Source organism: Psittacula echo, assembly GCF_963264785.1.
Source record: "Psittacula echo genome assembly, chromosome: 3".
NCBI lineage: Eukaryota > Metazoa > Chordata > Aves > Psittaciformes > Psittacidae > Psittacula > Psittacula echo.
The window spans coordinates 50,320,081-50,464,259 of NC_137736.1; the positions used below are offsets into that span (position 1 = coordinate 50,320,081).

Sequence of the window (144,179 nt, forward strand, 5' to 3'; positions counted from 1 at the left end):
TTATGAAGTGGATCAAAAGGACTTATCACTGCCTTTCAAGTCTGCTCCTCCTCCTGGTACAGTAGCTATTCTCAGTGTAATGTGACTTGCGCTGCCATTGGCAAGAGGCGTGCACCCTCTAGCAGATGCAAGTGCAAAGACTGGTGTTCAACCCCTACGTCCCAAATAGACTTGCAAACCTGGCACAGGTGCTAAAAGCTCAGTTCAGCTCTTTAAATAACTTCCCTGGAGGAGCTTAGGCAACTACAGCCATACAGATTGCCATGCTAGATTCGGAGAGAGAAAGGATTTCTGGATTGTTTCCTTTGGCTTACACAGACCTTAGCCTAGATTTTACTTTAGATGCCTACTGTCTTTGACAAAGCTGGGCCTAAGGCAACAGCGACAGCTTCTTATCTCTCTCATCACAACCAGAGAAACAAATAATTCAACAAGTGGGTTGAACAACATAAACGTATTAATCTTACACACACAGTGTAGAAACAGTGGAGTTCTCATCTTGCTTCCTGTTTTCTTCCAATGCATGATTTCATCGACTTCTTCATGGTGCACAGGGTAATTCTGTTACTATGATAAACAATTTTTCTCCCTCACTTTATTAATAGACATTCCAAACAAGTAAAAAAAAATGTGATCTACAAATTTAGATTTATGCCTTTGGCAAAGGCAAACTGTTTTGTACATTAGCAGATACAACCGCCCCACCCAGAAAACCTTGCTATCCGAGGCTTGTATTATGTTCACACAGATGTTCGCAAATAAATATACAGTCTGATTATTTTCAGATTAATGGCATCCTGCTTTATTAGAGCATTACCAAATCATCGTTCTATTGCCAATCTTGCAAGGTTTTGTGCTTTTTTTTTTCCCCTAAAGCTCCAACTCTACAAGATGTGATTAGCCAGAAAAACTCAGCTTTCCTTTCTGAAGTCTCAAGCAAGCATTGTCACAAGCTTGACTCATGTTACCCTAGGGGCCCAAAGAACAAGAGTTAATCTTCACATTTTCTTAATCACTCTCAGGACTTTTAAGGGTCTGACTCATGATTTCTAATGTCTACAGTTGGCAATACTGAATATATATTACATGTGTCACATCATCTATCTGCCAGTAAGCAAAATCCTTCTAAAATGTCCAATTAGTTACTACTCACACTGTTTCTAATAAATGATCTATTTTTTTTTTAATGCAAAAACCTCTGGTGCCAAGTTATATCACTGCAGTAGTCACTTGCAGTAACAGAAAATAAATTCCTCATTAATCTGATTAAAAACAATTAGCAAAATCTACCTCTTAGTCACGTATGTGAAACCTCAACAGAACTATTTTCCATTTCTTAACTCAGCAGCCTACAAAACAGAAGGTTGTAAGCCATGAAAACTCTTATTAAATATCAACTATGAAAGCATTTGCTGTACCGCCAGCATTAAAACACAAGAGTAAGAGGCAACTAGTGCAGATTTATTCCTTTTGAGGAGTCCCTCATGGTGTGCTTACCAATTCCCCCAGCCCACCAGTGGAATACCATGAGCACCTTCTGTTTGGGCTGAGGGCACTTTGGGAAGAGCTGCAGGTTACCTCCAACCTTCCATTGAGACCAACACCTCTGGCAGGTCAGGCATGTGGCAGCACGCTTGTCATGTTCTGCATTTCCAAGAAGCTTCTGCAAGAAGAAGGGTAGAATGTCTCTTTGCTCATAGCAGCGGACGGTAGCATTTCTATGTTTAAATCAAAATTGATGGCAAAATCTGATGTTTTGATTACTCATGTTGACATTTAATCAATCTTACACTTTCTCTAAAGTCCCTCATTTAAAATACTTGGCATCAGGTAACCAAGAGAAATTAGAGAGCCACAATTAAAAGGGAAAACATTGACATACATACAGTAGAACTAATTTCAGGCCTATTTAAATTATCCAATAATTTGACTAGACATCTACACCATTCAATTCACCTGACTCTTTCACTTGGGCTCTACTTTCGAGCCTACAAATAAAATCCTAATTATATCTAACATGTATTTGATGATTATACCTCAAAATGAATTGGAAACATCTAAACACCTACGAAAACTATGTGCAACTTAATTAGTCTGAGTCAGAACCATTCTTCTCCTCCTCTCCACAGATCTCACAAGCACATTTCTGTAATTTTCTAGGCTACTAGAAAAATATAAGCAAGGAAAGAACAGGAGTAAGGCAAGAAAGAACTTGGGAGATATCTTTGTTTCAAGGACTTATAAAGATTACTAACTTAATTATCAGATTGGTAATTAGTAATAGGTTATAATTAAAGACTAGAAAAAATTTAATAAATTGAACATCTATTCAACAATCACAGATACTAGAAGCACAACCAGTACACTGCTGCTGTGATACAAATGACTGATGCTCATTTTGCCAGAACTAAACACATTTATCTCTACATTTTGATTGAAGAATGGGGTTGTAAATAAGTAACTTCAAGGATATTAGGCTTTGTTAGCAACCACAGAGATAAGGAAATGGGTAAGATAAGCATTGCACAAGAACTGGCCAGAACCTGTCAGGTGGTTACTGATATGACAACGATCCTAAAACAAAGTAATGAAGAGGAAGATGATGAAGAAATAACCACCAGGGGTCCTAAAGCCTACTACCACATTTTAGTGCACATGCAGGAGGAATTCTAGAAATATGATGTAATGCATAAGTAACTCATTGAATATGTATGTTTAAGGACAATATAATCACAGCCTGGTTGATGTGTGGAAAAGACACGCTAGGAGGAGCTATCCCCCTTGTCACCCGACGTCACAATAAAGAATACCTGCTTGTCAACTCTTGCCGAGTTCCTGGAGATTTCTCTGAATCATTTTCTTGCTAGGTAAATATACTGTTTTCTGGCATCGCACTGAAATATTCCCATGAACGCACTGTATGATTCAATACTTTAATACCTAGGTTGTTTTTGCCAGAAATAGATCAAATATACTGGTAAGAGAAAAACTCATCCTCAATCAAAACCTTCTGCAAGTTCAAGCAACAAAATGGCAAAGAAATTACTCCATCCCTTAGCAAACACTTTAAAGGTCTGTATTAGTACTGGCACATATCAAATTTGCATCTCAGATTTGCTCACTCTCTTTACAATGATGTTATCCACTTCACATGATGTGAGCGACTATTCCAAACTGACACACAGGAGGAACAACAAGTGCTTTTTTTGCCCCTTTTATCTTTTTGAACAGATTTCTCCTTTGCATCTTTGAGCATGTGTTTGTATTTCACTGATTTTATTCAGCTTGCTATACTCCTTAGCCTTAATGCAAAAAAATCATCTGCTGTATGAATTAGAAGGGGAAAATACATAATGCATGCAATAAGGAGGACGCATTAAGTTAGATCTTAGTAAGCATCTACATCTGCCACTCAGTCATTGCTGACAGCATTTTCCTAAGGCAATATATATTCTAGACTTCGGTTTGGGAGTTGGGGGGGAGGGTGGGAAGTGTGTTGTTGAAGTAAACACCACCAAAAAATTGAGGCAGAAGCACTGCATTGGTACCTCTGAATGCAGAGGAATAGTACCTGTATTCACTGATTTCATACAGAAAAATTACCCAACTATACAAAAAGGCTAAAAATCTCTCCAAATACAGTGTTTCATAAGCAAGCAAAAAAACAGACAGCGTAAACGCATCAAGGTTGTACTGATTATGGTCAAACACATTACAAAAGTAACATACCATCTAGAACCATTGTTCCAGGGAATCTCATTATACTGAGATGTATAAATAGATAGGCAACTTGACTTGTTAATGCAATTAAACATGATCACCTCATAAAACAAAGCAGATTCTATAGCACATGGGACAAAAAAATATATCACATGATGCATTTGGCCTAAGTATGCTTGCACTGGGGCTATTTGGCATTTTCTCCTTGTACGCTCTGAAGCACAAACTTGTTTTGTAGCTCTGTTAGTAGATCAAAGTGATCAAACACACACCAGGCCAGAAGTTCAGACGTGGCTGGCCGTCCAGGAGCTGTCAGTACTGTGCTTTTGTACACCTAACCATCATGATGAAGGCTTAATGGGAGACTCACGTGAGGATCAGACATGTTGCTTCCTTCCCCCATGCCCTGAAAAACTGATTTCCACCCCTGTATACATACTTTTGGGAGAAATGCTTAGGACTCCAGAGGAGAAAAAGTATGACTTTCAAGAAACAAAGGATTTAATATATACATATATATTTTAACTCCAGTAACAATCTCCTCAGTGTATTTCCCAGATGTCTTGATAATGCTTTTTATGATGCAAACATGAAAAGCAGTAACAGCTTTTTATTTCCAATCAGGCTTTTATTTCCTGTTTGACTGCAAACACACCTCTCAGTAGAACCCAGAGCAAGGTCACCCTGTACTACTGTCTGACAAGTTCCCACCAAACAGTTTTGATCACACATTTGCTGTTAACCTACACCAAATGCCAAGTGAAACCCTCACATCTGCATAAATGATTTCTGAATGGGACATGGAACATACCTTGAATTAGCATTTGGCCACATCTGCCTCAGTCACTTCAGTGGAAGAGGACACCCCAGGAAAGCCTGAGATTTGGAACAGGAGCTTGAAAAAAACAGCAACACAGTAGCAAAATGAAAGGAAACACAGCACATGAAAGAATAGTGTTGGGTTTTGGGGTTTTTTTGAAGCAGCACAAAGTAAAACCTAGAATTGAGAACAAAACAGAGAAATATTAAAGTTGTATTATGTTAATATATCCTTCTTTGGTAATCTTTACAGTCTACATAAAGCACTCTACATATGGACAGTCCTACTTCTGTGGCACACTGTCCAGTTGGTCACATATTGTCAGACTGACAGAGTAGGTACCGTGATGAGTAGCATCAGCGCCAATTGCGCACCTCGAGTACTTATGCAGCAGCACACTTTATGCGCCACATCAGCTGAATACCTGCATTTAATGTGGCAGTGCAGTTGTTCTCCCCTGCCTTCTCCCAAGAACGGTCATATGGAAAAACCTACACCACACCTAATGTTGGAGCATCCTGCTCTTGAAGGCAAGTGCAGCAGTATGTATACCAGTTCACATATGCACTACAATTACACTTGTGTAAACTCACAGACTCATCACAGAATGGTTTGGACTGGATCGGACCTCAAAGATCTAGTTCCAATACCCTGACACCTTCCACTAGACCAGGTTGCTCAAAGCCCCATCCAACCTGGCCTTAATTTCTGTACAGACTTAAACAAAACCCTCTTAACCTGGAACCAGAACAGATACCACTTACGTGAACAGCTATGCCAGTGTATGCTATCACTGCCCATTAACCTACTTTCTCAGCTTAGCTCCTCCTCTGCAGGAGACTGTCGCTGAAGTCCGCTGGTGGACTTGCTCGTATGAAGGCTCCTTTGCCTGCTTCAATCAGTTTTTCCACATTTCTTCAGCTAACTTAAGCTATTTTGACTGAATCAGGTTAGAAAACATTCCTACAAGTCGCTCTGCGAAGAGTGACCAACAAATGACAAATAGCAAAGTGCAAAACCTCTTTCATCCATTTTGATATGAATCCCATCATAAATGTGATCAGTCATGGACATTCAAAGAGTTACAGGTTCACTCCAGAAGTGTAACTGTACTATTAAGCCTCCCCTCCCACACAGGCCTCTTAACATTCCATTGAAAGAGAATTTTGGGGGCCACACTAGTAAGTCTCTCTGTATTTTAAGACCAGTAAGAACTACCCTCTTATGCTATCTGGTTCAAGTTTTTGCAAGTCTCTTACACTGTTTCAGCTTAACCAAAAAACAAAACAAAAAACCCACAAAAAAAAATCCAACACCCCCCCTAAAAAAAAACAAACAAAAAAACCCCAGAAAACCAAAACCACAAAAAAACATCCCCTGCCAAAAAAACCCAAACAAACACAACACACACACACACACACACACAAAAAAAAAAAAACTCCACCAAAAGAAAAACCAAAAAGTCAGGTATAAAAATAGCAAAGCAGTAAAAGAAAAGCAACAGTAGGGAAAGGGGATTTAAATGTTTTAAAGAGAGAGCTAGTCTGGGGAAGTCATGACAATTAAAAGTGTCAAGAAGCACACAAGGGTACTACTAGTGAGAGGTTTTTGGTTATTATGAGAACAAGACAGTTTGGAATATTATATCAAGCGAATTTTACCAAAAAAACTGCTCACAATAAAGACCATACTAACTGCACCTTCAGAACTCTCCTCCCATCTTTTGAGAATCATCACAATGTATCAACAAGGCAATAGCACCAGTATTAATAACCCCTGTATGCAGAAATTGTCATTGTAGCAGTTGAACACAGTCACACAGTAAGGTTTAGACTCTGTTCATAACTTGTCTTACACTCACAGGTACCAACAGTAGAACAAAATATATTTGCCATATTATACACATGGTAACATTCCTGCAATCACCAGGATTAAGGACAGAGTTTCAGGCTGTATTCCAAGATTAATCTCATTAGATACTTGTATTCTGTTGAATTGTCTTTTTAGAAAAACAGGGTCTAAACTTAGAGTGAAACATGTTGGCAAAATGGATTTTGAGGTACTTGGATTCTGGTAGAGTCAACAATTCTGTAATTTGAGAAAGACTAAGGTTCTTTTGGTACAATAGAATGCATTAAAAAAGAACAGTAGTACTGAACAGCTACCTTCAGAAAATATGATCACCAAATCACACCCATACCAAACATTTGTTTAACAACCATTAAGTTTAACAGAGTCTGAATAGAAGTTTGTGTAAAAAGAACCTAAGTGGTCAAAACCAAGATAATCCTTCGCTTTTCAGTTCAAAAGCTTTGACACACTAGCACAACTCTGGAAAGTGAGTGACAATGAAACAGATTTTCTTTGGCCTTGTAGTTTAAGCTTGTCATTTACATTTGAATGATGATTCCCTCCTAACTACTTTCTGCAAATCTGGGAGGAATGTGTTGAGTTTTGCACTGCAGGTAAGTGCTCTAACAGAAGTTTCCAGAAGTAGCAAGGATTACAGTGATTAATGCTGAAGTCTATCAGCCTTGAGTCCTGTTTTCTCCCAGAGCTTTTAAAAGCTGTGTGTGTCTTGAAATAGCCAAAGGCCACAGTTCTACATCAAGGTTTGGATGACTATCAAGAAAAGAATTATATTTCAATAAATTTCTACTGAATATGTTTTCAGATTTCTAGGAACTCAGTTTGTACTGAATTCCTGTTTCCAGAGCTAAAGTGTTTAAAACTGTCTTAAGAGACATTCTTCAAGTCTACAGAAGAAAATCCAATGATACAGAAACAGCTTCTCTCCCTATGTTGTCAGTGCTCCCACCTCCTTTATATGCATACTTAAGCAATCTGAAAAATACTAATCAAGCACAAACAAGGCATTTTAAGCAGGTAAAATCACACATTTACACAGCAGCCACTGTGAACTTTATTAAGAAAATAAGTGTTTGCCAGTTAAACTACCATTTCTTTATTGACTTCTCTGCTTACTTGTAGAAAATCAGTTCCTTCATAATAGCTCTGGAAACCATTTATTGCCAGGTAAATGTTGAATCACTGGCAATGTATGCTCTCCTTGGAACTCTGGCAGCCTTACCATGAAAAGAACTATATACACCTTTGCAAAATGCAAAGCAAGCAACACATCTTTCATTCAAACAACAAAGTTATTCTTGAGGCAGATACCATGCTAGACAAACAGCAAAAACACCTTTATACTAAGCAATCTTTTTTGTTGTGACAGTTCCATAAAATGAAGTGCAATCTGCAAGGGAAGAAGGTCCGTAAGATACCAGTTACTCATTCTCTTTGTGTAGCTGTGTAGTCAAGTCTTATTTCTCAGGCTGGAGTGGTTGAGCTAAACCAAAACACAGCATGATGATCCATCTTCATGAAAATATCCTGTTGTTAATGCATCTGCTTTTGCCTCCTTCCTTCTTTAATAGTCTTATGCAGTCCCATGCACTAGAAGTCAGGACAAGGCTTCTTCATTCATCTGGAGTCAGAGTTATATTCAGTCCTCTAAGCAACTCAATACAGTTTATACACATCTCTGAAAAAAAGTTCCCCATTCCTAAGTAATCCAACCATCACTATTTCTTCAACTCCAGAAGCTGTTTTAGTTCCTTTTTCATCTTCAGCTTGTGGCCACGTGGCAAAATAGCATTGTCATGCGCTACCTATAGTAGGATTTAATCTTTATTAATAGTTTCAGTAGATTGCCCGAGGATTTTTTGTACTGTAGTAGGCTTCACATGCAGCTACATAAGCAGATTCTGGGAAGAAATCATCATGGTATTCTGCTAAAAACCTAAGAAGAAAGCACATCAAAAAAAAAAAAGAACAGAACATGCAACATTTAAGAGAAAAGCTGTTTTCAAGTTAATTTTTAAACTCAGCAAAACCACAGCCTGGGAATTAAGAATCACTGCGCTTTCAAAGTTGGCACACAAAAGGCTTGCCCTATTTTTACAAGTTCTACAGCTTTTCCTTATCATTCTCAAATCAAATAGTAATTAAAAAAAGTTGCTTAAACTCAAAAAAAAAATAAATCCAAAAGTTGAAGCTACACTCAGAAAAGAATGTGAAGAACTATGACAGAAGAAAAAAAAAACAAAAGTGAAGAGATCTGTCCGCAACTTCGGTCAGTGACCTGCTCAGCATACTGCTTTATGTCAAACCCAGGATTTTCAGTTATCACTATGCAGTATCTTACACAAGTGCCCAGTAACCATTGAGTCAAACTGTACCTTTTAAGGCAAGTAAACTTATGATTTGTTGTTTCATGCGCCTGTGCATTAGGGTTTCCACCTCTCAGAAGTATCTGATTTAAATAAGGCTCTCAAAGATAAAACGCATCTGTAAATCCCATTCCCTAATTTCAGATTTCTGCAAGATGGTCTTCAAATACTACTGAAACAGCCAAGCACCCAATATTTTATCATGTCTTCCTCCTCTGCTAACATACAACTCTATATTCAGCCCTAAACCAAAGAAAACCACTGTTGCTACTAATACCAGTTACAAACAGCTAAAATGCCATTAAGCCTTCTGCTCCTTCCTTTGTATACAAAGATACCACATATGCACGTGGGGGCAAATGGGCAATATGGCTCCTAAATCATGAAGTATATGAGCAAGCTGTACTTCAGGAACACAGCCCCGACCCCCCTCCCCCCGAAAAAAAAAAAAAAAAAAAAAAAGAAACACCAAACAGAACAAAACAAAACCCACAAATCTTCAAAAATACCTGGATATTAAAGATTAGTATCAATGATCATGGCAAAATGCTAGCCACAGGTTCTCTGTGTTAAAGCAGGAAGCAATGGAAACAACAGGGAACAGTGTCATTTGCAGAATCTAGTTTTCTCCCAGAACCCCTGGCTAGGGAGATGACTTCATTATTGGAAGCTAAAAACAAGCAGGTTTCCATAACCAATACCCTGGACACAGAAAGTCCAAATTAAAAAAAAGTACAAGTGACTGCAATTAAAACTACAGTGTTTCTGCAGCAGCTACACTACCTGAACTAGGCATGTTCTTTGATCTTAGGTGAGCCAAAACATCAAAGAATACTGACAAAGATTCTCTATATAAGGCAATCTAAATTTAATCAGGAATATATTAATTGCTGAGAGCTCCTGTCATTAATACCATCCATCACCTACTTTCCTATGTTTATCAGGCCATAAGTTGCTCTAATACTTTATGTCTTGTTTTGGACTTTTTTTTCTTCCATGAGATAAGAGATATCCCTTAAAAACAATTCAATGATACACAGAAACAGTTCACACAATCAGATCCTCCTGATTTTGAGCAAAATGTGTCAGTCATTTGCACTACACACACCCCCCCCTCACTCTAAGAAAACTACTACAAAAGAGTACCAACATTATAGCAACACAGAAGTTAATAAAATATCCAAGTCATCAACTGCTATGATCTGTGACTCGTTAGCAATAAATCACTGTCTGGGATATGTGGGCTGGCATGAAGTGAGTGTGAGAAGGCCTAAAACTTCACTGACTCAAGTCTAACTTTTAACATACTTATACTGTCGAAGATTAAGATCAGCCACAATTGAATTTAATAGTGCTTCATTAACACACATAAACGTCTTGAAGAGATAAATGAACTACAGCGCAATTAGGTAACATTCCGTAAAACACAGTACCAAGTGCTAGATCACAGAAAGGAGTATGTTTAAAAAAAAATCAGTAAAACAAAGAAACCTTCAGAGGACATCGGATAACTGACAGTTCCAAGAATTTTAAGGCCATGTAATGGGAAGCAGGTTTATTTTCTCTTATAGGTTTCCAGACTTTGCTTAAGATCATTGGTCATAAATGCCAGTTTGGTGCAAGCTAAAGTAACAGCTTGTAAAGATGAGAAATATTAGGTGAGATGCTTGTAGCACAGCTACGAAAGGCAGAATGCGTGCAGTCAAATGTACATTTCTTTGTTCTTATTGTAACAGTTGTGAAAACCAAAATACCCCAGAGCTAACAAGTACAAATTACTTTCTGCAGAGAAGCAATAGGAAAAAGGCAGAAAAACACACGATCAGCTTCTGTCCCAATCACTTATATATTTTTCTCTATACAGAGAGCAGTGACCCTTCTGAAGCTGCACCGTATTCAAACTAGATCACAGTGCAGAAAGCCACCACAGAAATATTATATCTTTCAATACTCCTAGGTACTGGATATCTCACTAATGCTTTGTTTTTGGAAAAAGCTGAAATAACACAAAAATCAGTTACACTGGTACCTGCAAGTCATGAGCCAAGATTTAAAAAACAGAGGCAGCTGTACTTAGCAAGCAGAGCCAGTGCTCAGCTATAGATCAGAAAGCACATTGCTATTTAGCTATTCAGATATTGTTTCATTACTTTCAACTTATAAATCTGATAAATTCAACCACCTGTTGCATTGCCTTTTTCATTTTTAGACATTTTACAGAGTTCATATGCATACACCTACACAGTGAATCTGGTTATGAGTAACCCAGTTCTGAGATTCACAGTCCACACAGACATCCTGATTTAAGACTGCATACTTTTTCTCATCATGAGCATCCACAAAAAGAATACTTACGCTTTACACTCATGCTCATGAGGTACATAGAGGTAACATGGCACAACGCAGCTATTTCCCTCTCTACCACAGGTTCCTAGAACAGCAACATTTCACAAAGGACTAGAGGGGATGCAGACAAGAGAAACAAACGTGGGCAACCTAGTTCGCGGAATTCTTATGTTCTGATCCTCAAGTGTGGCATTCTGTAAGCAAGCTTACCTCAGGTGACACCAAGCAAGAGCCTCCCAAATATACTACCACCTGGCTGAGAGTTATCCAGGCAAATCTACCAAAAAAGAGCCATAGAACTATCATTACCAACATTAGAAGGCCACTTAACATACATATGTCAGAACATTTCTCAACAGTGTCACTGAATTAACGAGCTTTAAGAGTGTCATCTGGTAGCAAAACCTGGCAGCGTCAACACAATCTATTACCTGAACAGTCTCTGCATGAAGAAAAACATTCTAAACATGAACTAGCATGCATAAATAAGCTCAGGGACAGCCTGAAAAAATGTGAAAATCACAAAGAAAGGAAAATTTTAATCATTCTAAGAAAGACAACCTCAGCCATAAAACTATAAGAATACAGAGTTAAGAGGAAAAGTTTCCAGGTAGGTGACATTTATATACTTTCGCTGCAGAGTTCAGGAAGGTAAGCAGATGCTTTGATGAGATCAGTGGTCTGCGCTAGATGCTGTCTGAAAGGCAACTGTAATGATCTATCTAAAAGCATTTGCTTAAAAAACACGATGGATCCTAACTCTGTGAGTCACTTCATCAAAAGAAATGTCATCTGCAGATTAAGAAGCTGTCTCTTCTCTGAGACTACAACTTGAAAGTAGGATTTGAAAGCTTAAAAGCGGAGTTTCACACAAAAGTGTATGCCACCACCTGACCCTCACCCCTTCTGGTGATAAGACATTTCTCCATCTGGAAGACTCTTCAGGGCAAAAGCTCACCAGCACAAAGTTCATCATAACCCCAATGCAATCAACAGAACAAATGAAGTGAGAAATTTCAGATGTTCATTCTCATAATCAGTATTTCAAGAACACGCCAAAGGAACGAACAGGCTTGTTTTACTGACTGGACTCTTGTCACTCATCCACATACAGGAACAGAGATAATCTTCCTGGGCCTTTAAAGGGCAAGCACAGAGAACTCTGAATATGTGAATGTAACATGTGAAGATGCCAACATAACATCTCCAGTAACCAGGCTGAGTGAGTGAAAATTACAAGTGGTATCTTCTAGGAGACCTTTTAGGAAAATAGGCTTAAAAAGGCTCAATACAGGAATCCTTGGTTGGTCTTGAGGATGAAAATCCACTTTTGGCAAAGCCAGCACAGACCCCAGAATAAATTCTTTAGAACTGCCTTCTAAAAAAGCTATCATAAGACATTTAAAATATTTTGTGAACCTCTCACTTCAGACTCATGACCCAAACCTCTCATTTACACACCCAGGCACCTGATGACTTGGTAAACAGAAAAGAATCAAGAAGAATAAGCACACACATGCAGACTCTGCAGATCAACCGGGTAAACAAAAGCCTGCTGGAAATAAACCATATAATACCAGGTACTCACTGCTCAAGAAGCATTCAACATAAAAGTGCCAAAATTTTGAGAGGTCCCAACAAGGCAGTTACCTTTCTACCCATTGTCCTGGGTTCAGCAGTAGCAGTCATTTTTATGCCTTCTTAGTTGCTGGTGCAGCACTGTGTTTTTGACTTTCAGCCTGGGAACAACACTGATAACACCAATGTTTTTAGTTACTGCTCAATTGTTTAGTCTGACCAAGGACTTTGTGAGTCTCATGCTCTGCCAGGGAGGAGGGGAAGCCGGGAGGAAGCAGAGACAGGACATCTGACCCAAACTAGCCAGAGGTATTCCATACCACAGCACATCATGCCCAGGATATAACTGAGAGTTACCCGGAAGGGTTACATCGCTGCTCGGTCGGGCTCGGTATCGACGGGTGGTATTGTATTCTCTTCCTTTGTTATTTCCCTTATCATTATTATTATTGGTGGTAGCAGTAGTGTTTTGTGTTATACCTTAATTACTGGGCTGTTCTTATCTCAACCCGTGGGAGTTACTTTCTTTGAATTCTGCTCCCCATCCTTCCAGGAGCGGGGGAGGGGGGGAAGGTGTGGAGTGAGCGAGCCGGCTGCGTGGGTTACTGACTGCACTTAAACCATGACAGTTCCTTTTGGCGCCCGGCATGGGCACAAAGGGTTGAGATAATGACAGATCTGACCAGAGTGTGTCTAATTGTATTTGTGATAAGCATACATTGTTTCGGATTAATAGTCACTCATCACAATGCCAATTTATTGGCTCTCAAAGTTGTTGTTCCTGATCTCACAGTTTCAGCATGTCATACCTTACTTACAGCCAGTATTTGCTGTGTTAGTGTTTTTCAAGTGTGGGGCTTGGGCTAAGGTTATTGTCTCATTGTACTTTATGGCAATGACTTGTAATACAATAGAATCATTGATTATGAAACTGATCTGGCTTATGTTCCCAGTGTGGTCACCACCTTTATACTTTGGGAGGTATATAATAGAAGTGCTTAGCAACTACACATCTTTTTTCTCCTTCTCGGGTAGTCAACCTGTGAAGGAGACATTCTCTTACTCCCCCCTCTTGGGTCAATCGTGGTTTAAGTGCAGGCAGTGGGGCTGACTTCAGTAAAGTGACTTCAGTGAAGCCCAAACAGAGCAATGACCTAAAATATGGCATATACATTCACTGTGCAAGTAGAATTCCTTCAAAGCATTTCAAAACCTAGAAAACAACATTCATTTGCCTGCCTCTAAACCCACACCTGTCCACACTGAAACCTTGACTTTCTTACAGTTAGGCTCCAATTCCATAAAGTTTTCTAGTATGTCAGAATTGTTATGCTGCAAAGATATTTTTTGCCAAGTAACCAGTTAATCCCAAAATCAAGAGGAGATAGAAAACCCCTAATCAAGTAACAGTAACAGAATTGCCTTCTTCATGATCTTTCAAAAAGTGTTTAATCAGTTGTCTTAACTTTACTAAGTAACCTTAACTTTACTAAGTCACAGTGAGCAGGAATTCAGTCACAAACAACTTCACCTAAATAAAGATGCTTTCTATTCCATTCACCATGTGCAATACTTAATTTTTTCATTCTCAGAACGCCACTAATAACCTCTCATTAATTGCACATTAGCACAGACTAGTGGTCATAATTCACCACTGCAGTTACTACACTCAAAAAGCGCTGTGCTACTAAAAAAAAAAATAATAAAAAAAGTATTTCTTAAGGTTACTTTAAAAACTGTGTCATTTTTCTATATACACATTTTATTATCACAGCCTTCTAATTTGGTCATGTTCTGACTTGGCTTCCCTCTCATAAAACACTCAACATAAATAAAACACTTTTAAGTTTAAAATATTTTTCAACCCATGGAGCTGAGTGGGACGATAGATACAAGCAGGTAATGGAAAAAATGAGATCTAAAATGAAAGAGAAAACTTACAGGATATCCTGAATTTGAAATATCAATGGGTTTTTAACAAAACCAAAGTCTTTAACCATTAAGAACGTAGCTTTCCACAATATGAAATACTAAATTGGCCTCATCTGGAAAAGCTTATTTGAAATTTTGGAAGTGTTATTTTAGAAATATTTCATCACTTACTCATTCTGTATTTCACATAAGTCTAAATACCTACAGCTTTCTGAAGTGTTGTATCATTTACTTACCTTTTTTTGTTAAAATGCAAAAGACATTGAGTTAAATTACCTCCCTGAAGATGGGTCTTGCTATTTTAAAAACAGACATGTTATATTCTCCTAATTTTTTAAGTATCTGCTACTGGTCAACAGCCCTGACAAGTGACCTCTCTGATTCCAATAGTTTGCCAAGTCAAGGCTGCATTCAAATCAATTGAAACTGCAAACCAAAAACTGGCACCTTCTTGTCTATCATTTTCATCACTTAAGAGGCCTCTGCAGGCATGCTAGGCACCCCACAATATAGAGAAGTCATTTATCTAGTTCTAGCCCCCCTTGCCATGGGCAGGGACACCTCCCGCTCCAACCTGGCCTTGAACACTGCCAGGGCTGGGGTATTCGCATCTTCTCCAGGCAATTTCTGGCAATTTCTTCATGTTCTCAGTGAACAAATTCTCATTATGCACACTTCTAGAAAGCTGCACTAAGCACAAACAGTACAGCTTTTACGTATTATGCAAGTCAAAAAGATGCATTTGATACATCCCTTAAAATATATGTTGTTTGGGCAACTGAGATCAATCTTGTCTAGCAGCAATCTGAGGGCATGACTGGAAAATATTACTCATGTAGCATCTCAAAGTGAATTTAATGCAACTACCAAGTACTGAGTAAACTCAATAAAACAAGCTTCCAGACAAAGTGTTATTATATTAAATAAGTCTCAGTTTTTCAGCCCACATGAGAGTAATAGTACAAATGTTAAATACAACTGTAAATTTTACCCATAAAAATCACAATTCAAAATTAAATCAGTATCTATACTAGAACTAAATCAGTTGTGTACCCCATGAAAGATTTAAAAATACATAGAGCTGCTTATGTTTGAACTTCTCTATCCAGAATTCAAAGAAGATTCAGAAACAGTTTTATTAAAGCAAACAGATAGCTTCAATCCCTTATCTGCTATTAGAAAAATAAAGGAGGGTACTTCAGCTTGTCACAAGAGCAATTCACTAAAATCACGCAATCTTAAGTAAACTGGTTGCTATCATCTAGTGCATACAGACTGTGTAGGACAGTTCTTATCTTTCAAAAGGTAAGCCAGAATAGAAGTGACAGAAAATATTTTTAATAAACATCCATTAATCCTTTCATTCCCAAAAACAAAGACAGAATGTGAAAATTGAAAATCTAGTACAAGATGACATATCAGCTTCAAGTTTTCTCTTGTGATGGGAAACAGGTAACACAGAAGTATTTCTGTGTCAAAAATCAAATCTGAACAAGTTTCTAGAAAATGTAATTGTTTGACCTATTTCAATAACATATGAAACAAAGAAATAAATGCTCAAATGAAAGACGTAATAAAGCACCACGAATACATGTTGAAAAAAACCCTAATCGCTTGCACTGGTTTCTATATTACCTATTTGTATACACAAGCAGTACAGTATCCAGTCAGGAAACTAGTCCAAGAAGAATATTTATGACAAATCTACCTAGGAGGGAATGATTCCTACAGCAGTAACTTGGAGCTTTTTCAGGAAGGTTCTCAATTTGAACAGTTCTGGTGAAACCACAGAAATTAATATATTTGGCATAGAAAAGAAACGTTGAGAACAGCATCAGCAAAACATACATGACACTGGCTTAGAGAGCAATTAAAAAAAACACACAGCCCTCAAATATTTTATTGAGCCAGATACACAATATCCACACTATGCTTGGCTGGGGGTGCTCATTTTGGTATAGTTGTAGTCTGGTCTTAAGGACAGAATTCCCAGCTAGTACTGGAACACACTTCTGGTTGTGTTTTCCAAAAGAAATCTAGCTTATGTATGCAGAGCACTCTGCAGGGCAACACAACTCATGGTAAGTGGGAATTACCAAGAGATTTGCTTCAAAACCACAGTTCTATGTGACCTAAAAATGCTGCTGTGGAAATGTCTTCTGATTCTTTTCCTGTTTTAAATTTCTATTTATAGATGACTACACATTAAAACAAGATAATCAAATGGAAAAATAAAACACATATGAATACTACCACTAGAACTTTCAGTTTAATCATCTCCCTGCTTGTACGGAGGCTGCAGAACACATTTCCTGCTTCCTTCTATTCCACACCATCACAGATCATCCATACAATGAGCATGAAAAAACTCCACTTAAGATGCTAAAGAGACCTGCTCTGCCCAACACAGACGAATCTAAACAGGCAGAGGTCTGAAAAACTGGTTTGATCCACAGTGAGTTAAGCACCCTAAATAACATGCATTCCAAGCAAAAATAGGTTTCCAACAATAAGCACCAATCCTGTCATGTTTAACTTAAGCACAGAGTGAATACTAACTAGTATCTGACAAAATAGAGATGTAAAAAGAAATCAGTATAACTCAAAAAATTAAATGCTTCAAGAGAAAAAATTTGTATCGTAGAAATTTTTACATTTGAGACATCATTTATTTTAAATTTAAAAATTAAGTAAAAACATTTTGAAGTTTTCATCTCCCTCATCTCTAACAGGACTTTTGATATGCTAGTGCCATACCACGTTACTTTTCAGTACGTGGCTACATAAAAGAGTCTTTGACCAAAATTAAATTAGGAATTCTACATTTGTTCCAGATATTTACCATTAACAACACTTTCTCCTGAAAGTTTTTCTTGGCAAATTTATTTTCCACTGCATTGGTCCTGCACAACCCAGTAACACACTAGGTATCTAACTACCACTACTACAATGTCACCCAGAACTACTAACTAGAGTACCAGACTGACAAATACGATCATGGTGCAGGTACGATCATACTGACTCCAGCTGTGCAGCTGGTGTGGTGAAAAAGAGTCTGGGTAGATCTACAAGCCCCTGCACTGCATAACAGAGAAACCTTTCTGTTCAAGGCTCAATTAGGACAGATATTTCTTTCAAAAAACTACCATAATTAAAAACATGCTCTAAAGCACAAGTTTCTTCCCCTGGTAGGTAGTACTGATGCAACATCAAAACTCTCAGATTATGCTGTCAAAAATAACAATGCAGTTTGTATTTCTTCATAAAACACGCTTCTTGGCCAAGTCAGAATCATCATTCTATACATACTAATAAACAGACTTCTATACTTCAGCTTTCTATCACTGTGTTTATCAAAATTTTAAGTAGGGAGCTCAGGTTCCTTTCAATTTGAATTACAGGATCAAAAGTCTTGTATTATTCTTTATTCTAATTGTTATTATTAGAATATAATATTAATTTTAACACATTCTTATAGTTATAAAAAATTAATATCTTATTTTAAAAATCCTTTGTCATTCCAGGACTCTTAGATCTATGCAACAATGCAAACGCTGCTGTGGTACACTGTGTCACATTACCTCAGAAACATTTCAAAGTGTTTTACTAAGGCCTTCAGGTTTTTGTCAGGAAAGCACATCTTCCCCAGGATTTCTGGTAGCTTTACTGTAAATAAGAGAAAAAACGATTACACCTGTTCTTGTAAAAGCAACTTCTAATTCCTTTTATCCATTCTACAGAAAACAATATAAAAATTTCTTCTCCCTACAGCCTCCACTCTTCCTTGCAAGTAACTCACTGATCTTTCAAAGCCCTACTGAAAAGAAGCATGCTGAGAAAGTGAATGCTGCTTGGTTTAATGCTGTTTGATAGCATATTGGAAGTAATGCTTGTCTGCTTTTGTTAAATGAAGGCTTACAAAGCCAGTAAAACATAACCAAATTTTTGAACACCCTAAGAGTTTTAAACAGATTAAAAAGTACATTTCTCCTAAAATAAAATTAATGCAATAAAGGAAGCAGAAAACCATGCAAATACAATCACAGGGGCAAGGGGAAGCAATTTTGATTGAGCACAGATTTTTGCATCAGTTTACCAAACATTCGTAGCAAATGTTGAGAGCCATAGATATATGACGGAGGTGGTGGTTGATCACTTGGTGGATAATTTTCTGGCATCAATTTCCAGGACAAAACCTACACATAAAACATTAAAGATTTCATAACTAACATTTTATAGCACCACAGAACTTCAAAATCAAAGACAAGTAATACAAACAAAACCTTTTCTTAAATATAACTACTCTGAGGTACACAAAGCTTTTAATCATGGAATCCAGGACAATAACATAAAAATCCATTACCTCATTCAATTCATTGTTTCTTCTTCCTTCAAAGCCAGTAAAAACCGCACTCCCCTCTTTGCTAGGAGTCAAAGTTATAGGTGAAGATGATCCACTATGGACAGGGGTTTCTTCAAAACAGAAATCAATCAGAAATAAATTTTAGAATTTGTTTTATGCAACTATAAGCCATTAAACATAACTAAAGTCTGCTGCTAATTTTTTTAACGTTATTAAACACTGGAATTTAATAAATGTTATTCTGAAGTAGGCTCACAGAAAAGCAGCTCTTTGAATTCTGTTGAGAAGTGTAGTACCAAAGTACTGAAAATACTGCTTTGTATTTTTCCATTTGGTATAAGACCTCAGAGATAAATAATGGATACAATAAGTAATGAATTCACACTTCACTCATTTAGTTCAGAGCCTACATTGCATAAAACAAACAAACAAACAAACAAACAAAAAAAAAAACGAACAGGACTTAAATCTTGCTTAGGGCAACAATTTAGAGCAAAGCTTACTTTTTTCCAGGTGCAAGAAGAGCTTTGGCATAGAAGCTGGGGTCTCAAGATGCCGTCGTTTAGGCTGCGGGGAAGCACTGCTTTCCGATAACCTGTCACAGTTAGAGCTATGACGTGTGGAGCGTCTCAGTGACTGTAGAATTTCAGGTTCAGCTTTTCGCCTTTTTGGTGTGGCTGGCTCCCCTGTCGCAGGCTGGCTGTCAGTCGACTGGGGAGTTGGAGGGTTCAACAGAGGGGGACTTGGGGAAAGCTCCTCCTGATTTCTACGAAACAAAGGCAGCTTTACAGAAGTGCCTGTAAGAGATAAGGGCTCTTCCTTCAAAGGAGATTCTTCAAGTTTTACATATCTTGTTAAATACTTACTCAGATTACACAGGTTCCTCCTAGTAACTATCAAAGTGGGGAGGTCTTTTTATAAATACTATTTTCCAGAAATGATTTTTTCAAATTTAAAAGCTAATGAACACAAATTTACATTTCAGTGTAATTTTTTTCCCCACAAAGTTGCAGCATAACTCTATATCAGTACAAACCCCTTTTGTAGTTGCCTAGATGAGAATTCAGGTTCCAAATTCTGAATTCAGGCAAGCTAATTCACAGAAAAGTTCAGCATTTTATCAGGGCAATTTTTAAGTCAAAGTCTGTGAGAAATCATCCTATGCTGTACACATGACCACATTCTATTGCATTTTCCACAGAAGATAAGCAGTACTAGACTTCTTAACTACCTGTTAGTATTTGTTGAGTTTTCTTTGATGGGAAGAAAGAATTTTGATGAAGTCACTTTCTTAAATTGAGCTTGTTCATAAGGATAGAGCAAAATTAATGGAAGTGTGAAGTCAAAGGTTATTCTCAACCCATCCACCATCTCTTTACATAGCTCAACACTAGAGGGAAAAAAAAAAATAAAAATTCAGAATTCCAAAGTTGCATGTCAAAATTTTTCAGTGCAGTTGTAGGAAAGTCCCCTTTAATATAGATCATTAACATCTTAACTACAGTATGCGCATTTCATCACTAAGTAACGATATGCACACTTAAAGAAACAGTGATTGCTGTACGTAACTTCAGACATACAGATGTTAAAGCTCTGCTTAGTAAACTCAAACAAAATCATACAATTGTTCTGTTGCTTTACTATTTACTGGATTAATAAAATAAACTCTATAGTAAATTAAGTTAGTCAGATTTTTTCCTGGACGCATTACTGTATTTTTCCAAGTTCACTATGCTGAAAAACGAGGCACCTGCCAGAAAAAATACTCAATAGATTGAATCTCTGTCTAACAGGCACATGCAGAATTTGATCTATAGCTGTGGAGATTCAGTTAAGACTGTGCTTAAGAGATATCCACTGACCCAACAAAACTAGATAAATTTGCATTGGAGATCAGTTTCCAATGCTCCAGTAAGCAAAGCACTATATATAGAGGCTACTAGGAATTTAAATTTTAGCCTTGTGTAAAAGACTTATAGTGTTAGGAGGTGAGTAGCTGTCCTGCTACAAACAGAACCCAGAACACTGAGAGCAGGCTACCTGCAACCTCTCTCCTCTATGAAGATATTAATCTCTCATGTTTCAAATATATGTATGTGTACAGTAACAGCAACTTGATTCTGCTAAAGTGACCCATGCTACAAATTCCATACCCCCTCTTAACATTCCATACAATCTGCTAAAACTACTGCTTTTTTTTTTTTTTGTTGAACACTACATATAAATTAGGTTGGAGGACCATCAGGTGCAGAAATTCTATCACATCCAAGAAGGTCAACTACCTTCTGTGTTAGCGCAGTAAAGGCAATACTAGAAAGTTGTCAGCTGCATCTCTCCTATTTAATGGAAACTTATGTAAGTTCTCCTTATTAAAGCACCATCTTTATTGAGCAAGTCACTTAAACATACACCTTTTTTAAGAAAAAAAAAATTACAATGTGCATACAATCTTCTATTCTTATTTCTGATGTCTTATGTAACTTCTTGTTTGGGAGATTTTATTACAAAGAAGGAAAGTATCATTAATCTGACATCAGTATAAACATAGACACTCATAGACCAAAATACTGCAAGGAATAGCATCATTATGCACCACCAAAATAGAACTTAGTAACAAAAGCCAAGATTTCTCTTTGACAAAATACAAGATTTCACCCCAGTGTAGACTTAGATAAGGAAGCAGCCTCATCTGATATTGAGAATCTTTAACATAACAAAAGAAACAAGCAAAAAAACCCTGCTGCAAAGATGCAGGCTTAACACACTGAATTTGGAATTTAAGTTTTGTCAACTAAAAAAAAAACATAAATAAAAAAAAATAAAAATCACCTGCACTTGGGAGTTGTTTATGAAGATTTTTTGTAAAATTTTTATCCCTTATAAAATTTGAACCTTTTCAGTTTTACTCAAGCAGGGTATTCTCACATCAGATATGCTCTCTGTGCTGAGAAAATTATTCTAAAACAGCTCACAATATTTGCAAGAACTTACACTATAAAAGGAGATATTAAGGATTTTGCATTATGACTTTTCAGAGTATATGGACTTTCCCACTGATAAGCAAATTGTCAGTGTTACAGTACTTTAGGTATCTGTCAAATATTTTAAGCCCACAAATAAACATACATCACAGTATAACCTCACAGAAGTGAACAGTCTTGAAATAGAACACAGAATGCAAGGTCATTTTTCTAACAATAAAGGTGGACTAAAGATTACTTACTTCTTCTCTGGTGGCACATAATGAAGATTCATATTAGCATGTGGAGTCATCTGATGGTGCCGAGATCTTTCATTGGCTGAAAACGCAGCATTAATCGCAAAATGTTTCACGTATGACTCCAGGATTGTTATTATGTTTGTCTGACAAGGAAGCTTCACTAGCTGAAAAAGAAACAGCAAGTCAATGTCTTAGAAAAACAGTCAGTAAGTATACCAAGCTAAAACAGGAGCTTGTAATATACTGACTAGTTCAATAAGCCTCTATTGCATGAAGGTATTTCACATGTGATTCATTTGAACCCTTTCAACTGCGTTTTTGATCAATCCTTTATAAACATCTGGACAAACAAAACCATGGTCAGGATAACAAGCTTACATTTCCAGCTTTAAAAAACAATCTGCACTCTAACATGCAACTGGGTACCGAAATGTACATTCTTAAACACAATGACAACGCACCGTTTTAGCTATTGAGAAGTTAGCTCCCTACACTCTTTTTACTTACTGTCTAAGCTTGCCTTTCCAATAAAGTTCTAAAAAACCCCAGGAGTCATATACACAAAAACTACTTCTGAGGGTTCCCCTCCCCAACCCTCTGTGCACATTCATTTCATAGCTCTTATTTCATACCCGTTTTCTTCTATTAATATAGTAACAGTCTTCCTCAAGCTTCTTTTTCAAGACTTCAGGAATTTCTATGCTTATTGCTCTTTCTTCCATGTCCCTTTTTGTATGACTGTCTTGTTCTTCTTTCTACAACAGACCAGTGAAAGAAAGAATATTTGTTGTGCCTATGAATACCAGTGAAAAAGAAGTTCAATACTCAGGATACAATATAACAATCAAATTTTGTCATGCAAAAATAAAATTATATTATTTTATAGTAATTATTAAATGGCTAGTAGCCTTACTGTAAGCAGTTTAACAATACTGCTTTAAAGTAATTTGCAAATTCATGTTCTAAAACATTAAATTTAAGCTTTAAACTTTAAATTTAGCATTCAATTAAGTATTTAACACAAAAGAATTTCTTAGGTTTTGCTGCTTCAGACTGTCCACACTGCAGCAGCTGAGACCTTCAGAACAATTGTTTATGCTGTACTTCCTTTTCAATAACATAGAGACAATACTTTTTTTTTTTAAGTCAGCCTTTTACATTTTAATGTAAGACCAGAGCTGACATGCCTGTTTCACAGTAAAACAAAAGCCAAAAAGATCCTGCTGCTATTCCTGCCATGTGCAAAGACACCTTCCCCTAGACCAGGCTGCTCAAAGCCCCATCCAATCTGGCCTTGAACACTGCCAGGGATGGGGCAGTCACAACTTCTCTAGGCAACCAGTACAGTGTCTCACCACCCTCACAGTAAATAATTTCTTGCTAATATCTAATCTAAATCCACCCTATTTCAGCTTAAAACCATTCTCACTTTGCCATGTTACTACATGCCCTTGCAAAAAGTCCCTCTTCAGCTTTCTTGTAGGCCCCCTCTAGGTACTAGAAGGATGCTCTAAGGTGAAGCCTTTTCTTCTCCAGGTTGAACAACCCTATCAGCCTGTCTCCATAGGAAAGGTGTTCCATCCCTCTGATCATGTTCATGGCCTTCCTCCTCCTGTTATGTTGGCGGCCCCAGAGCTGGACACAGAAGTCCAAGTGGCCCTCACTAGAGCAAAGTAGAGGGGAAGAATCATCTCCCTCAACCTGCTGAACATGCTCCTTTTGATATATCCTGGCATATGGTTGGCTTTCTGGATTAAACTCCAGCTGAATTACCAGCTGTGGCCTATATTTTATATACTGCAATTTTTTCCATAGTTTCAAATACATCTGAATTCTATTAAGGAGCTCATGAACATACCATTTCTGTCCTTTCTTCTATGTCACTTTCTTCACTTTTTATTTCTTCGTCTGTTCCTTCATCACTGTCATCAGAAGAAGAACTACTTATAGCTGTGTAAAAGAGATTTCAGATATTTATCTCACATTACTACATTGCAGAGATTAAGACCAAACAATACTAGACCTCAAAAAAAAAAAAAAAAAAAAAAAAATATTGGAGGGGTTGGAGAGGGACAACCAAACAAAACCACCACAACTAGCTTGTTTGTTTAATAAGGATTAATAGTTCTAATTGAATTAAACACACAATTATTATTTACAGCATACTATAAACTTTTAAAATATAGAACACAAGTTTACAGAAAGTATTCTTGCACCCTCTCTAACTGGAAAAACAAATCACTTTTAAAAGCTCACTATATTACTGAACAACCACTGATCATTTTATTTTTTACTGGACTTTAATTCTGAACAAGGATTAATGTATTAATCATTCAATCAGAAGTCTGGGTCTGTGCAGCAACAGTTAACATCAGTAAGTGCCAGACAGTGTTTCTGGTGTCTTTCAAGCTACAAAGCAAAATGCTATGAAATAGAAGACCAGGCTTGAAAGTGAAATCAGCCCATCAGCTGACATGAAACAATCCTTCGTGCTGGGAGCAGAGTGGGAGGATGGGACACAACACCACAAGCAACAAAACCCAAAACCCAACAACATCTACACACACCACCACCACTCCCTCACCCCACCTCCCCAACAAAACAAAAGAAAACCCAAACAAACAAACAGCAAAATAATCCACTTATTGCTCCCTAAAATATGTAGGAACAGTAGCAGGGAAAGTGTCATATTCTAACGCCAAGCAAAAAAAGCCTAGACTTCTTGTACCTATTAATGCTACACTAAACAAAGCATCATTAAGACCTGAAATCACTAAGTAAAATAGCTGCGCAGAAGTGACAGAAGAAAAAGCCTCTGGAATACAAGAAAAAAGCAGGAATCTAAACTTAATAGCTACTTAGCATGAAACATAGTGCTTACTCTTCATATGACTGCTCCATATATTTCAAATAGGACCATGACACTCTTGTGTCATCCTATGATCAAAAAATTAAAGGCATCACACCAGCTATTAAAGAATGAAAACAAGCTCACAGTTTTCACTACTCTCATCATTTTCTTCAGCAGGAAGGCTTTTTAATACAGAGTCAACACCAGGCAGCCTGCAACGTCTCTTCTTTCTTCCCTTTCTTCTCCTAAAGAACATAAAATGGTTCACTGAAATTTGGCTAATATTATTTGTCTTACCTAGCTAATTATATTACATGCAAATGCCCAGGAAACATATGTTTATTTTTATTAATTAATGTTGAAATAATTTGGACAATGCTTATTTGAGAGTGGACACCTTAATGTCTGTACATTACCTCGTATTTGTGTTCTCAAACAGATCCCCAAAGCCATGGCCAACCAATACTAGATTACCTTTGGCTGAAAAATACTTACAGTTTTCCTAAATTATTTTTCAAGTACATTTCTTTGGGAAGATGTAGATGCAATACATAGACATTTGGTAGCAATAGTTAAGAATGGCATAGTTATTAAGTGTTAGTTGTTTAGTGTTATTTAATAACAATATGTAGGTATCAACTTCAATAAGATAAAAGTAGCTGTCTAGAATACACTCGCTGTACTGGGAAGCAGCATGAGCTTAGAGTCCAAAGTCACTTGCAGACACTGGGATGTACCTGTCTGAATCTGAAAATGAATCTCTCATTCATTTTGAGATCAAAAGGATTTCTTACATGCGAGCCACAGCCTTCCTCGCCAATTTACGCTGTAATCTGCGGTTTTCGTCCGTATCGCGAAGAACATGATCTTCCGCTGCCCATCTATCCCAGCTAAGGGTAGGTCAAAAGAAAATTAACAACAGCAATGAAAACATGCTGCTCAATATACATTAAATAAAAAAAAAAAAAAAAGCACTCTCAATGTCATTCAGAAGCAACATCTATATCACAAGGTTTGCATCCTTTTGTATTCACGTGGCTTCAATTCTTGTGTTGCTATAATCTCTCAAACCTTGACTCAACACACCACGGTGTCTGCAGCACTGACACATGCTATGAATGATCACAGCCAGAGACTGCACTCGTGTACTGGCCTTGACAATCAACCAACCCAGGCCTAGATTTAACAAGATATAAACTCAATATATTAATGGAAACCTGGAAGCCACAAGTATATACCAAAGACAGATATCCCATAAAGTTTAAACTCATAGCTATCGAACTGATCCACTGAAATTTATGGATACAGACCAACATGTCAACATAAGTACACTAAAGGCATTCATTAAAGCAAAAATAATCCTGCAACATTTGATATTCTGTGTGATGCCTTTTTTTGCAGAATAATATAGAAGAAATAGAAGAACTGAAACCGCATATACTGGTCCTTACCTTCTATTCCAGCCGTTAAAATGGATCAGATATTCTGGAATCTTTCTGCCTTTCTCATCTTTTCCAACAATAATATCAACAATCTGGAACAAATATTAACAGCATGTATTAAAAAGCTTGATAAAAAGTCAGCCTTCCAGTACTTAGGGAGTTCATGCACAATGGAAAAAAAAAGCAACATTTATAATAATTAAACAGATCTACAATTTTGCCAGTGAATATTGATATGAGCAGGAGGAATGGATTATATTAAATAGTAAGAAAAATTAGCTGGTCTATTGAGCACTTTTAAAGTTGGGGACTGCTAACCCTCTTTGTCCTGTCCTCAAATGTCCCATGTTTTCAAGACACAAAAGTGAAATGCAAAATAAGGCAGTATCACAACAATACACATCTGGGCTACCAGCATTTTATCCAGCGTGCTATCTCTTCATACTTTCAAAGTAAGGGACAAAATAGTTTTATATACATGAACCTCAGAAGCATTGCTGTCTCAGAACAACACAATCTTAGCCACTAAACATTAAAATGCTTTGTGAATATCTGAGCCTTTGTTTCCTTCCTCTCTTTCACATATGTAAAAGCAGGACCATCTGAAAGGGCCTGCTCCTCAAAACAAAAAGACATTTCAGGTGGATCATCAAGAGCAGCATCAGGACTAGTAATAACGAAGGAATTATTCTGCCTGCATTTCAGTGGCTCTCAATAGATTAGGTATCTCCCGATGCATGCAGTAGCTATGCTAATGTTTTAATTTGGGAGTCCAGAATTTAGGAACTATTGAAGGAGTCAAGGGCAGTTATGCTGTAGATTGCGGTATCTGAAGGTAAAGGTGGCACTATTCTTTTTCGCACTAGTGTTACCTCTAGGGCTGGCAATTAAAGCTGCTGGGGCAGTCAGAACATACGAATACACATACAGACAAAAGCACAGCCCAAAACACTACAGGAAGGTGGAGACCCTGATCAAAGATGTTTGAAAAACACTGGTCTACACAACTAGAAAGCTTGCAGCAAAAACATTAATTTGGTCAAAAATCCAGTTTCAATCCTCCCATGTCATCCCTCTCTACAACTAAACAAACAAAAAACCAAACAGAACTCTTTTTGCAAACTAGGTACAGACTTGGAATCGAAAAACATATCCTGTGTCCCAATGATAGCCAAAATCAATATTATATTTACAGCACTACAACTACAATCACTGTTTTTGAGGCCAGGCCCAAGTGAGTCAGCCACCTCTTATTGCAACCCTTACGGTCCATAACTCAGTGTTTGCTAATGTACTCCTGTATAACTCTCTTGTACCATCAGTAGCATTTAAACCCCTAAGTAAGGGAGCAGGGAGAGGGAATAAATCAAGCTCTGCTACAAAAGCTCAGGAATTAAAATAAGATTTCAGAATTACTTTGCAGGTGTTCAGCCGAGAACGGAAGGCGGGAACCGCGTCCGTCACTTCCAGAGCTCCTCAGCGGCTCCGTTCTCTACCATCAGTGAGAGCAAGGCCCCGACGGCCCAGACTCCACCGCCCCTTCGTCACCCGGCCAGCGGGACGCCCCCCCCCCCGCAGGAGGAAGGCCCAGAGGTCCGTACGAGGCTTCTACCCTCCCCCTAACCCTAGGGCAGAGGGGCGGATGTGAGGCGGAAGAGCCGAGCCTCACCGGGGGCCCGGGCTGAGGCGGACAGGGACGCTGATGGCGGCACAAGGGCGGGAAGGGAAGGAGAGGCCTGGCGGGCACGGGCAGCGCCTCGCTTTGTCTCACACCCCGTGACGGCGGACGTCCCCCTCCCCGCGGCCTCTCCGCCTGCTCCCCCCTCCCCGGGCCTGCGTCCGTTCCCCGCAACAAGAGCTGCTGGCAGAGCTGCCTCCCTCCCGCTGCTTCCTCTCCGGCTGAACCTACAGCTGCTTCCCCAGCTGCCTCCCGCCCGGGGGCGCGCGCAACGCCCAGCGGGAACGTTAACGGCAGCGCTGGCCCCGCCCCGCCGCGCTCCCTCCCTCCCGCCCGGCCGACGGCGGAAGCGGAGGAGGGAGTTATCTATAAGGGGGCGAATAGGGCAGGGTCGCGCGCGGTGTGTCACCTTGGCATCATAGAGCACTTTGGCTTTGGTGGGGTCGGGCTCGAAGCACAGAACTCTCTCCCCACGGTGGAACTTAAATTTCATTCCCCGCGAGGTCATTTGTTCATCATGGCGCAAAGGAGAGGAGGCACGCCCCTCCGATGGAGGAGGTACTGTGGCTGGGCCCGCCCCTCCTCAAGCAGCGGGCCGGACGGGCAGGGACGGGGGGTTCTATTGACCTCTTCTTGCTGGGTTTTCCGTGTCCCCCGTGGAGCTGGGCTGCCCTTTCGTACCCGCCCGGCAACTGGCCCACGGGGTGCTTGGCACGGGAGCCGGCGGCGGGAGCGGGTGGTGGTGAGGGGACACATGCCTCCGGGGTGGGGGGGCGGCCGCCTGGGCTGCGTGGGGCTAGAGCTCTAGGCCTTATCGAATCACCCGGCTTTGCCGCCCCGTGAACATGGCTCCGTCCGCAAGAGCAGGTGCTGGGGAGTGTAAGCGAGCTCTGAGACCACCAGCATCCCTTCTCTCTGTTACTGCGTCTCTTGAACATCACACCACAGTCCTCAGCCCCTACGCTGTTTCTGGTGGTTTCCTCTGAGCAAAGAGCCTCCCTGTACTCCAAAGATGGTTATTTATACATTGTAACCTCCCTCAACGGTTTGCTGTTGCTCTTTCAGCCTTCCTGTGAGAAAACGAACTGAAGGTGGTATTGGACTACAAACTCAATTACCTGAAGTTTGATTTATCTTTCCAATGTTCAGTTTAAAAATTTTCATGTCTCAAACAGGATGTAAATTGTGGAAATAATCATCATCAGTTGGCAGTTTTCTTACCCATGTACTTTCTGCTGACTGAAGCTTGGAAGGTACTGATGGGGGTTCAGTCTGGGGAATACTGCAATTTCCCATGAAATTAGATGCTCCCTCAGGCCATTACAGTTTTGGTGCCAGTTCTGCATTCCCAATTTACACAAGACCGCGACAGAGCCAGGAGGCCTGGGCCTTGTAGAAAAAACAGTTAATTTGTGATGATTTAGCATTTCTGAACTTAATTTTCTGTGAAAGCTGTTCAGGAGGTAGATGACTAAACAGAGAAAGGCCAGGTTGGATGAGGCCTTGGGTGGCATGGTTTAGTGTGAGGTGTCCCTGCCCATGGCAGGGGGGTTGGAACTAGATGATCTTGAGGTCCTTTCCAACCCTAACTATTCTATGATTCTATGACTGTGCAACTGAGCCTATGCTAGTCTGGTGCTGATGGGAAGAGATGTTTAAATGCTTCTTTCTTACAGTTTCTGAGGCTGATGGATAGAAAAACTGGAAATAGGAAGGAATGCCATGGCAGAGAACATACTAAGCAGCTGCTAATGTATTACCATGAACATTTCCAAAAGGAAAAGGCAATAGGGGATTCCCAGAAAACATGATTCTGAAGGGATGACTGCTCCCAGGGGTAGTATGGACGAGTATTCAGGTTTTCTTGATTCAATTTTTTTATAGTAGGGGTGGTGGGAAAAACCTGTGAACTTGGCTGCTAAGACAGGGTGGAGTGAGAGAGGCCACTGATAGAAGAGAAAGTGAGTGAGAAAACTAAGGAAGTGTTCCTGAAATTGTTCAGAGCCAACTGCTGCTTAGGTTAAGAAACAGGCTCAAAAAATGCATTGGTGCAATGCCAGTTGCAGAAAAGTGTTACTGAAGTTCCCCTTTTTTAAAGAAAAGGGAGCTGGTGCTGGTCACCTGCAGAACAAAGCTGCTTCCAAGAGACTACCCAAAAAAAAAAAAAAAAAAAAAAAAAAAAAAAAAAACAAAAACAGAGAACAACAAACTTGTGCTTGTGTCCCTGGCTCCAATGCATGCTAACAGTACTCACACAGGAGGAGCCTTCCACCATATCTGCTCAGCTTTATGTACTTCAGTGCTGCCTCCTAGATTCCTCCTCTTATTCACCTCATCTGAGCCTCTGTTACTTCACCCCAGCCCACTTTCATGGCTCCCACCCAAGATACTCTTCAAGCCTTATGTCTCAAATTTCTTCTCAGTTTTCCTAACAGAAACATACAGCAATCTGCCATAGCATTTGAAGTCCAGTTGTTGCCTGTACTCCCTCTTCCTCATCCCACACTTGGGTATGTGCACGTGTGCATCTGCCCTTATCTCTCTGAGCCACCTTACTGTAAGCAATCCTTGCCAGCAGGTCCCTACCCTTGCCAGCTCTCCCACTCAGGATCCTGCACTAGCAGGGTTTTTAAAAACCTGTATGTGGTCTGCAGTCAACTAAGATCCACACCAAGGCAGCCACACGAGCAGAAAGGCTGGCACGTTTATGAAAAACTGGCCCTCTGATAGTGCTACCCAGGCAATGCCGAGGTCTACCAGGATACTGAATGCAGAACATAAGATTTTTCAAAGGTACAGTGAGGACTGCCAAACGGCTGTGCAATCCAAAGAGCAATGACCACTTGGAAAATGGTGGTAAGTGCACCTAAATTGTGCGCGCTGCCTGTGCAGCAGCTATGATGAGTTGTGCCTGACATGTATAAAGGATAAACAAAGGTCCAGTGACAGATGTATCAGATTTAGCAAAGCTAAATATACCAGCTCCTCACTTGTATCCAGCAAGGCTCCTACAAGGAGAAATTGAAGGCAGCAGGCCCCTGTCAGCAACAGTGTCTTTGGGTTCAATGTCCCAGATGCCAAGAACAGGAAGAGGGGTGGGAATGACCAGCAGCAGGATTTGTTCAACATTGCTGAACTAGACGAGCTGACCCCGTCCATATTTTGAAGAGATTCCCAGGATACTACATTGCTTCCAGTAAAGAGAAGTGGGTTTACAGCTCCTTTGGGAGACAGAGCAGCACGGAAAAGAAGACCCCGGCCTGTGGTTGAGCACCCTCTGTCAAAGCATACCCTACCACATCATAAGGACTAACGGTTTCTCGGGGAAGTATTTCAACTGCCTGCCTTACTGCAGCCTCAAAAAATACACTGCCCAGAGCCCCCCAGTCACGGCGTTTTTATCTAAACAACACAAGAAACAGCGTTTGTTGAGGGAAAAAGGAGCAGGCCCCCGCCCCCGCCCCAGCCACACAAGATGGAGGGGGTGCTGGGCCGCAAGGCATGCTGGGAGCTGTAGTCTGGCGGCCGGCCCACGGGTTGTTCCCGATGGCGATGAAGTAGCAGGTCCTTGCAAAGGGGAGGCCTCCTACCTCGTCCCTTTCTGAGCAGCCATTTGGGGAAGACGGGGTCTTAAACTGGGGAACGGGGGAGGCGGGGTGTCCGGCGCAGCATGCGGTGCCCGGGCCCCTGTGGAGAGGCAGCGGGAGGCGGGTCTCGGGGTGAGCAGCGGCGCTGCTCGGTGGGCTGTGCGCCGTCGGTGGGCTGTGCGCCGTCCGTGGGAGCGGAGGGTGGCACCGGCCAGCGTGAGCTGTGGTGTGCGTTCCCGAGTTCCCTGCTGCTGAGTGAACGGGCCAGTGGCATCATCTTAAAATACATCCTAAATATGTAGGTACATTTGTGGTGTGGAAACCACACAGATCGATTTTCAGTCAGTGTTGAAAGATAAAAACAGTCATTCAAGTTTGTTCAGGTTATCACTAAGGAGTTCCCAAGGTACTGCTATTCAAGTAGGACTATTAAGGATGTAGTGAGCGTCTTGTACATCTAGAGTACAAACAGCAAAAGTGAATTCCCAAAAGCAACAGTAAAGAGGCATCTGCATGCATTGATCATAGTTAATAGTAGATTATGCAGTAGTTATAGGTTGTTCTAAATCACATTAAATCATAGGATGTAGCTCTATCTCTAAGAAAACAATAAAGGTGCTTCTCAAATGCTAGCATGTCACCAGCCAAAGTACATGTATTTGCAAGACATGAGTGAGCGTTATGATTACATCTCTAATGAAGAAGCCTAGAGGGAGCCTCTCCAGCAGAGTCCTGACTGAAAGGACGCCTAAAGCAGTGATCAAAGGCACAATCTTCTGCAGTGTTTGAGATGTTGCGTTTAATAAATAAACAGCTTTGCTTCCAAGAAAGACCACTTCTATCAACAGCTTCTCCTAAAGCAAACAAACTGCATTATCCTAAAAATTGGCTAACTGCTTGGATCAAAAAGAGGCAAGACATTTAGTAGAATGCTGTTATATATGGGTATTTTAATTATTGAACCTGTAAGATCCTAAAGACATGCCCCATTAGTTTGACAAGATGCAATATGCATAGCTGTCTTAGTTGTTATTTTTTGAATATTGCCTGATTTTCATTATTTTGCCTGGGAGGGATTGATGTTAGGATGGCAATTAGTGTGTAGTTACCCAGGTCATCCTAATTGGTTCAGTACTTAGCCCACAGACACTGCATGGGAAGGCACATTGGCTGAGGGCAGTAGAGGCAAGTGGTGTTTGCATGAACTCCAGTATCCACAGTGTTAGTATGCTTCTTATAAATGCTGATGAAACTTCAGTTACATTTAAGCAATGAATATTTTTTTATCCCTGCAAAGAGTTTTTGTTTAAAATTCCTCCTTCATTCTTTCAGGCTGGAAACAGCAATTCAGAAATTTGTGAGAATTCTGAGGGTGTTTTGGCTTCATGAGGTTCTCATCACATTGTCCAGATTGGAATCAAGGCCTCAAGATTGTGTAATTTTCTTCCTAAATGTTTATTTAACAGCCACCACCTGCACAGGTTCTCTGGTATATGTTGTTTGTTAGGAAACAAAATTACTTGTTTTAGAGTTGAGCGAGGGAACAGAATACATTATTTTTGGCAGAGTGATATTATTCCTTTTTGCCCACTCATTTTTCACAAGTAATTATAAGCAGTAGTTTTAGTATTAGCATCATGGAAATTTTCTCATTAATATTACAGGACACTCAGGATACAGAGGACATCTACAGTGAGCAGAGAAGGCAGTTAGAATCAAAGCATGGCTCACAAGAAACAGACAATAACCCTCTGAGAATATTTTACTGCATAACAACCGTGATGGATCACAATGCAGAGGGTACGATTTCAGTGTGTGTCTGCACATTTAATGAAGTAACAGCTCAGTTGTCCTCTCCCTAAGTTAATAAAAATTAGCTTGAACACCAACATAATGTTATCCTTGATTCTTTGAGCTAATCCTCAAAAAACTTAAATGGTAAATGTTTAATAAGGGGAACATACTTCTCCAGTATTTCTGAGCTATATAAAGAGATATGTAGACATACTAAACTATTTGCTTCAGTTTATTAAGGCAAACCCTGTTCCCTTCAAATCTCCCAAAGTTAATCCCTAGTGTTTACTCTCATTTCTGCTGTTCACGTTGGCTTCATAAACCTTCAGCTTAAACAGAGAAAAAGAAGTAAGGATTCTTCCCATGAAACAGCTCAAGAGAGAAGTCCTGACATCACTTAAATGAAGCGTACTTCCTGCTTCAACATAATTAAATTGTGAGATCTGAAAACCAAAGGAAGAACACCCACCCTAATTTACTGTAAAAGTTACAGACATTTCTGGGATAAAAAAGAGCTTTGTTTCCATATGCTACAGATGGGGAGGTTATCATTACCTGTGAAGGACATTCCTCCTGATGTTCTTGTTTGGACATCTGTTTCAAACTGAGAAGTTTCAGCCAAAGCAATTGTTGCTTGTAGGGAAAAAGCTGCACAAGGGAAAAAAACAAAATCTTTGCTAGTTCTAAGGTCCTCAAGGATTTCAGCAGGATGGTGGCCTTAGTGTCACAAATGTGCCTTCTGCCATCCCTGGGAAGGTAAAACCGTATTGTTGCAACTGGGCTATGTTTGCAACACCGAACAGAATAAGTTAAGGACTGCTCTCCAGCCAAGGGCCAAGACATGACCACAACCGCCTTACAAGCCATGGCTTCCCTTCTGTGGACCTAAGACACAACCATCATATGTATGTTTGTGCTTTTTTATTATTATTATTTTAATTTGTTGGCTGTTTCTATTCCTGAAAAAAAAAAAAAAAGAGGCTTATTGGAGTGATGTTTCTACAGTATGAAGTTGAGGCATGTATGCAATGCCCTGGAAAGTCTGAGAGTGGTGGGCATGGGAAGTGGAAAGGAGGGAGGCTGATGTGGCGTTGGCTGGTGCATGCTGCCTGCTGGAATGGGCTGCACACACACCATCTCCTGGTCTGGACACTGTCTGGGACAGCACTAGCTGGCAGGAGCCAAACCTTTTCCAGGACACATGCTTGCAGTTAAGTATAATGGGCAATTAGCAGTCCAGTGCTTAAGCTGATTTCCAGGCCCTATTTTTTCTAGGGCTGTAGACATAGCTTTAGAGTACTTTGGGCAAAAAATATTATACTGCATGCAATCAGTAGAAATGTCTTTAATTTCAGAAGGTCTTAGGTCAGAGATTCCTGAAGCAGCTTCAGAAGTTTCTGCTGCTAGCTATTTTCTACTCCACCACTGTCAGCTGTCCTGGCACAGTTTTGTGTGTAGCAAGGACTGAGACCTTATTTCAATAGCAAAATTGAGAAGAAGCTTGGGCCAAAATACAAAAAAAAAAAAAATCCCAAAAAAACGGAATGTTCTTTAGAAAATATGAAGACTTAAATAACTCCAGGTAGACATCCTAGTTACATGTGACTTCAGTATTTTTGCCTTAGTTCCTATCTTGCAAAATTATAATGATACTTCAAGCCAGCAGGGAACTAAAGCTAAAACTTTGACACCCTTCTGGTTCAAATGGACCATGAAGCAATCACAGAGAGTGAAATGGCGCTGGCATCAAGACATGAAGCCTGCAGGCATCCAGGCAGCAGGCCGTACAGTCCTTGGGCCTTTAGGCCTTGTGCCTAAAAGTTGCAGTTTTATCTTCACATTTGCTCTTTAGCAGCCCAAAACTCGTAGGAGGCTCTGAGCACTCTTGTTCTGGGGGAGGTTTGACCATGGCAGCAGAATGGTGTTAATGAAGCTGCAGAAGTATTCTAGGGGAAAAAGAAAAAAGGATGAAATATTCATAATCACAAGTAATTCAGTGGGTGTTCATTGAGGCTTTACAAGTGCTCAACCCCATCCACATAGAATAAATGTAAGGAAAATAGAAAAAAAAATTGCTGTTTTCCTACAGGGTCTGTCATTTTGTGTTGTTATGGAGGGCAAAAGGTTGTGGAGGAAGAAGTAGAAATAAGGTATTTGTACATGCCACATATCATAGCAATGAATCATCTCTAGTAGAAAACATGCTCTGGGCATTAGGATCGTGCATACTTTTCTTGGGAAAGATATGGCTCTCTTGGAATGCAAACCTCCCTTATTCCTGGCCTTCGCGCTGTGGCATCATAAATAATGCAGTAATCTGCTGCCCTGAAGTCAGGAGTTGGAAAGGAAAAAGAAAATACAGACCCTGTGGCTGCCTTGGTGTCCAGAGAAGTGCAGAGTGAGGCCGGGTGTAAGGGCATGTGCAATTTAAGTGGGGAGGGAACAACTGGGGTCACTGCAGGAGAGCTAGGTGGATGAGCGTTCTGTGGCTAAGCAGAAGCAGCCGGTGCCAGACAGAGCAGAGGGCACCATAAACCCCCAAGTTAAGGGCAGAAGCAGCCCTTTTCTGGGCATGTAGAGCATGGCTGTACTGCACACCAGTGTGCATCCCCACCAGCTGTCAAGAGCCAGTTGCCCAGGGTGTGAGGATCACAGCCTAAGATGTCAGCCTTTTCTGTTCTGCAGTGCCCACGGCACAGAAGACTCTTTTTTGAGATTATTTTCCTTCTTTGCAAAGCCATTCCCTGGGTATTAATGCTTGCAGGGAAGCAGTCCTCTGATGTGGTCTGCAGAAGAGTCCTCGAGTTCAGACAGCTGGACAAACTTAAGGTGAAATCCTTGACTTTTGGAGGGGACCTTGGGATGCACACATGGCTCTTGTTTTCCTCTTTAATATAACCTCTGTTATATTAAACCTCTGTTATATTAAAGTCCTGTTCTTCACCCCCCCATTTCCTATTCTAACGTTTTTGTCTCTTTGCGTTCTTTCATTGTATAATTTTTTTCCTTTCTCCCCTAACTCCCCCCAGCAATTTGGTTTTCTTCAGGTCTTTTTCCTACCCACCTCCCATTTTTGTGGGAGGGTGGGGAGAGATGATATGACATTTAGTTTTATAATGAAATGGCATGATATCTCTCCCTGGCATGGAAGATCAACCAGTGACAAAATTTGCATCTGCTTTTTTCACCTAAGACTCTTTTTCATTCCAATTTAGCTTTGCAAATAAGAATCTTGAGAGCAACTCCTTGAGTGTTTCTAGTAGCACTCAGGAAAGACTCCTGACAAAAGAAATTCCATGTAAGCAACTTGCACCCTGCCTATGCCGTAGCTTCTGGGATCCTCTTGTAACCTTCAGCTCCCTGTACCTTCCACTGCCTTGGCTGGAGTGCATGTTCCCTTTAATATTCTTTTGATGTAGGAGTTTTTGTGTGACTCAGAAAGGGAAGGGTTAGCACATGCATGGGGTCAAGATTTTTCCTTGTGTAGATGTGTATAAATTGGCAATTCATTAAAGTAAAGGGTGACTGATACAAAAATCTGACCCTGTGCACTTGTTCAAAGAGTTGGAAAAGTTGATGTGAAGTACAGGTGGGTGAATTGCACCTCCTCCTCTTGAATTACGAAATTACCTTTTTCAAAGAGAGGCAGTCCTCATGCTGCCAAACATACTGCATACCTTCAGTTGATACACTGGTGCAGTAAAGTCTCCCTTTTTGTATGTGGGTTCTTTTGCCAAGCTCTATTTCTCCTGGTCATCTTATTCCATAGTATAAACAAGGGAAGAGACTTCAAAAAAGAAATACCTGAGGTGGCAAGGTACAATGTATTCAGTAAGGTCACTCAGTCAACATGTTCTGTACCTGTACATTGAACAATTCAGACAAAGCAAAGTTTCAGAAGTCAAGGTCTAGAGTGTCATTCAAATATGATTTAGCATTCTTTAAATATTCAGCTGTCTCTAGGACGTCAGGATCCGGACTATACAATTTGTGGAAAATCCATGTAAAAGAGTTACCAAGGTAACCTTTGGAAGACACAAATAACAATGCCTGCTATAACAAAGATGCATTTCCTTGGAGCATTCTTTCATCTGACCATCAAGACGAGTATTTCTGAATTATTTCTAAATGAACTGACATGGCAAAATCCATATTGAGGATTTTTATTTTTTTTTTTTAACTTACCTACTTTTATTCCTTTCCTTAAAGAAATAATGGTGGAGTTAAGGCCAACTTGAAAGTTTTAAATTCACATTTTCATGTGTTTATAAGTTGTCCAGTAGCTTGATATTTTTCATGCTTCATTTGGCCCCTATGCTTTTAAGTAAATTTTTATCATTCACAAAAGTTTTTTAGGCATCTCCTGAGTTATTTAGACCCTGAACATAAATTTCTGTAGTTAAAACATCTCGGGGATGTGTGTTTTCTTTTCCTGCTTGCTTGGATAACTCTAAAATAACCTTAGCTCGAAACTTGGCATGTAGTTCCTTTGGAACAGATTACATTCTTCTGAGTGCTCACAAGGAAAACTCACTTGGAAACGGTGAAGTCGTCCATGCTGTTCCCTGCACAATGTGTATTTGCAAAGCAGTTCTTCAGTTTAGAATAATGGTCCTGGCTGCATGGGAAATAAGCATGAACAGCCTCTGCTATCCTCAGAGTGAGGATTTGACTAATGGCTTTTGGAAAAATAAGTGCAGGAAGGCATGGAGTTCTAGAAGCAATGAAGTGTCTTCCCATATTTTCTTCTTCTCTTCCCAAGCTGAGACAAATTATTGTGGACAGGCAATTTCCCTGCTTATGATTATAAAATGAAGGATATTTGGCATGAGGTAGAGGTCAGAGGTGGGCTTATGAGTTGAGAACTAAGAGTAGTGAGCAGCAGATGGTGTGGGAAAGAATTCGTGAAGTCAAATTGAACTTTGAATTATGCTTTTGTGGTGTGAAACCCCACCTTCTCAATCCTTTCTTTGATTCCAGGCTCTGGGCTACTTGGAAAACCAGTTCAGAAATGTAGTGCACATGTTCCCCATCCTTTTTGCCCACTCAGGCTGTCCTAATAAAATTACAAGGAAGGCTATGCAAACCAGTTTGAAAATGGGAGTGGAAAAATAAAGCTTTTGTTTTCTCCACTCCCTCATTGCCGGAGACTTTCTCCCATTTCTTAGGCTACCACCCAATGTTCAATCTCTAAAGTCGTCCACAATGAGTTTCCTTAAGGCTTCCCTTAATATTGTTTCACTGTGTATAAATGCTACTGTTAAAAAAAAGGTTAAGTATGAGGAATGGCTGTGCAAGCTGGTGGCTGGGTCCTTTCCTCAGAAGGTAGGATCCGGACCTAGCCTTGCTCCAGTCAGTGTTTAATTATTCCCAGAGAATGAAAAGTGTCAAGAGATAAAATTGTCAGTCTAATCTAGTCAGCAGCTGGGGACCACAGCAGTTCCTCAGATATAGAGTGAGGTGGACTCAGATGTCTAACATAGAGAAACTGCAATAGCCCTCGTCTACCCCACCTTAAATGTGTTCTTTACAATGAAATGGGAGTAACAGTTAGCTTCCTCTGATAGTTCTGTGATATTTTTTCCTAATCAAACCTATCTAATACCCGGTATTTAAATTAATTTCAGCATAACTAAAATTATTTTCCTAGTTAATGGGATTTTTTGTTTTTCTTCTCTGTCACTAGGTTTTAAATACAAGATTTGTTATTAAAAATTCTAATAATGTAAATGTTCCCACTATGTTTTATTAGTAAAATTCAGGGGATTGTTTATGCTAAGTTAAAGCAGTTACTTCCTCTTTTCTATTACTCAGGCTGCTACCACTGGTACCTAGAAAATTAAAAATGTATTTTCGTATTCTTTCAAGCCTTGGAATATATCAACATATTTATTTTGTGCAAAGTGAATGCATCTTTATTCTTTCTCCTAGTATTAGTTGGTGTGCTGTGGACTAACCAGCCTTTCCAGGGAAGAATGATTCTGCTAAAGAATGCACAGTGCAAGTTGTTTGTTTTACCATTTACATACTTAACAGAGGTAATGCAGCCTGAAAAGAGAAATCAGGAAAGCATCTCAGATGGTGGGCTTGCCTATGCTCTTTGGTTGTTTTGCTGGAGGCTGAAAATTCAGCAAAACATAATTAGCCAGTGTTTGAAATTCCATGTTTTGTTGGAAATTAAGCACAAGCTAAACTAATTTCCTATTCAGCAAAGAGGACTAACACATGCTGAAATATAAGTATCTACTTTAGTGTCTGGCTTAAATTGTGCTTAAATCTTTAAGGTTAGGACAAATTAATCTTTCAGAAATAGAAAGCTTCTTAGCTGTCCTTCTGGCCATTATGTCTGCGTACATATTTTGGAGAAATTTAGGTACAAGCTGGAAAACTGAAAAATTTATGTCTGTGTATATATTTTGGAGAAATTCAGGGACAAGCATGTGCCCTGGTTAATCTAGATTTACAGGAACACTTTGCTATGCATCCATTTAATTTGGACTACTTAGACCAAAGGCAGCAGGGGATCCTCCTTGAACCATGGGAAAAAATACTGAACTTGGCTACAGGACAGAGGAAGAATGGAAAAATAAAGCCATGAATAATTTTCCTGTAAAGCCTGTTGTCATTAGCTGTCTTTTTAATAATGATTAGATCATGAGAGAGAAGAGAGAGCTACACTCATTAAACTTATATTGATCTAGAGCCTTGTGTAGTTGAAGGCAAGTGAACAGGACAGTATAAACTGACATTCAGACTCATGAGGTTTTGAGGCACAGCACGTTAAATCATATTTTTATCTGCAAGCATGGCTTTTGCATTTGACTTTGGTGTAAATATCTAAATGCCCAACTCAGCAAAATAGTTTGCAGTCATCTGTTTGGAAAATAAGTGAGCTGATAAAACACAGTAAGGATACTCAAGAAATGACTGCCTGGAGTTGTACTACTAACTGATGGATGATAACAATGAAATGCTTAATTCATCTTTAGCAAAGGCAATATCTTTTCCATTGGTTCTTTTCCATAAACTGTGAGTGTAGAGTTCTTCACATCAGCCCCCTTCTTACCAATAAACAGCCACTTGCAGTGGCATCTTCTGCCAACAGTGTGCATCAGTATGGCTGCTGTAGGGATAAAGGGACCTGGCGTTCAAGGGAAGCCAAAACAAAAGCTGAGGAAAATAGTGGAATCTCTTGGGACCACCAGCATGACAGCTGTGAAGGTACCTGCTTTATCACAGTCAAGAGGTGAACATCACCCCTGAATATGATTTCTCCAGGAAGTCTCTGGGGCTTTTCAGAAACAGAAATGAGGATGACGCCCAGGCTGTAGGGGATAGAACAGTGATGATGATGTGGGAGGCTCTTGGTAGTCTGTTATTTTCAGCCACAGGCATCTCAAGATGTCCAGGGGTAAGAACAACCAACCATGCTAACAGATACAGAAGACGATAGATCTTTCGCTCACTTTTTCTGCTTGTTTTTTTTTTTTTTTTTTTTTTCTGTTTATTTTGGGTTTTGGCAGTAGTTGTTTTATGTACTAGATCTCGTGTGCTTTGCTATGAGGAAGTTTAATGTTACCTGCTACATCTCATGATCAGCCTGCCCATGAGATTCAGTTTCTCACACTTCTGTGTAGTCCAGATACAGGCATGCAAACCTATACCTCCCTAACCTGCCTCACTGTACCAGCTGTGCCTTCAGCAATTCATCACACACCGCAGATGGCAGCAATTTTAAGAAGGGAGAGAGGTCTGTAGGATTCTCCTTCATCAAGCATCAAACGAGCACTGCCTTGGGAATTTGTGACAAAACCTGCAAATCCAGGAGAGCTGGTGTTGTTTGAAATCTTCTTGGTGGGCAGTGGGGACTGAGATGAGTCTTAGGGTCTTCTCAGATTGTGAGTAACATAGGAAATGATATATGAAGTGGATCATTTCCAACAGCCTAGAAGATTGCTCTTTCCAGTGCTGACACTGGAAAGACAGGATGTGGGGATTACAGAGATGTTAGTTGGAGTAAGTGGCTCATTCCCATCCCATGCTATTACAGTATTTGGCATCCAAAGGATGACATTTTGCACTTAGATTCCTGTGTAAACTAAATCACTTTACATAACACTGTTGTTTTTATATTCCTACTTAATTTATTTATTGAAGACAATTGTTTATATCAAACTACTCATGCAATGTCCAAACTTCTTTGGATCATGTATACTAAGATGTTAAGCAGAATAGCCTTGGCTACTGAAAGTGGCATAGATTTATATCTTGTACGTATTTGAGAATACCAAGGACTAGAAAAAAGTTCCTGATAAATTTTTAAGTACCTTTTGAAAAGGAGACATAAGAAAACTAACATACCTATAAAACATCGTATAGACAGGGCATACTATGGAAGAAACATATGGTCTATATGGAGAGCATGAACTTAAAAGTGAAGACTGAAAGACTTTACTGATCAAGTTCCAGAAAAACTAACAGATGGGACAAGACATGGTTATTTAAAGACTGAGAAATGAGCACAAATACTATTAGACTCTGACTGTATTTCATTGAATAAACAAATTCAGTCATTACTCCACAGTAACATAACACATCATGCCAATGCTAAACACGGTCTGAAGTACTTAATCTGATTATTTTATGGCCATCTCCCAGATTTTAACAGTACATTGAAATGAAATCTAAGTGTGGGCAAGGGAAAAAAAAAAAAAGAATATATAACCTATTAACAATTTAAAAGAGGCTATGAATTGTTAGAGGTTACTTCCAGGGAGGTACTGAAGCCTAACATCTCCTAGCAGGCAAGCTGAGAGTACTGTGGTCTCAGCACCCTGCTGGGAATGCTGTCACTGACTGCTGGCACCATGGCTCTATCTGGCCTTCCCAGCAAGAGGTCACTGCCAAGCCCCCTCCTCATGCAGAGAAACAGGACCTGATGGATAACCACAGCTTTCACTTGACTTTTGTGGGACTTCTGTGGGACTTCTCTGTGGTGCTATTTTTTTCTTGCACAATGGTTAGTTTTGTGTACTATTAACATGGATGCAGTAATGTGCATGAGAAGGTCTTCACTCCAGCTTGGCATTGCCTTGCCATAGCTCAGGTGCCAGGAGTTAAGTCATATTCTGTTCTGAGTTCATACAGACAATTTCAGGGGAAAGGCACAGCACTAAACTGATTATCAGCTTACATTTTATTTGTTAAATATTTACTGCCAACAGCTTACAGCCTCTCTGGGGAAATATGGTTATGTTTTCCACCCTATTATGAAAACAAATCTCCTCTCTTCTTCAGGATGCTTTTTCTGTTTAAGCAAAATTAAATATCTGGTTTCTTTGAGAAACTTGCTGTGGTTAAATCACTGTCATGTATTTCCTTTAGTAGTGATCTCAAATGTGTTTGGGAAGACACACTGATTAGTCCTCTCAATTAACAGGGCTGGATACAGCCAGAAAAAAACAGTTTCCAAAGTATCCAGCCTCAGTCCAACATGGTTCTGTGTTGCTTCATGTATCATTTAAGCACGCTGTAATATTCCCAGGAACTCCAACTGTCTCTTCACAGATGATGTTAGAAATAGGACAGCATTTTTCAAATAGGTGATTTCTGGTGCAAACGATAGCAAAGGTGTCCTTGATTTTTGTGGAGGCATATGCAAACATTCTGCCTGATATTTATTACAGAGCCAAGTAGGGGAGTGAACAGTACTTCATATTTTAATGAAAGAAAAACACTCTTCTTGGCTGAGACCTTTTCATATTTTCAGGTTCAAAGTGCACCTCTGGTACTGCTGAGCACCTCTGGATCTCTGGCACATGAACCTCTTGAAGAACCCTGCTGCAGAGATTGCGCAAGTATATTACAGCAGCAGTGTTTGGATCCCACCACACAGAAAACTTCATCTTGTTTAATATTTCCAGCTGAGGGTGGAAAGATATCCTTCCAGCCTGGAATGATTTCTGGGGTATTAGCTAAACTTTGCCAAACTTTATGGCCAAACTCTTTGAAATGTGGAAATCATGGATTAATGCCCCTTTTGTGCAACTTCTCAGCTAATTACTTAATTCTGAGCACATGAGGGGTTCCTATGACCATGCATGTGTTTTCAGTGACTTCAGCTGCATGGCTGTGCTTGTAAGACTGAAACTTTGTATGAAATAGCTTGTTTTATTACATGCTTAAGCTGTGGTTTGACAAGATGATTCAGGGTGTCTCATACCATATCTGACAGGCTCAAATTGCAAAGTGCTGGACAAACTCATTCTACTGGTTCATACTAGTTAAAAAAATGTCGATAGGAGGTATGTCTTGTCCTAGACACTTGCATAGTCTGTCTGGATTGCTATTATATAAAGTATACATAAGGTATTATATGAAGTGATATAACACCTTCTTTTGGCTGAGGTATTGTTTGTCCTCCTCTGGCTGGCATAAAGCCAACATACATAACATATTTTGCACTCTGATTCGTAGTAATGCAGAGGTGTTCACATCTGATATCATCAGATCTATGCTGCCAGGTAATCCAGTATTACAGCTTCTGTATACATTGCTATGATTTATGTCACTTTTTACAGGAAAGCCTAATCCAAAAATCAGCAAAACTCCCTCTGAAGTCAGGGGACTTTGGATCAAGTCAGTCTTTCATTTGCTTTGCTCCTCCCAGGTTAAAACAGACAGGGTAACTTCATTGGTTTTAAAAGAGTGCTTCATTTCTTGAGGGAGTGACTTTGACTTAATCTTGTTCAGTAAAATGTTGTAAAAGTGACTTTCCCACAAATAAGGAGCAGTACATTAGGGTTTAAGAAGAAGCATTTTATATTTAACAGTGCCACATCTTAGAACTAGTTTTTAAATTGATGTATCTGTGATGTGTTTTTTTGAAAGAATTTTCAGTGTAGTTATTGTCCTGTTCATGTATTAGCCCTGGGGAGAACAGGGACGGAAACTGTAATGTGAGGTGATACCTGTCATGAGATCACCCCTGGCTCGAAGGTGGCCTCAGCCTAAGACAGATAGCTAAAGCATTTAACAGTAATATCTGCTTAAGCTACAAAAATTAGACATAGTTTGGGATTTCAAAGGCTTCAAACTATGGGAGTGTTGCAATGATTTTATTTTTCACCTGGCTTAATTACAGTGCTCCGCTAGCACAGTCTGCTGCTGGTTTCTTTACCTATTAGTAAATCTGAATGCACTCCTAATTCTCTTGACCACAATCCCATTCCCAAAGTCATACACATGATAAGGCTTGTGACTGAAGGAAAAAAGAATAAAAGCTGCTCACAAAGCTGTGTCTCAGACTTTTTCAGACCTGTGGTTTGATTCCTGAGATATGTTCTTCTACACTGACTTTCAAAAGGTGTGCACCAGCCAGGCTGAGTGGGGCTGGCCTTATCAAGGTGGTCATGGAGACCAGGAGGTTTCACATTGCAGGTGAAACTGCATTACCTCATCCTTCCAGATAATCATTCACCTGCTTACACACATGCTTCTGGCTACGGACTCACAGCATGAGACATGCTGAAGTTACCAAAAACAGGCTGCAGGTTGCTTGGGCATAGTTAGTGTTGGAAAAAAACAGCGGATGTTTATAGCATTTCCTACCGGTTCCTGTAGTCTCTGCTTCTCTGGGACTCTGTGCAGCCCTACAACTCCATTAGTTTGTAAGAGAGATTGCAGAAGGGATGAATTGTTGTTTGGGTTGGGTTTTTTTTCTGTCCTGTATCTGCTCCTGTGGTGAGGCCACACTATATACCGGGAATCACACGTGCTGAAGCATACAGTAGCAAATATGATGGCAAGAGGACTAGTTCCGTCAGTCAAATTAACTCTTAAGATATTTTTTCCTTCTCCACAGGCTATGCTACAACAGCACAGAACTACTTGGTGTTCAGGATTTGCTCAAGCCAGTCTTAGGTGGTGGTTTTATTACGCTGTGCATGCTGAACATGCATTTTTTCAGGGACCAGTAGTGTTTGGGAGCAGGCTGGAGGGCAGCAGCAACATAGCTTGTTTCTTTTGGGGAGAGAGTCCACAGCTAATTGACTACCAGGCGTGTGAAACTAAAAGGCCTCCTCTCAGGGAAAAGGAAAATACAGCTTGGCCAATAGAAGTTACAGAGACTGAGCAATAGCAACAGGTTCAACAGAGAGTTACTAGTTTCATTTCTTAAGCAAAGAAGCTAGGGAGCCATAGACCTAGGGCTGGAAAGTGGAAGGGGAAAAATTAAGGCAGTTTAGGTAGCATTACAAGCATATGGGACATTCTGAAAAAGGAGATTATTGAATGATGGCAGTACCGATTAACAAAAATATTGGCTGCAACATTTAATATAATTTGCTGCATCTGTCCTCCTTGTGCCCATAGTGTATTGTCTTACCCAATTTCATAGAATCATAGAACGGTTTGGGTTGGAAGGGACCTTAAAGATCATCCAGTTCCAACCCCTCTGCCTTGGGCAGGGACACCTCCCACTAGACCAGGTTGCTCAAAGCCCCGTCCAGCCTGGCCTTGAACATTGCCCAGAAGCAGCTCAGAAGAAACTTCAGAAGGGGGATAGTTCAGATTCAGTATTTAAGTCTGTATTGTAGGCCTGTATTGACAAGGAGCAAATGGTGTCCTTGAAAGATGCCTTCTCAAATTATGCCGCTTCTTTATCAGTAAGAAATAGGGTTAGGTCTGTTAACCCCCTCCAACTTTCTCTTTTTATTTAAGCTAAATATAGTTTTTTTTTTTGTTGTTTTTTTTTTTTTTTCAGAAGAACAGCAATTCAGCTCAAGCAGACTGAGAGTGCTTTTTCTTTTGATCTTTTGGTTTGCTTCAGGAGCTGAGAAATCACTCTGAGGCTCATCAGGAGCTGTTACAGGTACTTTGCAATCTGTAAAAGTTCACCCCCTCCGTGGGACACGTCTTTGCAGAGCGGAGTAGAAGCTCGCACAGAGTTACTGACCAACACTGCACCGTAACTCACTGACATGCCTTGGAAATGTGCCTTGTTTGCATTGCACAGCTAGGGATTTGTTCAGCACATCCCAAAGAGAATGACAAAGCACCTTTGTACCCATGGGCTGCTGCCAAGCTTATCCTTAGGACTGCGCTGAACTACCTGCTTTGCAGTAGGAACCCTTATGCCAACAGCAGGCACATCTCAGCACTCCACTAACCATGACCTCTTGCTTTCAGCAGGCATGTCTCTGACACTGGAGGGAAGCCAGGCGAGTGCCTTATAGGGACAGCTTTGCTGACTCGCATTAGCCATACATCCTCCCGCACCAGTGAAATCCTCAGCTGACCTGTGAACAGCACAAGGGAGGATGGATCTATCCCTCATGCTCTAACTCAGAACTCTTACCAGTTAGTGGTGCACAGCAGGATGGGTCTATATGGCTAAAATCAAACAGCAGAGCTCCCACCTTTCTAAGTTTTCAACTTGAAAGCAAAATAAATGTCTAAATATAATGAAAAAAAAAAAGATCAGAATTAACAATACATCAAATTAATCATTTCAATATATTGTCTGTTGGCTGATCAGGACTTGTTACAGTATTCCTGCTTACACTGAGAATACAAATGTTAGCCAGATGTGAGCATGCAGGCAGTTAATGAAACAAATGGGAGGATTCTGTGTGTTCTTTCTCTTGATTTACAATACCAAACTACTGCACATGCATGTGAAGAAATACACTTGAATTCTACTTTCCACTTTGGGCAGATACTAACTCACCATTTCCATTCCAAATGTTTATTTATTTTGTTTATCTCTTCCCATCTTTTTCCCAGGACACATGGTTGTCCCCAGAATGAATTCTCCCCCTTGAATTCTCCCCCTTAAAGTTCCGCAGTGTGTTAGAACTGATTTCTCCAGCCAGAATGACAATCTGTGTAATAATTTTTGTGTTATGAAAACATACCATCTTCTAAAAGTTGGTAAAAATCAAAGTACTCAGTTGCTATTTGCTCTGTAGTCTGCTGGGAGATCTAAAAGCAATAAATGAAAAGACTATCAGTGCCTCAGGACAATGAGAACTTTTATTGCCCGGGATAGAAAAGTTTACACTGAAGCATAGTGCATGTGAAGATGCATCCTGTTTTAAATCAAGACAAATATTTTTCTGATGGTGGGAAAAATATTTTCCTGGGATACAAGAATGATGCGCACTAAGAGAGCAAGCAACAGACACTGTGTCTTACCAACCATTTGTGACCTGTTTTTCTGCCTTCACTCCGCTTACCTAGGTTGGTCCAACAAGAGATGCCTTGACTTTATGTGACAAGGCTCTGTGGTGCACTGTTGAGAAAGCAGCTGCCCCTTCACCCCCTCAGATTTCAGACAGGGGCTGCTGTTGCAGTTAGTAGGTACAGCACATCCATAGATACTTATAGTGCAACATGCAAGGCAGCCGACTTCCCGACAGAAGATTTTTCTCCCTACTTGAATGCAGGGAGAAAATTCTGGCAGCTCCAAGAGACATTTCTGAATTGCAAATGTGGCCTTGAATAAAACAGACACATGTGACCATTTATTTATTTATTTATGCTTAGACCTACATCACCAGGATGCTGCCACAGCTCTGTAGTACCTAACACCAGGATCAGCTCAGCTGTCTTTGCACCAAGCATCTGCCTTCCCCAAAGTGACAGTGACACTGCAGGGAGTCTGCCATGCCAGTGCTATAGACACGTGCCACAGGTTCAGCTTTCTCTCCCTGGCTTCTTGTCTGCACCTCCAGGGATTTTTCAGGTATTTCTTTTTGTATCTTCATTGGGAAGGCTTAGTAGTATTCTGCTTGCAAGTGTGGATGAGAGAAACTCAGTGCAACACGATACAGCCTAGCTATACCAAATGCTCCCAAAAGACCATTTTGCGATCGTGGGCTGTTTGTACAAGCTATGTCTTGGGAAGGGCCAGGGCAGTGTCCAAAGGAAAAATCCAGCCATCTGGAATCAGTTGCATGAGAGCCCATCATTTCTAAATCCCTAAGCACTAGATCCTACAGTCCACGCACACCCAAAAATACGATTAACGTTTACAAAGGCAAATGGCTGCATCAAACAACCTTGAAATGGGAGCTTATTTGTGTTAAATACAGATTAAATTCCAAGTTTAAAGGAGCAATCCATCTTTTTAATTACTCCTTTCAGCTGTGGTTTTATAAGAAGCAGAAAATAACTGCACAAGCTTTGGATAATTTAGAAAAGTCTACTCTGAAGGGAGATTTTGCAAAATGCTGGGAATAATAAAACAGCCGTTTTTACACTGTGCCAGAAAAAGTCCAAGTGAACAAAAAAACCCCAAAATAGAAACTAAAGATAATGCTACAAATATAGTCCTAGAAATTGGTTCACATCAAGTTGATTATCCTCTAAGCAAAAGTATTTCAGGCCATCTCCATTAATGTAAAAGCCAAGACACACACACCTTTATGCACCTTTATGCATTAACAAGTCACATGACAAGACCAGTCATGCAGTAAAGCTTTGCAGTGAAGCTAAAGAAATTTCTGTGCAAAGTCCTAGATTAATCCATTTGCCTTTCATGGAGTAAAAAGAAGCAAAAAAATCTTAAAATAATTGAGATGGGTTTTCAGTACCTTTTTTGTTATATAGAGATTGCAGTTTTCTGGGGAAAGCAAACAAACAGTATTTCTGACTGCAACTTGTTAAAATAACATCTTCGACAATGAAAACACTCAACTGGAAATACTTTTACAAATAAATGCAATGATAAATGTACACAGGTGTGATGCTGAACATAAGAGGCCCATCTGTTGAGAAAACATTGGAGTAATTTTTATATAGTTGCAGTAAGAGAAGCTTGACTTTAAACAAAATGGGTTTAGATATTTTTTGGGGCATGATGCTGAATGTAAGGTCAGGTGGTCAAATTTTATTTAAGAAACATAAGACAGAGAAGCTTGTACTGCAACGAACAGCACCATGTCCCAGAGGACAAAAGACCTGACAGTAACAAAATAAACACGAGGAAACAGGAGTTGAGCTACTCATGCCCACTACCTATCAGAAATATTTAGAGATGTTGAAAGCACCTTTACCCAGAAGATATTAGAAGAAATACTGGCATCTGAAAATTCTGCAGGCTGAATTGTGTATTTTTAAAGAAAATTGCAATTGAGAAATTGCAAAGGAACCCTGGTGAACTGTCAGACTACACAGAACAAGAGTAGGTAAATCCAGCCTACATAAAATCAAAGTAACACATACAGAAGAGAAACAATGAGTATATCTCAGAGAGCTCTGAACAGTTTCTACTCAGGGCATCTTCACTCACTGCCCCCTGGGAAATCTTAGCAAAAAAAAAGAAATAAAAAAAAGAAATTCCAGGACAAAGACTGGAGCATAAACTGTAATAGGAAATATCACAGTGAAATATTCATATGCCACACTTAACAATTTGACCTGTACAATGAATTCATCTTTATAATTTCTGACAGTATTTCTCTCAGTATTGACTCTCTTTAGCATGACACACAGCGAAGTCTGACAGATTTTGCTATTTCCTTACTGCTTGAAAAGTGCTTCTGAGTAAAGAGTATTTCCCAAATATTGACCATGTTCTCTTCAGCCTCCTCTAGCTCTGCAGTCACAATTTCAATGCTTACACACAAGTGTGTAAAACTCAGCTTTTCTAGACATCAACTAAATTCCTGCTTCTGCCCTCAGCTGCCAGAGCAAGATGAGCTCAGGCAATCCATGTGTAGCCTTGCACAGCACCACAGCCAAGGCCTCACAGCACACATGGGTGGTGAACTGATCCCTTCCTCCTGCCAGGGCCTCCACAGCAGGCAGGCAGAGAAGCAAGGAGGAAAAGCAGAGAATCTATAGCCAGCTCCAAACCTGATCCTTTTTCTGGAGTCCTGTGTAAGTATGAGTGTGTGGTGTGGCTGTGCTTCCTACTTCCCCCAAATCCTTAAAATTCACATCACAGGTGAAGGTCATTCACAAAATATTAAGATAACTCTTCCATCCTTAGCTGCCTTAAAGGGCTTACTCCACTGGCCTAGCAGGGTACTGCTGACTGTGGTCCTACATGTTTTCAAAGAGTGCAGCAACAGAGAGGGGAGGATCAGGTAAATGGCACTCTCTACATCTTCCTAAATAACTCTTCACCATGATGTCTGAATTGCTCTCCTTTTCATAGCAATATTTCTTCCACAGATGGTGTGGGGGACATAGGCAGGACACAAAATATCAGAATAGGTCCTTTGCTTGTTGTTCATAAACTAATCAGTAATGCCAACCACTGGAAACCTGTGGTGGAACTTCACAGGCATCAAAACACCAATACAGAAGTTAATTTAACTGCCAGTAGTTTTGAGCAAAGCAAACTAACAGGTGAAGCTATCTAGAGCTAACATTTCAAAGCTTTCAGGTTCTTGCTTGACCAGGCTCAGTATTTGCATTGCTATTTTTAAAACACTCACTACATCAAAGAGGCACATGTGCTCAAGGCAACAACATCTCCTCTCAAGAAAGTCACTTCAGTGTTTTGACAGAGAAGTAAAATATGCTTTACTTTCTTGTGGTTTGCCAGGTTAAGCCACAGGGTCAGCCAGCTAGCCATCTTACCAGGACATATTTTGTCAAGTGTTTTTCTTCTCCACCACAGCCAAATCATCTCAATATACAATTTGCCATTCAATATACAGGGCATACTGTGAGACACTGCTAGGCAACACAAGCTATAGGAATAAACAGGTTTAACTTTTCTGGTCCTCCACCACTGAGAGATATGACCAAAGCCATAACCAACATTTCCTAGACTTAGGAAAGCTTAGCAGCATTCACTGCACTTTTCTTACACTCATTAGGAAACATCTCTACCAGTCCTCCTCACCTGTTCCTAGGTTCGAGAGATTCATTCTTGCAGCAGCTTCACAGGTCAAGGTTTCAAGACTGAAGCTGTAGGAACACCAGAAAAAAAAAACAAACCCACATAAAAGGAGTTTCTTTCTTTCTGTGCTCTGCAGAAACTGCCCATTCAGAGACTGGGTTGGAGAGATCAAGAGAAAGGAAAAGGTGCGGCACATCTTGGAGCCCTGTAGTTCAGTTGCTGGGCACCAGCAGGGAGCCAGGTGACAGAGGGTCCTGTTCTCAGCTTCTTCACTTTGTGAAGCACTCCATATTAATAGCTTCCTCATGCAAGAGGCAGGTATAAGATATGCTTACCCATTCCTCTCCCTCCTGGTGGGAAGCAACTGAGATTAATTATTCCTCTAGGGAGTAGTCGGCCACAAGCAACTGGTACTGCTCTCAATAGTGCAACAGTGTTGTAACACACTGAAAGTTTGTTTTCACTGTTTTGAGCTCTGATGAAAAAAAAAAACAACAACAAAACAAGCCATGTTTTTAAATGCTTGCTAACGAATCCACAAAACATTTTAAGCAAGCTTAACCCACTGGTAAATTTTATTGTTCTCTACCTGATTTGTGCTGAAAGATTCAATTGTATTCCTTTTGTATTTGCATGCAATCAAAATATTGAAAATAGAAAATGCATGTTTTAGGAAATAGTACATGCCAGATACCACCTACTCTCCTCTCAGAAGGCATTTGCAACTGTATTATGTGTTATACAATGAAAGTACTTTTTGTGTCTATTTGTTTTTTAAGCATGCTAAGGCACAAGAAGAGGAATGCTATTTTAAGGTCCCTCCTTGAGCTGCATGGTTCTGTAACCAGTTCCATTAAGCACGCTTGTGCTTGGTGGGTCAGCACCACCAGCAGCTTGGCCAGCCTTGCCTACTGGCCAGAGCTCCTTCTCCTGCTCATATATTGGCCTACAAACTACCTACAGCAGTAACAATGTGCATGCTCACTTTCTGGTACCAAATCTCATTGAGATACTCTACCCATGGCCTTCCCACTGGCCAGCACCACTTCAATCCAGGTTGCTGAATCCCTTTTTCCCCCCAAGTAGGAAAGCGAAGGAGAGATTTGGTCTCCTGAAGTCACTTTATTTGCCATTCAATACCAACAAATTTATCATGCTGCTTCTGGGAAAAAATCCATGATCTTCCAGATGTAAACCCACTCACTTCTCCCAACAATCCAATGCAATGGCAGCGAGATTTCCCCTGTTATCCACTGGTACTTGATAACAAAGTCAGATGCCTGGCTTGGGAGATGGTGAAGGAGAAAGGACAAGGAAAATGACAAGGAAAGAAGGAAAATGAAGAGTTTCTCCCAACACGCAGCACTTTGAGAAGGCTATTGCCTCAAATTGCTCACAAGCGGCTGTCACACCATGTGCAGAAAGGTGCACACCTGCATGCCCTGGGCAAAGGCACCTCAGAGATTTCCCCACCTCCAGCTGATCTTTAAGAGTTGTGAACAGTTGGAGTCCCAGCACCTCTGTCAACTCCTTGCATAAAGTTCATTCCCCAGCTTTAAGCGGGAAAGATATTTCCACTTAGCACTACATGGATCACCCATGGGAGACATGAATACAGTAGGGAACCACCTGCATGCACTGGTGGTATTTCTTCCTTCCAAGCACTGGCATGAATGACATTTGACTGTTAGGGAGTGAAAAAAGAAATAGGGAATATAAGGGAGGTATAATGAAAGATAAATGCTGGAATGCCTAAGTAGATGGTGGCAAGTTTAAGCAGAGGAGGTACAAACTCCTGGCATGGAGTTATAAATTTCAAGAAGCTGTCTGTTTATGCCAGGGACATCTATAGGGGAACACACAGGCCAGGTCCCCTGCCACCAGCTTGTCTTGCAGCTTATCAACTAAGCAAAGACTTCATATAGCCTTGTAACTTCATGTAACTTCCTATTTTGGGATAATTTAGGGCGCTTATGGACACTTTGAAAATCAGTAGTGCAGATAGCACTTAATAGCTGAAGCCAATGTAAGCCATATTTCTGTTTTGAAACAGCCATTCCTGGCTTCAGGTTGTTAGAACTGCCAATTTAAGTGGCATTTTCTACACTCGCTGATGTAGATGCAGATACAGTGCTCATATTGCATAGTTCAAAGAATAAAAAAACCCCAACAGAATATGATCTGAGTTTTAGACTGCACAGAAACAAAAAGATGAAACTAGAGAGTGACTGAGTTTTGTGGAAAGGCTTTTATGGACACAAATGTTTGCAATTAAAAAATTCAGAGAAAACAGATTTTGTTTGGACGTAAACATTCTCTCGCTACCCTGGAAATACTAACACAGCAACGCTGCAATGAAACACTGGGAAGAAGAAAGTGTTCTGTAAAGTAAAGAAAGAGCAACAACCACCAAAAAAGGTAAAAGTACTTCTTGAATTATTTCAAGTTTGTAATTATGTAAGATATTGTAAACATGTTCCTGCTTTTTAAATCTCGCCTGCCAGTTAGCTGATTGCCCAGCAAACTGCCAGACTGCAAAGAGACACCAACTGGTTTTGACAAGAATTCCCAAGGGGGAAAATCCCAAAAAACAAAACAAAACCCAAATAAAAAATAAACTGAAAAAAAGCACTAGACCCAGATTATGTGACTAGAAACTTATGTGCTGTATTGGGCTGCACTAATGCACACACTGAACTTGTGATAAGGTAAAAGTCAATCCCGAGTGCCAAAACAAGAGGAGAAAAGTAAAATCTAGCTTTTATAATTAATCCAGCTGGGTTTTCAGGGACATAATCTCTTTGTAGGGAGAACTGCCAAAAGCACTCCCACAGATACAATCATTGCAGTCCCTGTTAAGCATACAACCTAAAAAAATCAGTTTGATAACTTCACTAGGCAACATTTCCACAAACATCTAGTCTGTTAGCACTGACTCACATCTCTCCCCGCAATGGTTACAAGAGTCTGGGGTTTTGGTTTTATCACAAGGGTGGACAGAAAGGCCTGCTGTCAGCACTACTGGCTTCTCAGAAATACACGAGCCTGCAGGCAGCCAGGGAGTCTCCTGCGTGCACTCCATCCAGCCACACTTAGATATACTGGGTTTCTTCATGCTTGTCCACACCAACTTGGCAGAACTACCTACACAGGGGTGAAAGGCTCTGTATTATATACATATATTGGCAGTCCGGTCAGACGCTGCTTGATCCCATGGCTGGCCCTCACGACATGCTTGCTGTGTTCACGAGACTTTTATGAAGAACAAAACAAGTTGGTGAGATTATGGGAGAAAGAGGAGGATGGGAAATCAACATTTAAGTTTAAATTGGAAGTCACATCAAGTAACTGACACGACCTCATCAGAGCTCAGAAGTAATTACTTTGCTCAACTGCAGTTGGCTCTTTTGCTCAACTTGCAAAAGGCTATCCACACGCAACATGTTCCGCTGTCGTCTTACCTTTAAAGACACATCACTACACTAGTAAGGCCAGAAGAGTACTAACATGGCCTCATTTTTTTCGCATGCTCCAAATAACAAAACTAACTGCTGCACAGATGGAAGTTAGAAATCCCATTTATTTGACTCTATTTTTGCAGAAGCTTAACTCCGCAGCCAGTATTTTAGTCTCGTCCCTAAATTGCAACACGTTTTGTGCTGTCAGTCACAATGTGCCGGTTTTAATTTGTTCTTTGTAGTAACAATGCATATCAACACAGCACACAAAAAAGCACATCTGTGGAGGAAAAAAAATCCTGTCTTGCTAGAAATCCCTAAAAATAAACTTACCTGAAATTACTCCTCAGGAATACATGCTACTTAATTTTAGTCAACTGACAAAACCTGTTTTTCCATAAGATGCTGGTCCTCCCAGCATATTTTACAAGTATTCACAACTGGAAATTCCATGAGTCTTGGTGGAAATCCTTGCTGCAACTTTGCCGCAGCTAATAGGACTTACAGAAATAGTATACAAGAAAAATAAAATTCCTGTGTGTCACAGATTTCCATTGCTGATCAGTTACTGAAAGAGTGATAGAACCACGGTTCATTTCAACTCTTAAGACTCTCATCAACAGCGTGCTCTATTTTCACACATCACTTAGTTAAAGGGTTACCTTTAATGTTTGCTTTCAGAGAGCAAGCATCTTCAGTATCTCCATGCTACCTGCCATGTCATGTAAATGACAGGAAGTTTAGCTTATGATCAATGAAATAAATCTACTCATAAACCAGAGATGAACAGGAGATATGGAATTCACCATCCTTTTAAGGCACACACTGACTCAACAAGGACAAGGCAACACCAGGAGCTGTACAGGTAAGTTAGCTGGCGTCAATGACATATGCAAACCCACGCAGCACTAACTGCTGGAATCTGAAGAAACCCATTAAAGTCCAACACTTTTAATGAGACACTAGTGGACAAAGAAATTTCATGCATTAGCTTACAGCACAGTGATGAGAAGGAAAGTACATGTGCAACTATAAACCCCAAAGGATGCACACGTACCACAGTGAAACTACTGGGTGGCCCCAAGACAGCGACAAAGGACAAGTTTATGAAGAACTAAAAAGAAGGGAGGCATGTGGGGAGAGGGAGTGACAACACCCATGTCATAAAGATACCACTGCTAGTAATTTGAAAGGAAATTTTCATTATGAAAACAGGCAGCAATTTTAAGGCAGTCACTGACATTAGAGAGCAAGACAGAGCCCCGGCAATTGTCTACAGCAGATGCAGAAGACAGGGTGGTCCAACCCTTCACCAGTATCAACCAGGAAACTGGAAGGTGACAAGAGTGCCAGGAAGGGCACCAGACTGAAGGGTGGAGAGAGTAACAAACCCAACAAATTCTTGGCAGAAGGACTCGGCAGAAAACACTAGGAAGTGTTTCAGACTCCAGCTGGGTATGCTGCTCCCAAATTGGACAAGAAAAACAAAACTGCTACTGCTTCGCTGCTCTGAGTCAGTAGGTTAAGACCCATGCTTGTGCACTTCACCAGTAGGACTGAGGAAACCAACATCTGCTCATCCTTCCTCATTCCATACCTCCCTCTCCCCAAATCCTGCTACTATTCGAGCACTTCCTCAAGAGGAGATGCCTGCAGTGGTCCATGTGTAGCAATGATGGTGAAGAAACAGCAAGGACCAATGAGTAACAGCAGTTCCGATTTCTGAAGAAAACAGGATGAAGGAAGACTGTCATGAGTGATCTGGTTGTTCAGCTTAAGCCTCTTATCAAAACCGAAAGGTTTTGTAACCTGTAATTCCATGTGTAAAAGTATTCTATGTTCTACTGTACTGAAGGCAGGTATCTCGGCATTCACTGGATCAGAGTCCCAGTCTGGAGGCCATTAAAGTATTTGTACTCCAGTACAGTGGCTATTTCATTTTCAGACAGATCAAGGCCTGATTCATACCTATCGTTGTCTTCACAACTGTCAAAGATGAATAAGCTACAACAACTACAGTTGCAACATTACCAAGCACTTCTGCAACATACAGAAAGCAAATTTCAAAGGCTGATTTTCTGCCAATAGTTAAGATTTGGTTGTGCTTTAACAACTGAAGCCCAGAAATTTTGCAAAAGGTCAGGTGACTGGAAAAAGCATTACAAAAGGGGAAGTGGCAATGTAAGAACGAGGGAGGGGAAAAAAGGCTGAGATTAAGAACAGTATTTATATATAAAAATTTATTTAGGTGATGTCACAAACAGTTTAATTATCAATTTACAAACACTTCGTGTTATGCATATTATTGAAACTATCAAGAAAGGAAAAAGAGAGCAGGTAACTGCAGCTTTTTCCTGAAACAACTAAAGGTATACCCTTACCATTATGCGCATTACTGGATCATAGTATTATCTTGATCATACTTCCTAGTATGCAAGGGAAAAGGAAAACAAAATACTGAGATGTAGAATAATTAAACCATGAACCAGTGAACATGGTTTTCATGAATATCAGACTACAAAAGCCTAGTCTGATGCTCAGGATCTTAAGTGTTCTATGAGGATAAAAACGGAGAATAATTTAAGTAAATTATTCTATTTGACCAAGAATTTTGTAATGAACAATTGGGCTAGATAGAACTGATTTCTGGCAATGATAGCAATGGTTAATGCATTTTTCAGAGAAGAATGGAGAGGCAATATTGAGCCCCACAGAATAGTTCTGTTGATAACCTGAGTAATCTTACCAAGTGTATGATACTGCTTCAAGTCAAATATACATTTATGTTGCATATATTCTCAATGAAATGGTAAAAGTAACAGCTGGAACAAGACAAGTTATGATTTATTACTTTTTTTTTTAACAAATATAGTACATAGGTTTTTGAAGTGTCCGGTTGTGATCTGCAAAGATCCAGGATTGCACACAAGTTTGCTCAAATGAGAAAGGTTAATCTGCGCACTGAATTGGCTTATACTTTCAAAGTAGTATTTTAGGGCAGGATTCTCCTCCGGGAGACTGTTCCTGACCTCATTCAACCAATGTTCAATTTATTCACCTTCCTGAATCTTTGCCCTCTTTGGATAGTCTGTGACAAGTGCTGCGCTGCAGGAATTCCTGTTTTCCAGCAAACTGGCTTGCTCTGCAGGTTTGTAGTCCATTGTTACAATTGCTGATTGGGTAAAATGAATTTCCTACGTCTTCTCTAGCACAGCTTGCAACGCAACAGAAGCAGAGGTAAAAGAATGCACTAGTATACCAGAGCTCCACTTAAACACCAACGGAGTCAGGCTGTTGGCACCAATAGAAAATTCTGTATTTAACAAATCTGCAGGTATGTAAAATCCAAAGTCAGTCAGTTTTATAAATAAACTCACCCAGTTAGTTTGACTGCCATCCCAACTGGCCTTCTGTTTTCATGGAGTCTGGGGGGAAAAAAAAAAAAAAAAAATTATCTGAAGTTATACATACAGACATAAATTTGGAGGAATGAGTATCGGCCATCCTACACATGCACCAATTATTGCACTCAAACTAAAACTAGGGTTTCTCACTTCGTTCTTTCTGCATAAAGCAAAGTTACTCCTCTTCATTGGCGCCTTAGAGAGGTCAACTAGCTTCAAACACCACACTCTTTTGCATTACTTTGTTTTAACTGGTTAACCTTCCTGGAACTGCAGGACTAGAGACACAGGCACTATATCAAGCTGAAATTTAAGGAGCTTTCAACTGAAGGGGGAAATTAAATCCAGTCAGGCTGCCTAACGCTATCCTTTGAAATGATTAAAACAAAATGAGTTCCATCAAACAATCTGGAAGAAAAGGTCTTGGTAAAACACCTCCTCTTCCTCTTGACAGCATGAATGTGGAAAGGCTCAGGTTCAGGCCCAGGCCATAAATCCGTAAAAGGCCATTCTCTCCCATTTTAATTCTCTGATTTTTTTTCCCAAATGTGAACTCATGCCTTATTTCTCTAATGTAGTTTTGAACTGCATAATTAGGGCTTGCAAGGAGCTGGGGAGGTACCGGGGAAACCCACAGGTCACCTCCAAGAGAGTAACATTTCCTTGCAGTTGCCTTGCCAATAATAAACTAGGCCTCATCTATGTTTAACAGTTGCTCAAACCATTATTTCAGTTTTTAAACAGTTGTGACTGCTACCAATTAAAAACTGCCCTAATAATAGGAAGGTGGTTAAACCCATGCTGAACAACTCAACTACTTTTACTTTTGCTTTTCATTGTGCTGCTAAAGCATTACTGTTTTACAAACATTAAACTTCCGGTATTTTGAGTTATTTAGTTAAAATAAACACGTTGAATTTGTCTTTGCACAATTTCTGAGAAAAAAAAAATAAAAATCAATGTCACTGCCAAGAATCAACTAGGAAGTTTCCACAAAACCAAAGAGGATCGAGACCTCTGGTGCCTTAGCAGACAACAGCACAAAGTTCTGCACTGACGGACCGACTGCTGTGGAAGAAGTTACAAGCCTGGTTAACATGACAAGCTGAAGATCCAGTCTCAGGTGAGAGGAAAGTTACAAGCCATCACCCATCTGGCGCTCACAAAAGATCCATAGCAAAACAAGAACTGAGCTGTTGTTCTTGGGAACGGAGAAATCTAAACAGAGATATTAGAAAGAAAGTTGCATAAATCCAGAGCACCAACCACAGAAGGCTACAAGGCCTGCACTGGGACTGTTTATCTCTGTTACTGCCTCATGCTTGCTCCCTTGCTTTGTTGCAGGCTGGCCTAGAGAAGTCACTTTTGTTAAGTCAGGAATAAGTGCGACAAACATTTCCAGAGTCCCTGAAAAAGGGTTCTCCCTTTCCAGGTCAGGCTAACAGAGATGAACAACTTAGCCACTCCTTTGCACTGGCAATCCCCAGGGAGCATAGCATCTCATGAGCTAGCAAAAACCTTTCAGGAATGCACAGCTTCTTCCTACAGTCCTAAAACATTGTTTAGAAATAAATATAGCCAGTATAACAGGATCTCCCTATTGTCTTTCAGCTGGCATGAAACTCAGCACTCAGAATTTTCTGTGCTAGGGACTTCAGACACTATAGTCACCAGTTTAAGAGAAGCAGCACAACCCCTAAGTATAGGCAGGCAACCTTTTGCAGCCACAGAGCTCACTGTCATTGCCCAGGCCATGGAGAGGGTGGATCTGCCCATGTACATCAGGTTATCCTAACTCAGTGACGCTCGATGCCTACACTGAAAGCAAAACCTTAATGTACACAAAATCTTCCCTACTTTCCCTAATCACACCCACCATTTTCCCCTGTAAACCAGGCCAGAACATGTGAACTAAATCTGCAAAACTCAAGGAATCTGCAAGCTGTGGCCATTCACATTGATTCGGAGAAAATCGTTATTCATATCAGTATTTCTGGCCTCCCACACAGCCTGCAACTGCCACATGCTCCTGTAGTAACAGGAGGGTCTCTACTCTTTGTCTTACATACAGATAACTATTGATGAGAAGATAAATTATTTTAAGACAACTCAGAGGAAAAAACGAAACAAAGCACCTTTCTTCTAATGCCTTAAGAAAAATGCAGTTATAGACCAGAGGAGGGAATCCACAGGGCTCCCAATTCCTAGTGGCTAGAGCAGTAAATGCTACAAACAATTCTTCTGCTGAGAGCATGCTTTTTTCTCCAGCAATGCCCACACCTCCCACAGTGGCCAGTTGGACACCGGTGCAGCCCCATGCCTTGCCAGCTGATACCGTGACCCATCATAACTAAGCACCATAGTCAGCATGAGCACAGGTCAGTGCCATGACATGGGAGCTGCTGACCAACTCAAGGGTGCCTCGACTGTCCCCTTCTCCTCCTCCCCTCCGAGGGGGCACCGTGCCCAGCCAGGGCAGTGGGGAAACACGCGGCCGCCAGCCTGTCACACCTGGCTTTTCTCCTCCTGCTTGGGGCTCTGTGAGGGTGCGGGTGCTGGTGGCGGTGGTGTTGGCGAGGCCTGAGTCTCGACCTCAGCACGCGGCTTCCTGGGGATGAGCGACTTGAGGGGTGCCATCCACTTCATCCACAGGTCGAGGTCGACGTCGCCCCAGGGCAGGTTGGGATCCTTGGCCGCCCGCCGCCGAAAGTCCTCGTCGTAGTTCATCCACGAGGTGCCCCCGTAGGTGGCATGCAGCTTCCGGATGGTGTCCAGGTACTTGAACATGGCCCCGCAGCGCGCAGGGTGCTTCTCGCACAGCACGCTGGCGTACACCAAGAAGGCCGAGACCCACTGGTCCAGCGTGTCCCCCGGGCGCGGGCCGTACTCGGGGGCCAGCTCTGTGTGGAGCAAGGAAAAGAGGTCAATGAACTCCCCCCGCCAGATCCGCTCCTTGGTGGCCTTGGCCAGCTTGTAGCCCAGCGGCCGCCGCAGCCCCACGTAGGGGGTGGCCGCCGGCTCCGCCGCCGCCGCCGCCTCTCCCTGCCCCGCCGACGCGGCCGCCGCTGCCGCCGCCGGGCCCCCAGACGCGCCGCTCGCCGCCGCCGCCGCCGCTGCCGCCGCCTCGGCGGAGGGGCTGGCAGCGGCCGCCGCCGCCCCGAGCGCGGCCTGCCGCTCCAGCCAGCGCGGGTTTACGTAGACGGTCCGCAGGCGCGGCGCGGCCCCCGCCGCCGCCGCCCGCGCCGAGCCTTCGGCGCCGGGCTGTAGGTGCAGCACGGCCAGGGCGGCCGGCGCACCGGCGGGCAGGTCGCTGCCGTCCCTCCGCGGGGCCGGCTGGGCCGCCGCCGGCACCTGGAGCAGCGAGGGCGCCGCCCAGGGTGGGGAGCCGCCCCTAGGCCCGGCCGCCGCCGCCAGCGCCTCTAGGCCCGGGAGGCCGAGTCGCGAGCCGGGAGCCACCGCGCCGAGCACCCATCGGGTCTCGGCGATCCCGGCGCGGTCCCGGGGGCTCCGCGACCTCCCCTCCTCCCGGCGCCCGGCGAGGGCCGTTCCCAACGTCAGGGGGGCCGCTATTCCGGCCCGGCGCCGACGGCGGCTCCGCCGCTTCCCACGTGGCATCGGCGCGGCGGCTCCGGGCAGGGCGCGCGGCAGGGGGCGTGGGTACGGCCGTGGGGGCGGGGCAGTGCCGGGAGGGGCGGGGCTTGGCTACCCGAGCTTCACACCCCTTTGTCCCACGGGTCTGCCTCCGCCGGCGCCGGCACCGTGAGCGGGTGTGCCGGTACGTCCGGCTGTGCTGTGCGTGAGCACGTCGGCGGGCCGCCTGCGGTGAGACGCGGAGTTAAACGGTCCCCGCGGTGTTGCAGGGGTTCGTGCTGTGCGGCGCCTAAACGTGCTGGGCTTTGAGTATATTGCATATATACTCTTGTTTATTTATATATATATATGAAAACATATCTGACTATATAGTGTATATACTATATGTATTGACCTATATTATACATATACGTACGTATATGTATAAACACATAGACATATATATACAATACGTATTATGCACATATACATGCTATATATAGACACTATACATATACACTATTTATATAAAAGTATATAGAGTTATATATAGATTATTGTGTATATATACACACTTGTGCTATATATATATATATGCTACTGTATGGTAGGCATGCAGTAGCAGTCACTTGTCATTATTATTGCTCCAATAAAGCAAATGTTTGGAGGAGTAATGACATTCCATCACTCTTCAGTACAAACAAGCATCTTTTTATCTGTTTCACTCTACAGAAAATGTTTTCATTTTTGGTTTGGTTTTAAGGGTGCTGTCACCGATCCAGCTGTCCTAGCTGAGCACTATAGCCAATCTGAGCAAACACTTGCCAAGACTTCTCAGCGTGTCTCAGCAACTGACCTGCAGGTCCCATGCCCGGTAAAAACCAGCAGAATGTAAGGACATGGACCTATTGCAGAAGGGCCCCAAAGATGCTCGGAGGGATGGAGAGCTGGGTTGTTATCTTGTCTTCCTCCTTCTCTTCTCTCATCTTCCTATGGAGACAGGCTGAGAGAGTTGGGTTGTTCAGCCTGGAGAAGAAAAGGTACCAGGGATACCTTATAGCAGCCTTTCAATACCTAAAGGGGCCTACAAGAAAGCTGGAGAGGAATTTTTTAAAAGGGCATGTAGTGACAGGTCAAGTGGGAATGGCTTTAAGCTGAAATAGGGGAGATTTAGCTTAGATATAAGGAAGAAATTCTTCACTATGAGAGTGGTGAGACACCGGTTGCCCAGAGAAGTTGTGGCTGCCCCATCCCTGGAAGTGTTCAAGTTCAAGGCCAGGCTTGGGACCTGGTTAAAAACAGGACTTTGTTTTGCAGTAAATAAATAAGTAAATTGATCTTTAAAGCTCTCCATAGCTCTGATCAGCAAACAAGAGGTGAAAATATTTTTGTCCTAATAGAAATCGTAAGGCACAGGAACAGGGAAGCTGTGGCTGCCCTATTCTTGTCAGTGTCCAAGGCCAGGTTGGAAGGAGCTTTGTGCAATCTGGTCTAGTGGAAGGTCTCCCTTCCCAGGGCAGAGGAGTTGGACCTATGATCTTTAAGGTCCCTTCCAACCCAAACCATGCTATCATTCAGTAATTCTGTGTCTTTATAGGAGATACAGCCCTATAGGCAATTTTCTTCCTTGTCACTACACCATTACACTGGTGTAAGGTGAAAGAGTAATTTTTTTATTTTCTTTTTAATGCTTAATAAACTCTAAAGTAGTAATGAGAGTAGCAAAATGATCCTATTTTCTAATTCACCCTTATTTTCAGAGATTTGTGCAGAAGTCTATCCACTTTCTCAATAAACCCCTTGAAGATACTGGAAAGCTGCTATTAGGTTACCCTTCCCAAGGCTGAACAAGTCTAGCTTTTCCTCACAGGGCAAATGTTCCAGCTCCCAACTGCCTTGGTGGCTCTCCAAGGGCCTTACTTAAGTTCATCAAAGTCCTCCTTAATTGGGGGCACCCAAACTAGCTGCAGTGTTCCAGATAAGGTCTGTTGAATGCTATATAAAAGCAAATAATCACTTCCCTTGGTCTTCTGACTATGCTTTTGTTGGTGCAGCCCAGGATGCTGTTAGCCGTCATCACTGCCAGGGCTCCCTGATGGATTATGTTTGGTCTATTGGCCACCAAGGCATCTGGGGTCCTTCCCATCAGAGCTGCTCCCTAGCCTGTCAGCCCCTAGCCCATGTAAATGCAGGGGATTAGTCCTCACCAAGTGCATTTGTCCTCTCTGACTATCGTAAGACCCCTGTCTTCCCATTCATCTGGGCTATCTAGGCTCCTCTGAATGGCAGCCATTTCCTGGAATATGTTGACTGTATGCCATAATTTGATGTTCTCCACAAACTGGACGAGAGTGAACTTTGTGTCCTCCTCGAGGCTCTTGATATGGATATTAAACAGGACAGGTCTCAAGACGGGCGTCTGAAGAACTTCACTTGTAAACAGCTTACAGGTAGAGTATGACCCATTCATCATTATGATCAAATCTGTCTTTATCTCTAATTGTCTCAACAAGGCAGCTGTGGGAGACCATGCCAGAAGTCTCCTGTCCACTGTTTTCCTATCATTCATGGATTAAGGCAGGTGAAGCACAGGGAATTCTTCTATATTCCTGCTCTGTGTGCTAAGACTGAAAATATTTCAGAATAAACCCAATGACTGGAAAATCATAACTGTCAAATACACTCATCCCTCAAAATATTTCTGAATTCCTATTGTATTATAGATCCATATCACTCTTGATCCCTTTCAGAAATACAGACTTGAAACTCTGAGGAGGGATCTTTAACATTGCAGTAAGTTGTTGTCAGCAAGTTTGCCGATGACATCAAGCTGTGTGGTTCGGTTGATACGCTGGAGGGAAGGGATGCCATCCAGAGGGACCTCGACATGCTTGTGAGGTGGGCTGATTCCAACCTTATGAAGTTTAACCATGCCAAGTGCAAGGTCCTACACCTGGGTCGGAGCAATCCCAGGCACAGCTACAGGTTGGGCAGAGAAGAGATTCAGAGCAGCCCTGCAGAGAAGGACTTGGGGGTGTTGGTCAATGAGAAAATGAACATGAGCCGGCTTCAGTGTGCGCTCGCAGCCCAGAAAGCCAACCGTATCCTGGGCTGCATCAAAAGGAGCGTGACCAGCAGGTCAAAGGAGGTGATCCTGCCCCTCTACTCTGCTCTCGTGAGACCTCACTTGGGAGTACTGTGTGCAGTTCTGGTGTCCTCAACATAAAAAGGACATGGAACTGTTGGAACAAGTCCAGAGGAGGGCCACGAGGATGATCAGGGGACTGGAGCACCTCCCGTATGAAGAGAGGCTGAGAAAGTTGGGGCTGTTCAGCCTGGAGAAGAGAAGGCTGCGTGGAGACCTCATAGCAGCCTTCCAGTATCTGAAGGGGGCCTACAAGGATGCTGGGGATGGACTCTTCATTAGGAACTGTAGTGACAGGACAAGGGGTAATGGGTTAAAACTTAAACAGGGGAAGTTTAGATTGGATCTAAGGAAGAAATTCTTTACTGAGAGGCTGGTGAGGCACTGGAATGGGTTGCCCAGGGAGGTTGTGAATGCTCCATCCTTGGTGGTGTTCAAGGCCAGGTTGGATGATTCTATGATTCTAAGTTGGCTGACTTCTGCACAAGGTGGTGAAAGGCAGTCAAACAGAGCAAAGAATAAATATCCTCATCAGGCTTTCATTGTAAACAAATATGATAATGAAAACTGTTAGGAAAACCCTTCTAGCTCCAGGAAGGACTGCCTAATTCCTTGATTGCTATTGCAATCTTACAGGCAGCAGTAACACAAACAGCTTTGCTTTGGAAGGGCTGATGACTAGTATTGTGTCACTATCCCTCTGCATGTATGATTGCATAGTTCTTGTGGCTGGAGGTTTGGGGAGTAGGACTCTCCTTTTGTTCTATGCTTGTACAGTGACCACCAGAGCCGCAGAGTCTAGCTGCTTGGGTGGTGTTGCCAGGTCTTTCAATAATGCAGTTCACAGTGATAATAAATAGCAATTTAAAAAACAATCAGTAAGCACTTACATTGGTATTGCCCCAAAGATACAGACAGCAGCTAAGACAGGTAGTAAAGTTGTCTACGTGAAGCATCTCTACACATATGCTGTATTTACTCACTGAATTTGAGCTGTGATTCCCCAGGTCTCTGTCTCATGATAACTATACTCCAATTTTTGATGAGGGCCTTCATGGAGAAATACCCAGGTGAAAACAAGAATGCTTTGCTCCCACTTCATGTAAGTAGCTACTCCTAAGCTGACAAGTGGGCAGTTCACCTTACTGAGAATGTCAGGAACTGTTTCCAGCAGATTTTGGAGGCAGGCGTGATAATCCTCGCTGTTCCTCATGTGATGATCTCCTCACAGCTCTGAATTTACACCTCTGCCTTATTCTTCATGGTTTTCTCTGCCTTTATTTTCCCATGATATATTTGTAGAGGATAAAAAAGGAGTACACTTGGAGGCACACATCTGTATAGCTGTATTGCAGACATGTGTCTCTTAACGAAATTGCTAGCATGGGCACAGAACTGCAGAAGCAAACTCAGATCATTGTTTTATGCTTCAGAACTTCTTTTAAGTCTCAAGCATGAGATGTTATTGAAGGCATTAATGAGGAGGCAAAATGAAGCTTTAAACAGAAACATCTGCAACCCTAGCTGTGGAGGAACTAGCAGGCTTTGGAATTGGGCAATAGAACAGCTTACTACAATAAGGAGGGAAAGCTCCTTTTCACCAAAAAAAAAAAAAAAAAAGAAATCTTCCCATTTGGAAACATAAGATCAGAACACCTCCCTTCGAAAGTTTACAGGCCAGTGCTCTATTTCTCTTCATGAACCTTAAATAATGTCACAAACGAGAGAACTCCTTCTTGATGATGTCTACTCCCTCTATTGATGAAACTAGAAAATGCTGCCAGGGAGCACTTACGTACATGGGCTCCAAGTACACCTGGAAGGACACATAACCCTGCACTAGGGTTTGAGGAGAAAATGCAGCATGGAAATTAAAAAAAAAAACCAAAACCCTGTGTTGTTCTTGGTTATGTTTTTCAAAATAGTCCGTCTTTTTGTATGGAATTTTAAGAGTTGTCTGTGATACTTTTGGGGAGACCGTGGAGCTTGTGGCTTCTCAGATCAAAAGAAGGATGCTTAGGTCCCATGGAATCAGTAGTCTTAACAGCGATTTCGTTTGAAACAGGTGAGATTTAAGACTTGCATTGGAGCTCTTAGCTAGTCTGTCCTTAAATGCCTTCCACTCTCTCCATAAGTAAAAGAATAGGTCTTGAAGCAGAACAGGGTTTGGGTTTGTGTGCTTTGCCTTTCATCTTAAAAAATTTAATGGCCATAGTCTTCACTGACAAATAAGAAACAGATTTGAACTCACCGATGCAGATAACAGCTGCAGCTTAATAAAGCTGAAACACTAAGTATGGTGTGGGTCTTCCGTAAAGAACCTGACAACCATTGCCATTGAACTGTTTCCACTGAGGAGAGACTCTAAAGATCCCCACCAGGACAGGAGGGCAGGAGACGGATCCTGTAGCTGAGGGTGTGTTTTCTCCAGCCCAGGTAGGGACTGAGCTGGCTTGCTGGCTGCCAGCCTTCATGGTGCTGTATTCTTCCTCTTCACGTGTTCCACTCCTGTGTTTCTGTCCAGTTTGGGCTTTCCCAAGTTTGTTCCTTTCTCCTGCTAAAGGTTTCTATGCCTATGCTTAAAGAGAGCAGAGAAAGTCTCTACACAGGATCAAGCAAGCTTATTTGTCCCGAGGAGCCTTAGCTTCACTGGTCCCTCTCCTTTCATTCTGCTGCTGTGAGGTTCCCACCAGAAGAGTTAGAGATCTTGGGTGATCCACTCTATCTGTGGGATTTATGTCCAAGTGGACTCATGACCTCTATGCGGGGTCTCTCTGCACAGACTGTCACACAGGAGTAGCAGAGCAAAGTAAGTGTCCGTTGTGGTTGAATATATAAGTCCATCTTCTCAAATTGGCGAAGGATGAAAATACAGACTTGGGCCAGAACATAATTGCTGGTCAAGCTCCGCTGAAGACCCAGTCCCGGTAGCCCTGCAGACGTATGTACGGCACGCTCTGAGCATCCTGCCTATAGCTATAAGTTTTTCTTAAAGGCACCAGCTCTCCCCGACACGAACGGGAGAATACGCGTGTCCCACCTAGGACCGGCAGCCCCGCTCTTCCCCCGTGCGCCGGCGCAACGGTGCCGCTGCGCTGGACTTGGTATACTCAGGCGAGGGCGTCCCCCGGCTGTGTCTCCGAAGCGATTGCGCCGAAAAACAACTTGCTCCCTCCCCAAAACGCACACGCACGGTGACAGTGCTGCCGTAGCGCCTCGTCGGGGCCGCGACCGGCAGCCGCTGCCCCGGTCCTCGCACAGCCTGGTGGGGCTGGCCGCCTCCGCGCTCCGACGTGAGCCGCAAGGGGACCGGGTCTCCCTCCCTCGGAGAGAAGCAGGCGGGCCCTGCCACCACAGACCCGACGGGGCGGGGGCGCGGCGAGCGGCTCCCGTGTGCATCGCGGCCGCGGGGGGAGTGACTCTGGCAGCCTGCGGCGCTGCTGCCTCCTTCCCTCCCCTTTTCTCTTGTAACTTTTTTTTTTTTTTTTTTCTTTTTCCTTTTCCCTTTCCCTCCCTCTCCCTCCCAACAAAGTGACCGCGGCGGCGGCAGCAGCTCCGGAGCAGTCTGAATACCGGACGCCGACATGAGCCCCTTGGTGCCGCCGTCGGGCTGCGCTGCTGCGGGCTGATCCCGGGCGCGGAGGACGCCCCGGAGGCGCACCGCTCCCGGAGGCAGGGGCACCGAGAGCCCAGGACCCCCGGTCACCCTCGGGGTGCCTGGGACAGCGGCCCCCGCGATGTCGGCGCAGAGCCTGCTGAGCAGCGTCTTCTCCTGCTCCTCCCCGGCCGCCGCCGCTCCCGCCGCTGCCAAAAGCCTCTCCAAGCGGAGGCTCCGCCAGACGCGCAGCCTCGACCCCGCCATCATCGGCGGCGGACGGGAGGACAGCGAGGGCGCGGGCCGGGAGGCGCGGGCGCGGGCCGCCGGCAGCCCCCCGGGGGACCGTCGCAGCCCTCGGGGCGCGCGGCCAGCCCCCGGCGCCTCCTTCTCCACCCCCAGCACCCCGCTGGAGCGGTCGCCTCCGGGCAGCGTCCTCTTCGATGAGGAGAGCCCCCGAGGGAAGCGGAGTCCCGGCTGCGAGCTGCCCTTCCTGGCGCGCACCCCCTCGGCCTCAGCCCTGAGCGGACCTGCCAACAGCATCTTCTCGTCGCCCCGGCGCTGGCTGCAGCAGAGGAAGGGGCAGCCCTCGCCGCCCGGACCTCGCCCCACCGCCTACGTCGTGTGGAAATCCGAGGTAAGCGCGCCCGCCCCTCGGGGACGGGAACCCGCCGCGCCGCCCTCTCCCGAGCTCCCGCCGGGCGCTGCGTCGGGGCGGCCCCGCCGAGCACCGGGGCCGACGGTCGCCAGGATGGGGCGACCTCATGGGGTTCTCACCTGCGCTTCCCCCGAGCGGTGGTAGGTGTCCGCGGGAGCACGGACTGCGGATGCCGTACTGTGGAGGCCGCCATGGGAAACGGAGCTCCACAGTGTTGGTGGGGTGATGGCAGCATTTGATGTTCCCTCGACAGGCTGCATCTGCAGTTGTCCCGGCTGTGTAAAACCTTCCCCTGCCAGTTTCACACCTCGTAAAGAGAAGTATGCGATGACTTCTAACAAGATATACAAATTATTTTTAATGTGCGCACACAGTGAGCTGTGATTTATTTGACAATGCACATGTGTCAAAACCACATGAGGAGCGATCGTATTCCAAGACAAATCCAACTTTGCAATGCAAATATTTATTCGTTTAGCTTGGATGTCGTCGATGTTGGGCTGCAGATACTGTACAATGTGGACAAATGTATTCAAAGAATGTGGCATTGTTTCTTGATAGCTGTTGCTCGGCAAGTTGGTCACGCACTGCCCTTTGTAGTGGGAGAAGAAGAAATTTTTTGTTTGATGAAATTCTCCATCCAGTTTGTGGTGATGAGGTTTCCCACTTAACTGTTTAGTACTGCCTTATGGAGCTTTTGGGTTGGGGTCGCAGGCAGCATTTTCCTTTTTATTTCCATTTCAGATTTTTTTATTATAAATAGCCAGTATTAACTAGATCTATCAACGAAATAACCCCATTGTTGCAGTGGGATGCAGAAGTGATGAAGAAGGATGAAAAATCATTGCCTTACACAGTGATCTGGGATCCAAAGTCCAGCTAGGCACCATGGTGGCACATGATCACCAAAAGCAGTTTATGAGGGCAAAGGCTGCCCTGACCCCAAACAAATCCCTGCATCCTCCTGGTAGCTTGGGGTATAAAAGTGGTCACCCTTTTCCACTTGGGATGGAGTGTCAGTGCTTGGGCAATGACTTCAGGCGTGATGCTGCATGGTGTTGAAAGAGGCAGTGAAGATTTTTAGCCCTTTTCAAAACTGGATTACTATTAAGTCTCATGATCAGAAGTTACCCTTAGGAGTGTTTCAACTCGATGCTTGAGTTGTAAGATAGTTAAAAAGTCATGATTTCAAAGGGCTTTGCAGATTTTGCAGTGTCAGTGACAAAACACCTCTGCTGAGACAGCGGCTAATGACCTTTAGATGCTCACACTAATTAAGGGTAAGTTGGCTGCTCATCCGCTTATAGTTTGATAAGGAACATCAAGAAGTGTAAGACATGCAAGATTTCCCATGCAGAGTTCCCTGAATAAGCCCAAGACTCAGAGCTTGATCTCCAGTCCACAGACGTAAGAGGATCTCCCTGTTTTCACTGAACCCACACGAAGGTGTTGAACACTTGTGGCATTATTTTCAGGTCTCTATGTTCTCAAACTGTATGGTGTGGCACATCTTCAGGCTGCAAATTCAAAAGTACGATTTGTTTTCCTAATTTGGCATGTATCTAGTGTTTTTAAATAGTCAAACCTGTTTTTTTGGGGGGACGTATTATATTACTAATAACACAATTGCGGTATAGCAATGTAATTTATAGTTAAATTTGATTCAGTGCAGTTTTATGTGATGTTACAGCGCTGTTCTTTGACAATTTGTTGTTTTCTTGACAGTTGAGCCTCGGTAAGAATCTTCCATACGTTTCAGAAATGAGTGTTTACACTAGCAAAGTGTAGTTCTTATGAAACTCTTTTTTTTATTATGGAGCTACTCTTTTGGAGTCATCTTTTCTATTAATGAGACCTGATGTTTATTGTTACTGAGACATATGTGTGAGTGTAGTTTAAAAAAATAATCACCTTTACATTAGGAAGAAAACCCCTCCATATGATTCTAAGAGATCAGTTCTGGGTCTGAGTGTGGACTTGAGAACAGGTCTGAGTCCAGTGCTGCCAGGACAAGTGACTATCCATATCTCTGTGCTATGTCCCCATGCCCGGGCTGGGTTGTATGTCAGCTGCCATATAACCGGATACCCGCTGGTTTCAGCATTGCTATTTTCAAGGCATTATACAAATATTAACTTAGTTATAGCGATCAGCAATGACATGTATGAATTATTTTAATCTATATTTTAAAAGAAATTGCGCATGCATTATTGCGGCCCCATGGGCATGCATTTTGGTTATAATATTCCCCCTCTTATTGCAGGCGTGCATCCTAATGATCATTCGGTTTGGTTTTATCACAAAAGTAGCATTTCTCATAAGGGATTTAGATGTTTGCTTCCTATTTAGTCTTTACTGGACAATGAGTTGTTCAGTTTTAGGACATGAAGGATTCTCTGTCTTTGGGGCTTCACTTTAGCTGTGGCAAAGTAAGTGTGCTGGAGGAGGTGAAAAAAAGCATGTTTTACTGGGTGAACAGAAAGTGACTCTAATATTGTAACTTTAAAAGGTCCCATTATACAAATCATTGCATTCTCAATAGGAAATCAGTAGTTTCATTTTTTTCAGCTTTGAAAATGAAATAGATTGTGGTGATGATTTTACTCAGCTGTAAAAGACAGCTGAGTAGATGACTGCAAGCATGGAAGTTTTGGTTTGAGGACTTACAAATTCCCATCCTATTAGCTGGGCAATAAAAGAAGCATTTGTTGCAAAAACTGTTTTACTGTTTTCCTTATGTTCATTCTAACACCTTTAGTAAAAAACTGTAGTTTTTGGAAAATATTTCTCTAAAGCCACTGTGCAAGAAAAGGATTAGGCACGGAAAATAAGTTTTTAGGAGATACACTTGGGCATTATTTTCTTCCCCATACCTTAATCTCTAAAGCAGTAAAGAGATGTAAAAATGCCATGGAAATTTTCTCTTCAGAAGCCCCCAGAATAGTAACTTGAGAGCAGGGCCTCCTTCACCTGCCACAAGCCAGATCTGCGTGGTGATGTCTATCAGGACACGGTGAAGATGCTGTTTGCAGCATGAACTGGGCAAATCCCACCCGTGGGCTACCCAGTGCTACAGGGCTGTGGGGCAGGAGCTCCTAGCCCAGCTGTGTCCATGTTTTAAAGTGTGTGCTGAGCACTCCCCTACCAGCTGATCTGTGATTTCTGTGTATGAGGCCGAAATAGCTTTGATATTAGGTCAGGAGGAGGATGGATGGAAGGGTTTCAGCTCAGTTCACACAGCCATTCATAAACAATTTTTAATGGAACACCAGCGTGCACAGGGTATTTCCAGTTTCAACAGCAGGTTGCACCTAAAGGCTTTACACAAAGAAAGGTGTTAGACCTATATTCTTGGATCCACAGGTATCTTAATACAGAGCATCATGTGATAGGGGTATCTCCCACTCCTGGGTGATATGTCTCTTCTTTGTTGACATGCAGTTTTATTCACAAGGATATTTTAGGACTGTAAAGATTATTTTTAGTAGAGCTTTACTATGCTGATAAACGTACTTCTCCCATTCTATTATCTACTCATGTATAAGCTGCTTAAATAAAAAACCCATTCTTGGGTATGTCAAAATCAGTGCCAATATTTCCAGTAGTCTCAGCAGGGAAGAGCCAAGGGGGATCTGTAACAAGGGGAAAAAGCATTCATCCTCAATTCCCATGAGATCTCAGCTCTCCCTTTAGGTCATTTTCTTTGAAGAAAATGAACTTTCACTTACAAAATTAAGTCTGTTATGACTATTATGCTTTCATTAAGTGTTTAATAAGGTTGTGATTCTCTAAGTAAACTAAATATCATGGAAGAAGGTGGTAAAAATATGTAGAGATACCTTAATGCCTTGATTCTGGCAACCTTTAGTCATACATTTATGCCTAAGTATGTGAGTGGTCCCATACAAGTTAAGGGTGCAAGTGTTCTACAGTGACTGACTGGAATACCTTTGCCAGATGAAAAATCTAAAATAGCTCAAAAGAAATAGATTGGTATGAAGTTTTGAGTTGTGTGAATTCTTCTGCTTACTTTTTTGCCATAAAGATGGCAGTGGAAAGCCACAGTGTGTGTATAACAAATACAGCAAATCATGTAAATCATAGAATCATAGAATAGTTAGGTTGGAAAGGACCTTAAGATCATCTAGCTCCAACCCCCCTGCCATGGGCAGGGACACCCCACCCTAAACCATGTCACCCAAAGCCTCATCCAACCTGGCCTTGAACAGAGCCAGGGATGGAGCATTCACAACCTCCCTGGGTGAGTAATCTCTATTATGATAAACCAAATGTACACACTTAAGCTTATGTGGCCTGATTATTTTGTTGTCATACTCTGTGTGTTACTGACTAATTAAACATTAACATCTCCAGCTAATACGCTTTTTTGGGGGAGAGCTGTTTTTAAAGTAATGGTGGTGTAACACCTACAGCCGCTGGGAAGCAGGAGACAGCATCATTAGTTTTCAGCTTGCTCCTTGTTGCTGTTGGGTTGCTGCAGCAGGTTGGCTCAGCCCTTCCTCGCTTCCTCCTCCTGCCACAGCCTGCAGTTGACCTGCTTGCTTGCTCAAGGAGGCTTTCTGTTGAGCATATGGGGTGAGGGGTTTCCCATGGTGCGGGAGGGAAGGTTGCCCTGATTCCTCACCAGATCTTGGGGGAGAAGCCAGGAGTTGTATTGGTGTCTCCAGAGCTGTTGGCTGGCCAAGCTGTGGCTAGTAGCAAGGATGTTGGAGATGCTCATCTGCAAGATCAGAACAATGCTAGTTAGGCTAAATTATATTATAACTTCTGATTGAGTCATACGGAGTGATCATTTTAGGGCATGGCTGTTGAAAGTACGAGCACTCACAACACCAGTTTCAGCTGATAGGTGCCTCGAGAGGTCAGCTTCCATAAATTTTTGCTTGATACTTCAAGAGCTTGAATCCATTGGGAGGGCAGTCTCAGATTCCCTCTTTCCATATCTCTTTGCTTGCCAAAGTTTCCTCTTGAGCATCACTGTTTTTTTGCAAATTAATTTTAACTCCAGTTTTCCAAGTTGCTGTGAATGGCTAGCTTACTTCCTTCTGCATTTTTACAGCCAGTGCTTGCTTCAAAACTATGCTGATGGAGGGACATGCATGAAAAATGCTTGCAGAGGTAAAGGGTAAAGCAAAATCCTTAAAAATTGGGCAAACTAAGTGGTCACATTCCCTTAGGGATGTATATTTTTGGATGCTTCAAATGAGTAGTTTTCTTTGAGGTTAGTGGGACAAGTTATTTTGTAGGGAGAATGGATGGATTGCATAATGAAATTTACAGGAGCAGAACCTGTTCATTGTGAATTTAGAGAAGGGAGAGGTTTTCCTTATTTTTCCTTCCCCTATTCAACTTGTAAGTGATGATTGATAATATATATTCTGGGAAAAAAGAGAGAAAGGGGGCAGGTTTCTCATATCTGTTAAGATGCATGAGGAAAATGTGAAATAGAGGTATACATGCTGCATCACTTTCAAAAGATCTATCATGAGATATGTAAGCAAAGACATCCTTTTGCCAGTTTTCACTAGGCATTGCACTTCAGGTGGTGCTGATGTGACATCATGTTTGTCAAACCAGGGGTTAAGCTGAACCTTTTGAGATGTAAACACAAAGCTGCTGCACTTGGAACTGGGGATAAGGCTCTGACGCGGAAGGCTGCAATAGTTCACATCATCTAAGGGTCAGTACTCCCCAATAAACTCATTGTAAATATGTAAATATTTTGTAAATATGTAATATTTATATTACATATGTGTACATATGTATATTTTGTAAATATGTAAATATATTGTAAACATGTAAATATTTTAATGGAATACCTCCCTTGTGACAATGCCATATTTATTGCTCTCCAGTTGCCATAGTCTTACAGGCTTTATCTTTGCTGAACTCTAGGCCTCATGTTTTAGACTTCATTGCTTCTGCGTTTGCCTGTGTTTATTGTGTGGCTTGTTATGATGAGATGCTCTAGAACTGTTTCCCCATCAGATGGAAAATTTGGCTGTCTTCGGGAAGGGATCACAGGGAGTGTATTAAATTGCCATCAGCATTAGCAGATCTTTTTGCCATAATGATCTCTGAAGAGTGACACATAGCTGAAGTGTGATCTCAGCGTCTATTATCCTTAAGCACCTTGATACCTAACCCATACGTTTTTCTGTATGGATGTGTCCATTTTCCCATGTAGAGCCCTGATCATTTGTCCAGGGAGCAAAATGGGGGTCTACCATGTTTAAATGGGTTTTTGTCACTTTGGGTTTTTTGGTTTTCCTTTGCACAGTTAAAAAACTGGAAAACTGGATGCTCCCCAATCATCAAAATTGTCAACTTGTCATATTTAATTTTGAGGCTTTCTAATAAGATGAGTGGGAAACATATTTTGGAAGGGTTTTTTTTTTTTTTTTTAAAGTGGAAAGCTTTGTGTGCTGATATTTGCGTTCTGCTTTATTTTCTTCCCTAAACACTAGACACATAGATTAGTTTCAGGCTAAGTCTGTCCCATTCAATGCTGTTAGAGTTCTATACTTGCAAAATTTGGTGGGCAGAAATGTTGTGGGTCTCATATAAAGAGGAATGCCATTAAAATAACTAAATATATTCAATATTTCTGAATTTGGCATATGCACCCTTCCCGTTCCCAACTAAATTATGTCTGAAGACATTTGGTGAAAATATGGGAGTTGACAGCTAGGACAGACAGAATTCTCCCCAAGTGTGCATTGCTTAAGTAATGGGAAAGGAACTTCTGAAAATAATAGAAATGAGACTGTAAAGTATCTTTGAGCAGCCTTTAAAATATCGACGACCCAGCCTGCTGTCTTGACTGCATGACGGAGCTGCAGCACATTTAACTTTGCAGACTCTGTTGGATGACAAGTACTGCAGCTCTGACAATTTGCAGGTGGAGTACTTTTCAGGTCGTTCTTCCCTCTTCTGCAGTGTTGTGTCTATATGAGCGTATAGATATGAAGCGTGTTTTGGGAAATTCTGTTTTCCTTCCAGATGTAAACATGATAATGGAAACCAGCAGGGAGTTCTGAGCACTTAGGGCTGAACACTCATGATTGTATACTAAATCGTATCACTTTCAGAGTTGCAGTGTTGAAATCTTAATGTAAAAAGGTAATGAAAATGAAGGCTATAATGGCAATACTATCTTAGCAAAGATGTCTCATTAAACATGATATAATGCTGCTCATATTTGATTTTCTGGCTGTGTTATGTAGCATTTGAGAATATAAGGATCGCTGGAATTAAGCTGATTTTTAAAGCATAGCTTTTGTATATCCTGGGTTACACTGGTTTTTAACTGAATCAGGTATCTGGATGGTGGGAGAAGAGGCCAAATATTCCTTCATGTTATGGAAACTGGAAGGGGAACAATAAGGAGGTAAGAACAAAATTCAGACTTCATTGGAATTTGATATTATGACTCGTTGTCCAATTTTGCAAGGTACTGAGCTGTCAGATTTTGGTCTGAAAGAGTACTCAACTGTGTGCTTTACTTTTGGCTGGTGAATAATACTCATCCAAACAGAGTATCGGGTAGGAAGCAAAGCCTTTAGATATCATTCAGTACTAGGAATCTTACTTCACCTCTCTTGAAAGCTTTTATATCTATTATTTTGTGCAGATTTTTAAGCTGTGCTTGTTATATACATATATATATATAAATCTATTCTTCTCCTGTAGCAATAATGTATATTAATGGAAAAGCATGCACAGGCTTTCTGGTTGAGTTTCAGCTTTTCCTAGATGTGTACAGACTGCCTATTTCAAGTTACATGTCTGTTCCACTCTGGTTGTCAGCAAGAAGTTAGTAAATCCCAGGGAGGGTTAAGAGTGTTTTTAAAGGATTTGATGAGCTTCCAGTGCTTGATGCTTGCCACATTGTCATACTGGAACCAGATGTTGGGTACCACATGTTCATGTTTTTGGAGCTAAGTAGGTTAGGTACTGTGTCTCTGGCCCGTAAAAACAAACATCAGTTTCCCACCCTAAAGCTCTCGTCCCTGGGTCATCATCCTCACGATCCTGGCTATGGGAAGTGCTTGCATCAGCCTCCCAAGTTGTGAAACCAGAGATGTTTTTTCTGGATCTTCTGACTTGCTCTCTTCTGTATCCTCTCAAAGAAAAGACCTTTTGATTTACAGTATTTATCCATAAGGACTCTTTGACAGTGTAAGGTCAAAAGGAGGTTTTTGAGCACTGCACTTAATGAGGATGCACATGAGCGCTCGGGCCCATGTGGAAACTCTACCTGTGACTACTGAGAACCTGGAAGAACTTTGGGTAGATCTTGCTTTTCTCTTTTCCCCTGTGTTCATTTATGGCTTCCTGTTCCTTGGACTCAGACCTTTTCAGGTTGTGCTTGTCCTTTATCCATTTCTAGTTGTTATGTATATAGAATCATAGAATAGTTAGGATTGAATTAGGGTTGAGTCATAGAATAGTTAGGGTTGGTTATCTTCAGTTATCCTCCATGCCAAACATTAAAAAGGAAGATAACGTGGATTTTTCTCTTGTTTTCATTACCTGAAGTTTGTACTAAATAAAAAGCTGCTTTACTGTAGCTGTAGTGTATTATTTGGATTGGCCAAGTCAAATGTTAATAAGTCTTTTTGTTCTCATAACCGGTTTGTCTCATAAATGGACAAAATGGCTTTCAGCAAAGTACAAAGTATGATACAGTCTTTGCTAACAAATGAAAGATTTGGGTTTTTTTTTCGAAGTCTGATTAGAATTACTTTTGCACTGCCTCAGTCACACTTCTCCAAAAGACTGGCTTCCTGGATTTGATTTTCAGTGATGAGACTGTACCTCCACTGAACATCTACAACTGATTTAGTAAGAGAAAGACTAATACAAATTTTCCATTGCTATTTTCAGGTTTTATTTGCTTTATCCCTTTGTTTTTTGCCACTGTTGTAATATGGCAAGATGTGTTTTCAGCACTGTCTTTTTCTTTTTACTCTGAAGGGTAATTTCAGTTGAGTTGCACCCTACTGAGAGTAATGTGGTGAGAAACCAGTTGGCAGTGCTCTGTTCAGTTTTCATTTGTTTCTCTCTCTAAAAGTCTAAAAATATTCCTCCTACAGGAAATGTTTTTCATTCTGTTATGTCTTTTGCTTCCCGTAGGAGGTATTTCTTTTAATTTATTGAATAAACCTTTCTGAATTGTATTCCCATAAGAGTTTAGGCACAATAGAGTCTTTGGGCAAACTGTGCAAGAGATCTCACCATCTTCTGTTTTTAGAAGATATGCAATTGTTTCTTTATACAGTGCTGTCAGGCTCTGGGACAAGCTGACACTTAAGTGAAATGGGAGAATTTGAAGCCGAAGAACGCAGATTAACACATCTGCTATAACTTCTCAAATGTTGTTGTTTTGATTGCATGTATCACATATTTATCTTTATTTATCTTTTTTTATCTTATAAAGAAATCCCTCTTCCCTTTTCCCTGCCCTCAATATTAAGAGGATTCTGGGCAATGTTTTGATCTCGATCTCATTACCACAATTTCTTTTGTAAGTGTATGTGAATATAGGAAAGCTAAATCCTCATAACATCCTGGTTGGAAGTCAGCTATGTTTAGCTGTTAATTTAATTTGGATGACAGTGCAGACTGTTATTTGAAAGGGGCGGTGGGGAAAGAGAGACTGGGATAGATTACATTTTCATGCTCCAGAATAAGACCCTATCTACTCTATCTTAAATTAGAACAATATGGTTGAGTTTTCTTGTGGCTATTTCATAACATTCCTGCTGACAAAATATGGTGTGCTTGTTGCTTCACTACTGTTTTTCAAGCATGTGTTTGTGTCTCTGCATCGAGTGATGGCTCTTGTAGCAGCATGCCATGGGGACACGTCTCATAGGCCTTTCTGTGTATTTGCAAATGATATACAAAGTAGGACACTCCAGAGAGCTGGTACCAAACTATAGACAGCTGAGAGACTCAGAAAGAACAGATTACTTCAATAAACACAATTAGAGGTTTTATTTTTTTTTCACGGATAATGTGCCTTAATTCTATATTCACTAAAGGAATGTGATATAATTCTCAGTCAACCTGTATGAAGGGTTTTAAAGCAACTTGCTAGCAGAATAATTAGTAAGATGCATTAGTAAATGTGCATATTTGAAGAATCTCTGTCACGCTGTCCAAAATGCTTCTTGATCGTTTTCTCTGCTTGAGGTGTAAGCACATACAATTTCCACGCTTTGTCAAGGTTCAGATGGAACCTTTCTGTTTCATAAACTGCTCCTCAACTGTGGCAGAGCTAATGTGATTCCCTCTTGGAATGAACTATGTAACAGAGCCTCCTGCCTGTGGTCTGTGGTTTTTTTAGCCCAGATACGTCTAAATTACACCATCTCACATGGATCAGAGCAAAACCAGTTAGATAAGTTAGTGAGCAGTGGAAGGTGTGTAATGTGGATAACAGGATGCCTGCATACTGGGTTATATGCACAAAAAGGTAACCGGCAGTTCAAGGGAAGTGACTTCACCCGTGTGAGTCCACATCTGGGGCAAAGGAGATGTTGATATGCTGGAGCGAGTGGAGGGCCATCAGTACAGTCAGGGGATGAGAGTGCTTCATTCCACTTCTACTGCCTCCATGGGGACTAAGGAAAAGATGGAGCTGGGTGCTGTCAGAGTTGCACAATGACAGTCAGAAGTTGCAGCAAGAGGAATTCTGAGCAGATCTAAGGAAAAACCCACTCACAGCAGGACTGGTTCAATATTGAAATGGATTGTCCAGGGAGGCTCTGGAATCTCTGTCCTTGAAAATTTTCAACCCTTCACAGGGCAAGGCGCCAAGGAACCTGATCAGATTTTGAAGCTGGCCCTGCTTTGAGCAGGAGATTGGACCAAGTAACCTCCAGAGGTCCCTTCTGACCTATTTTTTTCCCCCCTGTGATTCTGTGACTTTGAGTATTATTTCTTTCAACAGTAGAATGAAAACTCTGCTGTGTTCCCTTGTGCTACAACATACCTTTGATGGAACAGAAGTTACTGGGTTACTTCAGAAAGTGTGATGCTCTCCAGCATCAATATTTGAAGCAGGCTTATAAGGAGAGTGATTTCTTTCATTGCATTGTTCTCCAAAGTTGTTGCTGTGCTACTGCTCTGCATGGCATACCCTACCATTACACTGCAGCTACATGATTGGTGTCTTACAAATGCAAAGATAGCCAGGGTGGGTTTTTTTAAAGATGTCAGTAAAATTTAAGAAAACCCAACCAACCAAACCCTTCTCAAATTCAAGTGTTTTGCAGCGACAGCTTGACAGCGCTGTAGCAGAACTTCAGCAGGGATTTGGCATGGAAGTTTCAGTAACTACTTGCCAGGTAGGTTTCCTGCCAGCTCATTTAACTAAGCCTGCCTGCACATTCCAGCATTAGGGAGCCCGGGGCTTAAGAGTTACCTACCAGGACAGTGTGATGTTGAGACCTGCTCTGAAATTGAGCTCTGTCTGCTTTTCCAAGTTATTTCACTTCAGGTTTAAAAATATTGAACACTGGGCAAAAACCACTGTCGTCTTTCCCTGCCCCATTTCATGGTAGTTCAGTGTGCTCATGACAGTCCTTATGATGTGCTGTCTAAAACACTTCAATGCCTGTAGTAAAATGATGGTAAAGAAGTACTCCTTAAAATTTAGCTTTTCTAAATCTCATTTTCGTCATCTTCCTGAGTGCGTTATAAGAGTAAAAATAATCTTGGAGCGAAATGAAAGAAGAAGAAAAAAATTTAAGAGGTATTTGAGAAGGAAAGGAAATCTGCTGAGCTTTGAGCTGGGAATTGCATCAGAGACACAGGAAAGTAGGTGTGGCAGTAGGACAGTTGAGGCTTTGCCTATATTGCTTTACACAGCAGCAGTTTAACCTGATCCTGACCTTACAACTTAAGAGCTTAAGGGTACAGTTATGTAACTGAGATCAGTCAAAGCTAAACTAAACTAGACTGGAATAGGCAGATGGGGCCACATGGCCCAGAAAAAGCTGGTACCAAATTGGCTCGCTGAACTAAATGACATCCATGCTGCTATTTAAAAGGAGCACAGGTTGTAATTTGCTGCTGTTTGCAATGCAGTGGTGGGTTTTCTTGAGCTTCTGGAGTGTGTTGGTCAACATCTGATCTCTCCTGTGTCTCTTCTCCTTGCTCTTGAGAAATGATTTTGGCAAGCCTGCATTTAGCTGGCAGAGATTTTGTCAGGCAGTTGCAGCCTCCAACATCAAGTGTGAAATTGGGCTGACAGAAGGTCAGCCTTGCCCAGGGTAAAACAAAGGCTTGATGTCTTGGGGTCATAACCTTTTGCAGTCTTGGTAAGTACATTTTTCCTTGAATGGACAAGAAAGTAAAAGGAGAGAAAAGGTGACTGTGGATTACAGCTGCATGGTTCAGATAAAAGGAGACAAGGAAGGGGAGAAGACCGAAACAAGGTAAGAAATGAGTAGTGAATTAATACCTCATTAGGACTGGAGAACAGGTTTGCCACCAAAGTGCCACCGCTGCTTGAAGAGGAGAGCTTTAACTCGTGCTCGGGCATCCCTGCCCCATCTCACTCATGGCGTGACGTCCTCGTTTTCTCCTGGGAGCGCTGTGCAAGGGATGCTCTTCTGGCACTGCTCTGCACTTTGTGGCTATGCCTACCGTGTCATGTGGCCCTCAGGGAAGCTTCCACCCATAGTGTGGCTTGATAAGATGGAAGGTTGCTGTTCTGACCATCATCTCTAGTAATGAGATTTTCCAAAGCCCCTCTCTCACTTCTGAAGATGAACCTTGAGCTCCTAGATCATTTAGATAGTTTTTGAAATCTTATTCTAGATCTTTTATATCCTTGTTTTTTGTTATAGTAATCAGAGCCTCCCTCCTTTCTTCTTCCTTCCCACAGGAAGAGGTCTATGCTGCTGAGACCTTCCACACAGCTAAATACCATTTTTTAGCAGTAAAAGGGTCTTATGTCTTGTCCATATGTTTTCTTGGGCTGTTTCTCATTTCAGTAGCGCTTTCAACTTGCCTCTCTAAATATTGTTCATACTTTATTTGTGCTTGTTTTGTGGTGATTACTATGTTCTTTAGCACAACTTGCTCTATTATATTTGCCTCCTACTGTCATTTGTTGTTTTCAGCTTGTGACAGCTTATCTGCTTGTTTTTTAGAAGCAAGTCTTGAGGCTGTATCAGTGCATTATTAAATTCCAAATGTATGTACTTTATTTCTTTGATCTGGTAGCATCCAGCTTATTCACTCGGATGGTAAATGGAAATCCGGATTGCTGTAGAGTACAGGGTCTGGCATAAGTGCCAGAATTAAAAGAGAAGATCTGCTGCTCTTTGGTAACTCCTTCTGTCCCCATAATAGCTGGCCTGGAGGGGACATTTGGGGAGCGATGCTGCAGTACGGTATTTGTCAGTCAGAGCTTCCACTCTGGGAGTCTTTTGAAAACAAAGCTCCCTAGTGTTTAGGTACTGGGTTTGAGGGCTTAGTTGTTTGGAAATCACTCTGACAAACTGGCTGGAAGCTGGAAGCTTGCTTTCTACAGAGGAATTCCTCCCTGTATTCCGAAGGCTGCTGAATGCTGCAGCCTCAGCAGAGCCAGTGAGGTGTCACTGCAGGAGGAGTGAGTTGAGATAATGAGGCATGATCCATATTGTCTGTGCTCCAAAAATGCCAGCTTTTACACCGTGCCTTCTGAATCCTGATGGCGGGGGTAGAGAACAGAGAGACCACTCATTGCTTGGTAGGTTGAAGAGCTGTTGCACCCTGGAAGTAGAGACACTGGGAGAAGAGATGAGCTCATCTTTATGGCCATACTAGGTTGTGGTGGCTACACAGTTTTCTATGGTCTCAGATGGCAGGACACCTTTCCTAAGTGCTTAGAGTTCTTGGAGGCCCTTCTTCTGGACCAAGTCCAGCTACTTGGACTTAGCGTTCAGCATGAGATTTCAGCTTTTTTGGAGCTGAAGATAGCAGGCTTCAGATGTCACTTGAATTACAGTTGAGAAGAATGAGATTTCTGCAGTGAATTATTTATTTTTGGCTTCCTTACAGTTTTTTGAAATATGCTCTTTGGTTGATATAAAGGCATTTAATAACCATATTGCTGTGCTAGAGGGTGACTGGCCCCGTTAGTTAAAATAGGACCAAAGCATTTGTAGGAAAGCAGGAGCTCTTCTTGTGCTGGATCTAACTCAGGCAGATGGAGTGGAAGCCAAGGGGAAGAGAGAAATATGGTTGCCAGCATCTGGGTCAAATCAAAACAAAGCTGGAAGGGAACAATTAGTTGGGATGTTCCCAGGGAGAGTGTGGAAGATTCCTGTAGAAGATAGATAGCAGGGGGAGCTACAGACGGGCTTGCTTGATGGCTCCTCTTGGAAGAAAATCCACGCCTAGAAGAGGTTGAAAGCAGAAAAGCAAAGGGTAGTTTACTTGGCATGTTCCTTTGAGCCTGCAGTAAAGGGCCAGAGGAGCAAGGGAAGGGGTCTTCTTCCAGGCCTGAGGGCTGGAGATGATGGTGCAGCAGAAGCAGCTGCTGAGCTGTTGGAGGACGCAGAACAAGCAGCATGCGGGGAGTGTGATGGGACCTCGCATCAAGTCAAATGTTATTTTTTTAATTTTAGTTATTTTATAACCCAGCCTTTACAGAGAGACTGAGAAGCCCACCTGGGAAGGTTTGGGAAATGCTGGGATGGCTAGCAGAGATCTGGTGACCACTGAGCATAGAGGGAGATGGACCTGGTGTAGCCATTGTCTTGATGCACTCAAAGTACCATGTATACTTGGGATAAGTGGTTATGTTGCTGTGACTTGCCTTTGTAGCAAAGATAATTCTGTGCAGTGGTGAAGTGCTCTAATTTGCTTTGCAAGCCTTAATGAATGCTGGAATGGAGCCCTGAGGAGGGAATTTGTGAGTTGCTTCTCTATATTAGCACACCTTCTGTGAGGGATAGGTGCCCAGGAGAGCCAGCCTTTAAGTGGTTGATGAGAGGAAGGGGAAGAGTTTATAAGCACATTAAGGGAAAAGGAAATTAAAGATGCTCTGAGGTGGCTGATATTATGAACAAGACATTTTGTGACAAGACATTTTTGCCTGTAAAATATATATATATTTAATACATGTATCGTTTCTTTCTAGACTTGCACATAATGTTTGCTCTGTTATTTTTTTGAATGAAAAAAATATTCTTTGTGGCTGTTTCTTTCTCTTCCATGAAGCATTGCCACGTGGAAAAATGTTAGTTTTGCCATTTCACAACAATCTAAGTACATCTGGAGTCCAAGTTACTGAAAAGCTGCATGTTACTTATACAAAATTTCAATGTGCAATGCCAAGGAAAATAAAAATCACGTAAAATGTACTGTTTCTTAGTAATGTACATCTCTGTTGTAAGTCAAGGTTTTATTGTCCATCTCTTTCTTTGTTCTGTCAGGAAACATCTCCCAGCTATGAAATGTGGTTTCCTGGAGATGAGACACTGCAAAGCAGGGTGGGTGAGAGCTGAGGCTCCTCAGACATGTCTTTGAGTGCTCAGTGTGGTGAGCCAGTGGGGTGAGCCAGTTACATTCTAGCACAGCCACTCCACAGTTGCCTGTGCCACCACACCAGGGACTTCTGTGCTTGATTCAGATGATGCTAGGTGCCCCTACTGAACTCCTCTAAATTCCTTTTACTGAGGAGCTTCCAGGACAAGGAGGCCTGTGAGCTGTTGTGAGATCAAATTGCCTCTGGAGAGAACTGGAGGGCTTCTGCATTTACTTCAGAGTGAGGAATTGGTGATTTATGCTCAACTGGCACAACATCAATGTGTAGAAAAGGATCTAACATAGTGAATTTGGAATAAATGAAGAATTTTTTTTTTCCGTGCTTTGTATTAGGATAACTCTGGAAATACTCTGTTTCTGGTTTTGCTTTTGTTCTTCCCAGCTTTTTAGGAAATATTTGAACTAAAAGAGTTGAGGCAGTGCTCGAGACCATTGAGGGAGAAATTAATTTACCCAGTCTGAAAAAGGATCAGCTGCAGATTTTACTGCAGTGACTAAGAAAGCTTTTGCTCTTTCCTTCTTCCTCCCCTGATACTGTGGAATAGGGTTAATCCACTCTGTAAAAATATATTTTATTTAGAGTATTCACAGCTTAGGTGCTTCTTAGAGTATCTTTTAGCTTCCTCGCCAAGAGTGGGACAGAAGCAGTGGGCAGGTAATCACCTGGTCCTTAGGAGCTGCCTGGGAGGGGCTCATTGAAGCACCTGCAAGGGGCAAGGCTCAAAAAATCAGAGCTGCAGATAAACCTGTGGATTTGATGACTAATCTATGCAGGAGCATAGGAAGCATCTGCTGAAGACTAGGTCTCTGTGCCAAATGTCACTTCTGAGTAGGGCAGTGGGGTTAGGTGGGATTTGGTAAGTGCTGCTGGGTGCTTCCCTGATGGGAGAAAAGGATACAGCATTAGTTATTTCTGGAAACTACACAGCCTAGAGAAATTATATTTAGCTGTTAGATAACTGGTTTAAACTGGGATTATGCCCAAATTAGGGATGACACGGTAAAGTTGAGTGATAAGAGTGTCTGTTGTTTCTTCTGTGACTGGAGGGGGTTGTGGGACAGAAATGGGCATCTGACAGCAGGAAAATCCACACAGAATCCGGAGGGTTTCTATAGACAACCCTGCACCAGTGTTCACCTTAAGTTGGAGAGGCGATTTTTATATTACCATAGTGTCTTGGTACCCTATTTTTATGTTAGGACATCACAGCACAAGATGATATATAAACACGAAATTTTTTTTTTTTTTGAAGAGACAAGAGATAGACACAGTTGCACCAGGAATTGCACAGAGACTGTGAGGATGGGACTAGTTAGGGAGGGATATGTTTAATGTTGGAGCAACCCCAGGCACAGCTGCAGGTTGGGCAAAGAAGAGATTCAGAGCAGCCCTGTGGAGAAGGGCTTGGGGGTGTTGGTCAATGAAAAAATGAACATGAGCCGGCTTCAGTGTGCGCTCGCAGCCCAGAAAGCCAACCGTATCCTGGGCTGCATCAAGAGGAGCGTGACCAGCAGGTCAAAGGAGGTGATCCTGCCCCTCTACTCTGCTCTTGTGAGACCTCACTTGGAGTATTGTGTGCAGTTCTGGTGTCCTCAACATAAAAAGGACACGGAACTGTTGGAACAAGTCCAGAGGAGGGCCACGAGGATGATCAGGGGACTGGAGCACCTCCCGTATGAAGAGAGGCTGAGAAAGTTGGGGCTGTTCAGCCTGGAGAAGAGAAGGCTGCGTGGAGACCTCATAGCAGCCTTCCAGTATCTGAAGGGGGCCTACAAGGATGCTGGGGAAGGACTCTTCATTAGGAACTGTAGTGACAGGACAAGGGGTAATGGGTTCAAACTTAAAAAGGGGAAGTTTAGATTGGATTTAAGGAAGAAATTCTTTACTGAGAGGGTGGTGAGGCACTGGAATGGGTTGCCCAGGGAAGCTGTGAATGCTCCATCCTTGGTGGTGTTCAAGGCCAGGTTGGACGAAGCCTTGGGTGACATGGTTTAGTGTGGGGTGTTCCTGCCCATGGCAGGGGGGTTGGAACTTGATGATCTTAAGGTCCTTTCCAACCCTAACTATTCTATGATTCTATGATTCTATGATTCTAATGTTTGATGCAGTCGAAAGCTACATAGAAAAGGCCACATCATCAAAGCTGAATGATATTTGCAGAGCATGATGGATGAATATAAGCAAAGCAGCATTGTGTTGGAAAAAGAAGGAAAGAGAATGCCAGAGCCATTGAGAAGATAGAAGTCTGCATAGGATTTCAGGCTGGGGTTTGTATTGAAAAGGGTATAAAACTAATTTCTTTTAGCTCGTGTCTGGAAGTAGGTGATAGGAGGAATACTGTATATACTGATCTTCGCTATCTTCCTGCCTTCCTTTCCATAGGCATTGGATTTTCCCTGTCTGGAGAGTATGACTAGATGTACAGTGCAGCATTGTGTAAAGATCTCTGTCTAAGCTGGGAAGCTGATGTGTTGTAGGGCTGCTGCACTCAGTCTGCTGAGGTCCCAGAGTAGTGCAGCCGTGGACACCCTGACTGAGCTAAGAAATCTGACAAAACCTAATAAACTGTTGAGGAGAGGATGCTAGGTGCTGGGAAGCAGCAGTATTAGAAATGAAAAGTAAATTAATTTAAGTATCAGTCTACTTTTATCCTTACAGTGTCTGTTTCCTTAGTACCTGCTATACCTTACTAGAGTATTCAATCATGCTTGTAGTGTAAAGGGAGTTTGACACTCTTTACATGTGAGATTACCCAAAGAGGAAGCATAAAACCAAGTTCAGATGTTGCCCTTGTAGTGATACCTCATCACTCCACGTGTCTCCTGTCCTTGTCTGGCTCTCTGACAGCCCCTTGCGTCGGGCAGTTTTACTCCCCTTCCCAAGAAGTGTGTTACGATCTTCTTTCCCAATCCCCATGAGCAGTGTTGTTGTTACCCCATCGATCTGCTGAGCACAGACACATGGTGCGCTTCAGTTACGAGACAGCTGTGGTAGTTGTGAAGGTACCAGCCCTTGCAGTGTATTACTGAAGTGGCTGGACAAGAGTGGGATTCTGCCCCTTCAGCTCGCAAAGCAGAGTCATCATAGTCAGAAAGAGAAGGAGCTACGTGTATGGTTTTAATACACAAATTTAAACTCTAGGCAGAAACACCTTTTTTTTTGTTTTTTCTTTTAGAGCAGCAAAAAGAAAGTCTTGGCAAACAATGCCAGTAGGTTAAGTAATTCCTTTTGTTTGAAAATTATTCAGTTTATTCCAAGGACCTTTTGCAATGTTTTTTTTTGCACGTTAAATGTCTTAATGGAGAGCTGGCATCTTGCTGTGAATTATTAACACTTACCTAACAGATGTTCATATATGTTTGCCTTGAAACTTAGCTCTGTAATTCTGTCTGAAAGCACTCAATTTTCGAGCCTGTGCTTTGATAAAGGTGCAAATGAGGTAGGAGAAAGTGGCAGTTGTTTCTACATAACAATTGTGCTGAGCTTCCTCGTGTTGCTAACCACAACCTTCTGAGTTTCTTGCCTGTTTGTTATGACCACTTTACTTCTGAACTGTTACTTTGTCAGCGACAGTAATTGTAAGCGTCTTTCTAAATACTTTCTTTTATTATTTCTCTATGAGAAATGCAAACCAACCTTCAACCACAGGCAGTACTCTGGACTGCTTCATTGCCTTGGGCCGTTTCTGCCCAGACCCAGTACAACCAGGGCACAGCTTTTGTCTTCTTTAGCACCTCAGCTCCCTACAAAGGAGCCTGTACCCTGTGTACCCTGAAGCATGACACTACCTTTTGTTTGGATGGGTGTCTTCATGTTCTCCATTCAATACTTTCTGGAGACAGACTGTCAAGCTTCCACCTTGTATAATGATTAATAATGTCTCACAAGGAAGTTGCCGAGTATTATAGCCAAGGTTGCATGGTACAGTTCTGATCCTGGTGCCCTCCAGAGCTGTATCATCCTCCCCAAACCAGGGATTACTTCTGCGAGAACTTGCTGTGATGGAAGGGAAACTTACTTCAGTAAAAATTGGTTTTGCAGTGTCCACTTTTTAGTGCTGGGAATAAAAAAAAGAGAAAAAAGTGCAACAAACCTGCCAAAATCTGAAGAGCCATTCTGCACTTAAGAGGCCAAATCTCTTACTTGTAAATGCAAGTTCACGAATGGGACTTGAATTATTGGTGACCTTGTCACTTGAGAAGAGGAATTGTCATCTTTTGTCCTGGAAGATGAGTATTTCTGTGCCTTGATTTGATCTTTGTATGAGGAGTTGAGAGTGGAGCAGGCAACTTCTAATCCAGGATTCAATATTTCAGCCTTGTTAGGGCACCGATGGCTTTCACAGAAGTCCTTGCCCTGGTAGTTAGCCATTACCAAGAGTAATCTAATGATTTACCTTTCTCTGAACAAACATCTCACAAAAAGACAGCACAAAGGCAGATGCAGTGAGGCCTGCCCTGATAGCTCTGCATTTGTAATATTGGAGGCAAATACACAGAAATCTTCCCTGTATAGCAGTTGCAGCTTAAGGGGCAGTTCTGCACACCCAAGACTTAGCCACTACGAAGTTACCCTGCTGTATCGGTGGCAAAACAGCTGAACGTGTGTTGGACATGTAGTTGGGCATGTTCTTGGACACATGGCCCTGGCCCTGTGGGATGCCCTGTGTCCATGGGCTCTCTGAAGGGCCCACATGCTCTGTCTGCTGCCTCACCTACAGGACCTGGCTTGAAAGTCTCTTCATCAGAGTGTGAGGGACCCAGTTTGCTGCTTCTCTGCCCTTTACCTCAGCTGAGTTGTAAAAGTGTCCCTTGTGTGGTGTTGAATCAGGAGGAGGTGGCTGAGCTTTGCTTCTAAAATAGCTTATTTCACTGAAAGAGTGGAAGTGACCGTTTCTAGACAATGAGGAAAATAGTGGGTTTGAAATTAAGGAAAGGAGAATATGCTTTAAGCATTAAGACATGTAAAAGCACTTTTCACACCCCTTCTCATAAATCCGTGCAATGCTATAAATAGGATAACAAAAATGGTACTCTTCAGGCAATACTTAATGTATAAGATTTTAAATCTTTTATTTTAAAATCTTTTAATCTTAAATGGAAATTACCAAGGTGAATCTTAGAATTAACTATATATGTATTTAATCTTAATTGTTGAATCTATTTAAACTACTTGAAAAAAATAAGATTTTCAATTTTCAAGGAATACAGTTGGCTCTCCTTAAAGGCATGTATATCAGCTTTTGGTTGATTTCTGATCCTGGGCTCCAAGTTTGCTCATAGACATAGTAGGAACCTGGTCACATGCAGAATTAATTAATATTTATGGTGCCTTTATCTTGCTAGAATATGCCAGACTGCAAAGTGCCATGCTGTGATTGTTTTGCAAAAATGCAAGGCACTAGTCTGAAGGAGAAATATTCCTAGCCAGAAAATCAGAGACCTTTGTAGCAAGTTCTGCTATCTATTTATTTATTTATTTTTAAATAAAGAGATTGGTATGGTTGGTGAACATGAAGGTTTATCAAGCAGCCTACTGATTTCAGTTGGCATGGTTTCTTTACCAATGGTGATATTATTCAAAACATATCTTAACATCTTCTGGAATCAATTAAATATTACTTTGCAAATGGTATGGTGTTCCAACAGATGTGTAAACACCATTCTCTTCCTAACAGGAAAAGGTCACAAATAAGTCAGCTTTAAAATTAGAGTTGGTCATGTAATGCTCATGAAAGAAATATGGTCTTTTATACTGGAAAAACAGAGTACTATTCTGGGACTGAAGCAATATAATTTTTTTGTCAGGGAATCACAGCACATGGTCAATTTTTAATACATGTGTTTATTTTAATAAAAGTAATATTCAGTCAAATAAGACAGAGTGTGATTTTGTCAGTCAGGACTCTGCTGTGGTCTCCACTTGACTGTATTTATTTCTGTCTGTGATTGGGGTTTGTTTTTTCAGTTAATTTGCCTTCCCGTAGTAGGGAGGACTGTATTTACTAGGGCTTACCATGCCTAATCTAGCATGAACACCTGCTGAGAAGCTGTAATACAATGTCAACTGTGGCGGTGAGATAAGGACCTGATTTGTTTTCACTTGACACTGTTTCATATTTACTGTATTTCTTTAAAAAACATTTTGGACGTTTGGGTTCAGTATGCATATTTGTTTAAGCTGTCCCATCAGTCACCACTATGTTTTACTTCCATATGTCCCTGCATGAATCTCTTGATAATCTTTTTTGTAAGATGGGATCTGCCTCTTTCCAGACTTCCTACATACACAGGCTTATTTAATTTTGAGACTTCTTTCACTTCATTGTTTTTTGTTCTTTAGGTAACTCAGTACTTTTGTGGCTTAGACAGAGCTTCATAGAGAAACTTGTTCATGTTGTAAGCGGAGCAAGAAACATTCATTTAGGACGTGTGTTACTTCTATGACTTAATTAATCGAGCGAATGGGAAAGAAATGCTGAACGTGTATGATTATCGTCATATCTGTTATGCTGTTTGCAAGTGGCAAATTAACACGTGAATACATCACTCATTTTGATGCTTTCATATAAATATAATTTCATCTCTGTATGTAGAGATCAGATCCAAATACGCAGGTCAAAAGGTAAGATTTAAAAGAACTACACCCATATAACATCACAATTATATTTCTTGCACATGCGTATGTTCCCGTATAGTTTCGTGCATGAATAATTTGTGTGCATTCAAATAAAGGACAGAATGTTTCCCACATTTGGCTCTGAGAGGCCAAATGGTATGTGTGAAAACTGGACAAAAATAAAGATTCAGTGTTGGCCTCACATCTGAGGAAGCTGTAGAGCATAATGTTTTTCTCCAAAGTGCTCTTTAAGTTTATGTTTAGTTAAGTTAGCTTCAGATATTCCTATCCAGTGCCATTCTAGCATAGAAGGAGGATCTTCAGCTTACCAGGTACTGACCAGCAAACTAAGACATGCACGTGGTGCATCTTAATGTAAGTGCCACTTTTGGACAGGGGTGTGCTAGGGAGCTGTTCATCATCTGCTAAGATGCAGAAGCCATATGAATAGGTTGAATATTGCTTTTGTTGTGTGTGACTCTTCCCTTCATGTAGAAGTGAAGAGGCAGGGGAGCAGGAGGAGCAGGTCTGGTGCACACCGATGTCCTGCTTCTGGGTAGGGACAAGAACCAATTGGACACAAGGGCAAAGCAGAACTCCTGAATCTGTTAGTGAAGATGTACTCCATGGAGATGATTTAGCTGAAGATTTAGATTGGCTGCCTCTCTTAAATCCCTAGGGGTCTTCTGTGTATTAGGAAGAAAGCACTATATAAATGGTTTTATCATGTGACTTTCACAGGTGCTTTTCATTTTTGCATGTGATTGCATATCCACTGCTTGTTCCAGCAACAGCATTAATATGTTCAGAGTTATAGAAGAAAATGTGTAGCACATCATGCCAGAGAAAACCTGGGTGACTGTGTAATTAATGACTTCTTCCCACTTGAGTTTAGAGTCAAAGTTATACAAGCAACTTTATCATCAAAAGTTTCAGGTCTGGATATTTACATTTTACAAGTATATACATTACAGATTTTGTGTTCTTGGTGGCCTCTCAAATGGGATTGCACCTATCAACTGTCAAAATGCTAAGAATGAAAGAGAACGATGCTTTTTTTTAAAAAAAAAAAAAATTAGTCTGGTCCATCCAGGTTAGAATTCTGGGAATGCTCAAAAAAATAGCAGTTACTTTGTTACATTTCTGTATATGTGTGGAAATCTGGAATTGTTGCAGTTGCCTTTTTTTTTTTTTGTCCTTTTTGTTTTGTTTGGCTTTGTTAATGGTGAGCTGCAAATGAAGTTATTAAACACACACCTACTTAATTACAATCTGTATAAACATGGGTCTTGAGAAGGCCAGAGCTCTTTTATTTGTAACCTGAAACATTTTCAGTCTCTGTTCAGTGTCTTCAGTATCTTCTTTCCACTCTGCTTCAGATTATTTGGGTCTATTGGGGTCTGCTCCCTTAAGATAATTTAAAATGGGGCTTTGAGCAGCCTAGTCTAGTGGAAGGTGTCCCAGCCTGTGGCAGGGGGAATGGAACTAGATGATCTTTAAGGATCCTTCCAACCCAAACCATTCTACGATTCTATGATCTGAAAATGCTTCATGGTTCTCTGGCTAATGATAGCAGTAGATGAGGTGTCGTCTCCTATTCCCCGTCCTCAGTTTCCCTTTTGGGTTTAAGGGCTCATATGAATTGGGGCTCAGGTATTTTTGTGAAAATGCATTCACCCATAACCCTTTAAAATAGGATTAATTTCTTTAGGATAATATAACTCTGGGTTGCAAACAGCCTTCAGGAGCAAGGAACAGACTCCAGAGAAAATGCAGCTAATTTTAATTGATTTGGGGGCTCTCAGCAAAAAGCTTTTGCAAGGCTTTCTTGCTCATCATGAGGAGGTAAACACACAAACTTTGCCTCATAACATTGCTAAAATAAGTGATAACTGTAACTGCAGACATGGGCTGTGGTTATTCAGACAAGCAAAATTCCTTTTAACCAAGGAAAAGAGAGGAAAGAGGTCACTGGGAGCCATCACCAAACCTGTAAAATTTATCTGTAAAATAAAGAGAAAGGTATGAATTGCATCTGTGATTTCATTGAATAAATTACAGTAAGAGAAAAAAATAACATATTCGGTTGGTTTTTTTCTGCTCTGATGCTTCTGACATTCTCAAAGCTTGTTATTTAATTTTTGTGGGGGGAAATTTTCCAGGTGCTAAAGATGTCTCTATGCTGTCTCTAGCTGAATTATAACTCCTTGTTTGCTTCCTGTCTGGGTCTTCAGTTCCATTTTTAAAGTTTCTTTCTCACAGTTATTTGTCTTGTAAAATTGATTTGTATTGGTTGATAGCTGTTCCATGTGTTGAGTGTCAGTGGCAATATGGCATGTGGACAGGACTGCTCTTACATGAAATCGGACTGCAAAATGCACTCGTGTGTGTTCAGCCTACCTCAGGTATACTGGATGCTTAAAAAAACAAGCCGTGCTTTGCCTCTACAGCTAGGGGAATTACTAACTTGTCAAAAATCCTGAACAGTATATGGAGGTAGCCTGAATGGATTGTCCTTTGTTTCCATTTCTTTTAGATTTTAGAGCCATAGCAGCCTCTTCTGCCAAGTTTTTATAGATTTGAGCAGGAAGGAGGGGGAGGACCCTTTCTTCCAATCAATTCTTCAGTCAGTCCTTTAGCCTTTAAATGAACTAGTTCTTGAACTGGACCAAATTGGAGAAAATGCTCTTTCGTATCAGCAAAATAGTTTGTGATTGAGCAAACCGCTTTGCTGGTTTATCACTTTGATGCGTCCTACAGGTCCTTAATCAGTTTGTTCTCCAGTTGAGTGGTTTGACTTTCTTGTAAACTTCATCAGCAGATGTGTACTGTTTGAATTTAGTATCAATTGTTTTAATACAAGGAGAAAACTTAAGATCATAGTACAGAAGATTTTCACATTCTGAAAGCTTGTAGTTTATTTTTTTAGGCTAAAGATGTCATACACTGTAGCTGAGTTGTAACCACTTGTCTAAATAGATCTATTTAGAAATAAAATAACTAAAGACCATAGTTATTCATCTTGTCAGTCACTTTTTACATGTCTGTTGTTCAGAATACCTGGATGTGAACCGTATTTGGCCTTCATTATTTCTGGTCTTTCTCATCTTCAGCTATCAACAGTATATTTCAGGAAAAAGTTAAGTATGGGTGTTATTTTGCTAACGTCCTTCCACTATAAAGATGGACTGCAAAAGATGTAAAGAAATCGTACAGCTTTTATGTTATTTTCCTTATTTTTGTATTGTCCCTTCTTGTACCTGTTTTGCTTTCTTTTATTCCAAAATGTCTGTTCCAGCACGTGGCTAGAAGCACTCTAAACTTAAGGTGTGATCTTAGAGCAAATGAACCACAACTTTGCTCATACCCAAGCTACCTGTGAAGTAAGATGTGTGGGAAATGAAATCCTGATGTGCTGCTTCCTGGGGACTGGTTGTGTGAATGTGGGTGACCTGTATGCTCAGAGTGTACTCAGTCCTTCTGAGACAGCCAGCATTGGGCTGAGGAGGGCATCGCTCTCTTTCATGTCCCAAGAATAAAGAAGGAACAGTGCATCTGGGTGCTGGGAAGTAAGAAGCGTTCAGTATAGATACAACTTTTGTCTAGATATCCCATAAGACCACAGCCTGTGTGCTCAGAAGGATGCAAGTCAATGAACTCAGCGTTCCTATGCTCACCCAGGAAGAGGTCACAGTTGTCTGTATATGCAACAACTGGAAATGAGGGAAAAACATTTCTTGTTTTTGGACTGATACTGAAAAATGAAAGAAAGCTTTTCTTTCTTTTAAGCGAGAGCTTTGCACAATCTGCTTTTGGCTACTAAGGAAAGAGTACTCCTTTTAGTATTTCACCCTTCTAAATAATAAGTGTACTTGAATGATGTGTTTTGCATCGTAGCCCTTCTGAGTCAGGAGTATGGTCTGCTCTTGGCTTATTTTCCCATGTAGTTTGGTCCCCAGTTTGGCTAGAGCTGCACATTTTCACAGTATGCACACAGAGTTATGTATTTATTTTTGTCAAAATTTTTCTTTGGCATATTATATGCTGTCATTTGATACTACAATTTTATATTCTTTCCTTCCCTTCTCCCCTGCCCCTACAGTGGTTTTGATATCTGTTGAAGATGCTCTATGGCTGTTTGCAGGTATTTACCTTTTTCACAACTCTTGTTCAATATGGTTCATACTTCCAGATTGTTGTATTATGCTTTCAGGTCATTAATCTCTACATTCCCTTCCCAGGGAGGCCGTGGCAAATCAGACCTCGGAGGTCTCCTGGAATTTTCTTTAGCAGAGTCCAAGGTCATGAGGCTGAATGCATTGTTTGAATATTCATCCAGCAAGACCTTTGGATATGCAGCAGCTGAACTCAGCTGAGCACTGCTGTTGCAGCAGTCATATACAGCCTTGTTTGTTTAACCCAGGCTGTACTTTAAAGAGGTTTTGGTTACAGGCATATTTGGAATCCTATATAGATCACAGCAGCACTGACGTCCTTACATTATCTTGGAGTATCTTTTTTGCTGCTGAACAAAAAGGGAGGCTCTTTTCTTTTCACGTAGTTACATAATTAATGAGTTATTCTAAGGGCTTTTAGATCTTATTACTTGGGGAGATTTTGAGTGAAGTTACTCAAGGTCAGCATTTCAGAAAAAAGTGAAACTACATTTTATAGCTGAGGGAATAACATGCATTACCAGTTCTGGTAGAACTTAAGTGTAGATAAAAATGTCTGTAGTTCTTCTGACTTCAGGAGGAGCTTCCTCCCAGAAATGCTGGGCTACAGACTGTTTTCCAGGTTCTGCCATTAGGCAACTCTAGGACTTGCCAGCGTGTGAACTTTGCCAAACTGCAGACAAGTGATTCTGATAACGCTGCAGGCACTTTCCCTGTGGCTATTTTGATCCTTGTGACAGAAAGGAAAATGGTAAAAATCACATGTGTTTCCACTTAAATTTCTTCTGGGATGACATAAGGCTAGTTCGCAAATATTCACGAGGAAAGAGAAATAGAAGCAATAACAAACTGGAGTAGAGAGCTGGAGGCACAGGGTTAGGATAGCTTCTTCCTAAGCTCAGTGTCTGAGCAGACCCTGGTGTGGAAGGTGGGGACATCTAGCAGGAGTTAGGGATGTGGATTTTGGATATCTCCAGGGAGATTTATTGTAGGATATATTGGGAATGGTCATTCTACCTTTCATACATATTAGAAGATTGTTTCTTTAAAACTATACATAAATGGAAGAAATCTGCCAGACCTGCAGTGTTTAGCACTGCATTCTCTCAGGGGCTTTTAAGAAGGAGGTGCTCAGAGCAGGCTTGGTGAATAGCTATAGGTCTGTGGGGTGCAGCGTCTTTTTGTGTGAAGCTGGAATGTTTTGGGATGTCAGAGAAAGAAATAGGGGTTTTGCAGCTCACATGTGATCACGTTGTCTTTCCAGCTTGCCAGGATGGAGAAGTCCTCATCCCAGCTGATCATGGGCTGCTCCAACTGGTGCGGCACTGCTTCAAGCAGCCAGCAAAGTTGCTTTTGAGACCCACGTTTGTTAAGTCTCAGTTGGCCAAGTTAGCTTCCAGTACTGTTCTCTTTTAACGCAGCTGTTTCTGCTGAAATGGTGCCAGAATACGCCAGGTAGCAGCCACTCCAGCAGTCCAGGGCAGGCGTTAATCTCCAGTGAAGGGGAGATGACAGGCAGCCAGGGCAGGCCAGGAGCCATAACCTGTGCAGTGCAGTCAGCTGGCATTGCAGAGTGACGCACAGCCAAATACCTCGGCATGGGGGAGGCATTTAATACCCACTGTGCTTTTATTTCTCATCATACGTACCAAATATGTTATCTTTAAGTAATGAGATGAGAAGTTTTTATGCTAGATAGAAGACTCATACTATTGCAATTCAGTTTGTAATATCCATTCTGCATGAGATATAGTAGGAATAGTTGCAATATAACTGTAGGCTCCGCTGCAACCATTTGAAACATTTTGAAGGGTTATGGCAAAAAGTACTAAGAAATGCAGTGTTTAGCCATCACTGTAAGTGAGTGCACACCACTCAAGAAGCTCTGCATTAGTCAGACCATGTGCCATAGAGTCAGTCATTCTGGCTCTGGTTGTTGCTAATGTTCAGTGCTGTAGAAGATGAAAAATTCGTAATGCAAATGTATGTGCCTGTGTGAATACAATTACAGAAGGAATTAATAAGCAGTAACTTCAAAGAGCACTCTCCACCAAGCATAAAATCACAGTTTAGCCCATGGAGTCTTTTGACCCAAGACGTTTGTCCGCGTTGCCTTACAGGGCACAGTTTGTTTTCTTCAGTGTACACAAGTGTAAATGATGCAACCCCAATTTCAGAAACTCAGCTAGCCATGACACACAGCCCTGAGAAACGCTCATTATTCTTTGGCTTCACTCTTCTTTTTACTTCTTATTTATTCAAACAGATTACATTCCCATTTGGATAGGATTAGCTGTGGTTTGAAAGTATTGCTGTGGTTTGTCCTGTGAACATGAGTGTAGTATTCAGCTGAGCGATGTCTGTTTCATGACCTGAAACATCTCGGATAGAGCAGACAAGACTGTCAGCATTTGTATCTAACTAGATTTCCTGTTGTATAAAGACATGAGGCACATTTGGGGACTTCTTATGAACTTTCCCATGGGGAGAACTCAGAATTTGAGATTGTCTTCACAACTTTTCTAGGACACAGATGCATTTTTTTGTTCTCCCTTGCTGCTAAGCTTCTGATTAACATTAATGGATGTATCCAGACCAGGCTAAAATAGTAAGTGCTCAACGTTTTGCTGTGATGGGGCACATGAGAACATCGTGTGGCACGACTTGCATGCATGCACATGTCCCCAGCCCATGCCACTGTTTATATGGCCCAATGAGGTCCATATACAGCTGTTTTTTCGATAGTCAGTAAGGTGACTTTACCCTCAAGCAATTTAACTTTGCTTTTTTAGGATTAAAAATAGCTAGGTATGTGCAAATGGATGTGATTTATATTTAATGTTTTTTTTTTTGACGTTTGGTGTGGCAAATTCCAGTTTTCTGAAAGAGGCAGGATTATGCAGTTTGGCTTCCAAATTTATTTTTCAAAATGTGAAACGAGGCATTTCAGCCGCTGTGAATAGCTGTGTTGCTGCTAAGGATGTGAGGTATTTTTCCTAATTTCATTTAAGAGTTTTATTTTGGATACAAGTAATTTTGTTAGTGTTGGAAACCCATGCACAATAACATAACTCTGATGTTAAAGAACTGAAACTCTAATTGACTGGCCTTATGTTTCTAAAGGCAGAGTGCAGTGTAAATAAGAAGACACAAGCCATACATGGTGAAAAGCTTACTTTTGAATTTTAAGCTTCTGAGCTAGACTACTGAAAATTCGTACTGGGAACCAACCTCAGCATGAGTGCACACTGTTATTTGAGCAGGAAACACATGGGGGTTTATGCTCTGTAGTGAGGTATTGTTAAAACATGGTGTAACTGTTTTATGCTATCTATGTGGGGTTTTTTAGCACAAATTAAAATGTTCCTTGATTCAAATTGAAGTAAAATAAAATCTGGTCATATTCAAATTGACAGAGTTAAAAAGTAGGGTGCAAATTAGACTAAGCTCAATAGCAATCTCTTCCTCTCTCATTCACCCCTGGGAAGCACCGTTCCACCTCCCAGGGGAGACTTATGCTCATCTCGGACCATGTCATTGCTAAGGAAGACTTGCAGTACATGCACTACTGTTCTTCTGGGCTGGATGTCTGGCAGGTTTGTGCCATTAGGCAGGGGCTGGACCCTATTTCTCACATTTGTTTAAGTGGCTTTAATAGAGGACATCAGAGAACTCTTACTTTCAGATAAGCATGACTTGTAAGGGAAACGTCTGGGGAAAGAAATTTCTATCCTTGTTCCGAAGCACAGACTCAGGAAGAAAAGGAGGTCTTGTTGCCACTTCTGTTTGTGAAGCAGCAGTCAAAGATACAACAAGGGGACAGGTTGTAAACCTGGATTACAGGTGTGCATCTTCAGTCACATAAACTCAGGTAAATCTCAGTTCTTTTGCTAACTCTCTTTCCCTTACTTATGTTTTTAAGTTATGGCTTAGACTTCATTCCATAATACCTGAGTATCTACAGCCTGAAATGTGAGATGTCTGTACCTCTTTACAGTGCTTTATACTGTGCATTAGTAAAAGGGCTACCTCTAGTAAGCCATTATATTTTTGATGTTCCAATTCAGTCTATCTCTCATCTAAGAGTTTTAATTCATGGAACCTGAAGAAACTTGCGGCTGGTGTTGAATACCACAACCAGTGCAGAATTCAGCAGCAGGAACATGAAAATGCTGGTGTGGTGTTTCCTCTTTGCATTCCCATGCAGTTGGCCTTTCTGCCATAGCAGAATATTCTTTGCTGTCTTCAAATTCATGCTTGTGACAGAGACTGCTTTGACCTGCTTTATCCCATCAAGTCCTGGAGTTCCTGCTCTGTAGATGAAAGTCAGGTTGGATGGTCCTCTGGACATGATGTAAAGCTATCTGTAGTCAGAGAAAGCCTTCAGTGAACTTTGCATCAAACCTTTTCTCAGGAGCTGGACCTACATCGAAGAACCCCCATTCCCACAAGAAATTAGCACCATCTCAAACCTCTGTGTTAGCAACTGACTTCAGCTCCTGTAGTATAGCTTATCTCATCCCATCCATGGTAAACAATGAGAACCAAATCGTACTACTTTTTCAAGATGAACCTAACAGAGTAGAATTTGTTCTTTTTTCTATTTTGAGGCTTCCTATTTTTATACTGCAATGAAAATCAGTACCTAGTACTTCACAGTGAACCTCTGATTTTTAAATGCAGTTCACTCTCAGGGTCGAGGGGCTGGAAACTTGTTATTCATTTTGATTTTTCCTAGACTTTTCCAGTCCCTTTGAGCCAGTGAATTAATCTTACCTGTATTTTCTTGCCTATAATATGTCCTCATTGCACTCCACAGCTGAAATGGTTTCTCAGAAGGCAGGAAACAGTTTTCCCAAATGTGTATTTGTAGTATTTTCTTGATAAGGATGGACTCTTGAACTTTTCCTAGTTACCTCTATATAGATTTAAAGAAAACCCTGGAGTTAGTTCAATTTCTTGTTTTATCTATGTTATTCTTTAGCAGCATTCAGATATACATGATCAAGGTAGTAAAACTGTTTTTTACAAGAAACCAACATCGAAAGAAGGGTGATTCTTTGATAACTTTTTGAGATACTAAAAAAGGGGTCTGTAAGCATTTTAACGACATAAATACGCCAATGCCTTTTCATATTGCAAGTTGCTGTGTGAAGACATGTAAAGCCTCCTGTAGTCATTAGGATTCCTCAGCCGGATTCAGGGATATCATGCAGAGCCGCAAAAAGCCTTTTATGATTAAGGCTGCTATCTGGTGATACAGTATTCAGAAGAACTGTTTGATGCTTTCCAGCAGCACTTTACGTTTTAATCTATACCAATTATTTTTAAAAACACATTTTGAAGGTCTGGTAGCATTTCAACAGAGTGTGCAGGGTGAGTGGGTGCAGCATCTGGCAGCCAAATATAGGTGAGGCTGCTGCAGATCTGTGTCCCCAGGTCCAGCATCTATCCGCAATGGATATATATGCTCATTATAGAATCATAGAATAGTTAGGGTTGGAAAGGACCTTAAGATCATCAAGTTCCAACCCCCCTGCCATGGGCAGGGACACCCCACACTAAACCATGCCACCCAAGGCCTCATCCAACCTGGCCTTGAACACCGCCAAGGATGGAGCATTCACAACCTCCCTGGGCAACCCATTCCAGTGCTTCACCACCCTCACAGTAAAGAATTTCTTCCTTATATCCAATCTAAACTTCCCCTGTTTAAGTTTTAACCCGTTACCCCTTGTCCTGTCACTGCAGTCCCTGATGAAGAGTCCCTCCCCAGCATCCTTGTAGGCCCCCTTCAGATACTGGAAGGCTGCTATGAGGTCTCCACGCAGCCTTCTCTTCTCCAGGCTGAACAGCCCCAACTTTCTCAGCCTCTCTTCATACGGGAGGTGCTCCAGTCCCCTGATCGTCCTCGTGGCCCTCCTCTGGACTTGTTCCAACAGTTCCATGTCCTTTTTATGTTGAGGACACCAGAACTGCACACAATACTCCAAGTGAGGTCTCACGAGAGCAGAGCAGAGGGGCAGGATCACCTCCTTTGACCTGCTGGTCACACTCCTCTTGATGCAGCCCAGGATACGGTTGGCTTTCTGGGCTGCGAGTTCACACTGAAGCTGGCTCATGTTCATTTTCTCATCGACCAACACCCCCAAGTCCTTCTCTGCAGGGCTGCTCTGAATCTCTTCTCTGCCCAACCTGTAGCTGTGCCTGGGATTGCTCCGACCCAGGTGTAGGACCTTGCACTTGGCATGGTTAAACTTCATCAGGTTGGCATCAGCCCACCTCACCAGTGTGTCAAGGTCCCTCTGGATGGCATCCCTTCCCTCCAGCGTATCAACCGAACCACACAGCTTGGTGTCGTCAGCAAACTTGCTGAGGGCGCACTCAATCCCACTGTCCATGTCAGCGACAAAGATGTTGAACAGGACCGGTCCCAACACCGATCCCTGAGGGACACCACTCGTTACCGCTCTCCAGCAGGACACAGTGTGTCTGTGTGCATGTATATACATGGTTATATACACACATGGATCAACACAGACAGAGGACTCACAGCAGTCACACAATTATAAGTGGCATAGGTAGCCTAATCTTGTTTCTCCTCTCTGGCTGTTTAAGATGAAAGTGAAATATAGGCATCTATATAGCACATCTGTAAAGACGTATATACAGCATAGGTATGCGCATACATGCTTTCAGCCCCTGAGCTCACTGCAGCTGCAGGTACGCCAACCACATGGACCTCTCTGCCCATAGTCCAGCTCCAGCTGCTGCACTCAGAGCCCTACACACACAAGTGCAGGCAGCATAGGCTAAACACAGTGGTGATCCCCTCCTGTGATGGTCTGAGGAGTGGTGAATGGGCCTCCCTTGTGTCTGTGGTAATCAGTCATTAATGAGCCACTCTAATGAGGAAGCTCTGTGCTCAGCTGCATGTCTTGACCAACATGTTTCTATTCTAGTCCTCCTCTGTTCCTCTAGCACCTCCCCTATTGAAGACAGGCTGAGAAAGTTGGGACTAGCCTGTAAGGCTGCTGGGGAAGGACTATTCATTAGGGACTGTAGTGACAGGACAAGGGGTAACAAGTTAAAACTTAAACAGTGGAAATTCAAATTAGATATAAGGAAGAAGTTCTTTACTGTGAGGGTGGTGAGGCACTGGAGCGGGCTGCCCAAAGAAGTGGTAAATGCTCCATCCCTGGCAGTGTTCAAGGCCAGGTTGGACAGGGCCTTGAGCAACCTGGTTTACTGTGAGGTGTCCCTACCTATGGCAGGCAAGTTGAAACTTAAGGTCCTTTCCAACCCAAACCATTCTATGATTCTATTTCTCTCCAAACTGGTGGGATAGGCACCAAACCAATTGTACACGGGTGAAGTGGTACCTAAAGTTTAGGTATGCAGTGTGTTAATTTCCATAAGGACCCTGTTGAATATCTGTTAGAACACGGTTTATCTTTTTTTTCCTGAAAAGCTGAGGAAAAATGGGATGTCTTTTGATTATCGAGTTCTGGGATTTTTTCGTGCTGTCCTCACACTGCTCAGGGGGACTTCGTTGCAGAGATAGATAACTTTTGTAAAGCTATAGCCAAAGCATAGTGCCCCTGTGGCAGATTGCTGGGAGGCTTTCAGGAAGGCTTTGAGCTTTTCAGTGAAAAACAAAGAGAGCAACGGGTTTTCCCTGGGCAGATTACTGGGTACCCTGGAAAGAAGGAAGTATGTGTCATATTACACCGAGTCAGCTTTATCACACAGAAGATTTAATGATAAAAGCATGTTTACTCAAAACAGATTTATGGGAATGGAATGAAGTCACTAAAAAAGTTAAAATCACAAAACCGTATTACTAAGGGTGCACTTTAAGCAAATTCTTTTTTCCCGTGTCAGCATTTTAGGCAGCTTGTAAAGCTAATTAGCTCTTTTGCATCCTGCTCTGTAAATTAGTTAGAATTAAGTGACTAATTATAGGGGTCTGCCTTCTGGGTTCCCTGTGGTGGGCCATGACGTAGCCTGTGATGGTGCTGGACCAAAGTCACTCACACTCACCATCTCACTGCCATCTTTTGATGAGCATTTCTACATACCAGTGCTTTAAGTAGGCATGAAGCTACTCTCATCAGGTTTTGGTAGTCTTAATGCAGCATGTGGCTGAAAAGTTTTATTTCATGAGAAATAACAACAATAGACTTCCCCCCCAAACCCCATATTGATTGTACTTGCTATATGCTTTGCAGAGAAGCTACTCCAGATCTATAAACACATGGAAAGAAGAACAGAATGCCTATGCACTGTGATCTTTTGCTATCTAATAGATTAAAGGTAACATCTCCTAGGATCCTACCAGAGTCTGGTTTCTTACTGACTTTGTTTTATTTTGCTGCACTGGAAGTGGTCTTTTATGGAATGAAAATATTGGCAAGGGAAAGCTTAAAGAAAAGGAAATATGCTTATTAGAAATTTTGAACTTAGGATCTGGTTTTAGAACTTGAAGCATTCAACATTTGGTTCAAATTAAAGCACAAGCCCCTAGGCTGAATCTCTGACTAAAACTGAAGGAGAGGATAAAAGATGGCTGACCTTTTCATATTAAAAGACATGATTCTTTTTTTCATTTAGGGGGAAATTAGAAGGGCCTTCTGTCCAAAATGGAATGAAGTGAGTTGATCCAATGTGATCTTTTCAGTTCATTGCACTAGCTGGCTGTCCTGTAGGATGAAACAGCTCTGAGCCAGAATTGTGGAGATTACATCACGAGAAAGGACTATTGGTTCATGCTTAGTAAGATTGTCCTGAGCTGCAAGCCATTAAGCTACTTGTATTTCAGAAATCAACGTTTAGACTGAAACAGTAAGCTGGTCTCAAAATTAGAACAGTTTTCATTCCATAATGACGGAAGTGCTTGCGGATGTATGAAATACCAACCACCTGTTGCACTGACATTAACTGTTGTCCTCACATTTGATGTAGCTAAATACTTTCTGCAGCCTAGATGTGTGAACCTGTGATTACAAATATTGAAGGTTGGTTGAGTCATGATAGCTGTGGATGTTCATGGTCTTGATCCATGGAAGTAAAATAATTCAAGTAGTTTGTTCCACCTGCTGGCTTTTGCTGTAGGTGTTGGCTGGAAGCAATGCACTGACACCAGAAGAATCGCTGTTAGAGAGAGGAGAGTTACTCTCTTGGCTTCAGTGCTTGCTTGACTGACTTCTCTCAACCATTCTTTTCCTTGTCTTTGAGAACTGTCTTTTATGAACCTCAGCTGAACTTAAAGCTCTGATGTCCTTGGTGGGACTCTCGGGCCTGTTCAGCTTCCCTTTTAAAATGCAAGAAGGCTTCCCAGTGACTACTGTGTTGATAGCATTTTTTAAAAACCTGTAAGGATTTATTTATTTCTTACTGTAGAAAACACTGAATTGAAATGAAGAAGCAGAAACTTGGCCTTTTTAAAGGCCAAATACTGATTTTTTACCCTATTGATAAATGGGCTATGGCAGTTAGTAATCAATATTTACAACCTTTTGAATATTTGTGGGGTGCTTCACTAGATGCAGAACAATTAATTGTTTCTAGCATTGGTACTTGCTTAATCATTTTTGATGGCAGCTGGAGAGGAATATGGATGTTCTCCTGGGTAATAATTAAGCTCCATGGACCTATCAAATCTGGTAAGACTCCAAAAATGTGTAAAAACTATGTTTCGTAAATTAAGATGAGAAACTATAATTAGGTGTTGTTTGTAGTTCAAGCATGATGTCATATTTGGCATATTGCTACAGAAAAACTCCTAGCTCATGGCTCAGTTCTGTTCTTTCTCAACTCGGTGTCTTCAGTGTCTGCTCTTGAGGCCGCCTGTCCCTCTTAAAGAGGAATGGTTCATGTGATACCAGCTTTTGAGAAGCTGATTCAGTGTTATCGCCCTCATGGGAAGAGAGGCAGGAGGCGCTGCTTGGAACTGGTCATGACTGCATGATTTCCAGCCACCTTATCCTTACATAAAACTGATTAAACAGCTTTAACTTTTTATGCTGGCATAAAATCCTCTAAGGCCATTCCAGCTTGACAGCCCTGGGCTTCGTGGGAGAGGCACACAGATCTTGCTCCAGCATTTTTTAATGTTTTTTCCCACCCTTCTATTTATACTGCTAAATAACTGTAGTAATTTGGGGTTAAAAAAAGGCTTGAGGAAGAATAATATCACAACAAAAACATATGTTTGGAACTCTAAAGCATCACAGGAAACAATGTTCTTCCAGCTTTCATGAAGTTGCAGTATGTTAACAGCCCTTTTGTATCATCTTTTCCAGTCTTGCCTTTTCACACAATAAGGATGGAGCTGCTGAATTTTGGAGCAACTGCATTAACTAAAAGTCTCTATAATTGTGGAGGAATAATTTGATCTGTAGTAAGTCTCTTTTCAGTTACCTGGAGCTTTCCTGAATATTTATTTGGGTAAAGTTTTGGATCTATCAAAAGCTTGAAAGCCTCCTGTGTATTGTGACTATTTAAATTTAACTTGCTTTTGCTACAATCAAATACAAGCAAATCTGTTCACTGGAAAGGGAAGTATAAGGAAAGAGGAATTCCGTTCTTTGTACAGTTAAAGAAACCTCCTTTCAAACCAGACACGGCATCAGGTCATGAGGACAATCTTACTAATTTTGTTAAATTATTTCCCTGTTTTGGAGTTCTTTGGCCAAGTATGCTTACGTGCTTAATGAGAATACTGCAGGGTTTGTAGTTAAAGGTAAAACACATCTTTGTCATGACTTTTGTTTAATGTTCTGTTTGCTACCTGAAGCATCCTCCTTACCTTTTGTGCACAGAAATGTTTCACTTCTGCAAATGTGGAGTTTTATTCACTTACAAGGTTGAAAAGGATGCAGTAGCTTGAAAGGCAGAATAGACTATGCTATTGGAATAGTAGCAGATTTAAAACCTGGTAACTTGTGCTTTAATAGGACTGTAAAAGAAAAGCTCATAATACTAGAAAATAAGCACTTCCGCATTCCCAGAGGACTTGTACAGCGTATGTATAGACCTGATGTATCCTGAGAGAAGGCATTTCACACCATTATTGTATGAGGCACAGCAGGAGAAATATTAAAGTAGATACAGAAGAGATAAATAGAAAGTTAGATATTACAGAGGTGGAATTTATATTTACAGGCATCCACTTTCTACATTAAAGCTAGATTTCGTGAACAAAGATGCATAGCTTTATAGGAAAGTGAACAGAAAAGGCAGCCCAATGAATTGCCCCCTTACCTTTATTAGGGCAGTGAGGGGCCAGGATATTGTCAATGCATAGACAGTATGGCTGATGCTGTTGTGTCTCAGCCTGAGATGGCTCCTGCAAGACCAGCCGGGTTGTCCCTCATGTGTTCTTTGCGGCATTCCCAGGCAGAGAAGCACCGTGCCAAGAACTTGGACCAACCCTTTGGGCTGCACAGGTTATGTGTGGACCTTTGTCTTATTGGTGCCCACTGCAGATTGAATATTCTGGCTGGATATCTGACTAAAGAGATAAATACAAACCTTCCCTGAACAGTATGATTTACAGAACACACTTGACAGCCTAGTTTTATGGAAAGCTTTTATTGACATTCACTTAAGAAACAGCATCATTCCTTTGTGGTTTTGCAACTCATAAGTAATGACATGATGTTGGACTATTCTGCTTAAAGCCTTTAAACCATAATGGCAGAGTATGTGTTGTGTGTGTAACGTTGTTTTTCTATGGGTTTGTCAAAACTCTTAACAGGTGTTCTTACCCTTTTCTAGAAATCATTACTGTATTGTAGTATGCCATAAATAGTGGAAGTGAAACAAATGTTCATCTCCTGAGTGCCTGTAAATGTTCTGCCTCAAATATTCATCTTAGCCTGGCAAATAGTCCTTATGTGACTTTTCTCTCTTGCTATATGTTCTATTTCTTTTCACTTGGAGTGTAGCACTTGGTTAACTCTTTCTGTGAAATCTAATCTAATTTTAAAATGTCCAGTTTTCAGAGCTATGCAGAAAGTAACAGCACATGAAATCCTACTCCCCCTCTCAGAATCAGTAGCTCTGCCCTGGATGGTAAGCATCATGTAGTGTTTGAAGGAATGCACCAAGACAGCTAACAAATGTCGCCACTTCATATACACAAATGTGTTTTATAAATAAATAAGCAGATTTAAAAAGTACACTAGTTGTTACTTTAAAAACCAAAAAACTTTCACCATCAAAACTTTTGAAGCTGAACAGGAGGAGAGGTGAGAAATGTTCTTTGCAGAATTGTGCTCATACTAACATTATGGTGTTTAACGATAGCTGTCCAAATGTAACAGGTGGTTTTCTGTGTGTAAATGATCTTAGTTTCTAAATAGTGTAGATACTTCAGTGGAGAAAATGAAATATGAAAACTGTAATGTAAATATTTTAAATCTCAAAACCATGTTGCTCTTGCTATCTAATATAATATTACATATATATGTATATATACATTTCTGAATATGCTGTCAGGTGCTTTAGGCTAATATTTCCTGAGACTTTGAGAGAGGAGCTGGCAGCTATCTGAGCCTGCTCAGTGCTCTGCTTCACATCCTTCCAGACCAGAAGGCACTGGGATTTATTTTCCTCTACCTTCCCCAAGCGCTAAGGCAACAAAGAAAGGACAGAAAGTGGCAATGCTAAAGGACAGAAAGTGGCAATGCTGAAGGACACCTGTGCACCAAAATTGCTGCAGTAACTAATGAATCTGCAGGGGATTGATCACATTTCTTAATATTCAATAAACCCAGAAATTTATAGTGGAAGTTAAGAAACCATTTGTTTTATGACCCAGCAGGAATTTTGTTTTGTTGCTCTCCTACCAAATAGCCAATAAGATGGTCAAGAAAATGGTTCCTGGACCTCTGCTGACTTTTAATCACATTATTCTTCATAGTGGCTGGAAGCAGCTTTGTGTTTGTTACTGACACCTGCTTAGTCCAAAATAATTGTGAAAATCAGTAGCCTACAGAGCATGTTACTAGCTTTAAAGTACAATTCCGCACCACCAGGTTGCATATCTACAGAAGGCATTTTGTGATATTCACTGTCTTAACTTCTTCTTAAGCAGCCTTATAAATGAACCCCAAATATGCCAAGTTGTTACAGGATGCTTACCACAGGCTGACAAAGCTTTGAATTTTGCCAGCTTCCCAAGAGAATATTATGCCAGAAGTATATCTTTCTCCCTTTTCCCTTTCTTTTAAGCTGAGGTGCGGTAGAAGATGCCTAAGACTCTTTCATAGTGCTTCAGGCAAATAGTCACATAGTCCAAGTTTCAGTAGTTTGAAATAAATAATTGAATAAAAAAAAAATCTAGAATTGTGATAATTACAGGTTATTTTTCCTCCCAAACTTTGCTGCTTATATGTTTGTGATGGTGTATTTGTATAAAGTCGTTTAAAAATGACAATAGCATCTCCTCACCTTATTCCTGGTACATGTTTCTGGTAGTATCTGCTGGCATTTGCTAATGAAAGAAGTTTGTGCTGCCCTTGTTCTTTTTGTGCCAGCACTGTAGAATTAGCTGATATAAACCAGGGAATTTAATTTATGTCTAACACAATGGTGAACTGAAGTTTTTGTAGTTTGCCTTAATTTTCACAATGTTCAATCTGTTTCCACTTTCTAAAAACTTTTGGATAGCTATTCTTTACTGCCGTTTCATGGTATGTATTGTGAAACAGAAGAGGTCTTGTTTTCCTACTCCACTGACGCCCATGGTATCGTTTGCACATCATGAAGAGGAAGGTTGTTGCCTATGAAGGACTATCCAAGTGCCAGAGATGTCCTCATTGGACTGCAAACTTCGTAACTGCGTCACCTGGAAATCACTTTTGACTGTCTCACTTGGGGTGATTTAACTGAACTTGAGATTTCTTTGGCTAATGAATACATGATGGAGAAAGCCTGTAGTGATTATTGCGTGATGGATACCAGGGAAATTTTTTTATACTTATGTTAGATGAGGGCAGTTGATTTAGTCAAATGCAATCTCCTTTGCCTCCCTTCTCTCACCTTGTTTGCTTCATCTGAGCATATATATAATTGTTAAGATTTTGTTCCTCCACATCTTTCAGCATTGGAACAGGGGTGGCAGGAAATCCAGCTGAGGCACTGTTGTTATTTTTGTTCATCATACAGAGTTTATAGTTTAAAAATAAATAAAGCTATTTTTATAAAAGGCCAACAACGCGTGTGAACATAACGTAGAAAAATCACAGAGGAGACATCAAATCCTTAAATGTTAAATAATCTACTTTACAAATTAGGAGAGTTGTGCCAATTCTCATCCTATCTGGGACCTTTCTGCAGTGAGATTTTGAAGACTAGGATGAGTGTTTCACAATAGACTGGCAGTAGTCTACAGTATATATTTCTGCTTTAATATTTGTCTTTTTTTTTCAAATGCAGATACAGAAGAAACCTTCCCTGCGTGTTCTTGAGATTAATTTCTGCTCTATTCCAGAATAATGTATTGGACCTTAAGGCAAGAACAGAGCATGATGATCCATGCTGACCTCCAGTGAGGCCAACCCTTCCTGTATCTACCCCAGCATCTACTGCCTGAAATAAAACAACTTGTGATTTATTGTTTTTTAAGTGACAAATTAAGTGCATTAAAAGCAAATGAACCCTTACACTAATTTGTTAAGATACGTTGGCTCCAGATGTCTGATACAAAAACTGTTTGAAAATGTGATTTCTTTTTTTCCCTGATCATTTTCATACTGAATAGTAAACATGTTACCGTGGACTGGATGAAACCTTAACTAAATGTTCGATGTATCTTAGTCATAGTAAAAGTAAGAAGGGCATTATAAGAACACCTGAAAGCCTGAGAGCTTCTGCTCCCCAAAATCCTACACTTTGGCCTGACACGGAGGTTTAACTTTGAGGCAGAAGAGGTATACCGTGTTGTCTGGTAACCATTCCTGTGATGGGAAGATGGTATGTTAAAAACACAAGTGGTCAAAGGAAGAGCATTAGAAAACCAAGCACAAAATCAGAACAAGTACTAAGAACAAGATTGGCGGAGAAAAATTGCAGCCAAGGAGTTGTTCAGGCTAAATGTTGGCAGGATAGGGCTGGAAACTGTTACCAAAGAAACTATCTTTTCGTTGATTGTGTTGGGTAGAAGGGAAAAAGACATTGCATGCTTTTTGTAAGATGGTTGGGCTTTATCAGTCAAATGCTCAACGCCATTGTGGTTTCCTTTTCTGATACGATCTACAAAAGCAGGATTTTTGCTTTATGGGTCAGAAATGCATAAATGCTTATATGTACTATGTACGCATCTGTGAGCATACATGTAATTTACATTTTTGGTACAGCAAATTAACTAGATGGAGTTAGTAGTGAAGGTCAAAATCTAATAAGGTTATCTGCTTCGGCATAAGGTGTTTCATTTCAGTACTAAAATGGTAAAGCAGGGCTAGGCTTATAAGCCAATACACATGAAAAAGTAATGAATACATTTTGTACTGATTGGCTGAGTTCATCTTCCTCAGATTACCTTGGCTCCAAAAATAAAATAACTATTGACCTAGTTCTAAAAATACACAGGATCAGGTAATACCTTAATTCTGATTTCTTTTGTACTGTCCTGGTTGCAGCTGGGATAGAGTTAATTTTCTTCCTAGTAGCTGTGTTTTGGATTTAGTATGACATTAATGTTGATAACACACCAATGTTTTAGTTGTTGCTAAGTAGTGCTTACCCTAGTCAAGAACATTTAGGTCTCTCATGCTCTGCCAGTGAGGAAGGGCACAAGCGCCAGGAGGAAGCAAAGAAAGGACACCTGACCTAAACTAGCCAAAGGGGTATTCCATACCACAGCATGTCATGCTCAGTATAGAAACCCGGGGGGTACCTAGAAGGGACAGATCACTGCTCAGGTCAGGCTGGGTGTCGGTCAGTGGGTGATGAGCAACTGTATTGTGTATCACTTGTCTTTCTTGGGATTTATTCCTCTCTCTCTTTTTCATTTGTTTTTCCCCCCCCCCTTTTTTTTTTTTTTTTTTTTTTTTTATTTCAGTTATTAAACTGACCTTATGTCAACCCATGGATTTTACCTGTTTCCAATTCTCCTCCCATCCCACCGTGACAGTGAGAGGAGGGGATTGAGTGAGTGGCTGTGTGGTACTTAGTTGTCACCTAGGGTTAAACCATGACATGTTCAAACTTTGAAATGCTATCGCTTGCATCTGGCAAGTATCTTGATGAACAAAAATCATTTGCCCTGCTGGCAGGGAGCAGTGCCATTGTGAAATGATGCAGACTGAAAAAAATCACCTGCTTGTCCTAGGATGAGTGCCATTGTTGTCTGGTAGAAATATCAGGCTGGTCTCCCAGCCTCTGAATAAGATGCAGATGTTTCCAGTGGGAGAGGAATTTACCTATATAGCGTAGGGGATGATGTAGCAAGAGGTGACAGTGTTTTGCATGTGACTTCTTGTGTCCAAACATAGGACTTTCTTTTATTTTTTTTTCCTTTTCTCTAAAGGCAAACCCACAATCTGGTAAATATTAGAAGATTACTCATGTACTGGAAAAGATTCAGGGCAGCTGTTTGTTTTGGCTGATTCAATTTTAAAATTAATATTCCTAACAAAATAGTAGAAAAATACATGTAGAATATTACACCTTTGGTTGGTATTTATGGTACAGTGCGCTAAGTTCTCATTAACGTTATCATCATCATTTTTACATAGTAGTTGGGCATCTAGCCGAAACAATGTATGCTTTCAAATAACTGGTCTTGTGCCTGGAATATTTCAGCAATATGTGACATTGGCTTTCCTTATTGCCCTTGCTTTGCTCCTTTTTTTCTGCTTGGGCATTAGCTTTGTGAGATAGGTCCAATATTTGAATCCAATTGTTGGATTATTTCTTTCTCAGTTATTGCCCCCAGTCTTTTCTGCACAATCCTATTTGATGCCTATATTGAAACTGAGCTGCAGTTAATCTTCCAGGGTGAACTTACTGAAAAGGAAAATTGAGCAGATTGATGGTTTCCCGTTTTTTAGTCTTTATGTCCTTTTGGATCCCAGCTTGAAGGTGAGAAAGCAAGCACAAAATATGCATCATTTTATGATAAACGTGGTCCTCATAAAATGAAATACTGCAACCTGTAGAGGAGAGGTAGAGGGAATCTCTTGCAGTCTCTAAATGCCTTTGCCCTTCTTCAGCAAGCTGCTACCAATAGCCAGTTTGTTCTATAGGATATTTGCTAGATGCTTTTTATTCCCTCTGTGAACAATCAGTTTTACCCTCCATAGGTGTGAGAAGGTTTATGGGCCCTGCCCTGTCACCTTGCCTCCCCTTTGAACTTGGCTCCTCAGATGAAATCTGGACCTTCTTGTAAACCTCATTCCTTTCATGTTTCTTTAATTTCATGCTGAATTGACTATCTTCCTGCTCTGAGTTTTGCTTTGATGTTTCTCATAATTCTTTAATTTAGTATATTTTAATGTATCTGTCCATGTTTCTTTCCTGTGTATATAATGTCAAATAGAGAAGAAAATCCAGGATGATGTAAAGAAAAGCTTTATCAGCATTAGCACAGGGACAGTTCTGTTATTTCTGGGCAAAGGCCACGAATGAGTTATTCAAGACATGATAAATGAAGGGGAGACTGTTGTAAGAAACTTCTCTATCATGCATAGCCCACATAAATCACCATATGGATAGAGGAATACTTCCAAGAATTTTAAATTCTTATTATGACTAGAATATATTTAAAATATAAATGTAAGTTTGTTAGAACAATCAAATTGATTTAACAAGTTGGTGGGTTTTAGAGTGGTTTACGTATGATGGAGTCTTACCAAAGCAAGACGGGCTCTGGGGGGTGCTTGATCTAGATAGGATTGCTGGCCAACTCCTCTGAGGACCACATCTCCAGCTCCAGTATGGTTTGTCTGTTGTGAAGCCATCAACTCGCAAGTCCTCAGACCTGAGGCAGGAGGTGCTGTAAGTAGGACTACCTTGAAGTCAGGGGGTTTTGGCCATTTTTCCACCTGTCTTCTCAGTCCCCACCTTTGTTCTGGCACCCTTAGTGCAACCTGATTAGGCATACTGTCACTGCATCTATAGTGGCAGTGTTTATTTTGCTGAGCAAAAAGAGGAATCAAAGAGCATTTGTATTTTTGGAAGAGCAACATTTCTAGGTCGGGGTTGATTTATAATGTCTTTTATGAGGGTCCAGTTCAGTCAAGAAAGAAAATAAATGCACTTGAAGCAAGCTGGCAAGACCCACAAAGGCTTGGTGAGCCAGGGCACATGATTTTTTCAGCTCTAACAGGGCCTCTTTCATGTTGTTCAGCCTGGATCACCGGCATACTTTGCCCCTTTGCTCCAAGGTCCCCTGGGAGCTGTGATCAACCATACATATTGCCTCTGCCTCGAGTGCCTACTCTTTCCAAGACTAAATTATTCTGCTTGATGCAGTTTGAGCTTGGAAAACTTCTCCAGTGTATAAAGGACCACATTTCAGTCCTGCAGAGGTGCCAGCAGTCAGACTTGGTGATGAACTCGTTTTTGAGAGGGCAATTACTCTCCCAATTTTCACTACACTGCGTCTGGTTTGTCCAATGCCTCCAACCATAAAATTTTTGATCTCTGAAGTGGAGGAAAATAACATCTTTTTTTCTGAGATACTGATTCAAAATCAGCAGCTCATTTGAAGCTCACTGATGATCTGGAATGCTGACAGAAAATCTGAGGGAGGGATTAATTGTAGTTGTGGGGATGGGATATATTTGACCGTAATTGTGACATAATCCTTAAAAGGAAATGAAAAAGCTGTGCACAGTTCTGATTTCTAATGTCTAATTTTTCACTGCTGATAGTGGGTCTAAGTAATCTGTTGCACTTCAGGAATAAGATCTTGGGTTTATAGCACCTAATTATGTACACAGTTCAGTAGCTGTCAAAATACAAATAAATCTTTAGGAATTAGAGAAGAAATAAAGAACAAACCAGAAACAGCTTTTGAAGCAGTTGCCTGATCCATCCTTGCCTCCTCTGCTTTGGTTTGCCAGGGAGCATTCTCAGAGACCGCAAGCTGCATTCATTTTAGGTGAAACTCATGCAGAAAATGCAGTTCAGAAGCACACCTATTGTGGTGAGCTTGGGCTTCTCTCCAGTGTTTCCAGGTACTGGGGACCTGATACTGGGCCAGGCTAGACATTTGATCTGTTCTGGTTGTGTGAAGGATATCAGGATCTTAATTTTAATAAAGACATTAATAGAGATATTATTGTAAAAGAGTTAGTGAAAAATAAGAGTGGCATATTGTTTTTCTTTTTGGGTCATTTGAGAACTAAGTACCTTACTGGGAACTATTGTTGCATCCCTTTCTGAATGTAACAAAGAACATCCATTCTGTTGCTAAAACAGTTCACATCCTATATTAAGAACAAGCTTATCTCTCTCACGAAAATTAGATTTACTGTTGCTGTTAGTGAAAGACTGAGAATGAGATCCCCTGGCTGAGTTCCTCTCCAACTAGGTCCATCTTTGAAATTCCACCTCTAGCCTTTTCATTTCAGAGAGTGTTTTCTGCTTCCTGGTGATGCTCCATCTTAATTCATTCTATACAATACAACTTGAATATATTGTTGTAGCTAATTGCCACCATCTGTATGTAAAATACAACATTTTTTTCTCCCACATGTCACAACAGAAACTGAATTCTGGCTACTTGAAATCTGTCAAAGAACAAACACCTAACTCAGATTCTTCATGTTACTTTCTGGAAGTCTCTATCTCTCTCCGCCAACTCCACATGCTACTTAGAATCACATGATCACAAAGTGGCTTGGGTTGGAAGAATCTTCAGAGATTATCTAGTTCCAATGCCCCTGCCATGGGCAGGGACAACTTCCAGTAGACCAGGTTGCTCAAAGTCCTGTCCAACCTGGCTGTGAACACTGCCAGCGCTGGAGCATCATCCAGAGCTTGTCTGTGCAACCTGTTCCAGTGTCTCACCACTCTCATAATAAAAAAATTTCTTCTTTATATCAAATCTAAACCTACTGTCTTTCCATTTAAAAATGTAGCCACTTGTCCTGCTACTACAGCCGTTGGCAAAAGGTCTCTCTCCATCTTTCTTATAAGCCCGCTATATATAAAGGCTGCAACAAGGTCTCCCTTGAGCCTTCTCTGTTGTTCTTGGGCTGAACAAGTCCAACTCTCTCAGCTTGTCGTCACAGGAGAGGTGCTCCAGCCCTCTGATAATTTCTATGGCCCTCCTCTGGACCTGTTCCAACAGGTTAATGTCTTTCTTGTGCTGGGGACCCTCTGGGTACTGCTGAGTGTGGTACTCCAGGTGGGGTCTCATAAGAATAGAGTACAGGGGAAGAGCACAGTAGAGTGGTGAACTTGTCTATATCAGAAGTAGCCTGGAGTGGAGTGTGTACATCTTAGTTTTCTGGACCATAAACTTGCCTGAAGTGCCTGGAGGGCAACTCTTGAGGACAGTTAATAATGGAAGCATTTCAAGTTGCTGGCAATTTCTTGATGCATATCAGCTTTTCAGTTCAAGGCATCTTTTTGGTGCAGTGCCCAATCCATATGCCATGAGCCTGAAGGAGGGTGTCAGCAGCAGAAGGTGGGCAACAGTTTGAAATATAGGGGAGTAGGTACAGACTTACAGAATATTTGAGTAGCCCTGATTGCTTCAGTAGTCAAAGAAGTGGGCATTTTAAAACAGAACATTGTGCAGAAATAGAGAAAGACTTCAGAGAGGACTTTGGCTTCATGTTCTCAAGCGGTCTTTCTCATCCAGGTATCATAATGAATTGCCTGTAATGGCCCTGCCTACATGAGCAGTGAGGTTTTTCAGGGGCTGGTCCTGTTCATCTCTAGATCATAAGCTCTAGTTCATTAGTGAGTCCAACTTGATTTTTTTAATATAAAAATGCTTAATTTCCAGATGAACATCAGTGATCAGTAAGCAACATGCATATGCCTGTGTAGAAGGAAGGACACTGGTTGGGTGGTGAGCTGTCACTTCTCTCTCTCCATCTTCTCTCTCTTCACTTCTCTCCTTTATGTTCAGACTTTGGCTGCAGTCCCTGGAGCCAGCTGCTATCAGACTGTGAAAGATTATCTTCTGATGCCAGCAGCAGCATCTGGATGCCTGGCACAGCTCCTTGAGCAGTTGTCTTGATTTCTATTGCGGTCAGCATGCAGCTGGAATTTTTTATCCTGCCTGGATGCTTTTTCTCTTTGGCTCACCTTGGAATTTATATGTTCCATCCCATGGGGGAAACAGGACTCTTTGCAGTTACTTCTCAGTACTTGCATAAAGGATCCTTGCAGCTGAAATACAGGGAGAATTCCCTTCTGCCTTTGTGTATGGATGTGCATCTTGTAGGAGAAGCGCACTAAAACTGAATTCTCACTCTGAAGCTGTTGCACACTTGCAGAATAAATGCTGGGACTGTGAGTACAAAAGGAGAAGCTTTTGTAGAGGTGGTTGCAAATCTTTTAAAAATAAATTTTGTATAAAAAAAATCGAATGTATCCAAGCTGAAACTTTTTGCAATGTGTATTTTTTTAAATGGCGCTTCGGCAATATCTTTATGGGATCTAAAGTAGGATTTCTGATAGCAAATAAAGATATGAAAGCAAAAAAAAACAAACCCATGAACTACTAGTAACAGACCTCTCCCTCCTTTTTACATGGGTATGAGTGAGCCAGGTTCAGGTTCCTGCTCTACCTGATATAGTGCTGTGACAACGTGGCTGCAAATTTGAGGTGTTTTCCATTACAGCCTTTTAGTAGTCCCATAGCCTGCTGGCTAGCAAGTGTGCTTGAGAGACAAGGAACTACAGCTGAGTCCAAGGCTTCTGTGAACCAGGGGTGGGTTCAGGAGAGAGAGGAAGAGGTGTCTGTCCCCAGAATGTTAGAAAGAGCTATGTTTTGTCACACTGTGGGCAAAATTAGGTATCAATGCTGCATTTATTATGTTTTAAAGTGTCATGTTTGTGGTCTGTGCTGCACCTAACCACTCATGATCTTTTTGTCCTTACTCACTTACTGTGCATGAGTGCGAGACATATGGGGTGCAGGTTTCATCATCCTAGGAGTACGCCTCCTCTGCCCCTTGCTGTGCTGTAACAGATCCTTCCTTGCCTGGCAGCCGTATCCTCAGGCTGTAAGCAAACACATACCCCATAGCAGGAGAAGCCAGAGGATTGCTACCAAATTAGGAGACAGGGTTTCTGGCTGGGTCAGCAGAGATACTGTGGAAATGAAAAAGACCGCTTTCAGACCTGCCAGCTGCTCGTTTCTGGAGCAACAACTATTTCAGGGGATGCAGTAAAAGCAAGTGTATGTTCTGGGGTTGGCTGGGGCTTCCTTTACTTAGGCTGGGTGGTTGTCACTTTTGGTGCCTTTGGACAACTCTTTTTTAGAAGAAAACCCTGAATTTCATTGTATCCAAAAATGTGGTCCCCAGACTGCATCAGGAGAGTCCTTTATGGAAAAGCACAAAGCAGCATGTTGGCATTTGTGGTGTGGCCACTGCTGGGCTTATACCCATTGTCACAATATGAGCTGGGGTTCAGCAGTCCCTATCCCTGCACAGTTTGGCTGGTCCCCTGCTGTAGCAGGTGGAAGGGAGGGAGAAGAGGCTTTGGCTTCCTCAAACTCTTTCTGCTTTATGGAAGTGGACAAAAGATCTGAGTGGAGCTATTTTTGCCCAGGAAAGCCTTTTACAGGTAGTAGCTTTGTATCGTCACCACTGAGTCATTCGCTGCAAGGGAAGGAAATGAGAAGGTGAGAGTGAGAAGCTAGGGACAGCTGCTTGTCCTGGCTCCCCCTGAGGATGTATTGGCTAGGGACTGCTTTCACTTGTCCCCACTGGCCCCTGTTCACCCCAGGTCCGTCCCACACAGCAGTAATACCCATGACTGTGCTCCTGGGGGCTGGGAGGAAGAAGCAGGGGAGAGCTGGACCCTTTCAGGTGATTTTAGGGTGCAGAGTGAAGTAGGGCAGAAGTCTTGTTGGCAGGTGTTCATTACAGCTCCAATCTCTTCAAAATAATGGTTTTATTTGGCTTTTAAACCAAAAAGGTTAGGACACCATTAGTTTATTTTGTGCTAACATCAAGTCAGCAGCGTTACTCCCAGGACTTCATATGATCTTTTCTACCTGAGCTAGCTCAGTATTTCTCTCTCTCGGCTGACACGTTGACTGAAATAATAAGGAAAGATGTGACTGCGGTTACACATGGTGCTTGGCAAGGACTCTTTGTCCTGTACATTAGCCACAGATTTATCCTTCTGCTATGTGTACCGTCAGTTTTTCATTTCCTCCCTTTATTTGGTATTTGAATTTCCCTTCTTTTTTCTTCATTATCTTTTGCCTTTGCCCAGCCTTTTTTCTCCCTCTGGTTCAGTAACTGCCATCTTTTGCCTTGGATCTCTCCCTGAGTGTCAGCAAGAGGAGAGAGCGTACACACATACGATGTACAGATATCTGCTATGCACACGTGCATCAGGATCCCTGCCAGTGCAGGCATGTGCACATGCCCAAGTATATTCTGCTTGGTTTTGCACCAGTAATTTAACCTAAGCCAACTAGCTTTTATTAAATCCACAACTGTCAGATAAGGCATAGGCAAGAACTGCAAACCATGTATTTCTTCTGTTTCACCACATGCTCTTCTGACTGGATCTTATAAGTAATATGCCCCTAGTGAAGTTATGGCAAGGTGGGGTGTTTGCTAAAGACAGTCTTTGGATTTGTATATTGGACTGATCACACCACAGATAAAAACCTGTAGATCTGTTCTATGCATTTCAGTAGTCACTATTACCAGCCTTTACTTTTTTTTTTTTAATTTCTTTTTTTGTTTTAACAGGGGAGGAGTAACTCTAGAGTGATTTATAATACGTTGCTTGTAACTTTAAAGCAAGGTATCAAACATGTAGCTGTGGTCTAATTCCAGTTCCATCCTAGGAAATAGACGTTTAGTCAAAGAGGGGACTTTAGATTCCTGGACTTTACCCAGAGTTCAGTCCAATGACACTTAAACACAGGCAGGAAATAGAACAATTTCAGTCCTTTTCCTCTCTTTCTAGTAGGCTGAGAAATATAGAAGAGTCTTCTTTATTTTCATGGCAGGTTTGCATTGTGCTATACTTAACTGGCTGTGCTGAAGTTGCATAGCTAATGTGAAAAAAACCTTAATTTATAAACCGTTTACATTGGAGAATGTCCTTCTCCAGAACTGTGTTTCTGTTTTTAGCTCTGTTAGTGTTAGTGTATGGTCCATGACTAATGAGAACTGAACATGAGCAACGATCTTAGGCTACTGCAGTGTATGGCATTCCTATATGAACCATCCTTAAACACATGTTGTTTGGGGACTTTAATAGTGGTATTTAAAGAGCATTAGGCCCCATTCTAACTTTTGTTGATAAGACAGATACCTGCTCTAGCAAAAGTAGAGAAAACTTTTCCTTCCTGTAGACCTGAATGAACACAGGAGAGTGAATGGCTATGATAGATCCTCCCGTTTCCTCCCACTTTTTGGTCAAATCTTTATTTCCTTAATTCTGCCTATTTCTGAAATGTGACTTTCCATTTGTTTTCTGACTGAGCAGATCCAATCTTGTAAGGTATTTGCCAAGTGCAGTCTGGACTAGGTATGGGAAACACAAACAAGGTACTGAACACCTTTGTAATTTTTCTGAAGGTAAGATCACTACTTGGTTAGCAAGTTCTCTTTCTATAATGAGTCACTGTTGCAAGATTTGTTTTCCTCATACTAAATGAAAGGTCAGCCACAAACCCATCCAACTTCTGGTTATCAGATCAGAAATGCCATAGACACGTAGAGCAAAGAACTCATGTTGACTTCTACTCTTTCAAAATTTTGGGATTAACCTTGTGCCAACAAGATTTTTGTGAGTCAGGTATTGTTCTGTCCTTCTGCAGCCCACATAAAACCATAATGATTTGGCTTATTTAACAAAAAATGTAATTGTGTGTCTGTCCCTCATCTGGATCAAATTGCTGTCTATCTCTGGCTTATCCAAGTGTGCAGTAACCGTGACTGAAGGCTCTTCCCGGGTGTATTTTCATAGTTGTTTTCATGGCTGGATTAGGAATTAAGGGGTCCATAGTTAAATAAATATCATCAGTAGCAAATTTCAGAGTCTATCTGTTAAAATCTATGTCATTCACATTTTTCTGAGTACTTAGCAGGGGCAGGCGACCTCAGAGACTTCAGTGATAAACCCCTATGTGTTTGTGTTTGCTTGGCCTAGACAGTTATTTCATGCTATGTGAGCTGGCTGTGTGCTGCACTTCTGCATTTGACAGTTATTTTCAGCTACCAAAACCAGAACTTAAGAGAAAATATCAATGATCTTAGTGTATCATCTCACACAATTGCAAGTGAGAAATAGAAGAGTAATATTGTTTTCATAATAACTCAGGCATGCTACTTGACCACTGTATTACTACTTAGTCATGAATGGTGTTGTTTAGGAATTTAAAAGGCAAAATATAATAAAATGAGAATACTATGAGTTTTAAAAATATTTGTCTTGTTGTATCCCTTTAGCCTAAGTAGAATACTGAGCAATCCTATATTTTAAAGCATAACATTTTTTCTTTCAGTGATGCTATGTAATTGAACTGCCAATCTACCTTGTTTTATTTGCTTCATACTTCTGTCACTGTTTCTACAAAAGAAGCACAAAGTATTCCTTTTCTCTGCTGTGATTAAGATTTATTATCTCATGAAGATTTAATTTTACCTTCCATTTCCACTTCTGTGGTAAAGCAGTGACCGATCAGAATCAAATCACTGTATACCAGCTAAAAAGGTCTAAATTAGAACAAAAAGAATCAGTCCTAAAAGGGAAGATATCTTTGCCATAACATCTGTTTCTTTGAAGGAAGGAATAGTTTCATTTAGGATGGAAAATATGTATTTATAGATATGAAATTGTTCTTCTGTGGTGCTTTGGTGCAATTGCTACATTCCGACACTGCATTTTATGTTAGTAGAGGCAGTTTAATGCCATAAAAGACCTGCTTGTGCTAGCTGGTAGATTATTAACCTTCATAATGCATTTCGTCCCTCCTAGATTTTCTTGCTGTAGTATATTGCCTCGCTAATCCCTTTTTGTTACTTGTACGCCAGTATTGTCCAAAATGGGTGGATAGAAAATTGGTTAAAGCAATAAATCCAGGGGCAAAAGCTCTGGAAATGGCAGTGGTCAAAGAACATTTGTCCAGACTGTGGGAAGCTCTGACAATTGGTTTTGGAGACCTTTGGTGACATTATTGAATTGTTATAGCCATGAACCAATCTTCTCAGGAGGAGAGGTGACCATAAAAATATCTGAGGTCTGGTTTTGAGCAGAGATGACTATTATTGGTTGGACCATTATGGAGAAGGACTTGAGAGCACTGGTAAGTAAAGCATGGTAAGTTTGGTAGAAATAAGCTTCACGATACTGATTGACAAAGTTGCCCTGGGCCTGAGCATGTGTTGATGCCCATAGATGAAATACTGTATGGTCAGAAGAGGCCAAATGAGGAGGCAAAGGCAGAAGATCAGACACAACTACGCTGTTAGCCTGGTGACCTAGCAGGTGCCTGGGAGAACAACGGAGCAGAGGAAGTGCCATGCTGGTGCTTCCATGAAGACTAAGACTTTCAAGTGAAGTGTGTAACCTTTCCAGAAACTGTGTATTACCAGTGGGAGGCTGAAGGACGTGTTTATTTAAAAGAACTGGCTCTGCTCGATTTTTAATGCATTGATCTTTTTTCTTCTTTCCACTGTTTGCATTTATCTAATAACAGCTTCTTGGGTGGTAAACCCAGGCAAAATAACTCTCAAGCCATGTAATTACTGATTATGTGGCAGCTAGGGAAGGATTTACACTGTTCTTGTTGGAACGGTCTTAACTGAAAGGCAGCAAATTCTGGACATGGGCAGATCAACAAAAAAAAAAGGAAAATTTGTTGCACTTGGCTGCATTTGTTGTTGTAGTGAGTGGGTGTGAGAGAAATATTTTCATGATCAGCGTCAGATTCGGGGCACAGCACTGGATCAAATGATTAGTAATAATGTCTATCTTGTCTCCTGTTACTATGCTTACAACATCAGTTGACTACAATTAATTTGTTCCAGGGCATAAAACTTTGTTGTTTCCATTTCCATTTTGTTTCAAGTCCTTGCTTCATCATTATCAGGCCACTCACTTGTGGCAGAACTCTTAACGAGGAGCTGGGACCATGTGTCTGTGAGTTTTGTGTGCTGGATTCATGGAGAGGGACGGGTTGCTTTTCCTACTGAAAAATCCTCATGGATAGCAGCAGGGAGGTCAGGGCAGTGATGGGGAAGCAAGAAGACTGCAAAGATGGGAGGATGAAGACGCGAGTCTCCTCTCCTGCTCTGCTGCTAGGTCTGTTTCCAGCACCGTCCCTCCTCTACGGGACCTCCGGGTCTCCTCTGTGGATATTTTCCTGAGTATTTAAGTCTCCTGGGTGATGAAAGTTGGCTCAAAGGCATTAGGTTGCAGGAAGGGATGTACAGTGGTTCTGTTTTGCATTTCTGTGATGCCATGGGATTCACCAAGAACCCCATCCATTTTCAGGTGAAGTAGCTGTCAGCTTTTGTAAGCAAAGGGAGGAAATCCTTTTTGAGGGAAAAGAACTTCAGAGACAAGTGCTAGTAGAGTTTCTTGCTCTTTTTTTTTTTTTTTTCTTTTTACGGAGATTAGTGAAACAAAAATATATTTGTAAGATCTAGGATTTTGTAGCATACTTCTGTGCTCAGGAAAATGATAGTGATATGCAGCACACGTACATCATCCACTGTTGAAAAGATTGAAGAAAAATCTTGGTATTATTGGAATGATAGAAACTTACTGCCCTAACTCTGTCATGCAAATATATGTGGAGAAAGTCTATGCAAGAGATTATGGGAATTCATCAGGCACAAACAGCTGTGAAGGAGGCCTTAAATTTTGAGATTGATGGAATTTTTGCAATACAGAACATTTTACTTACTTGATTTAAATGCTGGTGTGTTCCTTCTGACAGCGTGTTTACTTTTTGCACTGGTGTCATAGTGCATCGTATATGGAAGTAGCAATTGCCCATCCACGCCCACTGTAAAATGCCTTTGGTGAACTAGAACATTTCAGTTGTTTGTCACATACAGCATTATGACAGGCTGGCTAAATACAGTAAAACAGCAGAAGAAGTATGTGAGCCCATAGCTTTCATTTTCCTGAATTGCATAACTGCTTTGTAAGAGTAATCTCTTTGACAGAGGATCAAATTCTCATCTCTCAATGTGTCTGGAGTTACCCCAGCAAATCTGGAATGACTCAGGAGACTCTCCATCCCTCAAACCCTTGATCTTTGCATAAGCTTCCACAGTGTGAGCCACCTGCTGCAGTGGAAGCTGTCAAGCTGCAGGGACAGGAATGGGGAGCAAGAGGACAGCATCCTCTAGCAGAGCCTTGCTCAAACTTCTCCAGAGGAAGAAGTGCTGATGTGTCTCTCAGACTGAGTGCTCAGTTGGTAGGTGGAACAGCCAAAAAGAACAAAAACTTTCAGAGGAGCAGAAACAGTGAGATCAAAGTGAATTAACTTACCTGTCTTGTTCGATCTGTTTTTCTTATTAATTTTCTTGTCTTTTAATCCTTTCTCCCATTTAGCTGGATATAAATTATAAATTATTTGTCTTGTGGCACGTATGTGTCCCAGCAGCGAATATCCTTAAACATTTATGTCAAGCTAAACTGAGTAACTATTGCTGATTGCATCTATTTTGAGTAAACCACATGGTGAAATATTCAATAAGGAAATTGCAGGTATTTTTTAAGCAGCAGTAGCAACAAGAAAAGGTGAAAACAGATAAGGGGAACTACAAAGATCAGAGAGGAAAATCTCTCCTCCAACAGTCATAGGACCTGCTCCATCCTTGCCCTCTTTCCACACCGGGGACCAGTGCTTCTCTTGGCTAGCAAGAAGCACAGGCACCCAAATGGAGCAAAACCCAGCACCTCCATCAGCAAGGTTTCTTAATGGTGCCTGCAGACTCTTCAGGACCAAGGTATGATTGTGCTTGTTATCGCATGGACAAAACTCTTTTCTGAATGGAGTTTGTGCAGTGTTGAGTGAGAAGGAGCCCTTTGCCCTGCGCCATGTGCTGTGAAGGGCACTTTCATACATTGGATGCGACATGCTGTGGGCATAGCTTTCACCACGTGCCAGTTGGACAGGTGCTAATTGACACTGTCTTGGTTTGAAATGCTGGATGCCTGATAGCCTGCCTTGCTATCTGCTCATATATTAGCCTCCAACTATTCTATCTGCCCTAAAAACAACCCGTTTCCTTGGACAGAGTTCCTGCATCATAAGTTTGTTAAAGAATTCATTTTGCCAGAGTGGTGTTGATCTGCATCAGCCTCTTTTAGTAAAGTCCTTGAAAGTCCATACTTCTCTTTCAAAGGAAGGAAGCAAGCAGTGCTATTCTAACTTTTGCCTTAGCTCATCACACATTTTACGAGCAGGTGGGTAGTCTGCACTGTAACAACTTTCTTCCAGGAACATTCCTTTTGTTATGTTCAGATGAGTTTTTATAAAGGAATTGTATTTCACATAGCTTTCAGTAATGCTCATTTATGAAACTTCCACCCACGTGTAAGTCAGATTGTGTAAATCTCATAACTGTATTCACAAAAATTTCTTAGTAACTGAAGAAAATTTAAGGTGGAAAAACATTTTACTGTTTTAACTTTCCTAAACAGAAAGTTTTCTGTAGTATTTTTCTTGACACACAAAATAACAAAGCTGAACACTGATTCTCGAGGCTTTATATTTGTGAGTGCCAGTGCTGAAAGAAAATATGTTTAAGGTCATAGAAGCTATTTTAGCTGGATATTGTATAACATTCCCAAACAAACAGCAAACTAGATTTTATAATGTCAGAATTTTTTTCTTCATCTGGTTATTCCAGTTTGATCTTGCATCTTTTAGTACCACTACATAAGAAATAAAAACTTTTGCTGCCAATCTTGATTAAAAAAATTGGAACTTTTGAGATGCAAATAAAAATACTGTTTCTAGTTTCACAGATGTGTGTGGCACTTGCCCGCCTTGTAGCTTACTTTTGCTTCAACTCAACAACTTCAATGTGATTATTAATTAGATAGTAGTAAGACTTGACTAAAGAAAGTTTCCTTGAAGTAGAGCTTATAGTAAACAACATACTTTTCCATTTCTTATCTACATACTAACAGTGCCTTGAAAAAACACTCGCTCTTTATGGCCTTGTTGCAGCACTTCAGCTTTCAGCTCTTTTGCAAGTAAAACTAAAGTGAGTTTTAATGTTGGATTGGCAGCATGGTCTTTGCAGGATACTGCTATGGGGAGCTCTTCTCAGCCACCAGTGCGCAGCATGGAACTACCCTGGCTCTCAACTTTTGGGCTGACCTCACAGGTTATTGGGGTGCATGCTAACTGCAATGGTAGTTTGTATATAAAGTTAGTAGATCAGCTGGTAAGGAGAGGATCATAGCATGGTTTGAATTGGAAGGGACCTTGAAAGATCACTAGTCCAATGCCCCTGCCGTGGGCAGTGACATCAGGATGCACAGCTGAAGTCAAGGTTGAATCAAAGGTATGGAGACTACACTGCTTACCTGCTTAAGGGAAGAAATAAGGTGTAAATTTTTATGTTAGCCAAACCTGTGGAGGCCTTTGAAGACCCTGGTAGTGTTGCTGTGATGTTGTCTTTTCACCCTTTGGTTTCTGATATCTGGTTCTCATTCTCCAGTTGCAGGTTTGCAGCCTGCTCTTCAGTTGCCCTTGGAAAATCCCACAAATTGAATTTTGTCTATTGCTTCTGTTCTGCAAACTGTGATTTAGGCTCAAGCCCTGCTCCCCAAAACACTGGTATATGAAGTGGATTTTTTCTGAATGTCATTTTTAGCTTCTTTCCTTCTTGTTAATGATTGAAACGGTGGAAAAGACAATTGTTGTCACCACCATTTCTCTCAATTCTTATTCTTCTTCCTCTTGATTCTGTCTTTTTTTTTTTTTTAGGAATAATATATTATTATTCCTTAATAATTAATTCCAGACCTGGAAATGGTCCCAGAGATGTCTCATCTAAGGAGAAAGAAAGATGATTGCACTGTAAGCAGATCAGGGACTCAGATCCCCATGTAAACGCCAGCTTATGGGCATGGAGGTTTCTACTGCTGCTTATGTGATGCGCATTTTTGCCTTTGCCTTTAACATAGCCTTCATCTCTGAGCTGGTCTCAAGATGTCTTTCCTCCAAATAAACTACAGGTGATAGTCTGGAGATACCTGGTGTCTCAGCATGGTGATCAAAGACAGCGAAGCTAGCTTGATTTAAAATACGCTTTTTGGCCATGAATGGGAGGAATAAATAACCAAACCTATATCCAGTGTCTTTAAACATCTGTTCTAGTGCTGTCTGAAGCCCTGTGAACCATTTATAATCTCAGGAGGTTTAAATGCATAGTTATTCTTTTGGTGTCTTTCCTATACATTTTTGTAGCAATGCTTGGTATTTTTCTTTCCAGTTTACACTTGAATTTGATTTTTTATGAGACATAGTACTTGTTTCTGAGGAAAGTAAAAGGTGCTTATATTTCTGTTCATAAATTACTTATAATGAGTAAATTATCTTAATTAGTATCTTAACATAATCTTAATTCGAGTTTAACTTAGCATTTAGCTAGAAAATTTACTGTGTCATTTTCAAGGAATATTTCAGATTTAGGTAATTCAAAAATATGAATAGCTTTTATTCTATCATCAGAAAAGAAATAGAAAGCAACAAATATTAATGTGCCTGAGTCACTCTGTCTTGTCTATCCTATATCAAATATATGATATCATATAAAAGGAATATCCTTTTAATTGAATGGGAAAAAAATAAATTTCCATCCCCTATGAAGCAACTATTTTTCTTTCAAGCTTCCTGTCTAGACTTGTAGTCAGTAAAAATCGTGCAGGAACTGGCTCTTCCGTTGCTGTCTCTAGTTCTGGACCCTGCTCATTCAGGCTGGGTGATAGGCAGCTACGCTCAGTCCGTTCAACAGCATTTCCTGCCTCCACGTGAAGACTCCCAGGAAGGCATCACCATTTTTAATCAGATTTACATAGGATCCCTGGGGAAAAAAAGATGGTTTCTTATCTGTGGAGATGTCCCTATAGGGTTTACCTGATTGAAGAAGAAAAGCGGATGACAGCAGTTGGCCCTAATGAAGGTGCTGCAATGGTATGTGGATGTCTGATAACCCTTATGTGAAGATCCCAAAGGACCATTATATTGGTGGTTGCTTTTTGGTTTGGGTTTGGGTTTTGGTTTTGGGGTTTTTTTATTTATCAGAATGGTTTAGATTTTTTGCTTAAATTATTAAGGGTAAAATCCTGGCACCCTGCTACAATCAATGGGAGATTTGCCAGCGAGTTTAATGGAATTCTGTAAATGTAAAAAGGGTTTATTCTGAAATGTGGCATTTTATATTTGTTTTTAAAAGAAGTCCTGCCACTGGCAGAGCTCTGACCAGCAGCTTGGGTTTTGGCAATGCACTTTGCCCACTTTGGCTGCTCTAGGAGTCGTGACAGCCAGCTTGGTTCCTGTGCTGCTCAGCACTGGCTTTCCAGGCAGGCTGTGCTGGGCTAGCTTGTGCATTAGCCAGTGGCCACATGTAGACTAAAGAGAGCTGGATGAGCTCCACAGCTGGGTAGGAAGTCTGCGAGCGAGCAGGGCCACTGGCTTACAAATGTAAGAGCTGGGAAAGCCGAACAGGTTGGCATAGCCCCTGCTTACACTTCCAGGTTGTTTGGCTCCCATGTATCCAGTCGTTGCTGCTCAAGCACTGGTAGTCTAAGTAGCATACTGGCTAAGTCCATATATCGTGCAGGTCCTTGCCTTGAGAAGAACTCATCCATTCATTGTACGTTTGAATTTCCTTTGTGTGTGTACTTCAGCAAATAGCAAAAGGTATTGCTGTCATCCCCTGCATTGTGGAGACCCTACTCAGGACCACATGTGACCCCATCAGTCACCTGATAGAGACTAAGGTGTTGGCTGGTTTTGGGGGTGTATGGATGCACCACCAGCTGTCCCTTGGGCAGCCTGAAGTGCAGCATTATCTCAAGGAGAGTAGTTGTGGATTTGCAGGCAAAACTGATGCTTTAGGAGGCAGAGCTTTTAAGTTCTCTTTTTTTCCAACATAAAGCCGATGGAGTGGACTTGGATAAGTTGTTTTGACATCCTAGAAGGGCAAGGAAACAAGTAGCTGATTTTCTTTCTTCCTTGCCAAAGCACTGGGAAGAAACTATCTAAAGTTTGTAGTAGTGGGAATCAGGTGGGGTTTTATCTGTTTCAGACAGATACTGATACACCATGTCGGGCAGCAAAGTGCAGGAAGTGGGGTTTAACCCAGTTATAAGTACGTTGGGACTGGAAATGCCCCAGCAAATGAGGCTCCTGCTGCACAGCCCATCTAGTTTCTTGCACCCCAAATGTGATTTTAGGATATTAGCTGTGTTGTAATAGTCTGGTGTTTCTTTAATTCTTTGCAGAGATGTCCTGAAGGAACACCATGCTTGTATAATGTTCAACTGCTCAGTGGCAGTGGGTTCAGTGGTTTTGAAGGCCATACCCCAGCAGCATCCTGACAATGATTAGAGTTAATCTGTGAACAGAAATTTGAGATAGCGCAGGCAGGCAAAGCAGGTAGGAAAGAATTAGGTGCACTCCAGAGCTCCTTGGGATAGCCACAAAACAGAAAAGAGAAGAAAAAGAGAGCTTTAGAAATAGAAAATGTAACTAGACTGCTGTGAGGCAATGCAAAAGTCCAATGGGGAGAAAGTGAGTTTGTGTCCAAATGTGCATATGCAGTGATTTTTCCTTTCATGTGTTTTGCTAGAGCTTTTATTTGTGTGCCATGTTCTTGTCCCTAATAGTCTTTCCTGCTTTTGGAAAGGGATGAAGGAGGATTTGGTCAGCAACAGCTGATAGTTGTTATTAAACTATTGTTGATCTTACAAGGGATGAGGTACACTGGAAATTAGGGCTGTTGTGAAAGGGAGAATTATAGCTGAGTCTTGGTATAGTGCATTAATGCTGAGCCGGATGACTATGAAGTTCAGCGATTTGGTGTTTATGGTAGTATGTATATGAAAGTATTCCATGGTTGCATTTCTCATCAATGCCAACTAGAGAAAATAACTCTTCCACATGTCTTGTAAAAGTAAATTTGTTGCTTTTCATAATGATGTTATTATAGTATGATCACAGAAAATCAAGGCAAAGCTGCAGTTGCTGGTAAAAGGGGATTTAAAGCAGACTTCTAACTGAGAAAAACTGATTTCATATTCTTTGTAGCCTTTGTGTGTGGCTCACATCCTTGCAGCTTCTTGCATAACTCTTGCACCCTCTTGTTCCATATTTTTCTACAATGTTTATTTCCCTGAAAACTCCTTTTGTCTCTTCTCATGTCAAGCTTTACTTCTGACCAAAGGCTGTCACAGACTGGCTCCTTATAGCCCAAGTCCTGTTGCAGTAGTGTTTGCTATGGAGAAATATTTCTGGGAACCTGGAGAGCTCTCAACTCCAGCAGGCTTCAGGATACAGGGAAGGTTAAGTGTTTGAGCCATTTTAATATGGTAGTGTATTGGGAGCATCTGTTTTAGTTCCAACACCCCATTTCACATGAAGCTTCCTCTCTTTACAATTCTGAGAAGGAATGTAGTGGGGGTGTCCCATGGCACTCCTGGGAACTGGCCAAATCAGAAGGCAGGGCTACAGGCAAGATGGAGGTAGAGGGAGATGCTTGCCTCAGATAAGGCCAGGAAACCCATGCAATTCAATTTTTTTACAATGTATCTCAGAGAGAAAGATAATAGAAAGGAAGTTACAAGGAGTTTGTTGGAAAAGGGCTAACCACTAAACTCTTCCCTTTTTGAAATCTGAAGGATATTGATGTTGTGGCTTGACACATAATTCCAGAGAGGACTCAAGATTTTTTTTTTCCTTCTTGTGAGGTCTTGAATGCTTATTATGAAGAGGAAATGTAGATTTCTCATTAAGAAGTCACATGGTGATTCTAGGGCTTCCCAAGAAGTTGGTCAAGTTATTTTATTGGGTCCTCGTTGGAAGTGTTGTGCAGAAGGCGCAAGAGCTCTCATAGCTGCTAAAAGCCTGTAACATGGTCCAGTCTGAAGTGGAATGAAGTTTAGTAATTATTTGTAGTGTCCTCTTGACTTCCTGACTGAGAAAGGGGCTTGGAGCAGTGCCCTGATTTTGCTGAGGGTGACAAAACTTGCCTACTTACGTGGGGGGCACCATGGTTTCCACCTCTCCTTCCAGCAGCAGTCCCTGCCAGAGTAGCTGGGGCATATTCCCTGGGCATTAATGGTGCAGATGGAAATATTGTCAAAGTGCCTATAGCTGTACCATGATGGTGTTGTTTTGTATTGGGAATGTGAGGGGCAATGGGATTTGCACCAGCAGGTGTCTGGGTGAGAGATGTTGGGCTGGTGCTGGGTTGCTGTGTTGGAGCAGCATCCGGGTGCCCTGGAGAAACTGATGCCCCATGCTAACAGGATGTATGTGCTGCTGGGATATATGTGATGTTGTCAGTGCATCCCATTGGGGCTGGACCTGGTCACCGCCATGGCAGCTCCCAGAGGGGCAGGCTGCAGAATCATGGATGAGTATTGTGGAGCTATTGACGTATGGTCTCTGCTGCCTGTCTCTGGTGTTTCCTCCTTCCTGTCCCCTGTATGTAAAGATCAGCCACAGCTGCTGAGTGGTGCCCTGGTAGTCTTCATCTCTGACTTTTCACCTTTCAGATGCGTAATTACATTTTTCAAATGGTGGTAGTATGTTTTGCTGTTTCCTTCCTTGTGTAGCCCACAGTGAAGGTGTAGGTTTCAGGCCAGGCAGCAGAGTTTGTGATTTTCCTTCTCCTGCAGTTTTTCTTTCATTTCAGGCATTTTATCTTATAGGACATTGAGGTCAGCATTACTATTTTTAGAGCATTTTCCAAGCTCTCATTTAACAAACCTTCAAAATCAGCCAAATAAAGGATATACAATGAGTCAATCAAGCCATCACTGAATTCTTGATAAATGAGCAGTAACTCAGTACAACCAAACAGGAACACTACAGGAAGTCAGGAAATGCTACCTCTCTTCATACATAGATTTCCAGATACTTCAATTATTTTTTTTCCTTTAGGATTTTGTTTTAGTGTAAGGACCAGGGTGATCCTGAGCTGAAATCCTCTCGAACCCCATAAAAATACTTGTCCATACACGCAATGAACTGGTCTCTGCTTTCAGCCTTCCACTTTGTTTATATTTTGTGATTATTTGTGGTCCAGCTGTTATTGCTCTGTACAAATAAGAAACTAGTGAAATATAATGGAGTTTCTCATCAGATACCCTCCAGAATGTTTGGTTATTCTTGCATGTGCCATCTGTTTTTAACAAGAAGGGCTTGGATTAATCAACCATAACAACTGGTTTAGCAATAATATATTTTCTAAATAGATTGGTATGATAAGTATGATTATGTTTGGCATGAAGAGCTGGTAGATCTTATTCCTGTATATGTAGCTTTTTGTTTTCTCCAAAGGGGAGCAATACTTTCTTCTCTGAAAAATGGCACTGTTGCTGGAGAAAATTTTTGTCCTAAAGAGGCGAATCATATTTCATCAGGCATCCTAAAAATCTCAGACTCCTATCAAGGCAACTCTTAGCCATTCCTGAAAGAGTTTCTAGAGCAGACATCATTTAATTCTTGTAATATATAATGAATATACAAATTATCACATAATACTTCACATATCTTCAGAGTTTTTAGTTGGACATCGCTCTTTTCCAGTATTTCGTGTTTTATTATTGCCTCCCTCAGCTTTCAGAGATGATGTTAATTTATTTATACTCTTCCTAAACTCAGCTTGAAGCAGATGAGACCCATATGTGAGCTAATAATTCCAGATACAAGGCATGGATGAGATCTGAATGCTTGTTTCTCTTTTCTCATTCTCCTACAAGCCCATATTGAGTATTTTTGTGATTCATCATATTAAATAAAATAACCAGTTTACTACGAAGTAGCTAATATATGTTAGCAAATTTGTTTGAACACGTGATAAAATGAGAATAGCATCTTAGACATGAAATGTTTCCTTTTTTGTGTTGTGAAATAGCACTTGACGCTGAATATAAGTACACTTTAATTTTGAAAAGAGTGAAAAGTAGCCCCTCATCTCCTAGAAGAAGGAAGTATGAGTTGATGAGCTGTTTGTTTTAATTTATAGTGATATTGATGATGGACAGTCATTTCAGGAAGAAAACAAGAACAGTTTCTGTACAAGACAACTGTATTTTCTGCAGTTTTCAATTTTTCACATTAATTCAGAAAAAAACAGTTTATGGCATGATAAAACAATACATGTTGTGTCTCAATGCCGTAGGGTATCAGAATCGTATTGCTTTTACCATTTTAAATACATATGTATAATATATAATAGATATATAAATAGAAACTGCTCAATATGTAGAACACCTAGTTGTTTAATGTAAAAGAATCAGTATCTTCTGTAAGCTAGGACACATCCACTCAGAAGCTTGCTTGCCTTTATGCACAGAGGGACACACACTTCTGGTGGGCACACCTGCAATGCACAACAGTAATGGAATGTACAACTTCTTGTATACATCCACTACGCATTCTGGATATTTACATCACTGTTCCTGCCTGTGATTTCTGATGACTGAAGGGTCTCATCAGATTGTTCTGATTTGATAAACACCATTGAAATTTTGAATACAGTGTTGCAGTAGATATTGAGTTAATTATGGAAACAAATGGTTAAGGTTGGATAAGTACATCTATGTTAAAAGATATTTCAAGTTTACAGTATTTTATAGGTTAATAGTGGTTTATTATTATGGCTTCTTACAATATCATTTTAGATGTGAATTGTAGTACAAATATATGAAGTCAGCTGTGAATTATCTGTGGTTTGAAGTCCTGTTTGAATCTAGTCAGGGTATAGTAGTTTACTGGACACATAAAATGAAAAGTGCATTTGCCCAATGATCTGCATATAAATGGCTTATTGCAATAAGTACAGCTTCATGGATGTGCTATTTGCAGGATGCCCTCCATGTACTGAAATGTGGAAGTCCTGGGAAAAATGTGTTTACACAGGACAGAAATAGAAATGGAGTGTATTCATAGCTTGTGCTGAAGAGAGAAAACAAACCATTTGTGTACTGGTGAAAGGACTAGACCATATGGTTCACAATTTGGAGGGGAAAGAAATCAGACAACAAACAGTAATCTCTGTTTTAAATCTCTTTGCATTGAAAATGCACCCAGGTTTATTTTCTGTTAACTTTTAACATGTAGTGTTAAAGCGATGATTTCTGTTAAGAATGAGAAAAAATGACCCTAATCTTACTATAGTAAATCAGCATACCTTATATACACATATCGACCCTCCATATATAAGTACATATACACATACACGTCACCTTGGGAAATACTGGAAATCCTATTGAAGTTAATGTTGCTGACTACTGAGGTAGCCTAGAATCAGATTTATCATGATATTTCATTACTTGAGAAACAGTATGGGATTGTTCAAAATCCATCTGGAGACTCCAAGTGAGAAAAGGAATACAATTCTCACTTTACTATTCCCAAATTGTCAAGTACCTTGCTTTGAAACCTTAAATTTCTCTTCTTATTTTTTTTTTTTAAAGGAAATAAAAACAAGTTTTAAAACAATATCTTTAATCCTTGTGGTAAGAATGAAGTTAAATCTAAATGATAAATTCAGAGCCTCTGTACCGTATTAATTTTAATGCTTCAGCATTTCTGAGAAGCTCTGAAGAAATTAACCTCCTGCCTTTGCAGGTTGCAGATTGTTGAAAGCTGTAGTAAAAGGCACAGTTGGTATTTTGAAACCAGTGAATTGTATGCAGCACAAAAAGCCAGACTTTTCACTTTTATCCTTTTCTCATACTTGCTAAGGGCTTTTCAGGGATGCAGCAGCCAAATCAATTTGTAACAGGGTGGATTATCTTCACATCAGCCACTTCTGAAGCGTGACTAATTGCTCCTCCTCTACAGCTCCAGCAGCAGCTGGGGAGAGACGGGAGCTGAACTGTATGTCAGTAGCCATGCTGCAGCACTGACAGCATCTTGTTGCTATCTGAAATTAGAAGTTCACAACAGAACATTTGGGGCAAGGTGACACAGCTACTTCTCAGCTGTAAGTTTACTTCTTGCTTGCAAAGGCTCACCTCTGGGTGATACACTGTGCCAGTGCCTCTGGGGCTGCCTGCCTCTGCCCTTGTACCTCATGCCTGCCTGCAATTGGAGCAGTGCTGCTTTTGGTTGGAACAAGAGAAGATTTATGATGCTTAGTTCATAATTTTTCTCTGTGCATTGTTATACTGAGCATCCATGAACTGATATGGTTTGTCCTGCTCCAGGTCTCGGGAGGAATATGTGTCTTTCAGATCTGTTTAAAGGTGAATCTTCACTCCAGTGCCTTTTCTAGTTCTTTTTCATATTTCTCAGGAACCAGTATGTGCTGCTGCTTTGTTTGTTTGCCCATTTTGGTGGAGCTAATGCCCTTCTCTGGGCAAGGAGAGTTCAGGTGATTTCTCCCCTGGAAATGCTGGAGAGTAGTTAGGTGTATGAAGGGGCTGCCATCCCCACTTACTCCCCTTCCTGCTGGCCAAGGTGTAGGTCTGTACCATAGTCTGCTTACAGCTGCATTTTGGCTCTGAGCTTTGTTGAATTTGAAGCAAGATCTTCTAAAATCAGTTACCTAAGTATTTTGATAATGCTCTTGTTGCATTCAGTTTACCGTTGACAGGATGGTATAAAATGGGTGAGATCCCTTCTTCCATACGTACAAGGGAAGCTACCTAAGAAACAAAACTGCCAGTTGTTTCTCTTCAGGAGCTGTCAGTGCTGACAGAAAAGGAATATATCATAGTCTGTTTGGCATTAGTCACTTCCATATTTTAAGCTTCTGCTTTCATTAATTTACATATTAATTTTCTACTATGCCACTGATTATGCTCTATTTTTTGCTCTTTCTTCTCTTCTTAATGTCAATTCTTGCCCTTAAATATTTGACACATGATTATCTCTTTTTGATGAGAAGTTCCCATTGCTGTCCCAAAAGAAAATGTGTTAGCTGTGTACATCAGGAGGCTTGACAGGTTAATAATTGTGACTATCAAAGATCCTCCCATATCTGGAGAGCTTTACAGCAAATTAAATGTTCCTTGGAGATTCTGCTATTTTTGCTTAGTGTTTGGCATCAGCCTGTTAATACCACTCTCTGTTTACAGAGATTGTTGCCTTTCCTTTCTGCATGAAAGCAACTTCCTTTCTGTCTCCTCTGTTTCCACCATCACTATCTCTGGGACACAAATTAATTTCAGCAAGACTGTGAATAATAAAGAGATGAGTAAGTAAACCACCAAAATATGGGGAAATGGGCCAAGCAGTCTGATCCTTATGCCCTGGTGGAGTTAGGTAATGGAGGAGAAGGGCTGGAGAGAAGGTGACAGCAGTGGCAGGTTTGCGAGATACCACTACCCATGGAGCAGCCGTTTCCACCTCTGCAGGCGCTTAGTTCAGCTGTTAATGGCATATGGGTTCATTTATCACTGTGCTGTTTTATGGGGTTGTAACAAGCTGTAACAGGCGTTAATGTATGGGTACAGGCACGGGCGCTGTGGCTGGGAGGTGTTAATGCTGTGGCAGGCTCCCTGTCCGAATGTAAAACATGACCCCCAGGTCTCTCGAGCCCATGATTAGCACCAGCAGGTCCTTCACCATTGTCCAAGGGCATTCCATCCCAGTAGGACATTTGAGACCTGCTTTAGAGCAAAACAATGAAAATATCTCTACTCTTGAGCTGTTTGCAGTGAAGTTTTTAAATCTCTGAAGTTGTTCTTCACAGAAATTGTAAATCATTCAGTTAGAGGCCATGTGAGCTGGTCCTACAAGCCTCAATGGTTTATAAAGCATCCTTTGAGGAGGTGAGCTTTTGTCAACCTAAGCAAAATTGTCTTTTCCCCAGGAAGAGTGCAGCTTGGAGGATGCTTGCTCCTCTTCATGTACCTCTCTCAGTTATGCTTCCAAAGAAGAACCAGCATGGGCAGGGTCAGGACTTGCAACCATTGGGGCAGCAACGCATGTCATGGACTTCCAAAATTTGCCTAGCTTTCCAGATAGAAAAGGATACATGACTGGTCTCCCATGCTGGCTAACATCTTGAATAGAGTAGTTTCACTGAAGCCATGGCATATCAAAACCCTGATGTTTTTCTGCTAAATCTTTGCAGGATTTGGGACTGTTTCTGCACCACTGCTTTCTTGCCCAGACACACGTGTGCTGCACATGGCCTTGTGGTTTGATAGGCAGTCCCATGTGATGAAAAGTGATGTAGTATTACCAGCCTGGATTAGTATTGTTCTTCTGTAAGAACTGACTTCCTTGAAATTAGGGGCTGCAGTTGAGTACAGGCAGCTTCACTGCTCAGTCTCCAGATGTGCTGTGTTGTAATGAGTCTCTAAATGGCAATAATTTACACGGGAAGAAGGGTGTGGAAAAATATTTTCTAAAGGGCATTTCAAGTTTTGAAGGCAATGCTCCCACAGGAAGAATTTTAAATAATTACAGCAGTGGCATATGTCAAGTTCTAAATAGAAATCAGTGGGGCTCCTTAAGCTATCATGAGATCTGGGAGCCTGGGTTTTGGTCTCCCATGTGCACAGTTGGCCTGACAACTTATGGGCTGTCAAGGAGGTAAGAGACCTTGGGAAAACGGGATGATTTCTTCTGAAAAGGAATGGGTTTGACAACTTCTGGTGAAATGTTTCATGCTTGAAGAACTGGCATGTGCCAAGAAGAAAACATTTTCCTCTAGCAGTGGTGGCAGTAGGGTTTTGATGCTTTGTTGGGGCATTTTCTTTGTTCCTACATGTATGTTAGCAAGTCGTAGGTGAAAACATAGCTTAGCATAGAAGGTACCATTGCTTTATGGTGCTGTTCCTCTTTTTCCTGTTTCTCTGACAGTTTTCAAAGACTGTAACACATAGGAGATATGACATTTTAGTTGTTTCCCTACCAAGTGAAAAAGTTTAGGGCTAGGTTATGTTTGTGGATTGTGCAAAGCACCTGCAATGCTTGTGAATTTCACCAATAGACTTAATATTACTTGCGTACCACAGTGGCAGATGAACCAGAAAAAATGGGGGGACGTGTCTGCCAGCAGCCCCTGCCCCTGCAGTTTCCGTGTATGGAGATGGGCAGTTTATTTTCTGATGTGTTTATTCAGTTGCTCGTTCATCACCTGAGGTTGCTTTGTTTCAGCTTTAAAGTTAAAAAAAAAAAACACTATGGAAGAAGCAAGTTAAGAAAATCTTTCCTCTTGATTCAGGGGAAAGATACTGAACAGGTGACTGACATTACCGAGCGATGGCATTGCCTCTGTCTGCCCCTTCCTCCTTTCTTGTCTTTAGATGGTGACAAATTCAGAGAGATAACACTGCCCAGACCTCCATGGTATTTCAGTGTTGCTGTGATCCTATTTTCAAACCTATTTCAAGTCCTTGTTTCTGTCGGTGTGCCCCAGCACTCTCTTCATTTTTCTGCTGTTGTGCACACTGAACAGTGACCTTCATGCTAAGTCGTGCTTCGTTTTCGTTAACCTGAGTACACCAAAGCAATAAAATGAAGCCATTTATTTTCACATTCAGGTTTCCCTAAACACAGGTCTTATGAGAGAAATAAGTACCTTTGCAACTGAGAAAAAAATGAGAATAATTTTCATCCACATTGAACAAGAAAGTGCTAATTTGTATTCATGTACAGCTTTTGAATGCTGTCATAACGCAATGTAATAATAAATGGTTGAGAAAATAGTTCATCAGTCAGAAAATAGTATATCAGTCTGTACTCATAGTTTCTAGGTTTGGCTGATAAAACTTTCATCAATTTGTATATAGCTCATTTTGCTTACTTTCTTTGTCTGTATGCAAACCTACAGGTTTTGAACTTGAATAAAATCAGTTGCTCCACATGCCTTGGCATCTCATGTGAGAATTCGCTCCTTATCACTGTGCAGTAGAAAGCTTTAGGACTTTAACTTATTCGTAAATATCTCAAAGGTCTTTGCTCTCCTTGTTATCTCTTTGGTTTGCATAGATAAAATGCCTGAAATGAAACATTTGGTTGCTGTGAGAATAGGGGCTTATTTGGAAACCCTGCTTTCTGACTTCCCTTTGACGTGGAAATACGCTGGGGGTTCCTGACAGCAGTCAGTGCTGTGGGGGGCCTCTTCGGTTGGGGAACAGCTATAATTAAAAGCCCTGAAATGCAGTGAAGTGAACACAGTGAAGAGGGAGAGGGGCCTTGGGTTGTTAGATAGTTTTCCGAACCACATGTGACAGGGGAAGGCTGTTGCTGAGTGAGTGCTGCCCTGTGAAACAGGTACCCAGGAGGGTTTTGCTTTGTAGGAGAAATAACACTTTCTAGATGGGTGCTTTAGAGACTGAAATAGCATAGGGACAGTGTCTGCTGATAGGAGACAAGGTCTGGCAACGTGGGTGGGGAGCTCCTGCCACTGCAGGTGTGGAGGAGTCAGCAGATGCTTCGCTTTAATGAGTGCATCCAGCCCACTGCCCCTGGGTGTTTGTCTCTCTCTGGCTCGCAGGCACACACAGCCATGCTCTTTTATTGCCATACATATGGTGAGACTGGGCATTGCTCATGCCAGCACAATGCTCCTCAGGGGTGCATACATATGCCCACACCCACTTGCTTTTAATAGCTGTGAATTTGTTTCTTAATTGGCTCTTCACAGCCTGCAGATCTGTGGGGACAGAGACTAAAAGAGCAGGGCTTTGCTCTACTTTATATATTATATAAATACTATTTATAGATAATAAAATCACTGGCTGTCCCACGAGGGAAAGAGCTAATGAACTCTGTTGCTTCTTAAGTTGCACCCTCCTCCTTCTCAGCTCCTTCACTTTATCCTCTGATATTTCTGGTACTCCTCCTCTGTGAGAGTACCATACTGCTGGCATTGGCCTTGGCCAAGAGGCAAACAGACAGTGTATCCTACAGATCCCTGTTTGATCACCTGTCTGGCACATGGGCAGCCCAGCGGGTTGAATGGACTCATTCTGCACTTTCTTGGTGGTTTTTTCCTGTGGGAATCCCTCCTGGCTTATGCTTGTCAGCCAGGGATGTTACAGAGTGATTTTATCCAATTAAAACATTACCATTTCAGCAAGTTAAATAGAGTTTCTTTAGGAGGAAAGATCTATAGCAGCACACGTTGACTTAACACAGGCCATGTCACTGCTGCACAGAGACCCAGGTTTCATGGGTACTTTTGTTTCAGGATAACCCTCATGCTTTCTTTTTTGAAATCTTTAAAAATAACAGCACACCATTGTGCTTGAAAGGATACTGTTTTGATGAAAATCTACAGAGAAAGACTTCTTTTCCTGTTACTTTTTCAATTCTTGGCACAACCTCTGAAGGAAACTAAAAGTGACCATATTTGCTTGATTTAAGGAGAGGAGCAGAGGTGGAAGAGAAAGCTTTGCATGCTGAGGCCTTGGATGACATGGTTTAGTGTGAGGTGTCCCTGCACATGGCAGGGGGTTGGAACTAGATGATCTTAAGGTCCTTTCCAACCCTAACTATTCTATGATTCTATGAGTAGTATGTTTTGCCATATGAATCAGTTAGGATTTTCTCACTTGAAAATGAGGCATCTGGATGTTATTCCAAACACAGTGACTTAAACATACTCAGTGGTAGGGACAAATGGATGTGCTTATGTACATCTATCAAACATATATATTGACCTTGCTTCAACAAAATATTTTGCTGCTCCTTTGTGCTGAAGGAAAAAGAGGTGGTTTGGAACTGCAGCCTAAAAATTGTCAAGTGCCGAAGACAAAAATGTAATTCTGTGGTTTTGTTCACAAAACTTATTTTTAGATTGGCCTGTCTTCTCCTCACTGGGGAAATAAATCACGAGTCTTTTACAAACAGCAGATAAAGATTGCAAAACTTTGGGCTAAATGCCCTTAGTACAGGCTGGTGGATTCTCCTCAATGTGTTAGAAATTGCCTGATTTTGGCTGCCAATGCATTCGTAGAATCTTAGAATCACAGAATGGTTTGGGTCGGAAGGCACCTTAAAGATCATCCAGTTCCACCCCCTCTGCCACGGGCAGGAGCACCTTCCAGTAGACTTAGGCTGCTTAAAGCCCCATCCAGCCTGGCCTTGAACGCTGCCAGGGATAGGGCAGTCACAACTTCTCTGGGCAACCTGTGTCAGTGTCTCAACACCCTCATAGTAAAGAATTTCCTTCAAATTCTTTTTTAAGAATCTAATTTAAACCTACCCTCTTTCAGTTTAAAGCCATTCCCTCTTTTCCTGTCACTACGTGCCGTTATAAAAAGCCCCTCTCCAGATTTCTTGTAGGCCCCTTTAGGTACTGGAAGCTGCTCTAAGTTCTCCCCTGAGCCTTCTCTTCTCCAGGCTAAAGAAGCCCAACTCTCTCAGCCTGAAATCTGCAGTTCCATTGCATGAATGGAAAACAAGCTAAAGCACACAAGTTTGGAGTTCTTAGTTGACAATAATTTCTTGCAATATATTTGATTTAGCTTCATGGGTTTTTTTCTTATTTCAATTATTTATCCATTTATTTTCCGCCTTTTGAGGGGGGGATGCTTCTTAATTCAGGTGAAGATGTTAGTGTACCCAGCCTTTCTTACACATTAGATATGAAGCTACACGGTGCAAGTGTCAGTCTTGTGTCAATGGTGCTGGTGGTGCTTCCCCCGCTACACTTTGCCAGCACATTCGCTCTCCATCAAGACCTCTGCTGCTGGAAAAGGCCTTTCCATGGTGTAGTGAGGTCCCGTCCCATCTTGTCCACCCTGTTGCCACCTGTCGTGAAGTCATACTGATTCTTGCCCTGTTCCTTGCATGCCCTAAGCTTATGCTCATGGGGGATGTATGCACATGAGAATTGAAGCTGTCATCTAAAATGAAAAAAAATAGTGTGTTGGGGCTTGCAGAAAGCTATCTTGAGAGCTAAGGGCTAGTTTCTACCCAAAGACATTTATTTTTAGCTTGTTTTGCTGTGAGTGAGTCTCATACAATTATGCTGTCTCCCATGAATAACTTCTCATTTTGTGCAATGGTGCCAGACTTGAGAGAGAGGGAGAAGTTCCCACCAGTTTTTTAGAAGTCAACCTCAGGTAGAAGGGAGGTGTGGATGGGCATGGCCATGCAGGCAGGCAGGTTCGCGTCTGCTTCTGGTGCACCTCAGCAGGCAGCTGCTGGCTGCCCTGTGATTCCTCATGGACTCTTCACTTCACATCAAGGTTTTGAGGTCCTAAGCCACATTTTGGAGCACTTTGGTTTGGTAGCACTGTGCCTACCTAGAGAAATGCCCCAAATGCATCTGGCTGGAAGTGTCCCCAGACCTAGTGTCCCTGCTGGCAGTGCACAGCATGAAGCATGTGAGGGGCTCAGCCCCTTGCAGGGTACTCTGGGGGTTCCCACCAAGCAGGCACTGCTTTTAGCAGCTGGGAACTTATCAGAGACAGGATATGACAGTTGCCTCTGTTTGGCCACATCTCCTCCTGGATTGTGTTTTCGAACTGGGAAGAGTCATTAAATGATCAGTTTAATCTCAAAATTTAGTTAAAATTACAGAACAAAAAAACATTTCCCCAACCTCCTCATCTTCCTCCCTCCACTCATGGTCCTCATTAAGGGATATCATTTTCCCTCAAGCGAAGTGACATCCAGGACAACCTCAGAGTAGATCCAGTTACTAAGCAGTCATTTGTTATTGTGAGGCTGGCTTTTGCATGCTTTGCGAGTTTTACTGAATATATTTAGTAACTCCAATTGTTTCTGGTAGTGATTTTTTGTAAGCACCATTGGGAATGCTTGTAAGTGTAGCTGCGTTGTTTTTAACATCCTAGCATCTCTAGCTCATGCTGGCAGCAATGGAAATTGATAGTGTTGAACGTGAGCCTGGGATGTTCCTGGTTTGTCAGCGTGTCCAGAAACTCTTATGAAATCCTTTGGGGTCAAGTTCTCAAAATTATTTCAGTGAATCCTGCAGGATAATTAACAACTACATTTATTTTAGGCTGAATGAGAAGATACATTTCAAGGGGGTTTGTGGGTTTTTTGCCTTTCGAGTATTTTTGCCCTTCATGCAAAGAACATTTTAAAACTAAAGCATTGAGTTGAGGAAGCACACTCTTTCGTTTTGATTTTGGAGCACATCAGCTCTTTTGGAACTACTTGTGCATCAGCACAGGTGTTTCAGCAGCATGAAAATGAACAGGCGAAACATTGTGATGCCGCAACTACATCTGTGCATGTGTAACGTGAACTAGAAAGCCTTGAGGGAGCAGTTTCACCTTGTTGTACCCAAGCTCAGCCCCACTGGTTTGGAAGTCCAGCCTTGCAGACCCCTGGGTGAGCAGGGGGGTGCTGACTGCTAAAAAGCCACAGGGTGGCAGGGGTAGATAGGTAGCCTGAATTTAAAAGGGCCCCAAGTCCCATATCAGCAGCTAAAGAACGAGCTGGTGAAGCATTACCTCCTCTCTGAAGATGGGTCCAGTGTTCCTAGTGCAAAGACCTTGACTGAAAAAGGGTGTTTAGTTGCTCATGAGAGCACAGAGCTGCTTCCAGCCTCCTGCAAGGACATCGTCCATGGAGAATGAGGCTTCTTCTACCTGTGACTTTGATGAGCAGCATGGGTCTTCCCAGATACACCCAAACCAGAATTAGAGATAGTTTTTGCCTTCTCAAGAACAGTTTAATAGGTGTTGCCTCATGCTGCTCTATACCTTGTCAAGGGAATATCAATTAACTGACTTCAGGAGAAGATGCGTCTGTTTGATGCAAAGGAGATTTCCTAAGGGGAACGTCACATTGTGTCTCAAGGAAATGATGGTGGGAATTGCGGAAAATACCAGTTGAAAAAGAGAGCAGCATCAGTCTCTCCCTGAACTCACAACGCAGCCTGCTTGTCTCCCCACCCTTCACCACCCAGGAAAGACATGTATCGGGGAAACCCAACACCAGCATGGCTGATCACTGCCTCAGTGTGAAAGAATCAGTGTGGAGGAATTGCTCCATTTCATCTACATCTGCCCACTTCACTTGGTATTTTTCTCCTGTTCCTCAAATTGCCTCCTTTACTGTCTTAATTGAGCTGGAAAAGGTAATTTTGGATGTTATTTAAAAAGAGAATTTAATCTAACACAGGCAGGACTGAGTAAATGAAATTTTGTTTGAAACTGGCTGTTAGTGCTGTTTCCTGTCAACTTCAATTTATCTCCTATTACTTACTATTAGAACATAGCATAAGACAGGCTTCTT

The 144,179-nt window shown here is 41.4% G+C and overlaps 2 protein-coding genes across 8 annotated transcripts; both read right to left on the minus strand.

The window, feature by feature from the left end:
• Positions 1–447: 447 nt before the first annotated feature.
• On the minus strand, positions 448–28,741 carry MSL3 (MSL complex subunit 3). 4 transcript variants are annotated; one of them, XM_080612468.1, is made up of 13 exons: positions 28,595–28,741; positions 26,517–26,599; positions 25,860–25,955; positions 25,210–25,310; positions 24,073–24,164; positions 22,847–22,969; positions 22,218–22,378; positions 20,226–20,384; positions 19,498–19,760; positions 18,995–19,104; positions 18,728–18,827; positions 18,213–18,297; positions 448–1,663 (listed from the first exon to the last, which is right to left on the minus strand). In XM_080612468.1, the coding sequence occupies exons 1-13, from the start codon at positions 28,691–28,693 to the stop codon at positions 1,615–1,617; spliced, it is 1,521 nt and encodes a 506-aa protein (XP_080468594.1). In that variant the 5' UTR covers positions 28,694–28,741; the 3' UTR covers positions 448–1,614. The 4 variants fall into 4 exon arrangements, with proteins under 4 accessions (XP_080468594.1, XP_080468593.1, XP_080468596.1 ...); XM_080612467.1 differs by lacking the exon at positions 448–1,663 and adding an exon at positions 7,430–8,345; XM_080612470.1 differs by lacking the exons at positions 448–1,663; positions 28,595–28,741 and adding exons at positions 7,430–8,345; positions 27,924–28,365.
• A 22,243-nt stretch (positions 28,742–50,984) lies between these two features.
• Positions 50,985–61,901, minus strand: LOC308219199 (uncharacterized protein). Of its 4 annotated transcripts, XR_013956465.1 has the most exons (4): positions 60,797–61,901; positions 58,259–58,306; positions 54,364–54,567; positions 51,911–53,107 (listed from the first exon to the last, which is right to left on the minus strand). XR_013956465.1 is itself a non-coding variant. In XM_080613816.1 (3 exons), exons 1-2 carry the CDS (start codon positions 61,898–61,900, stop codon positions 58,298–58,300), a joined length of 1,113 nt encoding a protein of 370 aa, XP_080469942.1. In that variant the 5' UTR covers position 61,901; the 3' UTR covers positions 50,985–51,898; positions 58,259–58,297. The 4 variants fall into 4 exon arrangements, 3 of the variants coding, with proteins under 3 accessions (XP_080469942.1, XP_080469941.1, XP_080469940.1); XM_080613816.1 differs by lacking the exons at positions 51,911–53,107; positions 54,364–54,567 and adding an exon at positions 50,985–51,898; XM_080613815.1 differs by lacking the exons at positions 51,911–53,107; positions 54,364–54,567 and adding an exon at positions 56,746–58,172.
• Between the last annotated feature and the right edge of the window lie 82,278 nt (positions 61,902–144,179).

What these genes read in the sequence shown, in the direction of transcription:
- LOC308219199 (XM_080613816.1), bottom strand. Translation starts at nt 61,900, where the DNA reads ATGCCACGTGGGAAGCGGCGGAGCCGCCGTCGGCGCCGGGCCGGAATA.
- MSL3 (XM_080612467.1), bottom strand. Translation starts at nt 28,693, where the DNA reads ATGACCTCGCGGGGAATGAAATTTAAGTTCCACCGTGGGGAGAGAGTT. An exon ending in AGGAAGGCTGTGGCTCGCAT is followed by an intron (nt 25,311 to 25,859) that starts GTAAGAAATCCT and finishes TATGTTCTTTAG; the next exon opens with GAGAAGAAAGGGAAGAAAGA. An exon ending in CTTCTTGCACCTGGAAAAAA is followed by an intron (nt 19,105 to 19,497) that starts GTAAGCTTTGCT and finishes TCTGTTTTGAAG; the next exon opens with AAACCCCTGTCCATAGTGGA.